A 144179-nucleotide genomic window follows, 5' to 3' on the forward strand; every position below is an offset into this window, starting at 1 on the left:
ATTTTTAGAATTATATTTGCACATCTACTTTTAGGATTGTGCTTAATTTTTTTAGTAAGTGTTATAATATCTCATTCTATTAACTTTTCTAATTGGACTATTTTCCTATTTTCCTAAATTTTCTTCTTATTTTTCTATACATTATTTTCATTTTTTATGGTTTCACTTTTATTATTATATTATTACTGGCAATTAGAGTTGAGTCAGCTTGGATAGTCAGTATAAGGTTTTATTTAGAATTTCCATTTTCACCTAAAATATGGCCAAATGACTTTTTTCATGATAAAAAAATAAGTATGGTAACTTATAGCTTTCAAAGACAGACTCAGAAATATTTATGCATAAAAGAAAATCACAGTAACAAAAGGGAATTATAACTTATGATAACCTATTATTTTATAATTGAACATGATGTTATAGGATATCTCATTAACATTGATTTTTAAGTTATCTTAAAGCTAACGTAATAACTGTAATTTTTCAAGAAAGTTTACTATATAAAAGCTTTCTTTTGCCCAATTAGGATAAAACAACTCATTTCGGATTCCATACCTAAAGAGAGCCTCTAGATTCCAAGTAACCATTTTCTTTCCTGGTTCTCTGTTGTAGTTATGAGACATTATGTGAAATAAAAAAAATAACTGGCCGGGCGCTGTGGCTCACGCCTGTAATCCTAGCTCTTGGGAGGCCAAGGCGGGCGGATTGCTCAAGGTCAGGAGTTCAAAACCAGCCTGAGCAAGAGCGAGACCCCGTCTCTACTATAAATAGAAAGAAATTAATTGGCCAACTGATATATATATAAAAAAAAATTAGCCGGGCATGGTGGCGCATGCCTGTAGTCCCAGCTACCTGGGAGGCTGAGGCAGAAGGATCACTCGACCCCAGGAGTTTGAGGTTGCTGTGAGCTAGGCTGACGCCACGGCACTCACTCTAGCCTGGGCAACAAAGTGAGACTCTGTCTCAAAAAAAAAAAAAAAATAACAAATGTATTCCTCTGAATATTTTAATTAAGAATGGAATTCCAGGAAAAAAGTATGCTGAAATAAATGACAAATTTTGTATCCAATCTTCAAAAATGTAACTTGAAGTAACAGTTTTTTCTAAAGAGAGAAGGCAAATGAACTTTTAGCAGATTGGCAGTTATTTCCAAAATCTGTTGCCACCTTTCCCCATAATCACCTAATTACAGGCTAAATGTTTTCTATCCTTCCTTAAAGTTGTGGCGATATGACTAACACCTTAACAATGGAGTATGAGTGAAAGTCACATCTACAACTCTGACGTTGTTTGCTGGAAAAGAAATGACTTTTCTTAAAGGTCCATTTTAGTGTCTCACTTCTGCCCAATAAGGTGTTGGTGGCCCACATATAGACAGAACCAACACAGTGGAGGAATCTGGAGCCCCTGAGTCACCTGTAGAGCGGAGTTGTCCAGAAACCTGAGATGTCAAATGGTTATATCAGAGAAAAGTAAACTTCCACTTTGTTAATCTGGTTATAGTTTGGAATCTTTACAGCAACTCAGACTCTACCCTAATGCCCCAGTAGGTCTTCCTGATTCTATTAGAGAATGCTATCTCCTTCATTTCTGCTCTTTTTCCCTAAATCAAAAATAGTAGCCTATAGTAATTCAAGATTACAGTTGGTGAGTCATAAACACTCAAAACATTATAGCTAAAATTATATATAAGCTAAATAATGCCATCAAGTCAAAACATTTCATTACAATTCAATATATATAATATATACCATATGTTTTATTCTATTGCATGAAATATATGTAGAAAAAACACAAAAACTTCAAATAGACTTCTCTCTGCAATCAATTTATCTGCTTCAAGTAGTGTTCCCTTCCCATTGCCCTGCTCCATCATATTGTTTATAGCCTGTTTGGAGTACTGAAAAACTAAAATGAAAAATCCTATATACTTTTATAGAATCTAAGTCAAAAAGCCTGGAGAATGATTTGCTCCCCAATGATTAACTCTTTTTCTCTCTACAATGATTTGCCTTGACTCTCAATGTACCTTTTTACCTTCTTCTCTGGATTAAAGACTCTCTGCTGGATAGACAGCATTTTCAGAAGTCTGAATACTAGCAAAGTATTATATACAAGACCATTTCATTGTCCTCAAAGACTAACAATACACATCTTAGCCCACAAGTCCTCCATAGCTCACTTGATCCTAAAGTTTATTCTTCAAGCTATTTTAATTAGACAGAGTTATTTTGACATTTTACTTCTCCATTCAGTATGTTTAAAAATAATTTCTAATAATTTGATAGTATACTACAACAAGCAAAGCACCACATAAATTAGAAAAGAAAAAGAAAGGGGAGATTAATGAAGTTGGATAGGGAATTCCTGGAAGAGGTGGAGTTTTAAATGATTTTAGCAAAACAAGGAGAAAAATAGGAAAGCAATTCCTTGTAGGAAAATTAGGATGGACTTTAAGAAAAATATTTCAACCTTAATGGAAAAATAGCATGAACTCAGATCATTTAAAACTGGAAAATACAAGGCAAATTTTAGCAAACACTTTAGAACAAGCACTACTTTTTACTGAATATTTAAAATATTTGTTCCAGTTCATGTAGGAATAAAAGGAATCTTTATGAATTTCTTTTTTAGGTTTAGATTACATAATCTCAATCAGTAACAAGAAATCACCGTTGATTAAAACTGACAGAAATAGAAGTCTGAATTGTATGTGTATGATATATGAACTGTAATCAAGTTTCACCAAGTGAATGCTAAATCACTCAGTATATTTCAAAGCATGTTTTTTTACATATGGTATATCATTTGCAATAAACTGGCTGATACACAAATTTTTCCAGATGGTATGTGTATGAAAATGATCTCAGTAATAGATTACTCCTGTAATTATCTTAAGAGTTTGAAAGGAAACTAAATACAAGAGATAGGCAAGTTAGCATAAGTCTACATGTTCAGACCAACAAGAAACTTGGTTTGGGGCAAGTAAGAATTTTAGTTAAAATTTCAGAATATAATTGTAATTATTGGTGCTCTATTTCCTCTAGCTACACTGATTCATTGCTATCATATGATTATTCTAGGATTTGTTGCTTATCCTATTACTTCACTTTCTCACTACTCTGGTCTTCCCCTGATAATTTGCTCATTTAAACAGATGCTGAGACTCCAGGATCTATTAATAAGTATGTGCTTATTGATTATTCGTATATTCACATTTCAAGGCGCTACTATAAATACTTCAAAGAATAAAGGTCTTAGATATAAAAAGACCTGAGTTTCAGTCATGGCTCCACCAGTTACCAGTTGGGGATACTTATACCACTTATGAGTAAACATAAAACTTTGAGACCTCAGTGGTAAAATGGAGATAAAATTACTCGTTGCAATTATTAAAAGAAAAATATTTGTAAAGCAAACATTACAACAGGATCATTGACATATTTAACACACAATAAATATTAGCTACCTTTCCCTTCTAGAGAGGAAGATTTATTTAAAATGTTTACTTGAAAAAGAAAAAAGCTACCGTGATATCCCATCATTTAAATTTCAGGTTAGAAATCAAAAGAATTCGTTTTTTTGAGCTTTTATTTATCTAAACACAAGATAAAACTCAACACATACACAGAGATACCTGTACAATCTATCTTTGTTTATCACTTCAGGACATTAGTCACAGATCCCAATGACATTCATATTTGCAAATAACTTTGAAAATTCTCACTTGGGATTTCCTTTACAGTATTTTCTTTTGAAATTCTTCAATAGTGTTAACTACTCATATTTTATGTGTGATATTTTTTTAAAAAACAAGAAATAGGAAGGAATTCAGAAAAAAAGAAAAAAATCAGTGAAAATATTAGTTATACTATGTTAAATGTCAAATATCTAATAAAGTTGAAATAGTATAGACTATATAAATCACCTAACTCACTATACTAATGTCTTTTTTTAACCATATGAAATCTTGTTATATGTAATTACTTTTACAAAAGGACAGATCTAATGATGTGAAATTTATTTCATAAATCATAGTTATTTTAGAAACATCTGAGAATATGTTACAAGTGTACTAACTAGAAGATATAAATAATCTATACTGAGTCTTACATTTGGGCTTTTACTGAACATGCCTTTGGCCTCTAAACATCCTCTAATTTTGAGTATATGCCTGTCTGATAACTATGGTTGTTGCCAAGGAAAGACAGATGATAGAAGAAGTAAAACACAGTTGTTGGGACCATATTGGGGAAAAAAATCCTCCTTATAAACTTAAGAGGGATTATTTTCAGTCAGCTTCAACAATTATTTATGGAGTATCTGCTCAGTGTTCAGAACTGTGCTACTTGGCACGATTTTTTTTTTCTAAACTTGGATATTCCAGTTAAAAATCCTTAACTGTCAAGGAGAAATATTTAGTCTTTCCTTGGAACTGTTGAAACATTGCTGAATTGCTTGAAGTGGTATTTGAACTTGAGAGTTTCATTTCTGGTAAATTTGAATAAACTTCTATTTTAAAAAGCAGTCAATTATCAATTTTTAAAATCTCTTTCACTCATTCTTGAAAATCATAAAACTATAGCAAATAAGTCATAAACATTGTTATAACTTGCATTGTAAGATGTTCAGTGGGATAATTTTCAAAACATTAAATTAAACGTTTTTTAGATAGTAAGGGCAGAGAGCCACATTTCTCTAATGCATACCCAACAGCTTGAAAATAATATCTGGTACGTAAATAAAGGCATTCAATAAATATTTCTTAAACTGACTTGAACTTACCAGCAGTTCAGAATAAGTTTGAAATAGATGGCAAATCTATAAAAATAGAATACTGTATTTTAGATCAATATTTTAAGTCTGGGCCAATGCGGTGCCTCACGCCTGTAGTCCTAGCACTCTGGTAGGCTGAGGTGGACGGATCATTTGAGCTCAGGAGTTTGAGACCAGCCTGAGCAAGAGGGAGACTCTGTCTGCACTAAAATGAAGGAAATTAGCTGGACAACTTAAAATATATAGAAAAAATTAGCGAGGCATGGTGACACATGCCTGTAGTCCCAGCTACTTGGGAGGGTGAGGCAGGAGGATCGCTTGAGCTCAGGAGTTTGAAGTTGCTGTGAGCTAGGCTGACACCATGGCACTCTACCCTGGGCAACAAAGTGAGACTCTGTCTCAAAAAAAAACAAAAAAAAAATTAAGTCTAGGAGATGGAGGAACTAATAAAAACACCAATTTTATCTAGAGTACTGTGAATAAGTTAGAAAGTATCATATATACATACAAAAAAGAAATACTTTTCCCATTTGCTAGGAATATTTCAAGATAAGTATTTCCTCTTTATCTGACTATGCCTTTACAATTTATATCACTAGCATTTGGGAAGTAATGAGTTTCTTGATGATAGTTTGGTTTACTTATTATACAACATTCCCCAAGTTATACTTTTAAGAGAAAAAAAAATCATATAGACCTTGTTTTGAGGTAATCTAGTGAAAATCTAGGCAGATCTATGTAACTTTATTTATTCAATAATTTCCAAGGAGAGAATATATTTCAAATTTTATATTGATATAATCTTGGATATAGAATAGGTTGCAGTACCCATGATGAGAAAAGGAGGTTGTCTCAGTGGCTAGCAAATTGTTAGACTTAGTAACAGTCACTAAAAGATGGCTGAATAATAAATGTAGTGGGAAAACCAAAACACAGTTGGCCTTTATTTGGGCTTTCTTATCAGAGAAGAAAGGATTACCTTATACAATGTGCCATAATCGATATACATAGAGATTAGGCTCTCATGAAATCAACTTTGCTTTGGGGGATTTAATGAGGAACATTCTTTCTCACTACCTAAAAATGAAGGGGATGCTTGTTATTTCTGTACCATATAATGGAAAATGAGACTAAAGTATAAAAGACCAACAAGTCAAATAATAGTTCTGCTTTTAAAAAGATAACACATTAAAAAGCACCAAGATGTTATTTCTCACCAGAATAATTTCCACATTTCAGTTAGAATTATAACTTAAAAATTTAAAATAGCTTGATCTGAAATTAGATGAGAGTGGCGAATACTGCGAAATTAACTCTTGTGCTCCACGTAGGGTACTGAATCCTGAAGGATTCAATGTTTTTGAAGTGCACTTATGAATGGTGAATCCCTATTTTTTCCTACTGCAATACATATAGTATTCACAAGGATCATAATGTTATACAATGAGTATGCCAAGATTTCAACAGAATATCCAAATTATTTCAGCCAGCACTGTAATAATAGTTATCACTATTGCAAAGCAACTGTTCATACACTTGATAAATTAACAGCTGTATTATAAATAGGACAACCTATGGATTATACTACATGTAATTTGTTTCTGTTGCTCACTCTCCATACTCAAGAAGAGACACAAAAATGAAAGAAAAATGACATTATTTTAGAGGAGAGGCTTAAGTTCTTGAAGAGTAGTACTTGGTAGATAAAATATGTAAGTATTTTAACTTCTGTTAATAATGTATTAATATTTCTTGTAACATACTTCACAGAAGATGCCAACATGCAAGAGTAATATGTCATGGTGGGAAAGTTGAAAGCCAATGCATTTCAGTCATAAATATTTTCCCTAGATAGAAGTTTTCATTATAAGAAATCACATACAACTGGGAGAAAAGTGTTATTGTGTGTGATAAAGTTATCTGGTCCATGCTGAAAGAAGTTTTGATCACTGCACTGTGGGACACTGGTCAAATTCTCATTTAGGAAGAAAGTTTTACATATTAGCCCATATTAGCGTACATTAGGCCAAAATTGCTTCTTTAATCATTTTAGACATAGAGAAGATGCTGATTTAATGCCTTTGGTTTTGTATCATCAAATATCATTTCTAATACTAAGATTTCCAATTACATTACCCAGGTTAATATAAGGGAGGACTATATTGATTATCTTTGGATGGTAGGATTATGTAAAACTTTTATTTTTATCCATCATGCTTTTCTGACTTTCCAAGTCTTCTATAAGGAATATAAATAATATATATCAAAATGCATTTATACATGCATATCTGCATATACCTACATAGGCACATATTAATTTACATGTATAAATTATAATCTGATAAAACAATAAGATTGTCTTTTGAAATACTGAAGATAATATATGTTAAATGCTGACGATTATTCTTAGCATATTTTCTTCCTGCTTGGAGATTGAGACTTATTAATATTAGAGAAACTATTGACTACAATGCATAAAGAAAGGCTAAAGTTCAGGAAAATCTTAACAGCAATTATTTCTCCCTTATCTAGCATGAATTAATACAATTCATTTGTAATTAGAGTTAGAGATAATTTATGAACCTTTAGATATAATAGGAATTTGGGAAATGTCAAATAAAATATTTTGGTTCTCATAAGACTGTTTAAATGCTAGGGAGGCAAGAGCTCTGAAAGCAAGAGAAATACATAAACTATCTTGACCAATTAACATATTTGTTATTCTAGTCTTGGAAATAATTCCTGTAGTGTAACTTGTTAAGAACTGTGCTCTTTTCCACTTGATAGGCGGCACATAGTAAAAACACACTTGCTTGAATAAATTTTTTATCTGAAGGCTTAAGCCATGATAATTAGGCTAAGGCACTCTACATTACCCACTATTGTACTTCATAGGTAATGTTGATTCCAGTTGGCATTCACTAAGCAGGCAGAAAATTGCAGCAATTATTGAAAATTATTGGGTTTTCAACACAGTGTACTCAACTCTCTCCTCCTACCCTCTGCAACCATGTGCAAATTCCTTTCATTAAGAAAATAATAAATTATGCTGCTTCAGCACCAAGAAAACTAGATTTGTGAAAATTATGTTTTATATATATTTTTATTGCTGTTTGTTTCCAAAAAAGATTAAATATTCACTTTTTCCCCCCAATTGGAATCATAGTTTTTACTTTTGGTCAATGCCTTATGTTTAACATATGCCATTATTTGCCTATCCTAAAAGTTCTAACTCAAATCTTACTTCCTTTAAGAAGTCTTTCCTAATTTACTTAGAAAAACTTTTTCTCCATCATACTTTCAAAATATTTTTGTAGCTCCATCAAGCACATAGTCTGCCTGTTAATACAGTTATGTATATATAAGTATCCCTACTATAGTTTGAAGATGTGGTGGAATAGAGGCATATTCATCTCTGTTCCTAACACCTACCTCACCTCAACAATCTATACATTATTGAAATTAATTGAAAAGATAAAAATATCTTAGGCTTAGTGACTCTTAAACAGGCTATCTCACGCTTAATGACTCTTAAAAATACCTTTTCCTTATTAATTCCACAAAATAATTTGCCTTTCTATTTATTTTGTTTTGAGTCAGATCAAGAATACCTGTTTAGATAACTATTACATTGAAGTAATGTTAAGACATCATGCAATTGTAAATGAACTACTTTATATTTACTAAAATAAATTATCCTTTGAAATGACTTGGCATGTACAATAACAATTCTAAGTAAATTTCTACCTACTGAGTTTGACTAATCATAATCACCTGCTATTTGAAATATGATACAACCTATTCATAACAATAAAATTATCTCAGGTAAAATTAGATTTAAAAAATTGTATGTAAATTAAAAATAATCTTGCACTGTGCCAGATTAAAACTGGTTTTTCACAAGCAAATGCCATGTTTATAATAAAAATTATTAATCCCAGAGAATATATCTTCCAATTTATATCACTGTCTGAGAAATTGGTAATTGTATATACCAGGTCATTGATAATTCAAAGATTTTCACTGCCAATATCAACCTTTTACTCTATACAGTAATTTGCTAAATGACATTTTTAGAGAATCTCATTACTGCTATTCTGAACTAGAAGGAAATCTATTTTCTCTAAATGAGCCTTTGAAATTCAGCAACATAAGCAGAAAACATTAAAAGACCTTATATGTGAAACACAGATTTGAACTTATGTCTAAAAAGGTTTCTTTCAAAATTACTCCCTATTCAGTACATCAAATATACATTAGCACTCCCGTGTTTCTTGCAGCACTATTCACACTAGCTAAGAAGTGAAATCAAACTAAGTGTCCAACAGCAGATGAATGGATAAAGAAATGTGGTACACAAACACAGTGGAATATTATTTAGCCATAAAATAAAATGAAAGCTATGGTTAGAACTGAATGCAAAATGGCTGGAACTGAATGACATGGTTGGAACTGAAGGACATTATGTTAAAATAAGCCAGGGACAGAAAGTTAAACACTGCATGTTCTCATCATATGTGGAAGCTGAAAAAAAGGTTGATCTCATAAAAGTAGAAAGTAAAAGAATAGATAATAAAGTCTGGGAAGTAGGGAGAAGGGGAGTGATAGAGATTTGTTAAAACATACAAAATTTCTAGATAGAATACCTAGATAGGAGGAATAAATTATAGTAGTCTAATATACTGTAGAAGGACTATAGTTAATAAATTATTACATAGTTTCAAGTAGCTAGGAGGAGGAGACTGAATGTTCCCAACACAAAGACATGACAAATGTATAAGATGATTGATATGCTAATTACCCTGATCTGATCACTATACATTACACATATTGCAACATCACTATGTACCCCATAAATATTAATAAGTACAACTGGCCGGGCGCTGTGGCTCACGCCTGTAATCCTAGCTCTTGGGAGGCCGAGGCGGGCGGATTGCTCAAGGTCAGGAGTTCAAAACCAGCCTGAGCAAGAGCGAGACCCCGTCTCTACTATAAATAGAAAGAAATTAATTGGCCAACTGATATATATAGAAAAAATTAGCCGGGCATGGTGGCGCATGCCTGTAGTCCCAGCTACCCGGGAGGCTGAGGCAGAAGGATCACTCGAGCCTAGGAGTTTGAGGTTGCTGTGAGCTAGGCTGACGCCACGGCACTCACTCTAGCCTGGGCAACAAAGCGAGACTCTGTCTCAAAAAAAAAAAAAAAAAAAAAAAATAAGTACAATTATGTGTCCATTTTTAAAACTTTAAAAACTTATAAAAAATTAAAATTTTAAAAAATTAAAAAAGAAAAAAAATCACTTATAGCTACATAATGACACATCACATTAGTAAGACAATTGCCAGTTTTGTCCTAAGTCTATATGAATTAAGAAATATTATAAAATAGGCTAAGCCTGTGTGACTTTAGTATTCTGAATATTCAAATTAGGTCTCTAGCATGTGGCAGGCCTTGTGCGCTTACTTGAATCACAAATAAGACTTGAATTTTGTTCTGGGAATATCACAATGTTAGCTAACAACATATTAATATGATGTTTCCTTACTAAAAGTATGTCTACTAAATTACTCAGTTTTACCCTGTATATTCTATAAATTACAGACTCTAAATCGTTATAATCCCACAAGTGTAGCTTCTCCAAGTAGTAACAATGAGCAAAAGTGAGCAAAAGAAAAGAGAAAGCAACTTATTTCCTGTTAGTTGCAATTACTATAAAAGGAATGATAGCAGTAGAGTTTAATCTACTTATTAAATATAAGTTAAAACCTGAATCTTTATAATAAAATATTTCAGGTAAAAATTATGGTTCATAACATATATCATACATAGTAATTTTTCCAGAAGATTCTATCTTCTGATTAGACTTAATACATTCTGAACTATATTGCTTTCACATGAAAAGAAACTGTCAGAATATGCTACTTGGCAAACATACATACTTCTAGCTCACTATAAAATATTACTAATGCTAATTACATTTAATATTATAAGGACTCATGGATCCTGAAATCAATTAATTTAATTTCCACCCAGTAAGTTATTCACCAGGTAATATGAATGTAGCTTAATGATTTTTGTTATGCCAAATTGAGTTATTTTTGTATCTGAGAAACACATTAAATTCTAAAGCCAAAATGAATATTTTGGGGGAAAGTCAGGATAGGACAAAAGTAGAGGGCATTGTCAGAGATTGCTAATTTAGTGCTTAGAGAAACATAAGCCTTGCTTTTATGTGCCCAACTAGACCACGGCAAGTTAAGGTTATATAGCATAAACCAATTTGCAATAGACTTCGGTGAAAAGGCAGAATGGATGTAAAATCTTAATTAAAAGAGAATTCTAAACAACTTGCTTTTGCCAATATTTTAAAAATCTGGAATAGGTATGTACATACAAGTACCACATCCACCTCCATAATTTATTTTAGCATAAGCTGAATGGAAGCCTTATATTATGAATAATTCCTAATTATATAGGATTTACTATATGATGGCTGATCTATATCACATGATTTTAAAATATACAGGCAGGCCACGTATGTATCATTCTTTGTGTATTCCTTTAGATTTAATAAGCCAATATGATGTTTCAGTATTGTTTCTTCTGAAAGAAAGTATTAATACCACATTTCAATGTGAGAGACAGAAGAGGGAAACAGTGTTGGTTACAGTGAGGTATTTGTGTTTTGACAACTGGGTATTTTTCTAATCCTGTACATAAAGTTAAAGACTTTTGCTAAGATTTTACCTAATTATTACCCAGTTTTACAAGGGAACAAGCAATATAGATATCAGTTAGGGCATCCTTCTTTAAGTCAGCAAGTTTGGGGAGAGAGAGACCACTAAATTTAAAAGACTTCAAATCAACTGTTGAGTTGGCGCACATTTCAGTTTGGCCACAATAACCAATTTGAGACTACTGGGTGTTGGTGTCAGACTGAATCTGTGAAAGATTTGGGATTTGATTTCAGAGTTTGGTTTGAGTTCTAAATTCCTGCGTTCTAAATGCCCACTCAGTCCACAGAGTATTGTATTTCATATTAATATTTTTATAGTTATGTCCAAATATGCATTTTATAGAGAAAAGATATGAGCAGTTCTTACCACGTAGGAAGCATAGATTTCTTTTAATTAAGCCTTAAGATATACTGAGTCAGGCCATCAACACAAGCTTTTCCATTTATGCATTGTGAAATTATGAAGAAGGAAAAAGAAATTTGTGCCAGTTTTGCTATGCACCTCAACCTGCAAAATTACAGCCACAGTGCCTAATAAGTATTTAGTTAAGATTGAAAAAATTTTATAGTGACAGGTGGAAAATGTGAACAGAAAACATGTTCTGATTGACGGCAATGTGTTGCATCCGATTAACTTAATTAAACTTCCTCATAGGCATGTACATATAGAAAACAAACAAACAAACAAAAAAAAAACAGTGTATGTGTAGGGTTTGGTTCTATCCTCAATTTCAAGCATCCATTGGGGTTTGGGGAACATTTCCCTTGTAAATAATAGGAGACTACTGGATATACAAATAATGTATTATTTGAATTGAGCTTTAAAAATAAATTATAACCATCTAAAAATTGATTTCACTCTAGTAGAGTTTTTTGTTTTCTTTGATGCCCGGTAATGAACTTGCAAGTACTCTGCATATGGATAATAGTAACAATCAATTTTGAGCATATTTCCCATAAGTCACAATTGAGGATGTTAAATCCTCTGGGGGGGGGGGGAGAAACGGTAATGTTAAAAATAAGTCAATAAGCTATTTAATATCTATTACCAGGACATAATATTTTTAATTTAGCATGTGGTTTAAGTAGTATGACTCATGTGATTTATTTTCAAAGTACAAGACTAGAGGTACTCACACTAATTCCTTCATTATTGAAAAATGTAATCCTCGTGATCTGGTCAAGACTCTTTTAGATATATAAGATAAATCATGCCACAGAAGGCCCTTCATTGTTAAAGGCACAGTAAAATATGCATCTCTATATTTAAGCATTGAAGCAGGAAAGGAAAAAACAACATCTTGCTGGCTAGGCTATCAAATGTTAAGGGTCAAGAAGAAAATATTCTAAAATGTCATTAATAAAGCAATGGTATCTGTAAAAACAAGATATCATTGCAGTTTGAAACCTCTGATACTTTAGAAGACTAAGATAAATTTTAGTTTCCAAATGTAACATGTAAGAAAATGAATTCCTTGTACAGAGGTTTTTATTTACATCTGGTTTAACATTTCTTTGCTAGACTGATTTGTAATACTATGGCAGTTAGCTATCTAATGGAGAATACTTTATTCTACACGTATAATAAAAACATTTTCTTATATATTTTATGCAGTGAATTGACCACTTTATTAATAGTCCTTTAATTTATAGTTCCAAGAAAAGTCATAGCTTGACTTAATACTTTCATGAAATCCTAATTACACTATTTAATATTTGTTATTATGCCATCATCATCATATCATTGAGATAGTATAACCATAATGAGTTTATTCAAAGTATTCTAAATACATCCTGATTAGATAGGCCATTACAATAAATTTTAGCAGTAATTCCAGGGACTGTCCAAGAGAAATGATTCAGGAGGTTTGTTTTGAGTAAAGGTCTTGATAAAAATGGAGATCTTCAGAGATGCAAATTACTCAGTAAAATAAAATGATATTTATTGTTCCATCTTGGTTACTTATTAGAAAAAGAGGAAAAAAGAAAGAAATCAGTACATCTTTACTGTTAGATCAGAATTTAAGGGTGAATATTTTATTATTTTCCCTGAAAACAGACTCAAAAGTTAGAAGTCCAAAGGGGACTTCCAGTTGCTATTCCAAAAAGGAGTCAGTAAATTCTCAATCATGGATCAAGACTGTATGAACTAAGTAAATGAGATTTTTGTAACTCAACTTTTGTTATTACCGATAATTGCCTTTCTAAAAGAAAAGATTATGGACACACCTATATGGGAGAAAGGGATATTATCCTGATGGCGATAATACCAAAGAATAGAATAGGTGCAAGAAGCTTTATAGGGGAAGACAGAAGGTAGCTGAGGCTGTAAGAACAGAGAGGAGAGAATAAGGAACCGGAGTTGCCTTGGGGTTGTGCATAATGTAAGTACCCCTGTGACTCTCCAGCAAGACAGTGTCCTGTGGTTCTAATTACTGGCACTGCAAGCGATATTTGTCAAATTTAGTCTCTATTTTACCATAAGTTATTCTTCAAATAATAGATAATTAATGAGCCCTAACTCTGGGTCAGACACTGAGGATATACTTATGAGCAAGACAAACATAATCTTTCCCATGATGGTTCATTGACTCTACTGAGAAGAACAGACAAACAAGCAATTATGATGAAATTTAAAAAGCATTATGACAGGAAAAAATAAGAGGTGCCTAACCCAACTGCCTGTGTCAGGGAAATCTTCCTATTATAGGAACAGTCAGATCTAACTAGAATTTAAATGAATCAGTAGGAGATTAGTTGAACAAAAGGAGAGAGGATACCAAGAGTAGCCAAGCAGCCAGGGTAGAGTATTTTAAATATGAATATATGTAATGATCTGGTGAAGAGAGGGAGAATGGCTCATTTGATAAGCTAAAACAAATTCAACATTCATAGAAATCTATGTAAAGGTCAAGGAGTAAAGGGTCTTGTTAGGAGTTTTGGCTTAATCCTGGAAGAAATGTTGTCATTATCTTAGACTGTTTTGTACTGCTATAACAGGATACTTGAGACTGGGTAATTTATTAAAATATATATATATATTCAGTTGATACTAACCTACACTAAGGGCACTTGGAAACAGTTTGTCAGATTCCAGAAATTTCTAGCATGTAAAATGGATAGAATGTAGTAACTGAATTTGAGGATTGCATAAAAAGGGTGAATATAAGATAATGCCCAAATTACAAATCCAGGCAACTAGATGAGTATTGATCACAGAGATATGAAACTCAAGAGGAGGAGGAAGTTTTGAAGGTCTTCGTGGCAAGTTCAGTTTAACATTTTGAATTTGAATTTTAAACATAGTAAGTTTGAAATAACTATACAGTACTCAAAAGGTAATTCTATAGGGAGTTGAGAATCTTGAAATAACAGATAAGGAAAAACAATTTATTATTTTAAAAAATTGTTACAGTTGCATATGCTTGCAGAGAGTGGCAATAATTTGTCTCCAACAGAGATGACTCCTTCAGCAGGCAAATGCCCTGGTACTTTCAACAAACCTACAATTTTCAATATCCATTTACTTTTTGTCTTTCCCTATCCTAGTTCATGTTCTGGAACATACACTTTCTTTTAGAACAAAACTACTCACTTTTTTCTTGAGAATCAAAAAATAATTCCTTCACTTTGGAAATGCTATGGTACTTCTCTTCACCATGGCTTACATTGTCGCTGCTCTTGCATAGTGGTGGCACACCCATATTCGCTATAACTTTAAGCTAGCTAACTTCTATTTCACAGAGAAAACTGGGAGACGAATAATTGATAATTGAGTTACTTATATATGTACAAGCAAAAATGAGCACACCCATTAATATGGTCCAAAGGTATGCCCCTCTGTAGCACAGTAAAATGAGAAACAAAAATGCATATGTATTTAAAAACTATGTTTAGTGATTGATGTTTTTGTATCCTATTATAGAAATTATCTATGTATGCAAACCTTGGTCTCAGTAATTAGCTGAGAAAGCCAACGACTATTATACATAGCCAAATACGCACTATTTAGATGAAAATGAAATTTTTTTAATTAAACGTTTGTGGATGAGAAATAACAAGAGCTTTGCAGTTGTCTGCTAGTACCTACGGAAGGGAGAAAAGTCCTGGAATAGATAAAAGGTCTAGAAATGGAAAACTCCCAGCAATATAACTGTGGGCTAAAGTCTACAGAAGGATGTGATGTATTAAAAATTCCTTAGGAAAATATTGGGGTATCTGTACTGTGTTACTTTTTATGTTAATTGTTTTAATTGATTTTTTACTGCAAAAACTTTACCAAAAGCCTGTTTTAAATATTATCCTTGTTTTTGCAGTGCTTTAAGAAACATTAGAAAGAACTCTATCTTTCACACATGGGAAGAAAAAAAATCTCCAAAGCCACAGCAACATTTGGACTAGAGAACTAGACAGAGAGGTTTTTTTTTTCTTTAAGCTGTTAAAGGAATGGATAACTCAGAAAAGTGGAGGTCAGAGAAAAAGCAAGCAGCAGACATTTGCACATGTGTAATCAATATCAACTGCCATACAACTGCCACCAGGCCAGTAGTATTTATAAAACACCACTGCCAGTAGTATTTATAAAACACCACTGATATAAGATCTTGATAAAGATATGAAAAAGTATGCTTTAAAATCAGTTAATTTGGTAAACAGTAATCTGATCTGCTTACCGCTGGAAAGGGTAAGAGCAGGAAGAGCTGCTTGGCACTTATTTGCCCAGCCCACTCTTTGGTATAATTCCCACGATTCTCATGTTCCTGCTGCTCCCTTGGGCAGAAGCAACAGAAGTAGCCATGCACCTCATATCCTGTTAAGACAAGCCAGAGGAGTGCTAGGAGTGTATTGCATACCTCCTCTGCAAAATGAATGGAGAAATTTGAAAAGCCAGGGATTTATAAAAATTCAGAGGCTTTCTAATTAAATGTACTTCTCATTCTCATTGCCATAATCAGAGGAAGTCTTGCATAAGTGATTTACTCTAATCATCCAGGAATAGCTGAAGGTAGAAAGGTAAGTTAGGAAACTTACATTTTAATTACTTTTGCAATTGTGTTTTCATTAAATAGAACGAGAAGCTCAAAGGTTTCCAAAAGGAGCAGCAAGCTAGAACAGGGAGTGGCTCTCAGTAGTCCCTTGGCTCCGTTCTGCTGTAGAGTAAATGAGGAGGGCAAACTGGAGTCAATGTGGCATTTCCTGTTCTTAGTCAAATCCCAATGATTACACAAACCATTAAAAAAAAAGCCACATGTCACAAGTTTGAGATTATTAAATCCTATACTGTGTATGATCTCAATTTTTGCCATTCTGAATCATCTATAATCCTTAATTACACAAGCTTGTATAATTTTTAAAAGTGAAGATATTAACTTACTAATCAGAAGTATAAACAGATGCATATTTTTTAAATATAGGAAAAAGGAAATAAAGGAGGAAGTCTCAAAAGAAATGGATTTCCAGTTCACTCAAAGGTATACACAGCTATACACTCAATAGCTGACGAAAATGGCCTCTATCCTCTTCTTCAAATATCTACCAATGGTAGATCAATCATTTTGAAAGAAAAACATTATGGACTGAATTATGTCCTCCAAAATTCATATGGTGAATATCCCAGTAGCTCAAAATGTGACTGAACTTGGAGACAGAGCCTTCAAAGAGGTAATTTAACACATTAACTGCCATGTGAGTTAACTGCCTGCCATGTGAGCCTAGGATCTCATGAAGCATACATAACTCAGGCATCTCTTCACCTTGGGAGCCTCAAGAACTATTTTCCAATTTGCATACAACTCATTCATATTTTAAAAAAACACAAATTTTTCATTAAATTAGAAAGGACCATTTTGTTTTTGAAGCTTTTACTCTATTTCTGTACTAAAACATGGTAGCCCCAAGGAACAATTTCTTTTTCTGGTGTGGCAGTCAATGTATTAAATGAAGTCATTAGGGTGGGCCCTAATCCAATATGACTTGTTAAGAAGAGGTTAGGACACAGGTGCAGATGGAAGTCCACGCACGCACGTGAAGACACAGAAGAGTTTTGTCTACAAACTAAAGAGAAAGGCCTCAGAAGAAACCAACCCTGCTGACACCTTAATCTTTGACTTCCAGCCTTCAGATTATGAGAAAATTAATTTCTATTGCTTAAGCCATGCAGTCCGTGGTACTTGTTATAGCAGCCCTAGCAAACTAATGCAAAGACTAAGTTAAAAATTATGGCCATGGGCCAGGTGTACTGGCCCACGCCTATAATCCTAGAACTCAAAGGCAGAGGTGGGAGAATCACTTAAGGTCAGGAGTTTGAGACCAGCATGAGCAAGAGTGAGATCCTGTCTCTACTAAAAATAGAAAAAATTAGGTGTGTGTGGTGGTACACACCTGTAGTCCCAGCTAGTTAGGAGGCTGAGGCAGGAGGATTGCTTGAGCCCTGGAGTTTGAGGCTGCAGTAAGTTATGATGATGCCACTGTACTCTACCCAGGGTAAAAGAGAGAGACTGTCTCAAAAAAAATAAAATAATATGACCATGATTCAAACAATATCTTTGTAGATCAGAAGGACAGAAATGTAAGTTAATAAACATAACTGGAGTCACATGCTAGCTGGGAGAAGCAGGCAGAAACACCAGGTATTTGACTGCCTAGGGGTAAAGTGGACTAAAGTTGCTAAACAGATGCAGGCACTAGTCTCTACTCACTGCTTAAAACTGGAGGCCAGGGTATAATTTCGTCTTTACAAAAAACAAACAAAATCCTAACACTAGCTATGGGCTATTTTTTGTTATTTCCATTGCTGTTTTTTAAGAAAAAGTGGTAAACCTAAGAAGATGGGAGATCACAAAGCCCTTCCATTAGAAAATGCGCCAAGCCACCTGTTGACTTGGTAAAAAACTTGTGATAGTTCCAAAAATCACCCAGGGCAGAAGCTGGCTAGAAAGAAAAATTTATGACTTTACCAGAGAATACATACAAATACCTCAAAAATAAAAACTTTTTACCATTCCCAAAGCTTTTTGGAGGGTATGACTCACAAGTTACTTGTCGATCCACTTGTTCTAAGAATATCTATTAAAGAAAATACTGGTCTCCCATTTTATTGCTTCAATTGCTCTTCTCTCATTAACATTGCTCATAAGTTATCTTGCAGACATGGGTATACAATTTAAAATGGTTGAGTGACTAGTTTCAGAATTACTCTAAAACACTATTATGTATAATTGACATAGGAGACCAAAAGCAAAATAAAGAAAAATAAATATAAATACAAGTTCTAATATACAACTGACAAATACAGAAGTCAAATTACACTATAAACTAATAAGCAGAAAAGTGTCAGTAATTCATTCTATTGATAATTGTACAAAATCTCTCCATTCAAAACATCTAGCACATCCTTCACATGGCAAAGTGATAGTTTCATATAAAAAACAGAAAAAAACTAAAATTAATGATGTACTATGTGTTTAAAGAGTTCTGTGAATAGAGCAATTATCAACAAAGCTGATGAGCATTGAAAAACAATAAAAACAAGAGACCTTTTGGTTTCTTAATGTACAATTGCCTTTTAGAGTACTGGAACTATCATAAAATAATTCACTTACCCCAAAGAGAGGGAGGTTCCAAAAGGACCTCAAGTGTAGAATATAAGAATATCAATAGTTTCTATTTCATGTATAATATACAATATTTAGACTTTAACGAAACTGGATTATAGTGGTCTTAAATAGACTATTTTAGTTAATAAAATTGTAATGCCATAGGCCTAGTCTTTGTGGATATTACACCCCGCCTCTCTACCTCCACAAAAGTAAAAATATACATTTAAAATAATCTTACTTTTAATAAATGTCTATAAGAGATTTAAGCTTTCTTGGCTCTCAGTACCATAGGTCTCATGACAAAATCAGGATTTTATGACTTAATTCCATATTCTGAGAAGTCTGACTCAATGCACATATAAGGAAAATGAAGTAGGCTTCATTGCTAAGCATTTTTATTTTCCAAAGACTGAGTGGTTTGTTGATGTGTTCCATTTTCTCCATTCGTTATGTGGTTTTAACAGTGTGGATGCATACACACCTGCATCCAATTTGAGCAACACAAACACATGGCTTAGCTGGCAGTAGTAGTAAGTGAAACTAGAATGCATAGAAGGGTTTTTCTCAGTGATGCCAGTTGCGTATTTTTACTGTCTCCTCCTTTTGGGGCTGAAGAATACTTAAGATTACAGAGCAAGGCAGACAAGTTGTGTTTTGTCTTTTGGGGCTTTTTTGTTGACAAGTCCAAATAACCTGAAAATGGCAATGACAATAATTTATTTTACCTAACTTCAACTTCCATCCATCCTCATCAATCTTTAAATGTTAAATTAAATGACTCAGATTTTAAAATAGACTTATATGGTAGGTATGTGCTAACTAGCTCCTATTTTACAATAGATGAACTAATGCAGAGTGGATTAATTGCTTTACCAGGGGATATATACCAATCCTGTGTTCAAATAAGACCTAGAATCCAGAACTTGTGAACTCTAAGTTCTCACAGGAGTTAAGAGTCACTTTTAATTCTTTCTTCCAGCACTTTTACTGGAAAATACTATAGCAATTACATGTAAAGCTCTCAAGCATATTGTCTTAGAGACAAGCTTGTTAGATATTTTCGGTAAAAATTCTTTCTGCTACCTTATTATGTTATCAAAACTTTATTCTTCAATATTTCATAAGTCAACTGGAATAGCTAAAAATTTAGGGCTATGAAGAAAAATGTTCAACGTGTCTTTTTCAAACAAAAGAAAAGCTTCAAGTTCATCTCTAGTAAGTATAAATTAATATTTGAAAAATGTGTGCCTTTAAGTTGGGAGATAACTACAGATTATAATTTTTTTGTGAAATAAGGCAATACCCTCTAACCATCCATTGCTGATAATAGTTCACATTTAATTCATTTTAATTCAATTCAACGTGTTTCTGGAGTGTCTAGCTCTGTCTGAATCCCATATGGGACATAGCAAATATCAGCCTCTTAAGCATTAAATAGTTTTACAATAAATTGCAGAATTTCAAGCAAATAAAAAAAATCATATGACTTCTACATGGTTTCATTTTATAGCATCTTTAACTTCTAGGACCTTAAGTCTTTCATGGTCTAGTTATGTAGTTGATATGTCTGTGATAGCATTTTTCTTTACGTAAACTATTAAATAAATAAAGTTGCCCATGATGTTTTTCACATCCTGCTAACTTTCTCATTATTCTAGTAAAAGGTAACCACAATTGTCATCTACTTAAATTTCAACATAAAAATTGTTTTATCTTTTGGAAAAATAGGCAATACGGTCTTTAGTCTAATGGCATAATAATATGGTAAAATCCATAGTTAGTCTCTCTGATGAGAACAGAATAGAGTCAGGCTGGCTTGGGTTCATTCTGGATTTCATCATAAATAACCCATAAGTCACATTTTCTAAGCCTATTTCCTCCACTACAAAAAAGAAAAGTATTTCACAGAATTATTGTGAAGACCAATTGAAAGAACAGATAAGAAGCATTTAGGACTCTTTCTGGTATACATTTTTATATATATGCTACATATAAAAATATATATATATATACCCCTTTCATCCTCAAATGCATTCTTCAAATTCCCCTAAAACACACTTTACACAGTAGGAACTTATGAAGTCCCAACTTCCATGACTCTAGAAATCATAAGGATGGAAAATAAGTATTATTTATGTCTTCTAATATTATTAAAGACATGTACATATAAAATATTAGAGAACACCAGATAACACCATTAAAATTTACCAGGTATGGTATGGAAATGTGACCATTCAGAAAAAACTGGAAGTTTGCTGGAAATTCTAAGAAAGAATTGGCTAGACACTTGAGAGACAGCTTTGTTCTTTTTTTTTTTTTTTTTTTTTTTTGAGACAGAGTCTCACTCTGTCGCCGGTGGCATCAGCCTAGTTTACAGCAACCTCAAACTCCTGGGCTCAAGCAATCCTAACTGCCTCAGCCTCCCGAGTAGCTGGGACTACAGGTATGTGCCACCATGCCCGACTAATTTTTTCAATATATTTTTAGTTGGCCAATTAATTTCTTTCTATTTATAGTAGAAACAGGGTCTCACTCTTGCTCAGGCTGGTTTCGAACTCCTGACCTTGAGCCATCCGTCCACCTCAGCCTCCCAGAGTGCTAGGATTACAGGCGTGAGCCACTGTGCCTGGCCAGCTTTGTTCTTCAATCTCATCTCACCCCAGGCCTGAATTCCTTCACTTCTAGATTAGTATTACCTTTGCCTTGCCCTCTAAAATCCTTTATGATCTCCAGAAACTTGAGTTTCCTTCTATCATTTCTCTGCTTAAGAGCCTACAAAGCGTGTTACCTAAGACCATCTAGTTAAACTTCTCTGCCTTCTCAAGTCTCTCCAAAATATCTTCTGTGTACCTCCACGTGAGTCACTGTATCCACACAGACCACTCTATTCCCATATCTCCCCTTCATTTTCTTTAGAGAAATGTTCTCCCATCAGTGTTGCTCCTTTTGATACCTCCTATATTTCAAGGGTCTAACTTCATTATCTTTCTTTCCTCAACTTGACTAAAACCAGAAACTATGGCACCCTTGCAGTGTCTGATGGTCCCAGGGGCGCCAACCAGCAGATTGCACAGGAACGATGCTCCACTGAGTGGGGCAATAGGGAGGGGCCCTCTATTCTCATCTACCTCTTACATTACCTGTCAGAGAAAGGGATGCTTATAAGCAACAGATATGCATTTAAAATATTTAATCAAATGTGAAGCAAATCAAAATGTAACTAAAATCAAACAGGAAAGAAACACATAGACTCTTAAGTAGAATATAAATGGCATGATAGTCTAGACTTACATGGTTGTTGAATGATGGGATATTTAAATGACTCTATACATTGCCTTAGATTTCCTTAACATTGGTAATATATTTACCTACCTATAATGAAATGTCATCTTTTTAGATAATTAACAATTTTCACATAAAAAATAGCTGCAATTTATGGTTATTATAATCTAGAGCCATTGAAACTTATTACAACCTTTAAACATTCTTAGTTCTGTAGAAATTGAATATGCTCCTTATTACATTAAAGAATGCATGTACATATTGAAGATCACAATCTATTACAGAGAAAATGAAGAAAATTTGAAATAAGTTAAGAAAATTTGAAATAAAATCATAAGATCTTTTAAGAAAACTAAACAGCATCAATTTATGTTTTTCTTCTTTGGGAAATAATTTGGCCAATTCTGCTAAGTGGCTAAAAATAGAATTATGGATTCTGTCATGAATAATAGAAGCCAAAGTTCATTCATTTTATTATTTATTCAATAAGAATTATGTATGATGTACTATATCATATTAATGTATTTAAAAAGAGGCAGGTAGTAATTTTATTGCATGAAAAGGTGACCCAGATATTAATTAGAACTAAACCAATTTAAATTAAATCAGCTGAAATTAGAACATGGTAAACCAAACTATGGGAAGAGATTCAAATAGTACAGGAATACTTCTCAAAACAAATTGCACACAGGGAAATGAGGACCATGTTTCAAATCATCTTATGTAGTATATGCTCTTGTGATTCACTGAATATTATAACTAATCTTCTAGCTGTGTGCATGTCTAACTTACTTGCTCATAAAAGCAAAAACGAACAACAAAAATACAACACACTTTGGAGATGGCCTAAACTTAAAATAACAGTTCCATTTCTAACAATAATGTGACAATTATATTCTTAGTTTCATCGGTGGTGGAGGGTGTCCAGTGTGCTTGAATAAAAGAGTGCATTAACAAGAAATGTGCCACCCCTGAACTGGTGGTGGAGAGATGGGATGACTGACTTAGCATCAGCCTATAGCCAGACACAGAACTAATGAAATTTGCTGAAGTGGCTCTCAGTCACAGCTCTATTGCCAGCCTCAGAGGCAATTCAGTAAAGGGTTTATCTTTAATGTACTTCTTTTTTTATGGTAAAGACTGTTTCAATTATGCAAAGAAAAATGTTTCTCATGATAAAAAAATAAATACAAATTGACCTAAATTTGGAGAGACGAAAAGTACTAAGAGCAGGTAAACTAAATTCATCATAATTTGTAAGATGCCAAGATAGACCCTAGAGAAAATATTAATACAAAGTTGAGTGACACTACATTGCAGTAAGGAGTCACATTTGGGAAACAGTAACTATAACTTAAACCACAATATGATAAATAGTACCAAGGAATACAGAGTGTTAAAGAAAAACAATAGAAAATATTTATTACTGCTTCAGGAAATGTGAGGGATCACCTTGTCTTCAATACATTGGAAAGTGAGGGAGTCCCACCCTAGGCTTATGGGGATGGCCAAACACATAATACATAACACTGGACAGATGAGATCAACACCTGTTTCATAGTCACATACGCTCACAGCCTAGGGGAGGGTGATGCTGCCTGCCATGAAGAGATACACAATAGTTGTACTGAGGGCTGTGGGAGGTAGACTTTGTAGTACCAAGAGGGTAAGATGACCCATGGTTCCTGTGGGAGGATGTGACTGGTTTGTTTTAATAATTTTACAAGCTGGCAGGCATCTGAAATCCAGGGATAAGGAGGAACTGCACCTGGTCCCTTTGATAAAGAGGGTTGTTTGGCTAAGGGATCATATTTGCAGGAACAGAGCAGAGAGGAGAGGAGAACTTACAGACTATGTGAGGCCCTCCTGGTTTTACCAGATGTCAAGACAGTATATAATATTTGAACTTACTTTTAGGCCTTCCCTCATTATCTAGGGGTAGACTCAGAGAAGCTTTATTCAGGGGGTTAGATTTGAATTCTTAAGTTGGATTTTGTTGAATGCAAGAAGACGATAAACTATCTTAATGAAATGCATGGAGAATGGGAAGAGTTGGCAATGTTCAAAACAGTTCATTTTAAATGAATGTACATTTTATCCTTTTGCAAGAGACATACACATTGTGTGTATTCTTCTAATTTTAGTAGATGTGTTGCTTATACAAAAGTCTTATTTCATGAAATATAGAGTGTAAGATAGGAGACAAAATCATATGTGACTTAATGCCAATATTTGAACTTCAGTGTAAGCATTCATGAAGACAAAATAATTCACTGGGAAGTATGAAATAAAAGCTGATGTCTGACTATAAAAAGCTGATAAAAATTCTTTTAGTCATGGCCATCTCTTTCAATTGAACACCAAATCTTTATAATTATGGAAACTTTGTGGATCAGACCTAAAAGCAGGAAATTTTAGAGCTGGAAACCATATTTATTCCAATCATTCTCTTACCAAAGGATTTTGACTTGTAGATCATTCCAGTAGCACAAACTGCACAGCTTTGTGAGGCAAATCTCTTTATCCTCAGATGCCACACTGTGTCCTGTATTGAACTGGAATGTTCCTTTTTTACAATTTCCATCTATTGATTCTGAGAGCAGCATTTGAACCAATGTGCAAAGTATAGTCTGTTCTATACATGTTTAAGAAAATGAAAAATGTCTCTGGCAGCCTCCAGCTGGGCCATGATGTTCCTAGCTCAACATAAACATGATCACAGGATATAAGCAATATAAACAATTATCAAACAAAGCACACATGACTGATGCAACAAGACAGAGACAATGCAACTCAGTGGCCATGTCTGAAGATAAACACTCCACAACCACAGGACTAAGTAAACATAGCCCTCTTCTTACTAACACAAGTAACTTCTGCTTCCTTACCAAAGACAATTCTAACCCTACTTCAGTACACCCCTCCTCCTAGATAAAAATTACCAAGATATCCAATTACCAGATTGTTCCCACTTCCGGACAGCACACAACCCAGAATGACCTCAATATCCTTTAACCTCTAGGATCACACAAAATAGTCCCAAATCTTGTAAGACTCTCCTTACTGCCTCTTATCATGACTGCCTCTTATCTCACAGTTCCAATGATGTACATTGTCTTTTGCTGTAGAAACTTCCTTAATTACAAATGTATTCTTGGTGGTCTTTGACTGATGGTTTGACATCACCATTATAGTACCTGCCTCTCTCTAGGACTCAGGAGACCTGGGTTCTAGTCCAAGTTCTTCCTCCAATTAAACACTCTACCTTGAGTAAATCACTAAACCTCTTTAAGCCTCAGTTTTTACAAATGAAAAAACAAGAAGATTAAATTGATGATTTCTGACCTTTGAGGTTTTGAATTACAGTGATCCTGAGTTATGACACAGGATCTTTGAGTCCATATGAAAATGTGGATTTCTTCAATAAATATGTATTATTAATAAAAAGACAACTTTTATTAGAGGACATTTAAAAGCTTTAGACTTTAAAAAAATCTTTATATTCGGACTTGAGAACCACTGGACTGCTTTTAAAAGTTGATGTAGTTAAAATCTTCAGAGTGAACACATCACCACGGATATAGCTGTCATAAATTCTCTTTTATCACCTTGAGAAGTAGAGAGAGGATAGGGAAGATTCTACAGCGTTTCCGTCAGTGGTGTGGAGGTTGAAGTGTCACTAGCAGTATGAGTGCCTATCACAAAACATAAATCAACGTGGGAATAAATTGTAATGATGTGATGCCCATAGAGTTTGAGACACTGGAAAAGTGAACACTATATAGAACTTATTTCTTGGTTATGCTGAGAACTACTGAGACTAATGGGTGAATGAGTTATGATGTTAAATGCAAAATTCTACCCTGAACTGCTAACAAAGAGAAGTGTCGTTCAGAAAAGTTAATGCAGAATACTGAATTGTAAGGTTTCCTGATTATAGACATTTTAAAAAAATCATTAAGATTTAGAATTCTAAAAATCCCAATTTTAGCCTTGAATTAACCTTCACACACAATGTATTATTTTTCTCCAGACTCTCAATCTTTCAGCCATCATTTTTTTGTACTATATTATGAACCTAAGATTTGTCTCCTGAATGCAGTTTTTGTGCTATATTTAGCAAAAGGGATGCTTCCTGTTCTTCCTCTATAGATATTCTTCAATGAATACAGTCTTTACTCATTGACACTATGAATATAGTCTTTCTTCAAACACAGCATTAGAAAAAGCCTCCTATTCTCTTAGGGGAAATGGAAATTTATTTGATTTATGTGAATATGTTAAAGTAAAAAGAACTTGAATACAAGCATCTGTCCTTTAGACCATTATGAATTTACCCTGATTATTGTCAACCATTTAAGTTTCTTTGCAAAGACATCTATCCTGGTCATAACCTTGATTTAAAACAAAATGTTTACTATTTTAACTGTTTCAGTGGGAATATCATGCTGAAATTTTAAATTTTAATATATATTCATAGTGATTTCATAAAAGTTCAAGTAAGCCTGAAGTTAAGCCTATTTCTATATTGAATTTAGAAGTCATTTTTTTCAAGAAATCATAGCAAGGTTTAATGATTTGATATATTCACAAAGTATTTTGAGGCTTCAGAAAAAATATTAAATATTTAATTGACTAGTTTAAAGACCAAATTAAATTAGTTTATTAGCTTGAATATCATATGTAGATACATATGTGTGTGTATTTGTGTTTGTATAACAATGAAACATATACATTGAATTGCAACCTGACAAGCCTACCAGAAACTTCAATTTAATCATATGTATATGTAAATTGATCTTATTCTTGACACTTATGCTCAGCACTGTTCTTAGAATTTACTAACAGAAAAAGTAGATGAATAAATGACCCCCCATTAACATCACCATCACTGTCTTTCCCTTCAACTTCACAGTTATAGAAAGTTTATGTTTTGTAAATGTTTTCTAAAGCTATGCACGTTTTACTTCTCTCATTGTTTTACTGAAATTGTTTGAATTTCACTATCAACATTCTAGTTACCGAATTCAAAGGTCTTTTATCATTACTTGTCATATTGTATCCACTGGAATAGCTGGAATAATTTACCACTACCTTCTTTAAAAGTCTCTTGTCCCTCGATATGATATCTTTTCTCAAGTTGTCTTAACAAATTTATAGCTTTCTCAACTTCTGCTCTTAGCTTACTGTCTTCTGAATGTAACATTTTACCACTATGTGTATTTATTTTCTCCACTTTTCTATCACCTTTCCCTTAGAAGGCGGCACCTGCCACAACCATATATCCTGATCACTCAAATCGACTTCTGCAACAACAATCTCCCTTTGGAATTTTTGTTCATTTCCCACTGCTAATCCATCCCTTCACTTAGATGGTTTCCCCGCATCTCAAATTTTATTTATCCAGACTAAATTCATCATTTTCACTGTCGAATTTGATGTTTTATGACTAAAACACTTTTGTTAATGGTACTACAATCACCAGAATTACACGCAGGCTTAAAAACTATCATCTGAGACTACAAAACCATATCCCATGATCTAAAATATTAGAATTCAAACTCTCTGACTTCAGCATCTGTTCACTACTCTTGCCTTTTACTTCTATTATAATATCTTCATAAAGGCCCACGGTGCATAATTTAACATGGTGTGTTCCAGCAGCCTCCTGGTCCACTCCCAATCTATGCCTCACGCTGACAGAGGGGCAATCTTCCTGCTGCATAATTATAATCAGCCTTTCCCACTCCTCAAAAGTGTTCAATGACTTACATTACTACCGAGTAACATATGAACTCCATTGACAGTCCTCCTTGACTTAATGTTAAACTATTTTTTTTTAGTTTCCAATATTGTTCACAGCTACTTTCTTTCAAATACCCCACTGAACAACTTAATGATACTACATGTTCTCTAAATAAGTCCCATGCTTTTCTAACTCTGCATTTCTTCCTATGGAATTAAAATACAATGAGTATTAATGAAGTCATATTTGGGAAGAAGTAAAGAAAAAGAAAAAGAAAAAACAAATAAAATGGGTAGGTCAGGCACGGTGGCTCACGCCTGTAATCCTAATACTCTGGGAGGCAAAGGCAGGCAGATTGCTCAAAGTCAGGAGTTCAAAACCAGCCTGAGCAAAAGTGAGGCCCTGTCTCTAGTATAAATAGAAAGAAATTAATTGGCCAACTAAAAATATATAGAAAAAATTAGCTGGGCATGGTGGCACATGCCTGTAGTCCCAGCTACTCGGGAGGCTGAGGCAGAAGGATTGCTTAAGCCCAGGAGTTTGAGGTTGCTATGAGGTAGGCTGATGCCACGGCACTCACTCTAGCCTGGGCAACAAAGCAAGACTCTGTCTCAAATAAATAAATAAATAAAAATAAAAATACAATGGGTAGAGCTAAATTTGGAAGAAATTATCTCTATATTTTATTTAGACAAAAATTCTAAAAAAAAAATCTACAACATCTGACTCCTATCTCTTCTCTTAATGGGTCTAATAACTTGATTCTGTTTTAATCAGATGCATACTATATCAGTTCCCATTAGAACATGTACCGTGTAACAAATTATCACAAATTTACCAACTTAAAACAGCACAAATCTATTACCTCATAGTTTCCGTAGGTAATAATCCAGGTATAGCACAGCCAGATTCTCTACTTAGGGTCTCACTATGGTGAAATCAAGATGTTGGTCAGGTCTGAAGTTCTCATGTGAGGCTTGGAGCCCTCTTCTACGCTTACTGTGTTTTGGCAGAATTCATTTCCTTTTGGTTGTAGGACTAAGGTCCCTATTTTTTTCCTTAGCTGCCAGGGACTACTCTCTTCTCCTAGATGTCTCCTGCAGTTCCTTGCCAGGTAGCCCCCATATGTCATTTAGAGCATGGATGCTGGCTTCCTTCCAGGCCAGCTAACGGTGTCTCTCTGACTTCTTCTGCAGTCAACTACAGTGAATCCCATTTTAAAAGACCTCGTGTGATTAGATCAGGCCCACATGGGTAATCACTCTATATTAAAGTCAGAGGATTTGGGGCATTAATTACATTGACACAAGTAATTCACAGCAGTTTCTAGTTAGTGTTTAATTGAAAAACAGGTAGATGCTGTGTACATACCAGAGGCTTGGAATCTTAGCCATTTAGAATTCTGTCTACCACACGTGCCTACTCTTTTTTTCAATACTGTTGACATATTTTGCTATTATAAGCCAATAGTTTCCTTCAGAAGCAGTCAAACTTGTTAACTAGATACTGGCAAAAGGGACAGCAAGAAAAATTGTGGACTTTGGCTCCATATTCTATAAATTTTAAGTAGCAATACCAGTAATACTACATCTAATAATTCAAGTCAGTGTAGAAGTATGTGCTCCTACTAACTTATTTTGGTAACATCATTACTCCATATTATTCAAAAGAAAATTTCCATGTGTAACGGAAATTGCTTTTGTATAGGCAACAGGTTTCTTAGGCCCAACTAAGATGACTGTCATAGAGTTGTTTCTGGCCCTGCCGCCCTCTCCCACCCCCTTAGCCAGCCTTCTGGGGAGGCATAAGGCAGCACACTCATGTAACCAAGGTGTTATCTCCTGTGTGAACCCATGTGATTGTGCTTTCCCATGGCACGTTGCCACTATCGGTCAGAGCCATATATAAGCACCCGCTATGTTCTCGGTCATGCTTTTTGCCACTGCTTTATCCCCCCCAACAATAAAGAGTATGTCTCACCTGCCTGCTGCCACTCGCATTTTCTTCCAATTCCTGAAACCTGCACTGGAGCACTCGCTAGCCACAGAGCATCCTCCTCACACTTGGCGTAGTCTGGCAGGATCTGAAGGGGTAAGTGTCTCCTCCACTCCAGCAGGGGAGGACATGTGGCCTCCTATGGGCTGGTGGCAGCCAGTGGCAGTGGTCCTCATGTTGTCGGCCCCTGCCACGGGGTGGGAGCAAGTGGAAGGTTCGCCTGCTGCCCTGGAAAAGGCCTTGGAGTCGCTGCAGTCTAAGGAGCGAGCAGCGGCTGGTCAGGTGGGCTGGCGCTTCCTCACAGCCCTCCCGGAGGGCTCTCCCCACATAAAGATGCCGTTTGGTCAGAAGCCCAGGTAAGGGAGTTACAAGAGACAGAGGAAGATTTGAAAGCCCGCCTGCAGCAGTTGGAGAAAGTTAATGAGCAGACTGATCTCTGACGCTGAGGAAACCCCTAACTATGCGGGAGACTGAGGGCAGGGCCCCTCTGCGGAGAGGGCCCCGTGGTAAAGCAGAGAATGGAGCATGCGCAACCCACGAGGCCCTGGGAGGTGCCGCAGGGCGCGCCTACAGTAATGGAGTTTATCTCTTACTCTGCTTACACCCCAAAGGGCTGCCGGAGCTGAGGGAAGAGTGCAGGCCCTGTCCTGGGGAGACTGCGCCTGCCTGGTTGTTGTGCTTATGGGATGAAGGGACGGACAGCGTCCTGTGCTCCCCAAGGGAGATGGAGCAATTGGCATCCATAACTACACATCCTTCCCTCAGGCAGAGGCTATAGACTAGTGGTCGCCGAGTGGGAGGGCCACCACTCCTTGCCTGAATGGCTTATGGCTGCCCCCACGCAGTATGGGAGGACACCTGAGAACTACCCGAAACTGTGAGTAAGTGGACTTCATACACGGACTTAATTCAGATTCTTAGAGGGTTGAGAATGCACCAAGCCACTTTTGCTGTAGATAACTGGCTGGCAGGGTGCATGAGGAGCACTTCACTACACTCCCCTGCGACCTAATCTTAGCCACACCTCCCCCCGGGTTTGTTCGGCTCACTGGAAGCTCTGCTCACTCCGTATGTGGGGAAGCAGATACGTGAGGTCACCACTGACATGGTGGCTCTGGGAGACGCTGAAGAGCTGAAAGGGGGAAAGGGACAAGTGCATATGCTATAAGGACCCAAGAAGGGCCCTCAAGCTCAGGGTCCCCTGCAGAAGAAGGCAGTACAAGGGGCCCAGAAGGTGTCTCAAACCCAGATGTGGCTCAACCTCCTACTAGCAGGAGTAGATAAAGCGATGATAAACAGCCTAATGAGGTATTGCTGGCTTTGTGGAATCAGCTGGCTCCCCACCAGCGATTCATGAACACACACATACACAAGAGGCAGGGAGCTGAGATGTCTGCCAAAGAGACCTGCAATGTGTAGCTACAAGATTTTATGGTTGAAACCTCTCTCTTTGATATAGACTACGAGTTAGGCCAAAGCATCCAGTTAGAGTGCATTGGCATTCCCTGAGCCAAATATGGAGCTAGGCGTTTCAACATATTTGAATAATTATAGCAATTAATGCTTAAGCAATCCCATAAAGTTAATTGACCCTATTTTATATATGGAAAACATGGAGCTCAGAGAAGTTAAGAAACTAAATAAAGGTTGCACAGATGAAAGTATGTGGCCAAGTATGGCAGGGGGAATGCTAAGAAGCTTCCCAGTAATCCACAAGCTTGAACCTGTGACTGCCTTTTCATCAAAAGAATGTGACAAACAGTATGGGACATCACTCCTGGATTATGTTATGTTATATGGGAAAAGGTAAAGAAATTGGGCAGATATAATTAAGATCTCTGTCAGTTGCCTTTAAGTTAATCACAAGGGAGACTACCTTGAATGGATATGACCTAATCATGCTAGAAGTAAGAGACAAGAAGCAGTAACTCTCCTGCTGTTCTGAGCAAAATGCCTCATGTAGAGAAGGCCATGTGACAAAGAACTTCATTCCTATGGCCATGCATGAGGAACAGAATTTTTCCAACAACCAGTAAGCTTGGAAAACGACCTGGAGCTGATGATGACGTTGTCATCCTGGTGCACACCTTGACATCAGCCTCCTGAATCCCTGATTAAGGGACTTGGCTAAGCCATACTCAGACGTCTGACACACAGAAGCTGTGAGATAATTAATGTTTTAAGCCCCTGAATTTGTGGCAATTTGTTATGCAGCGTTAGAAGTCTTATATACCAGATATGACTCAGAATCCTAAAATGTTTCCATTATATTGTTTCCATATTTCCTTATGACACATAGCCAGTGCTGTAGTTATATAACAACAGCTGTTCTCCCACCATTCTTTCTTGCTAGCATAACATTTTCCCAGTTTCCCTGGCAGGTGAGGCATGGAAAAGTGAATATACTCAAGTCAGTAAGACATAAAGAGAAGTAATTTGGGAGGCTTCAGGAAAAGATTTTTGTTCTTGAAAAAGAGGAGAACCATGTGTGGAGAAGCACCATTTGCTCCTTCCTACCTTTGATACGATCGTGTGAGGATCCAACTGTTTGAAAGTGCAAACCATATCATATCTATGAAGGGAACACCCAAAACTGGCAGAGATGCTAAACTGCAGCTCAGCCAGCACCAAGCTGCTTAAGTAACACATTATCGTGTGAGAAGACAAATCTCTATTGTTTTAACCTCTTGTAACAGTAGACATAGTAAAGACTAGATGGTAGGTCATACTTGCAGCTGAAAGTATCTTTAACAGAGTTCTACAGAGAAACAGAACCTATATATCTATATATATGTATGTAGAGAGAGGGAGAGTGTGTGTGTGTGTGTGTGTGTGTGTGTGTGTGTGTGTGTGTGTGTGTGTGATTTATTTTAAGGAATCAGCTCATGTGATTATAAAGGCTTGGCAAATTCCAGATCTGATGGTGGAAACTAGCAGACAGGAGACTCAGGGTAGAGTTGTCGTTTGAGTTAGAAGGCAGTATGCTGCAGAAACAGGAAGAACTGTTGTTGAACATGAAGTCCAGTGCTAGTCTGCTGAAGAATTCCCTCTTGGTCAGGGGAGGTCAGCCTTTTAGTTTCAGATCTTCAACTAATTGGATGAGGCTCACCCACATTAGGGAGGTCAACCTTCTTTGTTCAAAGTCCTATGATTGTAAATGTAAATCTCATCCAAAAACACAATCATAGAAACATTCAGAATAGTATTTGACCAAAATATCTGAGTACTGTGGCTCAGACAAGTTGACCAACACTGCATACCAACTGATACAGGGAAAAAAATATGTCATGTATGTTTTATCCTGATGATAATTCTACATACTGCATGGGGAAAGAAAATTTAGCTTCCATAATAAACACACTGTCATTCATTAGTGCCAATTTGTGCCAAGTGTTATCACAGACACTTTTCATAAATTATTTAATCCACATGTCAATTTTTTAAGAAATTAAAAACTTTTTATTTATTCAGCAATGATTTAGCACTTACAACATATGAGAAATGGTTTGGAGGCCATGTGTGTAATAGTAACTCAAAGTTCCAGCCCTATACTCTGGTGAGGGAGGTCAAACAATAAACCAATACACAAATAAATATGTGGCATAATGCTAGCTACTGATTAGTGCCATGAACAAATGTGAAACAAGTTATGGGATAAAGAGTGAAGGAAGAGGTGATATATTTAAAGCAAGTGACACTTTAAAAAACACAGAAATAATGTAAGGTTGTGAGCTGTGTGTATATCTGGGAAAAAATGGTATAGATAGAAGAGTAAGTACCCTGAAGTGAGAATGAGTATAGGACATGAAGGCGACTAGAGTCATTATTAGAATGGAGTGAGCCAAGGTTGAGTTAGGAGATGATGACAGCCATCCTGAAATTAAATGATACGGGAATCATCCATTGGAAACTTTTGAATAGGAAACCGGTATTATCTGATTAATGTTTTAGAAAGATCACTCTGTCCAGTGAGTGCAGCCAGACCGAAGGGGGCCAAGAGTGGGAGTAAAGATGCCATTTGGAGGGCAATGTTATAATACAGGAGAGACATGATGGCGGCAGAGGTTGGGTGACAGAGGTGGATCTGGAAGAATGATTGTTGTTGACCCCTTTCATGGATTATGAAACTGAGTTTGGGAAATGTTAAGAAAATTAAACAAGGTAAGGGGAAACTTGGCAAAACAAAAAGAGAAAAATGCATAAAAATAAAGAATCTTTCTTCAAGGCAAAATGGATTAGAAGGAGAATGACATTTTTAGATCTTCCTACAAATTCACGTGGTGGGAGAATAATGTATTTCCTTTTGGACAAATCATTGAAATGACTTCATTTGAGGAAGAATTTAAATCTAGGTGCAGAAGGGGTAATTGTTTCACATTTAACCTCTCATGATGTGTAAATAGAACATTGCTGATCATCCATTGTAAAACAAACACACTAAGCTTGATCATCACACCCTTACTGCTCCCTTTTATTGACAGATACTCCCCGAACTTTTCTGAATATCTTTTATAAAATATATTCAATGAGAATATTTTTCATAAAACAAAGACCCATTATACATGCACAACTGAAACAAGCATTTCAAGAAATAGTATTTATATCACTATTTATGATGAACTCTGGAATTTGTAAGTTCTACTTTTTTAATGCTAGTTGCAAATCACTAACTTGATTTCATAACCTACTAATAGGTCAATGACCAGAGTCTCAAACGCAGTAGGGTATAAAAATGGAGGAAAATTGTAAATATTTAGTTTTGGTGCCCATTCATGTGTTTCCCAATTTAGGTGCAGGATTATCACACAGTTGTTCTGAGGCCAATCTGTAGCCCATGAGCAACTGGGTCCAGGATTGTGACAACAGAAACTGTCCTGGAAGTTCTCGATCTTTTTAACCTCTTGTTACATTTGCCTTTGCCAACAGGCCCCATGTTGGGGCGTGGCAGAGTTAGGGTTCTCTGGCTGAAATCTAGATGGAAGTAGGGCAGCGATTCCTTATTTGTCTGCAGAAGGCTGTTGCCCTCCCTTCTAGCAAAGAGCCACCAACCAGTTAACTGTTAAGACAATGAGCCAGAAGGAGATGCCAGGCACCAGCCCTGCTCTAACACTAGTTGTGCAAGCTTTGGGAGATGTTTAACTTTGTGATTCATTTTACTTTGATTTGAAATAGCACCAGTAGGACCTCACTCAGTGGGCCACTGGCCTAGAACTATAAATGATGAAAGCAAAGCAAGTTCAGAGCTTGAACAAATTGAGCGCTCAGTTGGTAATTACTGTTATTATTACTAGTGGCAGAGCAAGGGCATGAGGTCAGAGGGAAATGAGGAGAACACACTGAACAAAATATATTTCCTTATTCTTTGTTCCAACTGTAGGCACATGCCAGAACCAAGTAAATATGAAGAAGAGAGAGTTGTAAAAGGCCCTGGAATGCATCAGTCTGACCCCTTTACATATAAGGAAAATGACCCAGAGAGGCTCAATGTCTTCTCAGTCTCATGCAGCTCATTTGTGGAAGAGTTGGGACTGCATTTCAGTTTTCATGAGTCTTAAGTCATTACTCTTTCCATTTCAAAGTACTGGCATTCCTGACAAAGATTCACAAGAATATTATCTCACAAAACTTTTAATTAAAAAAGAAGTACCAATTAAATTTTTATTGCCAAGAAGTAAATAGGAACTGCTAGTAAATATTTTAAAAAGTTAATAAACTCTGTTTTTTCAGGCATATGTATGGTTTAGTATACTTGTGAGAGTTTTATATATTCAATGACTTATAAATAATATTTATAAATACAAACTGTCTTATCCTCTTGATTCACATGTGATAGGACTTACTTTTATTTGTACTTGTTACTAAATTGCTTCTTTAAAGTTTGATATATTTTATGGGTAAATATTGAAGACGACTTTCTAATACTACTAAGATTATTCTACTAGTAATAATACCTAGAATGAACACACACACATGGTCATTTAATAACCTCTAAAATTAAATTATTTATTGTTTTTAACATAAGAAGAACTTGGATAACTGCTTCTATCTATTCTATTGCATAGTCGTGTAGGTGTATTGTACCAGTAGCTGATATCTGAGCTCTAACTGGTCCCTGACCATAAGGTACTGTGGTGGTGATGGTAATTTCTAGATGGATTACTAACATTAATACTCAAACAATAAGGTCAAATATTCCATAAGTCATTCGTGGAGCTCATATTTGTCTAAAGTGTGCATTTGTAGAATTTTGGAACATTTGTTTCCAATGTTTCACTATTTATGTTTTTTGAAAAAGCACTCCAAATCCTTTATAATTTGCCCTCTTACCAGTTAAGTTTGGCTATAAATGATCTAATTTCTTTTTTTGTTATTAATATTTCAGAATATTGTGGGGGTACAAATGTTTTGGTTACATGTATTGCTTTTGTATGGTTTCAGTTAATGTTATAAGTGTGCCCAACAGCCAGAGAGTATACATTGTACCCATTAAGTATGAATTATAAAGGATGTTGAAAAAGAAAAATTTAAATAAACTCATCTCTTACTATGACAAAACAAGATTTGAGAACAAATCTTCAGTGTTTCAAATGTTGTTGGCCCGGGCTGAAATAATTTTGTGAGAGCATTTTCCTTCTCTGTGTATAGTCTAAGTGCATATTTTGTGCTCTTAAGAATAACTTTCCAAAGCTGTGTGAAGAATGTAGCAATAAAATCTAATAAGAATTATAGGTCATGACTTGAAGAAAAAGAAAAAAGAAAAATTAAAAAATTAAAAAGCATTCCAGTGTGCACCCTTATAGCTAAATCTTAGTATAATTTCATGATGACTGGCTGAGAACAAATTCTTAGAGATTAAAGGATCAAGATAGATGTACCATTTTAAGATGTCTAATTTTTATTTACACATCCTCCAGAAAAGTTATACCAAGTTACAGTAGATCACCCACTGTGTTCATGCTGGAATGTGTCCTTTCCCCTCATTAACCCTTTGCACTTGCTTGCTTTTTTCTCTTGCTGCTACTGATGCTAACTGTGTTGAGTCACACTTGACATCCGAGTGCAAAGGGTTGATAGTGGGTATATTCTCAAAATATCTTTCTTTCTCTCTTTCTTTCTCTCTCGCCCTTTTTTTCTTCTTCTTTTGCCCCAAAATAGATTCCAATTACCTACAAAGGAGTTACAATTTAATGCAGAAGACAGTCTTAAATCAATGTGTCCAGGGTTCATTAAACTCAACTAAAATAAGAATCACTTAGGGGGCTTGTAAAAATCTACATTTATGGGCCCTTAAAAATATCTTCAAGGGAAGGCACTGAAAAATTTTATTTTTAGGAAGTGGTAAGTTATTCTTTTTACAAGGCTACAAAAGGAAAAAGCCAAAATTATCCATTAAAAAAAATCTGTTACAATGCCTAAAGAACAGCAATCCATGGATTATGTATTCCATTCTTAGAAAAAGGAACCAAGAATAATATTTATGTGCTATCTTAAGATCATCAGTGAAGAAAGTTTATTGTTCCATAGAAAATGTAATGTTTCCTTAGTCTAATATTGACTGCAAAACTATTGCTTCAAGCACCTCCTTTGTCAAAACTTTGAGAGTGGAATTTATTAGAAAGTTTAAGATAAAGCAGGTCAAACTGGTTTCAATATTTCCTTTATTTATTACTTTCACACATTAATGGAGGAGAGAACATCAAATTTAAATCAGTGAAGCAATTAATGAAGCTTTCACACTATATGAATATTTGAGTAGGAAATAGCTGTGCTCTGCAAGATAATCTGTGATCAACATTTATGAAGAATGTATTATATTCTACAATACCAGGTCCTAGAGTAAATTGAAAATTAAAAAAAAGTGAGTTTACAGAGTTTACAATTTCCTATAACAAAGAGCTAACCTATTTAATTTGGGAACAGATTTACTTTTAAAAAATTATAAAGTATAATATGCTGCAGTGAAAACATGTACAAAGTACTGTGGGATTACTGAACAAACCTACGTGAAAGATGATCAAATGATTGCATTTAGAAGATTGTTCAAGAAAAGTGAAGCAGCTGAGTTTTAGAAGTTCAGATGCACAGTTTTAAAAAATAGCTTGCAAATTCATTAAGTTTATCAGCAGCATGCTTGAATAGCATTTCTAAAGAAAATATATGATCATAAAGTCATGGTTATTATTTCTTTTATGTAGACAAATAGCTCTCCACTAAAGAGACAGTATCTCTTAGTTGTTCTTAACAAGCAGCAATCACTAAACTACTTGGTTAGCAAACCTTGTTGGCAACTAAAGAAAATAACACCAGAACGAACTAAAATGTGGACAATATGTAATTTAATGTTTGCACATATATGCTTGTATACTTACTGCTGTTTCAAAATGTGTGTGTAACTAAGTATCTACAATGTAGTTAGACATGATCATCTGTCCTCAGAGTAGACTTTTCCTTAGTCTGTAAATGTGTCATGCAACAATTCTACTTAAATAGGCTCAGTAACCTTAACAGACTCTTATAATTCATGTATGATACCTTTAGTTGGCACACAACATGGTTACAAATTGCATATCCTATTTACCCACAGTATTATATACTATGTTATATAAAACAAATCATGTTAATAATACTTTCTCCCATGTGATAACTCCCTCTCTATGGAATGCCTTTGAATATTAGTTTTGTGGTATCAATAAGATAATTGCACTAAAAGCAACAGGCCCTTAATTAAAGCATGATCTTCTACATTCATGCAAGTTTTTGATTATTTTAACATCTCTGTCATAAATTCCTAAACAGCTAATTTGTCTTTCTTTTAAAATGAACACAGTTCCAAGTAACCCTTATCAGCCACAACTTCAGGAAACCTTCACAATAACATTCCAAGAACTAATTCAAAAAAGCAGTGCATTTCAGTTTATTCCAAAGATAAATTTGTGAAGAAACAAGAACACTTTAGAGTGGGTAAGATTTCTTCTGTTTGTACAGTTTCCAATATGTTGGCTAATCTTGTTTTAACAGTGACCAATAGCAGTGCTTTCACTGCTTCCCCTTGGAAACCAGCATCCAAACTAGAATGTTTCATAAATAGATAGTGAGTTGGAAATAACATGAAGGATTCAAGACAGAGGATTTGGGGACTCCATGTAAACATTTCACTACAAGAATATTCCAAATGAAGCAAATGCTTGGGCAGTCCTCTGCTTTGCTGGGGCTAAATCTGGCAAAGGCTGCCTTTGTCCTGGCAAATGGAATAGAGTAAAGAGAGACTGCACTCCCTCAAATATTTGCACAGAAGCCATATCCCAGCGAGGACTATGTGACCAAATACAGATTTTTGAAAATGTTTACATCACTGTCACTACACAAAAGTTATTTTTACAAATATTTTCAATAGAAAACCACTGAAAACCCATGATAATTCCTGGCTGATAGGAAGGTTTAGAGGAGAAAGAGGTGGAGCAGGAAGAGGTGGTGGGAATTTGGGGACATGGGGAGATAACTAATAAACATTTTCCTTGACCTGTTGCCAAATAATTTGGGAATCACTATTGCACTCACAAAATCTTTTGGAAAATTTTGAGATGAAATTCATGTTTATTTCTGAATTCTGTGACTGAGCTGGCAGGGAAAGATTCAACTAAGAACTTGATCCACCATTTTATTTATAAAAGACTTCAGTAGTAATATGCTTTAAAGTTATGGATTTAGACATTTTCATTACATGTAACTAATCAATGAAGTTCAAATACATAATGAAAGCTTTCCTTTAATATTTTTATCTAATCACAAGTATTAACCTTTCATTTCAAATAACTAAACCATTTACTATACATCTGGAATGTGCATTCCATATTTTTGAAGACTATTGTCTATTCAATGCTAAATCCAGACATTTTTTGAAGTTGTAGTTGACAACTAACTCAGTAGTTGCTATTTTTTTAATGATCCAGATTATTAGAATTATTAAGATAAAATGAAAACTCAAGGGCTATGACTACAGTCACTACTCCTAAGATAACTCTCAAAAGACTGGGAGTTTCTCTCTAAAATCAGAAGTCACTTTCAAAAACAAAATTCTCCTACTGTTTTATCCTCTGTCCCTCTAACCCACACTGTAATTGCCTTTTTCTTTGATAATGTATCCCAAGAAAACCCTACCATGTTTTCCTACATTGTTTGTTGCCTAAATCTGCACCATCATACCTAAGTAGAATTTCCTCTCCCACCTTTAAATAATTTCTCATCTCATTCAACTCATTTTGTCCACACTAAACATTGGATGATTTGGCATTTTCTGTCACCTGCAAATGTATGGTCTATTTTACTAAGCATCAAAAGAAAGATAAGGAAAGGACACATAATTATAAGAATATGTAAGTGCTATTAATAAAAAGAGTACTAAATGCTGTAGAGATTCACAAGAAGAGATTATATCCAATTCATTTAGTAATTGAACTAAGGAAAGACTTTGTAGATGAAATGAGACTTGAATTGGGATTAAATATACCCATGCCCAAATTAGAGACAGAATGGCTTAAAAAATACAATGTCACTCTCTAGTTGAAAATCCTATTACCTTCAAAATGTAAAATCCTGCATCATCTAGCTCTTGTCTGCCTTTCTGTCCCTTTATCTTACCACAACCTCACTTTGAAGTATCTGCTCTTGTCACACAGAACAAGCATAAGTGTGGTTCCAAGCAGAAGGCACACGTTCTTGATTTTGAGTCATTGAATTTGCATCTCCTATTGCTCAGAATGTACTTGAGTATTTCTCTGTCTAGTTAGCTTTCCCTCTCCACCACCTGGCCTAGCTACCTCCTATTCAACTGCAGAAAACCCATTTCAAACCTCACTTTCTCTAGGTTGCCCCACATGCCCACTCCAAGTGCTTCTAGAGCATGTCTTGAAAATTCTCTTTGCCATAATGCTTTTTTTTTCCCTTGGTGCTTGGGAACAGAAAGTTGAATTATGTGATACTTCTCAGTTCATCTCACATTATCATCATTGATCCAAACAAAACTCTTCTCTTATTTTGGGTATTTTATCTTTTAGCCCCTCACCCACTCCCATCATAGGCAGCCATTCATTCTGTATAAAGAGTATCATTTTATTTGTATAGCTTTACAAAATGTACATACCTTGAATGCATGCATTTTCAAATTTATATGTGTTGCTTTTCATTTTTTATTATTTTTTACTTTCCCTAAATACTATGTATGTAACATGCATCCATGTTGCTGTGAAGCCATGTAATCTGCTATGTCTAGTTGTTATAGTCCAAAGTGTGCATCTACACTCTCAATGCTAGGGACCTGGGTTGCCTAGATGAACCTACATACACACAAAAATACACACATTCACACTCACACATACACACTTGCACACACATCTGTGCAAATACAGATACCTATACACACATAATTCTCCCACATTCACCTCACACATGTGCACATACACATGCACGAATGCTATGGTGACAATGCTCCTAAATGCCCCATTATGGACATGTAAGAACTTCCTTGGCATGTGGTCCCAGGATTGGAACTGTTGAGTCATAACTCGTTTATAATTAATTTTTCCAAATAGTGGCAGACCCTCAGAATGACTGAGAGTTCCTATATCCACACATCTCTGCCAGCACTTGATATTATTCAGCTTTCTAGTTTTTCCAGTTTATTAATGTGCAAAATGACCTTAGTGAAACAGAAACTACTCTGCAATCAACACTGAAACTGAATTGTGTCTCTATGTGTCCACATAGCCTTTCCTAGCCTGTAAGATGGTAGAGGCCATTAAAACTTAAAGGCACTCAAAAATATTTGGAGAATGCAGATTTTAAGAAAGCAAGGATGAGGTAAAAACAAGAGAGAATATTACCCAAATTAATTAAACAAAAAATCAGGGTGACCTAGATATGACCCAATTCTAATTCCCAATTCCATGTTCATTTTCACATATCAGAAGGCAATATGTTCATGCCTCAAGTGTTAAGAACTATTATAAAATTTTTACATACATCATTCTTTTGGCAGGAATAATAGTATCTCCAGGTGCCTTATGTTTATCACTAATTCCAAGGTACCCCTGTGACAGGAAATGTAGCGTTAGACTTCACACAGTATCATTAATGGGGAACAGAAGTCAGGTTAAATAGTTAGTAAACTGTTCTTTCCATCAGTCATGTGAGCTGCTCAGCACGAGGCTTCAGCCTTAGCAACCCCATCCACTCAGCAGGTTTTAAGTGCCTGTTCTAGTTCTCCAAGCTTCATGATACAGGGGTTAAAAATCATGACGCAGAGCTTGTCAGCATAGCCTGCTAATTCATGTACGTCAAGAATGTTCAGTGAATTGCCCAAGGAATTCTTTATTTGCTTTGTTCTGACCTTTTCAAAGTCTTCATTAATTTATACATTCAAAAAGTATTCTTTGAAGTATTTCCTAAGGAATAATTTAATCCATTTGTTATTGACTTATATCTTGCTCATTGCAAAAAGAATTTTGAAGCGGCAAATAGCTCATCACTTTTTATTTTAATGATAGATAGAATTTTATGTCTTTTTTTCTATGAGCTGAATGCCTTTTTTTCTAATGCTTTTTGTTCCTTTTCAGAGAAAAGGTCACATGCATTTCTGTGTAGCTCAGTGTGGTTCACAGTGAGGCCGCCCATCACATGCTAGAGGTACCCCTTATGTTACACACAAGGATTGACTTTTCCCAGAGATTTTTAATTTTTCCTTTATAGAGCTACATATAATTCTTCTTGCACTCCAGGCCTGTGTAGCTGAGAATTTCTAATCCTGTGTGGCTTAATTAGAAAGAAGCAGGCACACGTACAGCTGACAGGCTTGGAATCTGAAGCTTTGAATTTGAGCTATTCTCCCACTAACCCTCTCAATGATTTGAAGCATTTAATGAAATTCTTCAGTTCCCTTGTCTATAATTTATAGTAACACATCTGAATTTTAATATGACTATTCATTATTATTTATTGAATAAACACATTTTATAGCACTATGTGCAATGTACTGTTCTTAGTATTTTACATACATAAAAGTGCTTAGATTCTCAAAGCAACCAACCTTTTTTTTTTTTTTTTGAGACAAAGTCTTATTCTGTCACTTAGTCTAGAGTGCCCTGGCATCAGCCTAGCTCACAGCAACCTCAAACTCCTGGGCTCAAGCGATCCTCCTGCCTCAGCCTCCCAAGTAGCTGGGATTACAGGCACACACCACCATGCCTGACTGACTTTTTATATTTTTAATAGAGACAGGGTCTCACTCTTGCTCAGACTGATCTTGAACTCCTGACCTCAAGCAATCTTCCCGCCTAGGTCTCCAAGAGTGCTAGGATTACAGGTGTGGACCACTGCACCCAGCCTGGAACAACCAACCTTTTTAAGCAGGTGCTAATATAATTCCCACTTTACAAATAAAGAAATTAATGCCCAGAGAGGGCAACTAACTTGTCTAAGACCACACTGCTTGTCAATACTGAAGCCAGAATTCTGACTTTAACAATCTAGCTACGTGATCAATGGCTCAGATATGTTTCTATACAAAATACATATGATCTTAAAAGTTTCCAGTGAAATTACATAGGGCTATAATCATCATTTATGTAAAAGAAGAGTACTCTATGAAAAAGAAGAGAGATACTACTCCATGAAGCCCAGATTATATGTGGCACTCTTCACTTTCTTAATTAAGAAGTTCTATTCTGACAGTCTCTCGAATGTGTTCTATGGATTATTGTGCTGAAGGACCAGTTAGACAAACTCTTATGCCCTTCTCTTCCCTGCCTGTTTTTAATAATCATGGCACCAAGGCTTATCTGCCATTCAATTATTCAGCATAGAAACCTAAAAGTCACCTTTCTAGCATCACTATGTTTTATTTTACCTTCAAAAGACAATCATACACCACTTACATTTTTAAGTTTGCAATGACACATCAGTAAACATTCACGAAGCACTTATCTATCACATGTTGAGTATCATGCTGGGGGTAGGGAATGCTGAGATTAATGAGGCAATACATGCCCTTTTAAAATGCTTATACAGAAGATATAAAAATTAACATCTGGTGTAGATGCTATGAACAAGGAAAGCTAAGGTTTATGTTTTGCTATTAAGAGTATACCTTTATGAAAAGCAACAAATACAAAGATTAAGATACTGTTTAAATAAAACAATCATAATAATTTCCTTTACTTAAAGATGTATGCACATTTAGGTCTTGTGTGAATAAAAATAAAAGGAGTTATAAGATTTAGTGTGCTTTCTAGGGTCAAGTTAAAGACATTTTGAAAAACAACTTCCCCGAACTAGGTTAATATATTTGAACAATTAATTCAAATGAAAATTCCATGGGAAATCATCCAATTTTCCAACGTAGAAAATATGTTGGAAACAATGCATTTTTCAGATGTTTTTGATAGATTTATATTTTGATCTCATGCTTATTTAAACTCCCACATCATTCCTCAATGTAACAATATCTCTGAAACAGGAAAAACATAGTGATGTCATGGTAAGAACTAGAAAGGCTTTTGGAACAGAGATAACAAACATGTTATTCTATCTAACATACATTCACAGATACAGTCGACTCCAGTGAAGGAAAATCTTTATCATCCTTCTGACCCCAGTCTCAAGTGCTCACAGCTGGTTCTTACTCATTCTTCAGATCTGGCTTCCTAATTTTCTCTTTAGATAAGGCCTTCTGTGACCCTCCAGTCTAGAGCAGGGCCATTATAGTCTCTCAAATCTATAGCTTTCTTTTGTAGCATCTAACAATTTTTCATCACGTAGTAACTTGTTTATTCATTTGATGGCTTCCTCCCCAACTCTAGTATGGGCTCTAAGGATCAGGGACCTGTGTGTCTTGGTCACCACTAAATCTGCAGCATGTGGCACAGTGCCTGGTACACTACACTCCGGTTGACTCTTGAATAGACAAGTTAATGAGGTCATGGTCTGCACCCTCACTCAGAAATTTCTGAAATCCATCTGTGATGGAAAGGATTCTCTTCAGTAGCTTCAGGACTTTTACTCTACACACAGGATTTTCATTCCACACACATCTTTACATATATACTAATCTTCCTCATTTAAAGCTTTTAAAACAATATAGCACAAAAAAGTATTAAATCCCCAAAAGCACCTGTAGGGAATTATTATGATCCCATTCTTATTAATTTCCAACTTAAATTTTTTTATGAGGTAGATGTTTGATAATAAGAAGTACAGACAAGGAAACATTAGCTGACAAAATTCATCTTTGATGAATGGACAAAAATTCTTTTTTTGTTTTTTGTTTCCTTCTAAATCGTTTTTTTCTGTTTTATTATAATTTTTTAAATTTCAGAATATTACAGGGGTACAAATGTTTAGGTTACATATATTGGCTTTGCCCCACCTGAGTCATCTTAAAATAATTCTTATAAAGTAAGGAATGCAGAAAATTATACAGATTAAGTTAATATCGCAAGAAAAAATAAATGCTTTCATTTTCTCAGACTATTTAGCATCAGAACAGAGAGACAATCTAGGAAGCGTCTGAAGACAGAGATTTGTGGCTTTGGTTAGGTCCAGCACTGCCTTCACAAAACACTGTAGTGGCCACTTTCCCACTATTCCCACTGCTCTATTCTAAAATTTCTACTTATTATATTTTAAACTTCTATAATCAATTTCCATTCAGTTCTGCCAATAAAGTCAAGACTATTTTACTAATATTCATCACAAACTGTTGTACCTGTGCTGGCAGAAACATCTGTTTCAAAGAATCTGAGACATCCAGATATAATGGTAATAGTGTGCTCAGTTTAAATGACCTGAATTTTATTCTTTGTGTTATCGCTACTTTAAGTGATACTTAAATTACTTAATCTATTACTTAAGTTCACGGCCTCTTTATTACCATCCAAAAACTGGAGGTAATAATGCACTGTTAGAATTAAATAAGGGAATGAACATTAAAGAGACTTTAACTGCAAACAATTTTACAGTGATAGGTGTTTATTGTTATCATTCTCACCAAAACTCTATTGATTAAGGTACAAGCTTAAAGGATTTAAGGTCATAAATTTGTATGATGTGTTAGTGGTATAACTATTATGTCTCACTTTTAATGTTTTATTTGGTTATAATTCTCCTGGTCTCTTGCCCTTCTTACTCTCTCTGCTCCAGGGGAATTGAAACCAATACTCTGATGGTTGAGTTTGGAGGCAGAAACTTGAATCACATTAGTCCAGCGCTTTGTTCTTCTCTTTTCTGGTAGTGAACCTGCAGCAAGGCAGGCGTTTCCTTTACAATGTTTCTCTTCTGGCAGGGTCAGCTTCTGATGGAGGAGGCCAGCCCTAGTCTAATAATAACAGTGATGAGAGTCTTGGTAACCAGCATCCAACATGGCCACCCTTGAGTCATGTCTCTTGATATACTTTCTTTGTGTAGCCCCCAACACTGAATCTGGCTAACTTGTGAAACCAATCGAATAATATAGAAATGGTAATGTGTGACTTTCTGAGGCAAAGCCATAAAAGAAATTGTGACTTCTGTCTTGCTATTCTTTCTTGGTTTACTCCCTCTGAGAGATTCTAGCTGCCAGTGCTATGAAGGCACTCAAACAGTCCTATGGAAAGGAACTGCAGAGTACTGCCAACAGCCAGCACCAACTTGTCAGCAATGTGATTAAGCCATTTTGGAAGCAGATCTTCCAGCCCCAGACAAGCTCCACACTACAGCTCAGGCCAACATCTTGACAACAACCTCATTGGAGACCCTGAGCCAGAACTACCTGCTAAGTCACTTCTGAATTCCTCATCTGGAGAAACTGTGTGTTATAATAAGTGTTTATTGTTGTTTGAAGCAGCTAAATCTTGAGATAATTTATACATAGTGATAGATAATTAATTCAAGAGGATGAGTGCTATTAAATGTTATACCTGTTAGCAGACATAAATTACATTCTACAACACCAGCTTGAAATATCAAAGGTGAAATTTTACCTTCCAAATGTTGAATCTTTTGTGGTTCTTGTCATTACTTTAGAACTTGAGCAGGGAAGAGGGACTCCAGTTATTGGGCCCCCTAACACACCTGAATATTATGCTTTTCTTTTTACCATTGATTTGTCTATTCAACAAGCATTCTATGAACATCTGATAAATTCTAAGCACTGCACAAAAGTTTCAAATACCAAAAGAATAGGAAAAGCTTTTTCACTGACCTTGAAGTTCATATAGTAGTCTCTCTCTCTCACACACACACACATACACACAAAACCCCACAGCTATTAATAACTACTAAATTATATCATAGAGAGTCAAATTGCAAAAAACTAGTCAATAGACTGTGGGGGCAGAAAAAGAAAAGTTCAGCTACTATAAAATTGATTTGATATATTTAATTAAAATTACTTCCCATATGTGGATAGTGTATGTGAGTAGGCCCAGCCATGTGTGTCATCACATTTATGATAATTCTTCCTGAAGGAGAAAGCATAGTGTTGACAGCACAGACTCTGGAGACAAACTGCCTCAATTTCTCTCTTGGCTCTGCCTCTTGGGACCTGTGTGATCTTGGGAAACTACTTTAACTTTCTGTACCTCTTTCCACATCTGTCAAATGGGGTTATTTGAGGATTAAATGAATTAATATATGTGCAGTATTTAAAATAGTGCCTAGCCCTATTTATTGCTTGGTATTATTATTAGAATTTACAAAATCTTTTCATTAAGTTGACAATGGTTAGCCTCAACACCCTCAAACTCTGATTTATACACATACGAATCAAGTCATACATTAATGTTATTTTCATCCATTAATTTGCCAAAAGATATATCATATATATTATCAAATATTCCAAGAGCTTCAACAGAAAACTTTGCTCTTTCCAAAGCAGATGAACTCATGTACTAGAATCACTATTCCCATTTTTTGACACATTAACCAGAATTACCTTATTAACAGTCTCCTATGAGAAAGAATTCATGATTTTTTACTTCTTTAAACTCTTTGCATAACTGGACAACAATGCAGAAGATATAAATTGATTCTTCATCTTGTTCAAGCACATACCTTTTTCAAATAAAGTAATGCTTTACTCCATATTCTAATTCAAATTGTTCAATGTCTTCTCTTTCCATAATTGTTCTAAGTTATTACATTTTTTAACTGGATAAAAAGCACTAGATAAATAGCTATTGAATTAGACATTTTACTTACTAAGCTATATATGATGGGCAAAGGAGAGAGGCTTTCACACATTGTATTAACTACATTATGGCGTCTTTGGTCATTATTGATATAATAGAAGCTTTAAAATATCAAACAAGAAAGAACAGAGAAGGAGTCACAAAGTATGTCTTGTGCAAGAAGAAAAACAAGTTAATGAGCATGTCCATGTACAATAGACTTAATGTCTGTGTCTCCCTCAAAATTCATATGCTGAAATCCTAACTCACAATATGATGGTATTAGGAGGTGGGGCCTTAGTGAGGTAATTAGGTCATGACGGTGGAGCCTCAAGGAACTTCATCAGCTTCATTTTAAATACACCTGATATTTACACCTCTTTTGAATTCAAGTAAAGACTCCATAAATTATACTCAGTGAAATCTAATTCAACAGAATCCACTTAATTCAGGGTTTTATTTAAGATGTATTTATGGCTCCATTTATTGTACAATGAGAATGATTTCAGATAATGATTTTATTTAAGTTCAACTTTATTTGCAAATAAAAATGGAGTTAAAGGGAGAAAAAAACATTTTCTCAATCAAATTTGCAGTTTCATACCTCAGGAAGTAAAAGCAGAAATTAATGGAAACCAATTTGTGATTTTTTTTTCTTCTTCCAAACTTACTGCATCATTTGTTTAATCCCACTTACTAACTCTATTTAAATCTTTTTCTTGATGTGAGGCACCAAGGACTTTGGATTTCTTCTTTCCAATCTAAAAAAATGAAAGGTCTTTAACCAGTGACATAATTAAAATATTTTCAGTGCAATTCTAAAATAGGGTAAAATTAATGTAAGCACTATTTGACACAATAGGATTATCCCTATGTTAAGAAACTTCTCTGAAAATATGGAAATTATATGCAGTGAAGGAGGAACTAGAGAAAAAGTAAGAAAACACAAACCACAGCCTCTTTTACTTTTTTCTCCACTGTGCGTTTAAGTCAACTAAACACAAGATTAAAAAGAAGTTTCAGTGTCATATCTCTTCTAAGCAAGTAAAGTAAGATATTAAAAACCAGAAACTGAGCACTAAAAATAATTTTAAGATATGAATCACTGTCTTATAATAAGGCCTTAAAAATAAAATGCAAAACTATTATACATTGGGTAATCTGTAGACAACTTGCAACAAAGAAGAATGACTATACATCTGCATTTAAAGCAGTCGCTGCTAAACTTCCAAAAAAAGAGGGTAAATTAGTAGTTCTCTTAGCAAAATACTTGGAAATTCACATTGTGTGCTTTGATATTAAATATTAATAGTTCCCACCTACTTCAAAGTATTTTCCCCACTGTCTTTCCTAGTACTCTTTCACTCCCCACAACAACAAGATGGCTGCAAAGTCCTTATATTAGATTGCTAACATTGCTATATTTAGAGAACAGAGAATCTCCAAACTGATGGCACAGAAGCTCAAAATAAACATTTATTTCATTTCCCTCCTTATTTTCAAAAAGGTACCACAGCACTATTCAAATAGATGTATTTTACTGGGGATAGAGAGGTATAGTGTAGTAACCCTGGAGATGTTATATGGTGCTTGAGTCTTAGCACATCAGCAACAATATATTTAGCTATCTAAAGGCTATTATTATGCTGACATTCAGGCCTTAAAGAGATTAATTATAAATCAAATAGGTTAAAATACTCGCTGAAAAGTATGTCTGATCTAAAATAGGAAGATAAGAGTACAGACATCAGAGAGCCCTAGGAAGTCACTTGGGCCAAAAGGAAACACAGGAATGAAGACCAAATGGAACTATGCCATGTCTTTATCTCTGTGCAGCTTTGCTAGTGTTTATGGTTGACATCACTCTAATGTGTTTTTGAATTTCAGTTGTGTTTATAGTGCATGGACCTTATTTAACTTGTTTCTCTCTTTAGGAAGCAAGAGAATGCGTATTGACTTGCAGAAAAGAGAATTCAAATGCAAAAGGAATAAAAAATGCTGAATCTCTCCCCCACCCCCATTAAGGAAACCTTTCACAGTGGTCAAAGAGAAGAAAGGATAATGAGAATTTAGCCACAAAGTCTCTAAAATATGGTTGTAACTGAAAGCAGACTGGGCCTTGCATACTTTTTCTTATACAGGGCCTTTCCCCTGAAGACCTATTTTCATTGTTTTATTTTCTAATCCACTGATTTTAATTAAATACATCTGCCAAGCTAAAGGGACCTTTAAAATGATAAACACACAATACTGAAAACTCCAGGTTACTCACAGAGCATATTTAGCCATTTCTCCCACATAGTGGGTTTATGAAAAAGAAACTACATCTGAGTGCCTTATCTCCTTCTAAAGTCATATATCAAGAGATTAGCTTTTCTACTTTTTGCACCATACAAACACACATTTCTTAAGAAAACATGTAATAGCATATTCTTTTGGCACATACTGTGTGCAAAACTGTCACAATGAAGCTTAACGCCGTGATAAACAGGTCACTGGAACAGTTCTTACAAGCTGTGTGACCTGGCTCTCATCAGTCCATTAGAATTTACTAGATTTTAATTTTTTTCTGAGTCAACACAGTTCACTGACCCCGCCATTTTTATTAGTTAGACGGGAGTTTTTGTAAAGATTGATGGTCCTTCTTTAAAAAAATCTGTACTCAGAGCAATTACCATAGCGATGTGCCCAAGAGGTCTCTGCCCTGCAAAGGCCAGTGCTGTGCCCGTGCTGTGCCACTCTCTCCGGCACAGCCGAGCAGGATGGAAACCTGGAGGAGCGGAAACTAAAACCAGTAATCCAGAGATCCAATATTAAGCATTACCAAAAGAAGCAAAAAGCACTGGCTCATTGTTCATGCCCAAACTATTATTCCTTGAATAATACTAATTATGAAAAATGGAGAAACAAATTTCTATAAGCCATGTTTTTTTGTGTGAAATAAATGAAAGGATTTCTCTTTATACTATACAAGAACACAGATAGTTTCTTTAATAGGTGCTTTAACATGATTTTTTTTCAAAAACAGTTTATTTGAACATGTTTTTAAAAGCACATAAAGACCTTGTTAGTCAGACTCACCATATAAAGTCATAGCTGTAGATGCTTCCATTACTGGCATCTCTTCTCTCAGTGCAGATTTTTAAGGTACTTTTGATTATCATTAAGCTCTTCTTCCTGGCTCACATACAAGTAAAGTGAGAATTGACAGGCTTTTACGTACAAGTAGGAAAGGATTGTTGTGACAACTCTGCCTTGTAAGTTTAGAATCCTACACTGAAGTGTTTACCAGAAGGACTTGTCTGTCATATGTTTTCTAGGGCAGTGATACCGTATCTTAATTTGATTGATGTTTAGAATTAATCTCAAGTAGAATCCAAGAACAGTGCCAGGTGAAAAGACATGCTCAACATACACATGTTGCACATATAGGTAAAACACAGGTCTCCCCACCCTATGCCTTCCCAAGCCTAATACTACGAGAACTTCTAAGAGATCTTGCTGTATCTTAGCCACCTCCTGCTCTGATAGATTTGAATGTACTGAAGAGAGAGATGTTGAAGGTACAGGTACTTCTCCTCTTGAGCACCTTCCAATGTTGATCTAAACTAAAAGTACATGTAGACTAGTATAACCGAGCAATAAAGCACCCAGACTAGATTCAGATTGTTAGGTGATTCAAATCCACTATTGCCAAAGGTTAAGGGAAAGTTTCTCAACTTTCCATGCCTGTTTCCTCATTGGTAAAATAGTGATCATAGTACTTAGTTCAGAGAGTTGTTGTGAGGATTAACTAAAATAATGTACTTTTAGGATCTAGCAGAATTCTTAGCATTAAAAGTTTAAGAATTAGGTGTTTATGTTAATAAAGGATGAAATTTGATTTGTAAAGCTATAAAACAAAGATCTGAATCATTTAAGCATCGTATTATTTTATGATCATTTTAGGATAAAGTGAATATTTTACAGTATACTATATTGGAGCCTTTCTTTCAGACATTAAGACTCAAGGTACTTTCTTCCACTGAAACTCCTATTGTTCATTTTTTATTCTACTTTCCAGCGTCCTTCACATAAAATGTTGGTGTAGGAAATCTACTGGGATGCTGAAGAACAAGTCTTAACTCTGGATAATTAATATATTGATATATCCTTAGAAGTTAATTATATTAATTATATTTAAAACTCTGACTTACGTCTACAAAGAAGAATGTAAAATGAACATAAATTTTAGCTATAATGGAGAAATAAAGCTGATAACTTTAAACTAGTAAGATTTATGGAGCTTATTAATTCTCTAAAACTACTTGAGTGGTTCTCATCTATAAGGTAAGAGCCACAGATAGAATATTACCCAATTCAACTGTTGTGGCATAAGATATATTCACTTTTTATTGAAGCATAATATTTCTTACTACTGTGATATATTTTTTGCTAAGGACATAAAAATTTGTGGATCATCCCAGGGAGAGACATTCCTATATCTTTCTCTTCAACATATGTAGATTTTAAGGACATTTGAGATGACAAAAGTAGTGATAATCATTTCTGAAAAAACCAATTCAATTATCCTCATCATTGAAAAAGACCATAAACATGTTTTATGTTGTCACATTTCTAAAGTGTTTCTAAAGTACAGAATGTGTTCTTAAATTTTGCAAAGTAGTAAATTTATGCATAATCTAGTATTCCATGTATAGTGTTGGGTACTCATTTTACTTTTTAATACTAAAGGAAATAAAAGTCTTGCTGTATTATTGCTGATTTATTACATAATTTTAATTCATGACTATTCCTTTGCAGTGAACAATAATAATTCTCAATGCCACTTTTACTCTTTAAAAGATGATTTGATAATTACTAACAATGGAATATGGCATGACTTAAGGGCTCCCACTTATAGTGATCCCTTTCCTATAATTCATGTTTATTCATTTATTAATTATTTCACAACAATTTATCATATGCCTATTGAATGACTGTGTGAAATGCACTCCACTGGCTTGAAGGGTGCAAGTGTTTAAAAAAAATAACCTGTGTCCCTACATGGAATACTTCCAAAGGTATGGAAGTGTAAAGTGCACAAGTAATTTAATATGCACATAGTATATCAGGAAAAAAAATCAAGAGGTAATTTGGACTGCTGTACTTAGGTGCCACATCATGAAGGACTATACAAAGAATTTTAGCTCTTACATATATTAAAAGCAGTCAATAATTTCTACCAAAAGAGAATGATGATCAGACTTTTTTTGTACCCAACAGATCACTTTTGCAATATTATAGAACAGTGGTCTCCAACCTTTCTGGCAGCAGGGACCAGTTTCATGGAAGACAATTTTTACATGGATACAGGTTGGGGGGGAGGATAGTTTCGGGATGATTCAAGCACATTACATTTATTGTGCAGTCAAACCTCTTTGCTAATGATAATCTGTTTGTAGCTGCTCTGCAGTGCTAGCATCACCGCCTCGGCTCCACCTCAGAGCATCAGGCATTAGATTCTCATAAGGAGCACACAACCTAGATCCCTGCATGTGCAGGTTACAGTAGGTAACAGTTGGTGTTCCTATCAGAATCCAATGTGCCCACTGACCAGACAGGAGGTGGAGCTTATGCAGTGATGTGAGTGATGGGGAGTGGCTATAAACACAAAGGAAACTTCACTGGCTGGCCTGGCACTCACCTCCTGCTGTGTAGTGCAGTTCCTAACAGGCTAGTGACTGGTAGCAGTCCACAGCCTGGGATGGGACAGCAGGTACAGAAGATGGATTGCTCTACAATAGTGGAGAAGATGGCTGAAACTGGAAGTAGGAAAAACAGAACAGAGAGATGATGAAAATCTGAACTAAATAGTAATGAGGAGAAAGTGAAGTATGGAATGATGTAACTCTTTATTTAGGAGATAAATAGAGTTTAACACAAAGAGTAAAGAAAAAGATGTGTAGAGTGAATCCTAGGTTTTTGACTTGGGCAACCAAGTAGATAATGTAGCCAAGCAGTAGGAAAGAACCAGGAGGAGGAACAGATTTGTGTGGGATGGAAGGATATGTTCATTTTAATTCAAATGAACATACCATGTTGTGGCTATATTAAATAAGGTTGCTTTATTATCAAAGTAGCTTTGTGGTTCCCTGTATTAGTCATAGTACATATTTATTTACTCAGTAAGAGTTTCTGAGGAATAACAATGTCAAGGCAGGGTAATGGATAGGGGTGGAGGGTAAAATAATGAATATGCATGGTCCCTGTCCTTAAGAAGCGTATTGAGTATGACAGTGGCCATAAGTTACGCTTAATCAGCATGTGTCAGAAGAGATATCTAAACCAATCACTATGAAAATTCAGATTAGAAAGAATATATTTGGTGGCAAGTTTCAGGAAATATACTTTAAAAAAAAAGAAAGGATTTAAATATTATATCTGAAGGAAGGCATAGAATTCTTCTAGATAGACAATGTGGGAAGGACATCCTAATAGAGGGAAGATAATGAGCATAAGCAGGAAAGGTGAACTACATCGAAGCATCTACCCAGTTTGACCAGAGTGGAAATTATGTTTAGGATAATGATAAGCATTAATCTTGGAAACTAAATTTGATCTTGAAAGAAGCCTGGGAATCAGGACTTGATGTAGTAGCAGTGGGAATCTACTGAGAATTTCTGAGAAGGGGAATGAATGATCTATTAGAGCTGTTCTTGTTAAGGTTAATTTTGTAGGTGGTTTGGCAGAGGGACTATTTAAGGGGTCCCTCTGCCAAAAATATTAGCCAGTATAGGAAAAAGAAAACAAGGGAAACACCAATCCCTGGGTCTCATCTGATTGTTGAAATTGACAGAAATGAAATAAATGATAACCCAATATTACTGGATGTATCATAGTAACATTAACTAAAATTAGGAAAACAGAAAGATTTTTTTGGTGAAAATAATGAGATAAATGAGGAATTTGAATTCCACTGGAAATTCAAATGATATTGTCTGACAAATAAGAAACAAAGTAAAAAAAGGGTGTAGGCCTGGATTTATGTATTTACAGAGTTACGAGAATCAGTAAATTGTAATATCCATTACAAAAATAATGATTCAGTCTTCGTGATATATTCTGAATCACCTATTTGTAATGTTTTCCCTATTTCGGATGACTAAACTCTGTAGGTACAGAGCTATCGTTACATCTCAAACACCTGAAACATAATTATGTTTGGTCAGGCTCTTCTGGTTGCAAGGAACAAAGTCATTTAAACAAGCTCAAGTAGTAGAGGTTTGATATAAGGCTCGGTGAGAGATATGAGACCTACACAGAAATAGCTGCATAAGATCCAGAGTAGAATCAGGACATGTGGGGATTGGAACTAGATTCAAGGCCGCATTAGGGAGCTCAGAAGCAAGAATTTATGATTCTTCAATGAACATAATCCCACTGCTTTCTTTCCTGTCCCTCCCTTTCCCTTTTGTTTCTATTACAAACTGATTTTATAATTTTATCCTCTTTTAACTAACTTATAAATTGTGATTATTGATAATTTCTGCATTCCCATAACTTCTGCTTTAGCATGACCTATCATGATCCTTATTTGAATTCATAATATCTTTGCATCCTTTTACTTGTAGCTCCTGCTGTTACCTGCCTAATCTTCTCTGCGGACCTTATTATTTGCTCCAGAATGTAGGATATTGGTCCAATTCATCCCACTTTTTGCAGAACTTTTCAGGGCTTTTTGCCTTATAGGCTTCCTGGCCAATCTATAAATTGGAATGCAGATGGGTGGGAAAATAGACTCTGGATTGGCCACAAAAATCCTGAATTGACTGAGGAACCCAAAAGTTTTCCTAAGGTTATCCTAAATTGACTGAGATTTAAGTTTCTGTTACCCAGCAGAATAGGAGTCAAAATAGAATTAGTTTGAATAAAATCACATTTCATGCACATTGAGTTTGAAGACTAAATTTTTTTTTACATGTTGAACTTCAGTGTGGGTCTTATCATACTTTATTTCTTTTATTTTTTTTTTTTTTTTGCAGTTCTGTCTTCTTCACCTAGATTGGGTCAGCTGCTCACCTCTGGCCTAGTCAGCTAAAGCCATCTGGATGGCGGGGTCTCATGAGAGAAAATGTGGCCACTTGGTGCTACCTTTACATTATAAGCTATGGGTGCAGTTGAAGTGTCTAGTACAAATATGATTTTTCTCATTAGAGGTCAACTGTTAATAGCACATATAGTTAATTCCAAATGACTCAACATATATATTTTCCCTAAAGTAAATATGGAAACAGGACCACATTTCATGCTGTGGAAAATAAATGCTTATATTAAAATAAAAACAGTTCCTCATTGTGTACTTTTGAAATATTTTAAAAATTAATATTATTGTTGGTTTATTATTAGTAAACTATCAGTTATGGTAATATTAAATTTATAAAGTTAAATTGGATGCAGCAAGTGATAAGGTAGTTTGCTTGATATCAACTTGCAAATCAGAACAGGGCCTAAAATGTATAGATTAACTTTGTTTTATGATATATTCTATAGATATTCTTTAATTATTTTATCAATATGTTTTCTTTTTCCAGTTACAGGAAATATACTTCAAGTCAAGGAGTATGTTTTCAATTAATATTGTATTCTTCCACAAAGTTTAATAATACTGAGGTAGATAATGAAAGGGATATTATTGGATGTCTAGTTAATTTTAGGCTTTATAAATTCATATTTCTCAATTTAAAGTTTAAGAGATTTCATATTAGTGTATATACACATGGTAGCATACATACGCATGCATACACACATATTATTAAATGCCTATCCATTATAATATCTCTTGCCCACATAAATGATAAAATAATTGTTCTATAGCAATTTCATAATCAAGCACATGTACATAATTGCTCTTTCTGATCTCATACTGTATGGCATTTGAGTCACTTTTTATACTTCTTAAAAATGTTAAGCTAGCCGGGCGTGGTGGCTCACGCCTGTAATCCTAGCACTTTGGGAGGCTGAGGCGGGCGGATTGCTCAAGGTCAGGAGTTTGAAACCAGCCTGAGCGAGACCCCGTCTCTACCAAAAAATAGAAATAAATTAATTGACCAACTAAAAATATATATACAAAAAATTAGCCGGGCATGGTGGCGCATGCCTGTAGTCCCAGCTACTCGGGAGGCTGAGGCAGTAGGATCGCTGAGCCCCAGAGATTGAGGTTGCTGTGAGCCAGGCTGATGCCACGGCACTCACTCTAGCCTGGGCAACAAAGTGAGACTCTGTCTCAAAAAAAAAAAAAAAAAAAAATGTTAAGCTATACATAATGAAAGTTAGAGCAAGATCCTTTGTACCTTTCTGTTGATTCACTCATACAGCATGGAAAAAATCTCAATATATTTATTATTATCTTTTTTCTTTTTCATTTAGATAATGTTAACTTATGTCTCCATTAATTAATTCTCAAAGTCTAATAGTACACTCATAAAGAGAGAAGATTCACTGTTTACTTTCAATATGTATATATAGATACTAAAGATTAGAAGCCAATTTTTCAGTCATTAAAACTTATGATTACCTCTTCCTACTTATTATTTTACTTCCCTTTACTTCCCTTTGCTTCAAGTTAGCAGTATGGTCATGAAGAGAGAGATGAATGAATAAAGAAGACGAACATTTATGTTTTTAAACTATTACAATGACCACTCAGATATAACTCATTTTATTCAAGAAAAAAAATCAAAGGTATTGTATTAATTCTACATATATTTAAGAACCATTGGTGGATTCCTTTTTCAGCCTCACCTATCTGCACCCAGATGCTCAAAACAAAGAGCATTTCAATACAAAAACAAAAAACAAAAAATCAAAAAAACAAAAACAAAAACAAAAAACCATTGTGGGCAAGTAGCATGCAATTATTGTTAATACTAAGATGAGTAAGACCAAATTTCTGTCTTTCAAATGTTTACAATCTAGGTGAAGAACTGCAAAAGAAAAGTGTTATAAGATCTACATTAGAAGTTCAATATGTAAAAAATGTTAGTCTTCAAATTCAATGTGCATGAACTATGACTTTATTTTTTCTGTAACTCAAACTAATTCTATTAACGTTTTGACACCCATTCTGCTGGGTAACAGAAACTTAATCTCTGAATCTCAGTCAATTTAAGATAACCTCAGGAAAACTTTCAGGTTTCTTTAGTCAAATCAAGGTTTTCTTGGTTAATTTAGAGTCTATCTTCCCACCAAGCCATATTCCAAGGGATTTCTCAGTGCCCAAATACAGTGGAGGAAGAGGCAGTGGGGAATAGAAAGGGAGTAATCTAATAATAATTGTCATCATCTAGTCACACTGGTATCTGCTAAAAGAACGCCCCATATGCTCATCGGTTCTCTGGTTGTTGGTCCATCAGAGTTGATCCTTTTCCTTCTTTAATCCTAATCCAACCTTCATCCAGATGACCAGGTCTCTGGTGTGAACCCTTCTGAGGCATATAACAAATATTTGATTTTTATTAATATCACACTGGGTACAAGAAAACTCTGGATCCTGTCTCAGGTACCTCTGCTCAGCCACTTCATTTTTGGTCATTTGTTACATGGCCACAGAAAGCTGATACCATTGTAAACATTCTAGTCCAAAAATGAAGAAAATGGCAGCAGTTTAAATTCAGCTAGGAAACTCCATTAGGTTTCCAGGCCTGGAAATATCCTCTGTGGCTTTCATCTGTGTCCTCTGTAGCTGAGCTCTGAGCTGTCTTTTCTTTTTCATGAAAGGTGGCTCGTGTATATTGCTGAGTTAGTCTTATCAGCTTAGTCTTATCAGTCTTATCTCCTGGTGCTTCCCACCAGGAGAAAGTTTTAGGGTTCTGAGAGTCTCCTTCTACTTCATATTTTCTCTATTTCAGTCTCAGCTGTCAGATCTTCTGCTGATGAAGTATTCCCACGTACATTGTGGGGTTTTTTGGATTTCACAAGGGTTCACTCCATTAGACAAAAAGTTGTCCACAGATTTTTCTGAGATAATTCCTTCTCTATTTTTGGCTTCTGGTGAGATAGCTAAGGACAATGCCAATAAGCTTCCTATCCTAGATGCTCTCTGGTTTGATTAGGAAGATCTATAAGACATATTTGTAATCTCTTGTATTGAATATTGTGACTTTTTGAGTTTTCTGAGGTTGCAACAAAACTTGTTCGGTCACATCCTCAGTTTTTCTCTGTGCCACATCTTCAGAAGAAATCTCTTAATTTTTATATCTTTTGCCATCAACATAGCCCCCAAATTTCCCAAATCATCAAGTCCTTGTTCCTTTTAGGTGAACAATACTTTTCTCAATTTCTTTCTCTCTTCTCACATTTTACTATATGCAGAAAGAAACCATGCCTTATTTTCTACATTTTGCTTAGAAATATCCTCAATCCAATATGCAAGTTCATCATTTACAAGTTCTACTTTCCACATAACTACAGGAAACAATATTACTAAGTTTCTTCTGCTATATAACAAGGATCTGCCTTCCTCCAGTTTCCAAAACCATGCTCCTCACTTCCTTCTAAGCACTCACCAGCAGCATTTTCAGTGTTCATATTTCTGCTAATAGTCATTTCAAAGCAATCTAGACTTTTTCTATTACGCTTCTCAAGATTCTAACACTTCATTCACTGCCCAATTCCAAACACATCTTCACATTTTTGGGTATTTGTTTCACCATTAGCCCCCTTGGTATCAAAATCCATATTAGTTTTCTATCGCTACAAAAACGAATTATCACAAACTTAGAAGCTTAAAACAACATCCATTTATTACCTTATGTTATAGTTTCTGCATATCCGAAATCCAAGCAGGCTCAAGTATATTCCACATTCAAGGTATCACAAAGCTGAAATCAAGGAGTTGGTTGGCTGTGTTTTCTTCTGTTACTGGAGGTTCTCTTCCAGCATCATTCTTGTTATTGGCAGAAGTTAGTTCCTTGCAGTTGTAGGACTGAGGTGCCCGTTTCCTTGTTGGTAGTTGGCCAGGGGTTCCTCTCAGCAACTTGCAGCCACTCTCCAACCTTTGCACATGACCCTCTCCATCTTCAAAGCCAACAATCGTGCATCAAATCCTTTTGCTTTTAATTTCTTTGTATCTAAAACAAAACAGAACAAAAAAAGATTCTCCCTGAAAATCATCACTTGTGCTTGGGTTTAGTCCAATCATGCAACTTGAACCAGGAGTTTTCATTTTTATTTAATGTATAATTTGTGGACTTTGATTATGATATATAATATCCATAAAATGAAATTTAATCATTTCATACTTTAAGATAGTTTCCTCTGTATGGCCTCTAGCCTGTGTCAAATGCCAGCACCTTGTTCCTCTTGAAATGAAGGAACCCTGTGAGTGTTTCCTTTATGTAATGTGTACATATCTGAAAGCCTTGCTTTTATCTCACCAATCACAGATAATGGACTGCAATGCCAGGTACTTACTTACATGTGACATTTCTAAATTATTCTGGAAGCAAATAAGGATTATATATTAGGAGCAAAAGCAAGTTCTCCTTCAAATACTCTTCCCTTTACTACAGAGTTTTTTTGACAAAAGTCCTAAAAAGGAGAGATTCTTTATCAATATTTTAATGCTGTTTTTCTTCTATTCCATGAGTCAAAAGGAGGTAATATCATTTTTTTAAAAATGTATTATTTTACAATATTTGTGCAATTTAAAAATATTTTTGTAATTAATTTAACAATATATAGATTTTTTTAAGAAGAAGTCAAAATTTTCAGAATAACTTTATCAATACAAGAGCTTACAGGTTTGATTTCATCTTCAATTTCTTAGGGATAGGCAGCCACTTTTGCAGGTAATATTTGCTCTACCCTATTACCATCTGATTTCTCCTTTTTTTCAAGTTTTTCCTCCTTGGCTTGGAGAAGTAAAAAATCCTCTGGGGGTAAAACTGATCTATGCCAATACATAGGAAATTAAGTCTAAATCTGGGAATCTAGACTCTAGACTGAAAAGCAAAAGAGGCATCTGCCTTGGTGGATTGCAAAGCAAGATGCAGCTATGGCTATTGGTAATTGCTTTCTTTAGCTGCCTAGTAAGCTTAGCTTGCTATGTTTGTTCCTCTCAAATTCTTACAACATTGTCAATGGGATTTCTTGACTGTCTTTATGGAAATATATAGAATCTCCAATTTGGACTTTTAAAAGCTCTCATAAGGGAGGATTCTCCTCTGAGAAACTGATCACTTTATGTTCACCATGTTTTGTCTCAAAAATAATTATGTATCTAATCGTCTATTGTATATCTTATTTACCCTGTATCAGATGTTGAATATGATAAAGATGAAAAATGAATATTTAACTGTTAAAATTTAATCAAAATGGAAAATCACATTTATGTTGTTACCAAAAGGTTGCTTTATAATTTCATCATGACATATGAAAATTTCTAATATCAGCTAGTTCACAATCTTAGTCTATTAAGTTTATCATTTCATTCTAATTTGTTTGTTTTCTTTATGAAAGCAAAGGAATTTTTGAATAATTCAAGATCTGTTATATTTTCCTAGTTCTCTAAAGTATATTAATTTAAATATCACTAGATTGAATTAAATTATATTTTAACCCTCTCAACTGTAACTAGGGGAAATTGGAATATTCACAAATAAATATTATTTCTTTCATAGAGATTTTTACTGCACTGCTTATTTCCAGTCTGAATAAATGCATATAATATTTAAATGTGGTCTAATTTAAGTAGAAGGTGATGTTTCCAATTCAGTTGTCACTTATGATTTACAGATAATGGTTTTCCTTTTCAATCCATAATCTATTCAAGTTGTCATGAGACATTAAAATGCTTAGCTTAACTTTGCACATACATTTTCATTAAAATAAATTTTAAAAACCCTTCTGTGTTTAAATCACCAAATCTGTTTTTCTATTAGAGTTTCCTTATCCTTGTTAATTTCTTTGTTGATTTTTTTATCATTGTAATAGAAATATTATAATTTTAATATAAAATTTTAATAAAATTTCCTCTTTAAAATTTAGAATGCTAAAATGAACAAAACAGAATTGCTTGGTAAATATTAAGTTGAAGGCAAACAATCTGCTCCCAATGCAGTAAAAGAAATCATTGACTTTCTCATGTAGGTTTTTTCCCCCCAGGAATCTGATATTTTATTCTAAATTCTCACTCTTTCTATCATTTTCTCAATAGGTAATACCCTTCTTGGTTTTAGTGGACTTCATCCCCAATAAGCATTGTATAAGGAATCATTTTAATAATGATATGCATACCCCAAATTAATGTGTTTCCTTAGCCTTCTCATCTTTCTTTGACAATACGCAGCCCTGATTTGCCCTGAGTGTCTGCATCCTATTCCGGGGACCCTAAGAAATACTGGACAAAGCCACAAAATGATGCAGACACTTCTAATTGTTTTCCTAATAAAATTTCTCTACTCCTTACCAATAGAGCTCTTAGTTTTTCAGGGCATCATAATACAATCTATTTTTTCAGGGCATCATAATACAATCTATTTTCCCCGCCTATCTTGCATAGTTCTGAGAAATTAGACATAAGCAGAAATGTGTTGAGAACTACTGTAAAAGTTTTACTTTCCTGATACAAGTGCCACCTACTACTTATTCTCTTCTTCACTTGTCTTCCTGTTTGTAATGTATAAGGGAGGCTGGAGATATTAAGGGAATGCCATTTTGAGACCATGTCAGGTGACCAATCATCCTGGTTAATCAAGGGACTGAGGAGGTTCCCTACATGTGTGACTTTTCATTTTAAAATAGGGATAGCCTTAGGGAACTTGGAACAAAGTTGGCCATCCTACCAAAAGGTGATAAGGAAGATGAAAGTTACCCAGGATGGCAGAAGATAAAGATAGAAGGGTGGTTCCTGATGACACTGTAGAGCTACCCTATAAACTATGCCTTCCAGGCTTTTTATTACACAAGAGAAATGAACTCTTATGTATCAAATTTGGATTTGGGTTTTTTTGCACATATTCAAACATGATCTCTAACTGCATTCACAGCATAGATGTACTCTGGTCTGTGTGAAGCACATCATAGTCATTTGAATGGTGTCACTAGAAGTTTTGCAATGCACATCCTGTGCAGGTATAAGTGGTGGCCCTGACTGAGACTATACTATACTATATCTTAGATATAGTATAAGAGACTATACTATATCTTAAAACCATGAAACTCCTAAATCATCATTCAAATGATGATTCCACCTTATAGACTATGCTGTTTCTCAGATGCACTCCCTATCAAAAATATCTTCAAACCATATTTTCCTTTCTTTTTTTTAAAAAGAAAGGAAAATAGTAGTCTCTTAAAAAGAAAGGATTTCTTCTCTTTTTTAAGTGTACATTTCCAAGTGAGAAGTTGATGGCTTCCCTTCCCACTTTCTTGGGTTTCTTCATTCACCTGATTTGACTGAAAATAATTAATTTTATCTCCCTGAGATTGTAACAACAAATATGGTTGGACTCTCACATAAAATTGTGATCCTTGGGTTCTAGTAAACTAGTTTACCTCCATGTTTAAATATTCTGATATTAAGTATGTTCTGATATTAAGCATGAACTTCTGATTTTTAGTGAACTTGTTCACCTGAATCCTTTATATTTTAGATCTATCTTTTATTTGTATAACTTTCTTAATAATGTATTCATAGCAAATATAGAATCCTCCATAAAAAAAGAAAGAAATTAAAAGCTTTTCCTTAAAGTTAATGCTAAACAAAACAATGTGGTTCTTCTTGCCCTTTTAAAATTTTAAATCAGTTGCAACCTCAAGGCATTCAAAATTAAAATAAACATTATTGAGATAATGTGCTTCTGATTGAGATTACTTCACCCTGCCCCACCCCAACACACCATTCCAGTTATATATGAAACTCCACAGGTGAATTAAGAGGGGAGTTTGTGATTCTCATTTATTATGGAGCATTATGCTGGAACCATATATGTTTGGAAATATCATATTTCTATCTGATAGGCTATAGCCAAGACTTCATTGTTGACTAAAGGTTTCTAAGGTGATTAGGAATATGTAGTGGAGAGAAAAGACACTTGGGCACAAATACAAATTCTTTTTATTTATTTTTTAGAGACGAGGTCTCACTCTGTTGCCTAGGCTACAGTGGTATGGCACAATCATAGCTCACTATAGCCTCCAACTCTAGGAGATTTCTTATTAGTATCACATAGTGTTTTAGTTATTTATTACTGCATAACAAAACACCCCAACAACTTGGAGGGGCTCAAGTGATCCTCTTGCCTCAGCCTCCTGAGTAGCTGATACTATAGGCAAACACCATTGCTTGGCTATTTTTTCTTATTTTTTTAGAGATAGGGTGTTGCTATGTTGCCCAGGCTGGTCTTGAACTCCTGGCCTTAAGCAATCCTCCCACCTCAGCCTCCTGAGTTGCTTGGATTACAGGCATGAGGCACCTTGCCTAGCTTAAATTCTCTTTTAGTCTTGACAATCCTAAAAATTCATTTAACTTTTATCTTGTTTCCCTTATTGTTTCTCAAATGGATAGTGCATTTACCAAAGAAAACTAGGGTGTTATAAACAATGACATGTTGTTTTCTTTCTCTAGAGGTATATCAATTGCTCAAGAGACTGGATGGAGAGAGAGAAAGAGACACATTAGAAGTTATATTTAGTACTTGTGGAACACCAGGAGATTTCTTATTAGTATCACATAGTGTTTTAGTTATTTATTACTGCATAACAAACCACCCCCACAACTCGGAGGCCTAACATAGCAGTCATTTTGAAAGCTTTTATGGCTCTGAGGTTTGACTGGGCCCAGCTGGATAATTCTTTCATTGGTATCGCTTGGGTTTTTTCATGAAGTTAATGGTGGCTAGGGCTAGGGTCATCACAAGACCCCCGTGGCCACTGGGACGCTGTGCTGACTGGGCCTGTCCTCCTCTCCATATGTTCCCAGGGCCTCTCCCTGCGTCATCCTAGTGTGGTCCCTCTGCATGGCCTCTTCAGCAGGATAGCCAGACTTCTTTAATGGTGGCTCCTACAAGTGAGCATCCCAAAGCAGGGCACAGAAACTGCCAGTCCTTTTCAAATCTAGGCTTGGAGCTGGCACACTGTCACTTCTGCCACACTCTAATGGTTAGTGAAAGTCACAGGCGAGACCAGATAGGACGTGAAGTGATGGCTTAAGGCCATAAATTCCAGGAGGCATGGTCCACGAGGGGCATCTTTGAAGTCTAGCTACCCCACACAGGCAGCAAGTTGGAAAAAAGGCATTAAAACATTGCTTCCTTTTTTAAGAATGTGAAAAGCTATACACATGCAGCTTGAGAAAATAATTGTAGGGTGAGATTTTCAGTCTGTTTCTAGCTCAGCAATCATCTCTGACAGGGCACCGTGTTTCGCAGTTAAAACACTTGGCATATGGTGCTCCTCAACCAGTGCAGTCTAAACTTGGGATTTCAGTTACATTTTCCTGTCAGAACAATTTTCAAAAACAGAAGGGGTTTAATCAAAATTAAATGAAAATAAAAATCAATTTTAACACTCCAAAGGAATCATCATAAATTAGGCTGACTGAAGAATGCTAATAAAAAATATAAGCACCTAGATAAAATGGACTAGTAAGGAAATTATAAATTACCTCTTGGTGGCCATTTAACGTCCAGCCTAACTTGGGATAAAAACAAAACAAAACTTTCTGAGAAGTTAACCACCATGCCATAGGCCTCTTGGCCCTGCTATGTTTCATGGCTGTCCCTGCCTACACCAACAGCACAGTGCGGTATAAATGAGTTCCTTGGCAACGTGCGTGGGATGGGAAGCGTGGGATTCTCAGGAGCCTCTGTGACCTTAGGAAAATGTCTTAAAAGATGTGTTACTCCCACAGACTCTTTGCTTGGTTTATTTTTATGCTTTCTAGTACATAATATTAATTTTCAACATTAATACAATCTACCTTCTTGAGGTTACCAAATGTCAAGGCTTAGCAAGCAAGAGAGACTTGGAAAAAGAAAAAATAAGGCGCAAATCTAGAAGAACAGAGAGCCTGTGGACAATAAATAAAATAATATCTCCCATTTACTCAGGAACCTGTCAAGTTAATAAATTATGTGTAGCCAATCAAGTGATTAATTTATCTAATATTTCACTGAAATCTGGTCAAAGACTGCGTCATGGACATAATAAAATTATGAAAGTTCACCTTGACATATGACATTTAGTATTAGTTTCAAATTAACATAATTATGTGTAATTATTGCTATTATTACATGTGACATAGGACTCAGGAATGTAACTTATTACTAAGCCAGTTTCAGCTGTTCTGAGATATTTAAAAGGTGATTCAGAGAATGCTTCATGAGTGACATTTATCAGGATAAAGGATTTGACGAAAGGGTGACTTTGTGGGCGGCACTGGGAAGCCATTTAAACTACATATGAACTCACAGAAGAAAAGATAAGAAAAAGCAGTTATGAGAATCCAATAGAGCCACGCATATTAAAGGACCCTAATTTGCTTCTTTAAATTTCTTGCTGTATATGAGGGGTGGACAAGAATATAAATTTCAGATCCATGCTCTGATTTACACTGTGGGTATGATTTTAGGGTCAACTGAGAGTTTTTGCTCTATTTAGGAGCCTGAGGGATAAAGGTGAAGCATTGTAACTAGCTATTTAATAACCACAGCTAGTGAGGCTTCCTTCCCCTTGACTGAAAATTCTGCAAAATAAACCTTATTTGGGGATTTGTTTAATTCTTTGAAGGAAAAGCTTATATCTTATACATTTTATAAGCAAACGCTATTTTTAGGCTTGCTTTCAAGAACAGGAATGAATACAGATGGCAACAAGTACATTTAAAGTGTCAGGCTTAAATAAGCATTCTTTTAAAAGAGGGTAGCCACAGCTGGACGTTCCTAGCATTATGCTTAGCATGTCGAGCAAAGTCTTTCTGCAGTCTAGGTCTCCATCAAGTCCAATGAAGATAACTAACACAATGTGTTTTTGCATAAACACTGTAGTGTTATTAATAGTAGCATTAAAATGGTCTGGGGTGGTTTGGTAGAACTTCATTGTTTTATTTCCAGCATTTGCCATGGTCTTGTTTAATAATGTGTGAGATGAAATGAACAGACTTCTTTAAATTTGTGGGGAAATCTGAAAGGCTGCCAGCAACAATTCTTTCAGGAACCCTTTCCAGATTCAAAGTAACTAGCCCCTTCCTTTGAAGAATGGTGTACAGGGAGCTAGTTGAAAAAACAAAATACAGCACAATACAGCTTAAACATATACTCATAAACATCTATCTACTTAGCAGAAAACTTGGTTCCTTAAAGAAAAAAAAAAAAAAAAAAACATCTATCTACACACCGTATCCTTGGCTTGGTAGTAATCAGAGACTTTCAAAGCTGCCGGACTGGACACTTGCTATACTAATCCAGTATGTTGTGGCCTACTGCAGCTACCTTCCACATGCATGAATCCACCAGGCTGCCACTTCTGAGAATCATTGGTAAATGTAGAAAATCCAATGTAAGGTATATCTTCAAGTGTGTGAAATTGAAACTGAGTGACCCTGTAGCAGTGTATATAGCAAGTAAGCTGAATGCTTTTGTACAGTGAACACAGTGCTTTAAATTTGTGGCATAATCTGAAAGACTGCCAGCGAGAAAACATCACTTTGTAAATAAACCTGAGTGATCTGCACTAGTTATACTAGATGACTAAAATAAATCCTCTAAATTTTCATAGCATTTCGTTTAAAATTATTGGAACTCTAAACTCAAAGTATGCAACTTTTGCAGCTTTTAGGTACTGTAATTATTGAAAATAGAGCTTGCAAATAGAAATAAATTGAAATTTACCTCTACCAAATAAGAAACGAAGTGTACTCTATGACAAGAGCATAAACATTATAAAAGACTTAATTTTTGAAATTTGTAATTATGCTTTGGAATACCTCCATTTGTAAGGAGAATCTTTTGATGGAGCTGTTGCTTCTAATTGGATAAAACTATATTTTGTATCCAAATATATTAAAATTGAGAAGACGTATAATTTTGCAGTACATAAATTTGATTGAAACCATCAAAATAAACATAAAGAAAACTTATATGATGAGCTTGGTCTTATAAAAATATTTGTTGAAGGACATAACTCTGTGTGAGGTTTAAAAAAAGGCAACACCTAGGAAAAGATTTGGGTTGAAAAAATTTGGATGTATCAGTATGAAGAAATTAGAATTCAGAATATATTTTATTTAGCAGAGTCTTCTTTGAGCTTACAAGGTACCTTACCACTTATAGAGATCATTTTCAATTTAAAATATTACAGTCTGCAGAGAAGCAATAGTTAAAGGTGTCCATAATATCAAATTATGCAACTGTGAAGATTTCAGGAAATTTTATGAAAAAATTCAAAGAAAAAACATATTTAAAAAATGCATTCTTTGGAAAAATGCCAGCATCTGGTATTAGAGAAAATATGGCTAAGAAACTGATTAAAGTATGTGAATATGTACCAAGAGTAACTCCTCTGCTTATGCCATTTTTAGCATTTAGGTAATTGATAAAAAGACATTTTATAAAATTTGCTGTACAAATTTGTATACACAAATATACAAATATTTATATATACAAATATGCACGTATGCTATTGTTAAAGTTTTTCTATTAGGGAAACCAAAAAGCAATAAAATGGAATGTGAAATAAATTTTAAAGCAAAAAATATAAAATTCTAAATGGGTCTGAAGTGTAATCACTGCTTAGTTATAGCTGATGTTATTTAAAACAATATTCCATTATAGTGGTTAGTTATCATAAATGAGAACCACTAAACAAAAAGTTTCTGTAATTTCTTTATTGAGCAGACATTATTTTAATTATTGTATTAGCAAATGGTTTAATGGAAATGATAATGTTATGTACATAGTTCTCATTTACATTTTTCTCTAAACATGTAATTTAACAACTATGAAACTAAAGGAGTCAACTTATTCAATGATCATAAAGCTGCATGGCAAACAAGCTAAGTGGTAATTAAAACTGCCTAAGCAAAATAAATCAAAATTGTAACTTTTCAAAAATCAATTTTCATCTCTCTAATTCTGGAAAATTTACATTCTTCTGTCCTTTTTGCTCAGGTTTTGGGAAAGAAGCCCAAAAATTCGGGGTACGTGAATTAAAGTTAAATATTAAGATCAATAAGCCTCAATTGCCACGAATAAACAAAATGGAAGTGTAAGCACAAATACTGGCTATTTGTTTACCTTTTTTTCTAGGTGTCATAGCTATACTTCGAAATTCCTAAAACCAGATGGGAGACTGGCTTAATACTCTGGGAAATAAAAACATTCAAATTAATGGGGAATGGGAGATGGTGAACTCTTAGTTTTAGCATAAACAAACAAAAAAATGTTTAAAAATGCTGCATTTCCTACTCCATCAGTAGACAACACACTTATTTTCCCAGCAGAAAACTGGAATCTAAATAACCCAGGATCAGCGAATGCAAACAACTGACCCATCTAGTCCAAAATTAACTGCCCGGAGAGCAGGCCCTCTAGGGCGCTTCATCTCCCGCCACACTCTGACTTGGCCATGGACTTCTTCCCCCATAGTGGCCCCTGCGGTGACCAAGCGGGGTTGAAGGGCAGGGGCCTGAGACCTAATCACGCCGGCTGTCAACCTCCACTGGATGGAGGCCACGTCCCATTCATGAGGCGGGTAGGAACGTCGCCCTATACCCCTACTATTTCTATTTTCACAACATTCTTCCCAGTCCTTTCCTTCCTTCTCTTAATCCCAGGCTGAGAAAGTAAAAGCATCCCCGGAATTCTAAGGGACTGAAAGGAGACCCGGACGACTGAGGGGCAGGACGGGGCCTGGGGTGGCCTTTGGGGGAAAGGAGGCTCAGGGAGCGGCAAGAAGGTTGAGGGAGAGGCAAGGGGCAATCTCCCCCAGCCCAGCCGCCCCTCCTCGGAGCGGGGACGGCCCCAACAGCCAGCAAGTCTCTCCGGCCTGGAAGACAAAGGAAGGATCAAGGCCCAGTGGTGACGGGGTGGGTGGGGGCAGCGACTCGCGTGAGCTCGGGGACGTGAGAACGCAGCCCCCGCCCCGTTCTCCGCCTCCCCTGAGGAAGGCGGGGCCCCCACGCCGCCCCCAGAAAGGTCTCCCCGCGGTGCACGCTGCGGGTCCCCCGCGGCTGCACACGCCCAGGCACGGGCTGCGAAGGGCCGGCGCGGTGGGGGAGGGGCAGGGCGAGGGGGCGGGGTCGGCGAGCAAAGAAAGGCCCAGCGGCGGGCTGGGGGCGGGGCCTGGGCTCGGCGGGCGGGGCCGCGGAGCGGGGCGGGGCGGAGCCGGCCGGGTCCCGGGCTGCCTGAGACAGTCACTGCCCTGACGGCGGCGGCGGTTGGCCGGTGGGGGTTGGGAGGAGCACGGTCGAGGCTGCCGGGGAAGCTGGAACTGGCAGTCGCGGGGGCCAAGAGGAGGATCTGGAGCCGGGAGCGTGCTCCAGGCCCGGTGGAGGAGGCGGCTGCACTGGGAGTCCTGGGAGCGCTGCTGGCGGCGGCTTCTCAGCGAAGCAAGTGTCTGAGGCTGAGTCCCCAGCAGCAGTGGCGGCGGCCACGGCGGCCGCTGGGGCCCAGGTAACCGAGGGGCGGCGGCGGCGGCGGTCGAAGCGAGGCCCCTCCCTCAGGTTGGAAGCTCGGAGGCTGAGGCTGGGGCTTGGACCTCACCCACCCACCCACCCTCGCCAGCCTCGGGCCCCAGATCCGACCTCTCCCCTTGCTCCACCGAGGGCCGGGTAGGAGCGGGAGTAGGGCACGGGGTGGGGGCGCAGAACTGGACCCCGACTGGGAGGCGACCCCGTCTGGGATTGGCAAGGACCTCGGGCACCCCCCCCAAAAAAAGACACACCCGGGTCTCCGGGCGGGGCGGGGTGCCGAGGCACTCCCAGGCTCTGGAAGGGCAGACCTCAGTGTGGAGACTGCACCTTCGCTCGTGGCCTCTCCGAGGTGGCCCCCCTGTGGCTCCTTGGGGCGGCTCAAACCCAAGGTGGTTCCCGTCGCTGGGAATCCCGAAGTTCCTTTTGTCTATCAGCTGAAACTAGAGGCCGGAACTGTAGGCAAACACCCACCAGCACCGAAGCACTCCACTTCTTATCCCTTTCCTGCCTCGGAAGGAATTCTCCCCGGCCGCCTGTTCTCCGGTCTGAGTGGCAGATTCTGTTCCCGACCCCGATCCTAAACCTCCATCCCTGGCCCAAAGAAAGGAAGGATTCACGTTGTACTTGTGTTTGACTTATCATTCATATAGGAGCAGTTATCCCCCTTCCTTTTTTTAATCCATTCCCATCCAGCCGCAACCCTGGTAATCTTCCCCTATATTTTGCAAACTATCAACAAAGAAGTGAGGCTGGTGGAGTAGACAGAGTCCTTGACTGACTGGACTGTGTAAGTTAATAGAGCTTCCTTAGCTGGCGCTGTTCTACCAATCTAGTTGGGGAAGAGCGTTTTGGCTGGAGTTAAAGATGTTACTCTATGTGCATAAAGTATCTTTTTTCTCCCTTTTTACAGTCAAGTTATAAAAATCCTGGGTAACTTGATTAAAATGTGGCTGTTTGAAAAGCCTATGAATGAAGAAGAAAAATACGGAAAGGAAAATGTAATTATTTCAGGCATAATGTGTAGCTTTTTGAAAGTGCCAAAGATGAAGTATGTGGATTTTTGAGATTACTTTAACTGGTAAACTATGTCCTTTGATAAATAAGCTTTTAACATGTGATATTTTGCACTGAGGTATTTTTGTTTGTTTTATTTTAGCTACTTGTGGAGATTGTTGATTACCTGGACATCTTAAAACCAAGAAACCTGTGAATAAGTTTATTAAGAATCTTCTGTTTTGAAAAATGACTTTTATCAATGCTTTGAATTAAGAAGGTGTTAGCAGTGGTCTGTCCTTTCTGCCACATAAGAGACTATAATCTGAAACAGTGGCGTGGCAGTTGCCCAGATGCCTGAAACTGGCAAGAAGTAGTAGTTTGAGTGATCATCCTTCAACAAGAAATACAGAGCTACCTATGTATAATACCTCATACTGTATCATTGTAATCTTTTTGATGGCATTTAATAAAATGGACAGCTTTCCTGCATCTAATTGTCAGATACAGAATTAACACTTGGAATCTGAAGGAGAATTTTGTACAAATTGAAAGATTGGGCTTTCTCTTTAGTTTTCCAGATGTATTGTCTCATCTGTATACTTGAAACATCCACGATCACATAAACTCCAGATATAACCATGGAGTTATGTGACTCATCAAGATATAGGAAAAGTTGCTGAGTTTTGGAACCAGGCATTTTTCCATCAGTTCAACAATTAAACTAATTCTCTGCTAATCAAGAATAAGGAGCCAATTAAAGTCATGTACATTCTGTTGACACATGAGCTCTGTGGCTGTTGAATTCTTACTGTAACTGCTAACTCTGTCATTCAAAGTCAACTTAATATGCAAGCTATGTCATCATGGATGTAAAGACCTGTGTTGATGTATCCAGACTCTAGCAAATGTTGAAGATAAAAAACCTATTATGACTAATCCTTGGGAAGAGAAAGTCTGCAAAATGGCTCAAACTAGTTTACTGCAAGGGAAGCAGTTTTACTGTAGGGAGTGGGTTTTCCACAAGCTTCAGCATTGCCTCCAGGAGAAAACTAACTGCTGCAATAGTGCTGTCAACACACCATCCCTTTTAATGAATTCTGGGAATAATGCTAGTGCTGTCTCTGGAAAGGGAGCTGCCTGGGGTGTATTGTTGGTAGGAGGGCCTGGCAGTGGCAAGACAGCCCTATGTACTGAGCTCTTATGGCCAAGTTCACCTACCAGCTTGCAGAGAGGTTTACATCGCCAAGCTTTGGCCTTTCATTTCTGCAAGGCCCAGGACTCTGATACTTTGTGTGTTGGAGGGTTTATTAGAGGTCTAGTTGCCCAGATTTGCCGCAGTGGACTACTCCAAGGATATGAGGACAAACTAAGGGATCCAGCAGTCCAAAGCCTCTTGCAGCCCGGGGAATGTGAGAGGAACCCAGCTGAAGCATTTAAAAGGTAACAATAAGAATGTCATGATGTTCAGATTTCTATGCAAAAAATTAAAGTGATTTTTAGTTTTTGTTTTGTTTTTAAACTTCGTGGGATACATTTACTGTGCTTATTTGGGCTTCATCTGTGGTTGTGAATACACCTGTTTACTTTGAATATTGAAGGAAACAAAACTTAAGCTTTGTATTGCACAGTATATGGATTAAAAGTATGTCTTAATTTTACTTGTTAATAACAGAGTGGTACTTTTCTAATATTACCTATATATAAATGGTAAGGGAAATTTTTTCTTATGGTAGAGAAGAACATTTAGCCACCTGCCAAGTAGGTTAGATTTTCAGGAAGAGTAAACTCTATATTGGAGCTGAACTTAGAGGAACTCAGTATAGAATCTAGTATCTTTTTTATAGTATTTTTTTCTTTAAATAAGAAAGGTTCTCTTTAAAAGAGATCATTGCCCATTGAAATATGAAGAAAATTTGCCAATGTGTTTTAGGATTTATTCCTCTACTAAGAAAATTTATTCTGCCTAAGATAAGTTGAGTAATATTTTTGAAATATGTGACATTTATAAGATGGTGAAAATTGGGGTCATTTTGGTACTTTTAGTGACTGATACAGAGAAAATTTTTTTCCTAACTTCAATTACTCATTTTTCTATAATAAATGGAATGGTCCAAGAAGTGAGTAAGTTGCTTTTCAGAGTGGTTTCAGATTTAAAATGTGTTCAAGAAAATATAATTCCTTGAGAATAATTTTTTGCATATCATGCCTCTGTTCACTGTAAAAGTAGCAGACTAATTGTTATTTTGTGCTTACTACAGCCTGATTTTTCTGCTTGAATTACTCATTTTCCCATACACTTTTTTGTTTTTTCCTGCACAATAACTAATTCTTAACAAGCAAAAAATTTATTCTGCAAAGATTCTGATATACCATGCCCTGGAGGTTTGTTTGTATATTTTTGTCTCTTTTCTATTTGAGTATATCTCCAGGAGGGATTTGAATTGCTATGAAAAGAGTGATGTTTGCATATATGATGTCTTCTAATCTAAAGGAATGAAATCTATACATTTTAGAAGTAATATTGAAAATATTTAATAATTATCTTAAACAATATGTGTCAGTCACTGTTCTAAGTGCTCTGCAAATATTAAATCATTTAGTCTTCATAACAATCCTATGAGGTAGGTACTACTTTTCCCATTTTATAGATGAGGAAACTGAGGCACAGAGAGCCTAAGTAAATTGTCCAAGGTTATAGTTTAATAAGTGTTGGAGCTGAGATACGAAATACCTGTATATGTATATGTTTGTAATCATAGAAATTCCTTGGAGGACTTGATGGGAAGAGGATTGGTTTGTGTATGACTAAGTTGGTGAACAGAGGATGTTTGTCACAGTGTACTTTGAGTGTGGGTTTTCAGATAACCCATGTGAATAGAGAGAATGGTATTCTAGAATGAGAATTATAGATGATAATGTAGAATTCATTGGTGGGGTTTTATTAAAGTCAACCAAAGGGACATTTCTGTGAGATATGTGATATACTCATAGACTTTTTAATGTAAAATTCAGTCCAGTAAAACTCAGGGTAACTCTGTTATCTTTTGCTGTTAGCCATCGAAATCAGGGTTAAAACTGCTGTATCATTTGTAAATTAGTGAGGAAACCTGTTAGTTGAGGCCTGTAACAAATGTGATATACAAGGTTTGATGTAGAGTGTTAAATAGGGAATCACTGTGTATAGAATAATGTGGTCTTTATTATAAAACTTTCTCTTCTAAGAGACCTAAAGTCTCTGTACATAAACACTCTTTTCCTCTTACTGCTTTTTCTGAAGATACTATCACTAGTCGAAGAGCTGTATTTTCATTTCTTTGATATAAGTAAGCTGTTTGGATATAATAACACCTTAATCCCTTTCAAATTTAGTGTAAGGTGAACGTAATGTAACTGAATTATGCAATTTTATAATTTATCAGAATTCATATGTAAATTTGTAATACCTAAACATTTAAATATTTGAAATCAAGTTTGATAACTATGTTTTTTATGTATTCTGATCCTAAGCATATCTTTCTATCATAGATTTTCCTGAAAAATAATTGTTTTATTCAGTTATTCATCTTATTATTTTTTTCTAGTGCGATTTGTAGTTATTAACTAATTGAAGGGAAAGAGGAAGCAATTAGAGCTGTATGTAAAATCCACACCAGCACTGCTTTTCTAATTGACAGAAGGAGCCAATTACTTTGTATTCTCAGTTTGTACTTTGTTAGAGTGTGCCTAGTCTTTCTACTTGGACCATTTTGGTGCTCTTAACTTAATCTCCTACTGGATCTTCCATAAACCTGGGCCGCTTTCTTTCATCATCATTAAAGTAATTAATCATGAAATAAATTAGGTAACTTTGGTATTGGGATACTCTCACTCTTTTTGCTCATTCTTAGAGATACATTTCCTCTAAGATGATGAAGCTGTAATACGGCCACATTCAAAGAGCATTGTTCTATATAATGCTGACAAGAAAAATTAAGCATCTTCAGGGGTGCCACAAATTAAGTGTAAATGGAATAAAATTGTGATGAAGAATCAAAGATGAATAAGCTTTGAGAATTTAGCAGAAAATGTGTGTTTGCGGTAAAAGGTAGTATGGCTTGTTAGAAAAAGATAGTAAACTGGGAGACCAAACATTGATATTTGTTTTTTATGTCAGATAGGAATTCTTGAACATTTGACTATTCTTTCTAATCTTTCTCTCCTTTTCCAGGATCATTTATGGTTCTTAACTTACATCTCCTTAGGTTTTTATCTTGTGTTGTAATTATTTATGCATTTATCTTTTATCTCCCCTATTAGGCATATGCTTCTTCATGACATTATTTATGATTGATGAATTTTTTATATTTTCCATAGTACTTTGTATAATACTTTGCATATAATAAGTGTGAAATAACTGCCTTTTGAATGAGTGAATAATGCTACTTGTCTATCTAAAATATGTCTGAACCCAGTTGAAAGAAGGCTGAAGCTCTTGAACAAGAAAGAAAATTGAAATGCTGTAAGATTTAGGTCAGTTTTAAGTGCAGACCAGACATTTAGTGATTATTAATTTATTAACCTGCTGTCCACTTTTTGCATGTATGGATATGGCATTAGTCCAGATAGTTTTAAGTGGCCAGATATCTATCTCCTGTCTCAACTGGCTCCAAGTATTTTTGGCACACTGAACAAAGAAACTAAGAACAGAATGGAGCTGGAAAGTGTGCTTCCTTCTTACCCTCTCTTGTGTGCTTTCACAGCAAAGTATTCCAGTTCCATACTCTATCTTGTATAATGCTATTTAAGATAATTGTCATTACCCATTCTTAAATATTGACAAATTAAAAGATCCTTGTAAAAGTTCTTTTACTGTTCAAATTTTAAATAAAATAAAAGAATCAATACTTTGCATGTTTATCTTTTAGTCTAAGATCATCTTCTTTCGCTGAATGATCTCTTTCCACTTTACAACTGTATCCTTTTTACTATATTGCTCCTGTTTGCATACTTAAACAGTTTCAAGTCAGCCACATTCTTAGTTCTGTTCAGTGATCTTTTTATTTACTTTCTGATAACTCAGATTCTTTTTTAGACCAGAGAGAATAAAGTGGTACCCTACAAGTTAAGTACACCCAATCCATGAAATTTCACATACATATACAGATTTTTGGTTTTTCTTGGAAAAAAACTACCAAATTTTGACATAGTAATACTATGTTCTCATTCTTTAGAAACAGTAATCTTGTGGAGCTGAGCCTGCTGCTGTCTTTATATGGGGCCTTCATGCTCTAATTTGATTCAGTCTTACCAGGCTCCATTATTCTATACTAACACCACTTCATTTATTTATATATCCCAACCTGCCTCCTGTAAACATTTTCAAATACGACATGTTTCCTATTCCTCTGAAAAAAGAAAGACTATATGTTTATCTCCCCCTAAATTTGCTCTCATATCATCTTGTGTTTGTGTGTTTGAGTGGTGTTTTCTCTTCCCGGTCACCATATTTCTTCTTAACTTACTGAAATCTGACTTTTATCTTACATATTTACAGAAAGATGTTTGCATAGTTGCCTCTGAACTTATTGCTCAATCTGCCTTTAGCCTTAGATGATGTATTTTGGAACTTTTTTCATTATTTGTACTTTCTGCCTTTCAGAATCCCCTGCTGACTCCATTCTTTGGTGTCTCTTCCTCTAGGTTTTTGCTGGATGTTTTCTCCACATGCTTAATTACTTAGATCTCTCTTTATACATACTCCTTCAATTATTTTATTTACATGTTACTTGGCTACCAATGTGCATATCTAATATGACAGTGATCAAATCTGCATCAATAGCTTTTGTCTTTATTCTGATCAACGTGTATCTTTTCACTTGGGTGTCCCTCACTAACCTTCCTATGTTCAAACTAGCATTTCTATTCATTGCTTCATTCATTCATTCCTCAAACAAATATTCAGTACCAGCTATGTGTCAGGTATGTGCTAAGTATCAGAGCTAAAGTGGTAAGCCAGATAGGACACTGAGTTAAGTGGGGGGAAATACATTGAACAAATAACAAAAGTAAATGTAAAAAACAAACAGCTTTGATAAGTGCCAAGAAGGAAGGAATGGGTGATAAGAAAGCATATAAAATAAAGCTTGATGATTATCTGGAATTCTGAGAAAACTGACTCTTTATCTAAGTTGTTCCATAATTATTCTTATTTCCTAGGCCTTTTCTTCTCAAAAATGTGATCTAAACATCAGCAATATTAACATCACCTGGGAGATTATTAGAAATGCAGAATCTCAGGTCTACAGAATCAGAAACTGCCTTTTAATGAGATCTCTAAGTGAATCTTATACACATTGAAGTTTGAGAAGCACTTCCCTAGGCTGGATTCTAGAAATTTATTTGACTATTTTCTATTATATTACTCTATTCTAAGATATTTAATCTTTCTTCTTGGAATTTTTTAAATATTTTTTTACCCTAATCTAGAAATTTTATTCCCCTATTCCTAGTTGGTCTGCTTAATTCATTTTGCTCAGTTGCCCAATTAGCCATAGTAAAACAGTACTTTCTCTAGGACATTTCTCTGAGCCTGGTATAACCTACATAAAAAATTCAGGTTTCTCTGCTTAGCTTTAAAACCATTGATAATTTAGTTCTGCCCTATCTAAAGTATGTATCATATTTCTATAACCTCATCAGAGCACATTAAGCTCATTTATTCTTTCAAGAAATATTTCTAAGCATGTAAGTCATATTAAAGCTTGCAGGGGATGTGGACAAGTAAGGATATTCTTATTTTTCTTAGTGCTTAGTAAAAGCTTTATTTACACAATAAAAATATAAACTTTTTGTTTGTTATGTGTTGTAGATTTTTTTACAGTTTTTAGCAATTTTGCTGTTTTTTATTTTTAAATTTTGTGAGGTAAAATGGTTTCTGTGAAGTAAGGTGCCTTGATTTTATGAAGTAAAATAAATAGTTATTTTTCTCCTCTTAAAAATCTCTGAAGTATGTTCCAATTGGTTGTCTGTCTTTAGCCTCTAGTTGTGTCTGTAATGTCTTTGACCATATCATTTTAATTGTTTTAAATTTCAAATTGATTTTTCTTCATAATATGTTACCCTAATCTCAAAAATATTTACAATGCCATTTTTCCCCACTATACATTGTAGTCTTAGGTAATAAAATAGTTAAAATGTTTATGTAATTGCTTAATAAAAATAAGTACTAGTTAAGAAGATAAATTTTATCTTACTCATGGTTATTTTGAAGAACAATGTGGAACTTCCCAGAAACTGATAGCCTTTTACAATTATGTTTCATGATTTCAATACATAGATGTGATGGTAGATTGAATTATTTGCCTCTATTCTTTATACCTCCATGTGTTTGTGGTCTTTGTTATATGATATAGCAGGTCCTTCCACTAGAGGAGAAAATACACTTCTCTACCATTTTTTGATTTTGGCTCAGCCATGTGATTTGCTTTGGACAGTGTGATATTCATAATATGAATAACATGACCCAAACAGAGACTTAAAGTAGGGCTTATCTTGTGCTTCTGCTGTCACCATGAGAAGGACATGGTCTGGCTAGCCTTCTGGTCCAAGGAAGATGAGAGAGAGATGGTGCAGACCTAACCTGCGGCTTGACTCCAAGCCTAGGGTAGATTAACAAACATACAGAGACAAAAAGAAAGTATAAATGATTGTTACATTGAGCCATTGAATTTTGGAGTGTTCATGATATACCACTATTGTGACAATAGCTAACTATATAAAAATTAAGGAAATTATATTTTAAATAGAAATTCATTAATTTTTATCAGAAATCTAGGAGTCATCATTGATTCCTAAGTTTCATTCATCCACTCAATACACCAGCTACTTTTGTTCTATCTCCAAAATAAAACAAATAGCTCCACTTCTGTCTCTACTGCTGCTACCCCTATTTTCTGTTGCCTGCACTACTGTACTAGCCTCCTGACTGGCCTTCTTGTTGCTATTGTGTCCCTTTTATCTTCACAAAGCAGAGTATCAGTTCATGTTACTTCCCTGCTTAAAACCTACAGTTAGAATAAAACCTAAACTCTAATGATCTCTCCTTTGCCTAACCTTTGACCTCGTCTTATATATACTATTTTTACCCTTGCTTATTGCTATTTATCCACATTGCCCTTATTGTGTTCTGAAATAGGTCAAGTTCTGGCCAGCACATTTTTATATGGCTGCTTGCCCTATTATCACTTAGGTACCATCTTAAACATTACCTCCTCAGAGAGCTTTCCTTGACCACTGAGTCTTTAGAAGTCTCCCCACCCAGTCATTTTCTTAAATCCCATCATCCCACTTAGTTTTCTTTATTTTTAATTTTTAGTATCTATCATGATCTGGGATTATTTAGTGCATTTGTTTACTTGGACTTTCTGCCTACCTGTTGGAATGAGCAGAGTACTTGCCTATCTTGTCTTCTTTGTATTTCCAGGATTTATAATATGGTAGGAACTCCTAATTTTTACTTGAATAAATAAATATTTATATTTTGATTTAAAATATTATATTTTTGTTCAATTTGTATTGTTTCAACCATATTCAGTTTTTAAATATTGCATTTTTTGTGGAACAATTTATACATATGTATTATAGAGTCATAGATGAAAAGATCTGTTTTAAACCTGTATTTTTGGTTATTATATTTATACCTAACAGTTTACATTGAAATTAATTTTTATCAAATGGACAATCTTTTTAACAGTATTAGATTTCTGCAGTGAGTCATATGATGTCACCTTTTGCCTCTCTTCCATAAATCCAGTTTTATCTGTAGAATTTCTATCATTCTTTTTGAGATTATCATTTAAAATTCATATTCACTTGAAAAGGGGAAAAACTTTTGTAGCTTAGATCTCAGTTGATATGTTTGTTAAATCTCTGGTTAAAGAGGGAACCGGTTTGCAAACAATGAACTTCACAGGAATTGAAAGGGAAAAATTAATGTCAGCAAAGAAGAAATGCTTGTAGAAAAGCAATTTGTGGGGGAAAAGATAAGATAGATTATTCCCACTGTCGGGAAGCATATCCAGGAAAGTAAATAGGAAAGCAAACACACATGTATCTACCCATTTTTTGTCATATCTGCTTTAAATATGGGGTTTTGTTTTATTTTATAGAACAAATAATCCACACTTAAAGCCTCTGGGTGTCCTTTCCTAATTCTGATCTACTCACAACCATAGGCGACCCTTCCTGTGAATTTACTTTTTATGTGTATATAGTTTAACCACTATGGGAGATATGTAGGTTTACACACACACTTGTATATGTTCTGGTTCTGTACGTTTTTTATTCCAAAATGACAGTTTTCAAATTTTTTAAAATGCATTTATAAACAATATCTTTTGCAGTTGCACAAAACAAATGAAATACCTGGGGATAAATCTAATCAAAGATGTGTTAGACCTGTATTCTAGAAACTATAAAATACTGCTGAAAAAAACTGGAAAAAAAATTAAATAAATGGAGGGAGATGCTGTTTTCATGGATTAGAGGATTCAATATTGTAAACAGGCCAGTTCCCACAAATTAATCTACAGATTCATTGCAATCCTAATCAAAATCCCAATTGGAATGTTGTGTATTCAGTCTCTTACTATATTTCACATCATGTAGCCTCTGGAAGCTCTACCATGTTCAGAAGACAATGAGAATGAAAACAATTGTATTAGTGTTATTTTGAAAATAATTTTTTCTCACAGACCCTTTGAAAAGTTCTCAGGGTCCCCATACTGCACCATCCATTCCCTCACTTGTCTACATCTGCCATCCCCAACCCCTGGTTCATGGCCTATTAGGGACCCGGCCACAGAGCTCTGCCACTCCCTCAATCCCCCCACCCCCATCTGTGGAAAAATTGTCTTCCATGAAACTTAGGGAACCCCCCACACCCCTCTTGCACAGCACAGCAGGAGGTGAGTGGCAGGTGAGCAAGTAAAGCTTCATTTGTATTTACAGCCGCTCTCCATCGTGGCATCAGGGCCTGAGCTCTGCGCCTCACTCCACGGCCTTCTGTGGAAAAATTGTCTTCCATGAAACCAGCCCCTGGTGCCTAAAAGATTGGGGACCTCAGGTCTAGATGATGATTTCATACTCTTCTCAACATCTAATCTCCTTGCCTCTCCCCTCATTCCTAGCTATTGACTTTACTTCCTATATAATAAAACAGTATTCAGATAAATAACCTATACATTATATAAATATGTACACACACACATAAGCACATATAATTAGAAGAGAACTTCCACACGCTCACTGGAACATCTACTCTACTAAACCTCTTGCCTTTAGTACATACTCTGCTTTAATTTTGGATATAGAGTATGGATCCATACTCAAACTATGGTCAAACCATCTGTGCTCCTATCCCATCCACTTATTTACCAGATACCACCCCATCTCAGCTCCTCAGTGACATATTTCCAGGAATTTACCCTTTCTTTTATGAATTACCAATCTCCTCTTTTATCATTCCCATCATTATTCAATTATCCTGTAATATATATATATATATATATATATCCCTTTTTAACCCCCCCCAAACCTATATCCTTCTTGAAGGATACTCAACTTCACTGCTTCTCTTTATAGCAAATGCCTCAAAAAATTCTGCCTATATTTACTATTTACTTCTCATTCATTCATCATCCTAATAATCAAGCTTTATTTTCCACTCCACCAATATTCAAAGACCTCCATGTTGCTAAATCCAGTGCTAGTCTTCAACTCAACAGAAATACCTGACACAGCTTATCTCTTTATCCTTCTAGCAATACTTTCTTTACTTGGCTGTCTCCTATCATATCGGCTACTCTTTCTTCATACCTTACCAACTATATTTGGTGTTGCTAAAACAGAATACTTGAGGCTGGCTAATTTATAAAGAAAAGACGTTTAGCTCATGATTCTGGTGGCTGGAAAGCCCAAGAGTATGACATTGGCATTTCTTGGCCTCCAGTGAGGGCCTCATGCTGTGTGACAATATAGCAGAGAAGCAGAAGGGGAAGCAGGCACATGCCAAAAGACTTAATGGGAGAGGTAACCTTGCTTTATGACACCACACTCTCTTGGGAACTAATCCATTACTGTAAGAACTAATCCAGTCTCAAAAGAAAGGCATTAATCTACCTTAACAACCTATTCACCTCTTAAAGGGACCACTTTCTAACATTGCTGCACTGGGAATTAAGATTCCAACATGAGTTTTGGCAAGGACACTTGAACCATACCACTAACTTTTGAATTTTGAAATAAATCAAGGTTCAAATCTTGCATCTCCTATTCACATTCACTTCTTGCATAAAGCTCATTAATGGCCTTAATTATTATCTATCCCAGTGAACCCAGTATTATATATACAGCCGGCACCTCCTCTCTGAATTTAGACTTGTAAATCTAAGTGCTTACTCAGCTTCTGTTTAGATGTGTAATGTTGAGCATATTCAGAATTAAACTTCTGACCTCTAGCCTACATCTTGCTTCTCCCTTAGCCTTCTCCTTTTTACTAAACAGCAATTTCAGCCTTCCACGGAAATCAGTATGTCGTAGTGCAAGAATCTAAGTGAGAGACTAGTGCTTGGATTTGGGTGAAATGTCATAACTAGTGAAAAGTGTTGTATTCCAATTTATTTTTTAAGATTAATTTGATAGCATATTGGATATGGGGTGTGAAAAATTATTGAGGACCCCAAAGAACTTTTGTTTATGTGGGTTGTATCTGTTAATATTTGCTGTATTTAAAATTTAACCTGGCATTTGCTTCAGCAGCACATATACTAAAATTGGAATGATACAGAGATTAGCATGGCCCCTGTTTAAGGATGACATGCAAATTCGTGACATGTTCCATATTTTTAAGAGTTTAATTTTAAAAAAATAAATAAGTAAATAAAATTTAACCTGATAAATTTGTGAAATATATATTAATACATTTAATAATAATAAGTCCATTACATATTAGCATAAATAACATTTTGATAAAAGAATAACTATATTGTCCAAAACCAAAAGAAAAAACACATTTAAAAGAGTGATATTGTTTTTCATTTTTTGCAAATCTTTTTAATTTTTGTTTCTGTTGAATAGCTTTTTGAAGTCTTATTTTTGTTCCTTTGAAGATAATTCCTTTTTTATATGATTATTCTTAAGGTTTTCTGTCTTTGGTTTTTTGACAGTTTGACTGTGATGTGCCTAAGTGTGGTTTCTTGGTATTTTCTCTGTTTTAGATTTATTGAGTTTCTTAAATCTGTGGATTGATGCTTTTCATAAAGTATTAGAGAAGTCAATATATTATTTCTTCAAATGTTGGTTCTAGTCTATTCTTTTTCTTTGGGGACCACAATTATATGTATGTTGTACCTTTTAACTGGGTCCCATACATCTTTTTCACTCTTTTCTGTTTTCTCTGTTCTTTTCTCTGTGCTTCAGTTTGGGTATTTTCTATTGAACTATTGTTTTGAAATTCTGATCCTGTATTCTGTTATAGTTAGAACAGTGTTGAATATATCCAAGTTCCTAGTGTCCAGTATTATGATTTTTTTAGTTATATAATGGGATTTTAATTCTTTATTTTTATAGATTCTATTTTTATTAAAATTCTCTTTCTTTTTATCTGTTTTTCTTTACTTATTTTCTGTAACATTAATCATAGTTATTTTAGTCTATGCTAGCACAAATATCTGGATTATTTCTCTGCATTTATTGCCTCTTTTTCCTCTAGATTATCAATTTCATATTGGTGCCTTTTTTGTAGAGTTTCTGATGATGTCTTTTATCAGAGAGAGCTTTCTGACTTAAAAAAAAGCCTACAGATAGGGTGAGATGCTGATGTAATCATGGATCAAGTTGGGCTGGGGCTTCTTCACAGTTTTACCAAACCTCTGGTTTATTGCTGTTACTTTTATGTAGCTCTCTCAAGCCTTTGATTGGAGAGCCTGGAGGTGTTTCCTCAGCTCTGAAAGCTTCTTGGTAATTCAGTTCTTTCCCAAGAAATATTTATGTTTAGCTCTTTAGTTTCCTGCTCCATACCTTCAAATTCTTGCAAATCCTAAGAATTTTGTGTTTAAAGCAAGCACTCTCCCTTTAGCAGAATTTTGTTTCCAACTTACAAGCTAGGAGAGATTTCATGCTGGCTTTTAGATGCACTTGGCCTAGTTCCCCAGCTTTTTAAGCATGGCCCAGAATTGAGCAAACGTGCCTTAAGGAAAATCAGCCTTGTGTTCCAGACACTACTATTAGCACTTTGCTCTCTGAGAGGAACATGCCTTACCTCTTAACAGCCTTGCTGGTTTTGTTCTCCCTGTAGAGTCCCTCAGAGTGGGCCAAACCTGATTCTTAGTCTCCCAAATTAGCAGATGACCACTAAGAAGAAATCCGCAGTCATTTTTTTGCTCACTTTGGAAGAGCTCCTATCTTCTGGAGTTCTAATTCATCTTGTCTTCTTGCTTCAACAGCCCTCTCACATCTTTTATAAAATATAAATTTTAAATTTATACAGTTTTTTTCTAGTTTTTGCAGTGGAAGTTTTGGGCTACTGCCACCTACTACATTTTATCTGACAGTAGAAGTCCTTTATAAAGAAGATTTCTCTGGTTCTTACTCATTCTATTGAATATGTACCTATGTTTGTTAAATAATTTTTTAAAATAATTTTATCCCTTCTTTATTTCTCTGAACATTTCAAATACATCATCTTTCAATTCTGTGGCAGTTTTATAAATTGCTTTAATTTGGATATGAGTGCATATTTTCTGATCATTACGTTTGTTGCTCTCTTTCTGGGCATTTTGAAATCTATATTTTTTTTCACCCTCCGTTTTGGATTCCCTCTCTCTCACCACGTCTGCCTCTTTGGCCCTCCTGCTCTAATGGTTATTGATTGCCTCCACCATTGCCATGCCCAAGAGTGATCTAGCATGAGGGCTGAAAATTGAGATAGGAAGCTCCAACTCCAAGCGATACCAGTGATTTTGTAGATTCAGTCACTGACACATGACCATTTTAGGTTCAGTTCCCGTCTCCACTGAGGCTAGCTTTGTGTGCTCTCTGCTGCTTTTTAAAAACCATAACCCTCGGTGGTAGTCAACAGTGCTTTTAGTTCCATCTATTTTTCATTATTAGTAGAGTCAGCCCTAACTCCAGCTCCTAGTTCTAAACAGTGAGCCTGAGTCCCATTTCTAGAGGCAGAACTTGTGGTCCCGTTTACTTCCACAAGCAAATCTGCAGGCTGCCATTACATATGTTTTTGGTGAGCTTTAGGCTCATTCAGAGCATTATTTATGATTCTTTTCTGTTTCTCATACTTTGAAATGTTTACCTTGGTTTTGACTGGCTATGTTTTTCTTTCTTTTTTTATTCCATGTTTCCCTATTATGTTTTAGCAAAAGGGAGATAGATGGTTCATAAAAGTGTGAAATTATTATAAAACACTTTGGTCAAAAAATTCAGAAACAAATTTTACCCTACATTTTGGCTAAACTCCTGAACTGATTTTAGTTATCCATTTTATTTACTAGATTTTTTTTTCTGGTAAATGAACAGATCGTATTTGGTTCCTGATAGGCAGTATTGATTATACTGCCTTTCCCCCACCATTCTACATACTTTAATCTATTGCATGAGTAATTTTATTCCTAAGAAATAAAAATAGGACCTACATTTGTTTTCCTAAAGAAAGACATGACATATTGAGTAAGAATAGTTAGTGGTACTTTTTCTACTTTTCATCTTCTATAAAACCATATTTTTTTATAATAACTTGCTTTTTACAAGAATTCAATAATTTGGTTAATAAAATGATAGTCAGATGTTTTAGCATATGTTCCAGATTATTTCAGAAGATTTAGTTTTACTTTCTAGGTAAACTCTAAATATGTTTTGATACTAAATTTCTCCCAGATAGTAGTGAGATTTCAGGCTCCAGAATTCAAAATGGTTAATCTGGTAAAATTATTAATATGTATAATTTAATTTTTTAAATTCCTTAAATATCAAGGTAGTTGGTAATGAATATAGAAAAAATATGTAGGTAATTATAATTGAAAAGCATTAGATCTGGGTATTTTTTGTCAATAATCATAATTCTGCATCTAGCATGGTAACTGAATAAAATGAAACTTAGGAGCAGTCTTAATATATTGAAAGAGTAGTCTGACACATTGCAGAAAATCACATAATTAAACCCTTGATATTAACTATATAATAAGTTCAGCAAAATTATTATGAATACCTGCCATCTACTGATTTCCTGGAATTTCAGTATTGAGACATTAATTTTTAGTAAAGAATCTGTAGCAAACAAACATGAATGTTTAATACTCTGAGGAAAGTAAAATTTGAAAAGTAGCATATTCAGTCAGCAAGACCTTAAAAGTCATCATTTTGTTTCTTCCCTAAAAATGTTTTCAGCTGATTTAATTGCTGAAAAGTTAGTGTCACTTGTCTGGTTTAGTCATGTTGTTCTAACTACTTTCTTGTTTAAAATTGGACCTCAAGCTCTTATCTTATATTCTTTGATATTTTCAGAAGCAGTTCTACATAATAATCAAGAAGAGGAATTTTGAAATGATTACAATCGTATTCCTACTTCTGCCACTTAGTACTTGTGTCACTTTTCAAGGTACTTAGCCTCTAAAGCTTTGTTTCTTCTTCTGTGAAATAGCAATGATAATAGTATCTACTTTATAGGATTGTTGTGAGGGATAAACAGGTAAACCCATAGAGATTATTTAGCACAGTGCTTCATACATAGTAAGCACTCTGTAAATATTTGGTTGCATATTAGTCTGTTTGGGCTGCCATAATGAAATACAGTAGACTGGGAAGAAAGCTTATAAACAATAGAAATTTATTTCTCACAGTTCTGAAGGCTGGAAAGTCCAAGATCAAGATTCTGGCACATTTCAAATCTGGTCAGGGCCAATTTCCTGGTTCACAGATGGCCTTCATTGGTCCTTACATAGTAGAAAGGGATGAGTTAGCTCTCTGAGGTCTCTTTTATAAGAACACTAATCCCATTCATGAGGTCTCTGCTCTCATTATTTAATCACCTTCCAAAGGCCTCACCTCTTACTAGGGGTTAAGATTTTAACGTATGAATTTTGGGAGGGACTCACTTAGACCATGGCAGGATTTACTGTGGGTTTTTTTTTTTTTTTTCCATTTTTATATTTAATTTGATTTCCTGAAGAAGAAAATTAATACACATTTCACATGTATTTGATTTAAACGACAAATGTATTATATTCCCCTAACCATCTCCTCCCACCAGAAAGCCAAATTGCTGTAAAATACCTACCAGTTAAATCACTTCCCAGACATGTATTTCAGTGTCTATGTATGATTTTGTGTGTTTAGTACTTGACAACTTCAGTTCATTACCAACTTCTGAATGCAGAACAGCTTGAGTTAATGCAAGTTTTGAATATCCCTTATCTGAAATGTTTGGGATCAGAAGTGTTTCAGATTTTAACTATTTTTGGATTTTGGAATATTTACATATACATAATGAGATATCTTGGGGATGGGACCCAAGTCTAGACAGGATATTCATTTATATCTTATACCCTATACACATAGCCTAAAGGTAATTTTATTTTTCCCCTGGAAACACAAATGAACTATGTGTTATGAGCATTCATTTTCACTTAGGTCCATCACATGAGGTCAGGTATGGAATGGTCCTCTTGTGGTTTCATGTCAGTGCTCAAAAAGTATCAGATTTTAGAGGATTTTGGATTTTGGAGTTTTAGAATAGGAATGCTATTCTAAAATAGATGAGAATTAGTAATTTTGGACTGCTGTTGCATTAAAGCTGTGGTCACCAACCTTTTTGGCACCAGGGACCATTTTCATGGAAGACAATTTTTCCACTGTGGGGAGGGCAGGGGTAGTTTCAGGATAATTCAAGCTCATTACATTTATTGTACAGTCCAACCTCTCTGCTAATGATAATCTGTATTTTCAGCCACTCCCCACTGCCTCAGCTCCACCTCAGATCATCAGGCATTAGATCATGAGGAGCAGGCAACCTAGATTACTCCATGCTCAGTTTACAGTAGGGTTCCTGCTCCTGTGAGAATGTAATGTCGCTGCTGATCTGACAGGAGGCAGAGCTTATGCAGTGATGAGTGTGATGGGGAGCGGCTATACATGCAGATGAAGTTTCACTCTTCACTCGCTGGTCTGGTGCTCACCTCCTGCTCACCTCCTGCTGTGCGGCTCAGTTTCTAACAGGCCACTGACTGGTACCGGTCCATGACCCAGGAGTTGGAGGCTACAACATTAAAGGATTTCTCTGCTGCCCTCAGTTTAGGGTATGTAGCCAGAGACAAAGAGTTTTTCCTAGAGAAAAAGTATGCTTTTCATTCATATTGCACCCTTTCCTTTAAGAGACTCAAAAAGGAGGGGAAAGAATGGCAAGACGAATCAGAATCTTTAAGTGTACCACTAAGACCAGAAATGGGGAATCCCTCCTATCAATTTTGTTTCAGTAATAATTGTACTTATTATACCCCAGAGAAATAATTTCTTGAACTTTAGTATCTTTACAGAGTTAAAAATGTAAGTATTCTTCTCAATATTAAAGTCGACATACAACAAAATGAGTTCAGAATAACATGATAATAGTCTGAATCATAAGTGGAGGTGGGGCATTGCTATTCCATTTACAATTCAAACCAGTGGGCCTTTTTCTCCATTTCTTTCCATTCCATTTCTCCCTTTCTCTCTCTCTCTCTCTCTCTCTCTCTCTCTCTCTCTCTGAGTCCTATTAGATTGTTCCTCTTGATTTTCCTCTACCATTTACTTTAAGGCCATAACAAAGATGTGTTACATTTATGGAATAAATGCATGTTTATACTATTCAATAGAAAGTTTGAGTCAAATGATTTATTTTTGAAAAAATACTGATAAATTTACTTTGGGTACATGGCCCAAATTGATTTTGTCTTCTTTAGTTCTTTCTCCATATGTTCCTTCTCTCTTGGTCTTGCTCTTTTGCATACAGGTCAGTGGCCTTAAAGAAATACAATTGTCCACCCCAAATTTATAGTAGAGTGTTCTAGTCCCATTATTTGATCAAAAATAGCAGGAATTATTTAATCACATACCAGAAGTAGAAAGATGTTAAAACCTACAACAGTTAATTATAGTATAGCATGACCTTTTTTGTGTGTGTGAAGTATTTGTAAAGGTATTGCTATTTATTTTAAATAACTGACTTTTTAAATTGTAGTATATTTTTAAAATATTGTCATACTTTTGTTTACTAATATCTATTACTTTTATCTTCTTAGTTGGAAATGTATTTTTTTTAGGAAATACTCTTACTGACATGAAAATGGATCTGTTATCAATATTAAAAAACAGACTTTTCTCAGAAAATATGCCTCTCAAATGTTAGCTTCAACATTAGGGTAGGTCAAAGGCAATAATGTGAGGTAATTTGGTAACTCAGGTAATTTATATAGTGCAGCTTAATCTTAAGAGAAGACAAAATTAATATTCAGTTATTAGGAGTTTAGGAAATAAGGTAAATCATGTATTACCATTTTTTTTTAAACTGGGATTTCAGAGATGGCATATGGATATTTCTTTAGAATCTTTTAGAAGTCTAAGAAAGATGTTGAGCCCCTTCCATTACTCTTAAGTGACTGTAACAGCTTTTGCCATATTTTGGCATATTATAAATGTCCCTGAAATTGAGAGAGGTATATCTCTCTTAATGATGCATAGATATTTTGTTTATTTGTTTTTGTATAACACTAGCATGTCCTTGAGTAGCAGTTTAATTTCTTTCTTTCTAGGGCCCAAACCAAAAAAATCACACACATGTGCTTTTATGTACTTTCAAGCATAGTAAGAATGGAGTAATACTCCAAAGATGAATGGAAAGGCATAAATAAATGTTTTGTAGGTATAAGTATAAGATACAGGATGCACATTTAAAAAACCCAAATTTAAGAAAGTAACATGTATGAATGAAGGAAAAATTTTACAATAAGCCCTGTATTATGGTTCTCCAGAAAAACAGAACCCAAAAGATATATATGTATACATTTAGACATATACATATGTCCCTCCAAAAGATTTATTGTAAGGGATTGGCATACACAATTTCAGAGACAAAGAAATCCCAAAATCCACAGTTAGTAGCAAGCTGGAGATCCAAGAGATCCAGTGGTATCATCCCAGCCCGAGTTTGGAGGCCTGAATATCAGGAAAGCTAACAGTGTAAGTTCCAGTCTGAAAGCCAGCATTCTTGAGACTGCAGAAGAGAGGATTTTTCAAGTCCAAAGGCAGAAAAAGATTGCTATTCCACCTAATGCAGTCAGATGGGAGGGTGAGCCTTTTGTTACATTCAGAACTATCTTGTGTCTATATAAATATTTATCAATCATCCACTTTCTGCAAGGTCCGGGGCTAGCTGTTAGAATGCAGTGGTGAATTGTAGGTAGGTAGTTCCTTCTCTCCTAGAGTTTTTGAAGGGGGTGCTAAAGTACCAATTCCTTAGTTACTTGATTAGTAGTGTTATAGGCATATATACTTATACCTCATTTGGGTTGTCCATCTGGCGAAAAGTGTAGTCAGGGAAGACCTGAGTTAGTGATATTTGAGCTGATCTCTAAAGGATGAATAAAAACTCTGAGGTGAAGAGGGTTGAAAATTATAGCAGGAGAGGGAACATCATGCATCAAGGTTCTGAGGGTGAAAGGAGGGTCTGTTCAAAGAACCCAGAGCATAGTGGATGAGGTTAGAGAAATGGGTAAAGTGCCAGTTGTTGGTCAGGTCCTGGAAAACAGAAGCCTGTGGCTTTGACTCAGCATGCTACTAAGTCTAGATGGGCTTCAGTGACTTTAGTGATAATGATCTGATCTAAGAGCATTGGTCTGTCCACATGAACCTCAGAGTACCAACTGGAAAGAGAACAACCCGTTAACAAAGACTTTCTGTTTTTTTAATGACTTACTCAATGTTGCACATTAAGGACAGAGTTAGTCTCCTAAGTTCTGAATATTCTGACTCTGGTATATACCAAGCTATGTCTTTTGTTTTTCAGAGACATAGTAACAGTCATAATTTATTATTATTATTATTAGTTTACATAAAGTTCACTCTTTGTGGAGTACAATTTTATCATTTTGACAGATGTATGGAGTCATGTATCCACCACAGTCATGCTACTAAGAAAGCAGTTCCATCATCACAAAAATTCCCACTTGCTGTCCTTTTTAGTAACTCTTTCCCCCACTCCAACCTATGGCAACCACTGATCTAAACTCTGTCCCTGTAGTTTTGCTTTTTCCATGTGTCATATAAATTAAATTGTACATGCAGCCTTTTAGATCTCGATTCTTTCACTTAGAAAATGCATTTAAGATTCATCTATGTTGTTGTATGAATCAGTAGTTTGTTTTGTTGTTTTTTCTTTTATGACTGAGTAGTATTCAGTTGTATGGATGTGCCACAGTTGGTTTATCCATTCACCAGTTAAAGAGCTTCTGGATTGTTTCTACCTCTCGGGGATCATGAATAAAGTTACTGTAAACACTTATATACAGATTTTTGTGGGGACGTAAGTTTTCTGTTCACTTAGGTAAATACCTAGAAGTGGGATTGCTGGGTCATGCAGTAGTTATATGTTTAACTTTTTAAGAAACTACCAAATTTTTCCAACATGTCTGTACCATTTAGAGATGAATTGCTCTGTGCTAACACTTGGTATTGTCAGGGTTTTTGTTTATTTCAGCAACACTATGAGGTGTTTAGTGGTATTTCACTGTGGTTTAAATTTGAATTTCCCTAATGACTAATGATGTTGAGCATATTTTTATATGCTTATTTGATACCCCTGTATTTTCTAAAGTGAATATTCCACTCTTCTGCCCATAAAAATTTTTTCTTGTTGAGTTTTTAGTTCTTTATGTACTTTTTGATACAGTCATTAGTCAGAAATTCACTTGACATATTTTCTGCCAGTCTTCAGCTTGTCTTTTCATTCTCTTTATAATGACTAATTTTGATAAAGTCAATTTTCAATTTTTTTTCCTTTATAGATCCTGCTTTTGGTGTAGTGTCTAACAACTCTTTACCTAACTAAAGATCATGAAGAGTTTGTTTTACATTTGAGTCTATGATCTATTTTGAGTAAATTTTTGTTTAAAGAGGTGAGAAATACTTATTGAAGCTCATCTTTTTGCATGTAGACCTCCAATTGTCATCTTTTGAATCAGCATCATTTGTTGAAAAAAACTTTCCTTTCTCAATTGAAATATCTTTCCAACTATATGAAAAAATCATCTTCCTATATTTATTCTGGTTTGTTTCTAGAATTTCTATGTGTCTATCTTTAACAAATATGTACCTTACTGTCTTGATTAGAGGGGAGATGAATTAATTTAGTCAGTAGTCAAGAGATTTGATGTTTGTTGTTGCTGTAGTGGTTACCCTCATGAACCTCAGACTTCTAATCCTTTAACAATATGTTGTGTTTTGGATGGTGCTGATTTTCTAGGTGGATATTCTCAACATCTACTCTACTTTCAGCTCTCAAACTCTTCCCTTCTGCAACTCTCATATCCTTGAGGGTGGAGTATGGGAGTGCAGAACAAAGGGTGGGAACATTTTCTGTTTTTCTGATTAAGTCTACTTTGTGACCCTTGATCAGGGTGAGGTCTTAGTGATCCTGCCTGACCCCTTGTTGTAGGCTACAGTGGATTTCCACTAGTCCCTTCCCTCCCACCTCCCCTTATTAAGGCTTTTTCCTTAAGGGATATATGGTAGAATAATTTAGGTGGGAGGATTTCATTCTGTGCCCTCTCCAGCTAGGATTGTTACTATTTTTTTAAAGCCCTGTGGGATCAGTAGAAAAAAATCTACAAGGTATGAACTCTCTCATAATCGGTGGCCCCAGGGACTCTACACTCTTCTTTAACTCTTTTTTTTTTTGAGACAGAGTCTCACTCTGTTGCCCTGGTTAGAATGCCTTGGCATCAGCCTAGCTCACAGCAACCTCAAACTCCTGGGCTCAAGCAATCCTACTACCTCAGCCTCCCAAGTAGCTGGGACTACAGGCATGCGCCACCATGCCCGGCTAATTTTTTCTATATATTTTTAGTTGGCCAAGTAATTTCTTTCTATTTTTAGTAGAGGTGGGGTCTCGCTCTTGCTCAGGCTGGTCTCAAACTCCTGACCTTGAGCAGTCCTCCTGCCTCGGCCTAGCACCAGAGTGCTAGGATTACAGGCATGAGCCACAGCACCCTGTCTTCTTTAATTCTTTTACCTGACTTGAACTTGAACTTGTAGCTTGTCTGGCTTGTTTTGTTGAAAACCTCGGAGGGACATTCTTTCTAGTTCTCTGTATCTGAACAAATAAGGAAGAGAGTAAGCTGAAACCTCATGTCTGACAGTAACAATTTTAACTCTGAGGATACTGTTGTACATGGTCAATCTATTTATCAATCTATCTCATAGTATATTCCTTATAATTTATTTTATAGTCGCTTTAAAAAACTAATTAGCCACCTGAGAAAAAGGCAGTAAATAAATACATTGTGTCAAAGAAAAAGAATAATGGATGTCTTTTATCTTAGAATTTTAGTTGCCTTTCTGACAGGAAATCAAAAGTGTTCTCACCACAAATATGATAACTATGAATTAATACATATGTTAATTTGATAGATTTAGTAATTCCACAATGTATGTATACTTCAAAACATCATTTTATATGTGGTAAATGCATCTAATTTTATCTGTCAATTAAAAAAAATTTAAGTAAATAAATAAAAGGGTAGCTACAGAAGAATGATCTTGGCAGTACTCATACTCAAGACAGAATTGAAAATGAGGTAAAAACTGGCCAAGGATTTTAAATTGAATTAATAAAAACAGTAAGAATGTAGTAAATATTAGCAGAGTATTAAATTAAGCTAAGAAATATAAGACATGTAATCAGATATACATATAAAAGTAAAACCCTATAACATATGGATGCTTTTAAATATGGTAGTTATCTTTGTATGACTATGATAACCTAACACTATTACATTGTTTGCAATATTAATAATAAAATATGTATATATAAATCCGTAAATATCCACAAATGTGAAAATCTGTATGCATACTTTGGTGGGATTTTCATTTTACAAAATGGTAAAATGCAACCTGACAGAATGTGTAGGTGTAGGTGTCCCCACATAGGTGATTTTGAAATAATTGAAAGGTAACTGAAAATAGAAATTCTGAGTTTAGTAATTTTTTTATCTGTTGTTTTAAAGTAGCAGCTTTTCCATCAAGTACCTCATTTGTGAAGCAAATGTATCGTGTGTGATGTGCTTAGAATGGTTTTCAGCGCTGGCAATCTAATAGTGCACAAGATAAGCATAGTCCCTGCCCTCATGGAGCCTATGCTATGGGGAGAAAAGTGTGGAGGTGGGACACTTTACTCCCCGCCTTTTAACAGAAACAGTATACAAATGACACACTAAGTTAACTTGAGAATGTGATAAATGCTACAAGGAAAAGAAATGGGATGAAGTGTTAGGGTAATAGCAATATTGATGCTGAGGACTACTGTAGATGTGTTGGTCAGGGAAGGCCTCTTTCAGGAGTAATATTTGTGTTGAAACCTGAAGGATACGAAGTTCTGCCTGCAGGAACTTTCTATGCACAGAGAGCAGCAAGTGCATAGGCCCTCAGTGGAAAGAAACTCAGTGTTAGAAATAAGCCCTGAATGGAAAAAAAGCTTAGAGTTAGAGTAGAAAGGAGGACTGTGTGCTAGAATGAAAGGGAGGACTCAAGAATGAATCCTAGGATTTTATCTTAGGGAAACTAGGGGATAATGAGAAGCCAGCAAGTAACACGGGAAAGACAAGCTGGAGACTAGGGGAAGAAGGGGATGGGGAGGGGAGGGGAAACTAGTCCCTGAGACTCAGGGCTTAAACTGGAAAAGTTCTAAGCAATCCGGGATGAATGTTCATCCTTGTGTACCAGACCTTGGTGTTGAATCTTTTTTTTTTTTATCACTTCTAAGTAACTTTGGACAAATGACTGATCCTCCTGTGCCTTGATTATATGATCGGGAAACAAGTATTTTAACAGTGCTCATCTTACAGAGTTAATGTGAGAATCAGATGAGTTAATGAACATGTACTTACATGTACTAATTACAGCAGAGAGAGCACCAAATTAAAGTTAGCAGTGGTGGCATTTGGTGATAGTAGTCATCAGGACGGAGATTTGTTTGTTTGTTTGTTTTTCTTTTCTTTGCTAAGTTCTAAACAATGACCTCCTGTCTCATTCTTTTCTTATAAATTTACCCTGCTTCAGGTTTTCCCTCATGTGCCAATGCTATCTTTCTAAACAAAAATGTAAACATACCAATTTTCTGCTTAAAATATATCAGTGGCTCCTTAGTACCCTTAGGACAAAGCCCAAATTTCATAATAAACCTTACAAAGCCCAGTATCTACTCATTTTCATAATTATTTTCTTCCATATTTTCTTTATTCACTGGTCTTTCTCTTCTCCAAGCCTTTGCATGTGCTATTGTTTCAACTAGATTGTTTTTCTTGTGTGTCCTCCCCTACCCCTAGCTCTTTCTCCTAATCTTCTGGCTCATTCATTACGTTACCAACCTCAATTCCTAACTAACTTCCCTGACTTTTCTCCCCACATCTTCCCTATCAAAAGTAGGTTAGGTTGGCTTCCTATATACTCCACAAGCCTGTGTGCAACCTCTGAAATGGCGCTGATTATGCCATACGATAGTGTGACTGTATTACTGGTTTTCATCAACTATCATTGTTCTCATAGCAGACAATATATATCCATAAGTTACAATAGAGTAGATTTTCCCAAATTTGGCATATTGCATGTCCTTGCCAGGATTGCCCCATCTTTCCTTTCGTCTTCCTAGAGAGTTGTAATTGGTTTTTCAACACTTAGTTCATGTTGAGCACCCAATATTTGAATATTTCTCTACATTCTCTGCCTTGCCTACCTATTTGACTTGAGTTGTTAATTTCTTCTTTACCTTGTTAGAAATTTTACTGCATTTTATCATACCACTGAGCACACTGCATTGAAGTTATTTGTTTTCCATTCTAGATTGCAACAATGTCAAGTCTTTATTTAGGACCTACTATGGTCACTATGCTAGGTTCCAGGGGTACACTGATGAGCAAAACCAATTTAGTCTCTGTTCTTGATACTTACACCTAAAAAAATTAATAAAATTAATGACATTAAATAAGTAAATATAAAATTACAAAATTGGTAGGGCAGTGAAAAGGAACTACCATATTTGATAGTATAAAAGCATATAAATAGGGATTTGCCCTTGAGAAATTGACTCTCAAACTTAAAATGTAATATTAAGGATGAGACAACTACATGAAAAGAGAAGGGAAGTGCATACCAGGCAGAGAAAACTATAAATGAAAAGGCCCTTGTGTAACTGTGTCTCAGAAAAGTTACCGAAAGAAGGCTAGTGTGGCTGGAGTAGCACTTGAAACCGTGACTCTGGCTATGCAGAAACTCACTGAAGGGGAGTTGTTGCAGACATGTGGGTTGTTACAGCCCAGGTGAAAGAGATGAAGGTAGTTTGGGTGAGGATGACGATATTACAGACTAAGATGGATTTGAAAGATTTTAAGAAAGAAGTATTGATTGTTGCATGGTGATAAATTGGATGCTGGTGGCTATGGGATTGAAAGATGAAGAAGAGAGTTGTAGAAAATATTATTTGTTAGCTTCTGGTGTCCATAATTGTATGGATTATATCCTCTTCTCTGTCGTATCTGCTCACCACCTTACTGACCACATGGCACACACGTAAATATTTGTTGAAAATGAATGATCAGTGTTTTATTTATGAAAAAGTTATATTTAACTGCAAAATTACATGAGTAGGAAATAAATTAATCAATGGAATAAAACCTAATAACTTATTCTTTACTTTGGTATTTGAAAATCTATCAAATGGGATATATTCAGTCTTTTAAAATAAAATTTGTGGATGACAAGCTGGTATAAAGTGCAGTAATGTGAGAAAAAATAATGATAAAACACTTCTAAATTTTGTGGAACTCTTGATATTTTTCTTCTTATTAAGGTGATCCCCAAAGTTTGTTTTGTTTTCTCCTCTGCACCATGTTTTTACCTTGTCATAATTCAAGCTTTTTATCACTAATTCAAAAATCTGAAGGGTAATATTGAAATATAGTCTCCTTCAGTTCCTACAGCCTTTCCTAATTATGCTGAATCACTAGCACACACACATATATTATTGTGGAAAATACTGTTATCAGGACAGTTCTCAAGACTTTATCTAAAGTATGAAATTGACACATAACATTTTTCTTCTAATACCTTATTTTATTTTATTCTTAAAATGTTTACAATTATTGATCTAACATTTGAATACTAAATCTGAATATCATAGCCATTAACATTCAAAATGCTCATTTGGATGTTTTTCAGGTGTGTTCTGCTCCCTCTTTTGGGAATGAAGCCTCCCCAGCAAAGCTTATACCTGCTTGTTGATTCTGTTGATGAAGGGTGTAACATTGCTGAGGGTGAGCAAACGTCTACCAGCTTATCTGGGACTGTTGCAGAGCTTTTAGCCGGACACCATGAGTTCTTCCCACCTTGGCTGTTGCTTCTCTGCTCTGCCCGAAAACAGAGTAAAGCTGTTACTAAAATGTTTACTGGTAAGCATAATTACTTACTGTTGTCATCAAATATTTTTCATGATGAACTAAGTATATGTGTTTCTTTCTTAGAGGAAAGTATATAGTTGAAGATTTGGATATTTGTTGCTATATATCTATGGGGCTGCATTTATTATGCTGTTGTTTCATGATCAGTTTATATTTCTTCTAGCTAAACTGAGCATCTTAAGACTAGTGAATATTTTGTTTGTTTGTTTGAAGTCAGTGGCAGTTACTCTATGGCGTTTTTCTTGGTATAAGAGGACAGAGACTAGAGTTAACCACCCTTTAGGATACCTCTTGAAATATATGCTTTTGTAACCCGTTTCTGATGTGTGAGATTATAGTCTCTGTACTATATAAAAGTACATATCCATTTTTTTCTTTTCCTTGTTTCTTACCTTACTTTTTTACTTTTCTTTTTTTTACTACTATACTGGAATTGTGGTTAGTCCTATTAGATTATGTAAAAGCACTCTTCTTTGTCCCATGGCAATTAGAGGAGTATAAAACAAGGACCTATCTCAGTATTTATCATGTAATTGGAGACATATTAATTAATAGTTAATTAGCCATATCACTTTTAAGAAGTTCTATATATTTTACAGTATGGTGAAACTTTATTAATTTGTTGAAATGATTTTCTGTAACCAGCTTTATTCCCTCCATCAGTTTGTCTCTTAGACTCCTTTGCTATGAATGGCAGAACTTTTGGTTTCCATGTATAGTATTTTGTTTTTATTGGTAAAAATATAGTTGGTAAAAATTTGGGGGTTAAAATGACAATAGCTAACACTTGGGTAGCACTTAATGTGCCAGCCATAGGTAAAATCTATGCCTCTTTTGGCCTATGTCACCCATTCCTTTCTTTTCCTCATTAGAGAAAACCAGTATCATTAGCTTATTTTATATGCTATGAACTCATATTTATATACTATATATTTTTATAGTTTGCATGAAAGAAACACTGCATATATCATCTTAGCCTTTACCACTCACTAGCTGTTTGACCTTATGTAGCTTATATTCTCTCTGCTTCAGTTTCTTCATCTGTAAATATGGGGATTAAATGACAAGTTACATATGAAGCACTTGGGATAATACCTAATACAAAGAATGTGCTTTATAAATATATTGTTGCTATTATTATCATTTTATTCTCTTTCTTTAGCAAACATTATTTTTGAGCCCTATACTGTTACTGCTTATAAATCTAATTCATTGGTTTTAACTGCTAGAGAGTGTTCCTCCCCATGAATAAATTTCCTATTTTCCATTATCCTAGTGATGAGCATTTAGATCATTTTTAGTTTTCTGCTCTTTTGAAAAATGCTCCATGAATATGTTTGTCCATGTTTTCTTGTGCATATGTGCTAAAGTTAACCTTATAAACCTAGACTTGGAATTGCTGGGTTATAAAGTATGTACATTTTGAGCTTTAGTTAATTTTGCCAAATTACTAGCTAGTGTGCTTGAAATAATTTGTGCTCCTACCTACAACATAACAGATTTTCCTTTTCTCTCTACATTTTCATCAGTGAGTGTTTGGTATTTTCAGATTTTTTTTGCTTTAAGGTCTTGCACTTGATGTTCTTCTGACTGGAATGCTCTTTCCTTGAACTGCTTACCATCTTTCCATTTAGATCTCTGCTCAAATATCAATCAAATACAGGCTTCTGACTTTGGTTTTTGTTCTAGTTATAGTTTTCCCTCTCCACCTACTTAATCATACACATTCTCTCTTTATTTGCTTTTATTTTCTTTATATGTCTTACTAGTGTTTAAAATGTGTTTGTATTTTATTTGTTTACTCGCTAGTTTGTCTCTTCTGCTAGGATATAGCTAGCCTCCATGAGAATAGAAATTTTTCCCATCTCGTCCACTGCCCTTATCTCCCTAGAATCCAGAACATAGCTTAAAACAAAGCTATCATATGAACTTGTATTTTCTTTGAGCCATGTTTTAGTGGAAAAAGTAATAAACTAGTAATCAAGAGGAACCAGATTATAGTCAGATTCCCTTACCCTATTCTTTCCCTTGAGATATTATGAATTATTAAAAGTGCTGGGCAGTATATAAAAATTTGACTATATCTCTGTTGATGGTAGATTTGGAATTTAGGGGTAAAAATTTGAGGATGTTACTAAAGTTATTTATAATATATGACATATATGTTATTAGTATATTACATATATGGTGATGTTCCTTTTATCATACATTAAGTTTAGGTATGTGTGCATATATGTATGTCCATGTGTTATTGATCTGTTTCTAAATTATTCATCTGTTCTTCTAAACTATCTGTCCACATATTGGTTTAATTTTTGTAATTTTCTTATACAGTTACTTCCTAGCCCTCTTTGCCATCAACATTATTATTCTAAATTGTATATTTTTACCTTTATTCCTCTAAATTGACTTACATAGCATATTTTAAAATTATAACTATCAATGATAAAAACCAAAAATATTTAGATTTTTTAAAATTTTTCATTGAAGTTAGAAAAAATTAGACATTTAAAATATGCTTTCCTTCTACCCATGAACATGGGATATTTCTTCATTTATTCAAGTTTTTTTGGGGGATTTTTCAGTTTTCCTTCTATATGCCTGTATTAGTCATTTTGCGTTGCTGTAAAGGAAATACCCGAGGCTTATCTCAAGTTTCAATCATGAGATCTTAGTACTTATGTTTAAATTATAGGTGTTTATTCAGATTGGCTTATATGATCTTTCAAGTAAATCAGTCAGTACATCAGCATTACTGTGGCAACTTTAAAACACTGTGTAAGGTAAGATAGCACTAGTTTTAAATAACTTTTTTATTAGCAACATTCCAGGTGTTTACTTTTTCTGACTTAAATGCTTTAAGGAATTTATAAAGCCAAAAACAAATGGACACACAGAAAAAGGATGTGAGACAAGCCATCTTTTCCATCTCAGATCACTAGTAAATGTTGATTGCTGAAAATTATACCCTCCTTAGGTCAGGAGTGTCTGTTTTCATAATTGAAATTTATCTTTTGAAATTATTTCTGTTGAGGATTTAATAATTGTGCATGTATATATGAGTCCATTTTTATATAAATTTAGGGCTATGCAAATTTGTTATTTCTTTATGTTTCATTCTCAGTGGTTTCTTTTTTCCATAAATTTGTCCATTTCCTCTAAGTACTTCAAGCTTAGTATCCCAAAATTGAATTTGTCAGCTTTTCTACAACCCTTTTCAATCCTTTTGGCAAAGCTAGAGGTTAATGTCAGCTTTGACTCCTTCTTCTCTCATTTCTTCTCCACATTCATCTGACTCTGTATAATCTCACTCTTCTTAATAATTTCCAAATCCATCATTTATATTTATCTTTGCTGCTGCTGCTGCCATGGCTGTCCAGGCCTTTAGTGATTCTCAGCTAGAGTTTCTCATAGCCCTTTGAAAGGTTGTGCCTCTATTTTTGACTTGCTCCAGTTCTTCTTCTTTGGTAACGTCAGAATGGTCCTTCAAAATGCAAACCGGGTCCCCTTATTGCCTTGTTGAATTCATTCACTCAGCAGGTTTTTATTTTGTAAGATGAATACACAATTGTATAATAATTCGTGTTTATACATCATGATGTCATCTCCCTTCAGAGAATGAAATTAGGGTTCCTTTTAAAGAACTTAAAGTGAGTTTCAAATAGGTGTGACTAGTATATTTTTAGGTTGGTTTGAATTTTATTAAGTTGTTTTATTTTATAATGCTGAAGTTTTGTGACCATAATTTGAACAACTTGCATTTTAATTGGTTCAAGTTTTTTAGTGACAGTCTAAAATTTCATTATTTTAATTTGATAACATGTAAAAATAATGTACTTTAAAGGCAGTGACAAGGAGGGGATATTCTAATTGGATATAAATGTTCAATTCCATAATTAAGGCTAATACACATTTAATTGTATAGGGGGAAATATATCAATTATTCATATGAAAAAGATTATCTTGTAAAAACAGACCTTACTTGTTATGTGTCCTGTGATTTTTTTTTTCCTAATCATTTGGGAGTTCAGAAAATCTTAATAAGGTACTTTTATGGATATGTAAGATTACCTAATGCTTAATACTTCTTACAATGGAGTGGAGGAGAGGCACTGAGCCACTAAAAGAATAAGAAATAGTTCCATTTGTAGATAGGAAAATGAAGTCATTTTTCTGCCTTTAATGTGTTTTTACAGAAAGAAAAGAAAATGATTTACATATTAATAGGTATTCATTGATTTGTTTATTAGTATTTATTAATTTGTTTATTAGTTTCTTATATATTGAAGACATTCTCTTTGAAGATATGGCAACTTCTATAATCCTTTTCAACTGATGACATCTACTTTTTTGTATCTTCTCTAGGTTTTCGAAAAATAAGTTTAGATGACCTTCGGAAGGCGTATATTGTTAAAGATGTTCAACAGTACATTCTTCATCGTTTAGATCAAGAAGAAGCTTTGCGACAACACCTCACAAAAGAAACTGCAGAGATGTTAAATCAACTGCACATTAAAAGCAGTGGATGCTTTCTTTACCTAGAACGAGTTTTAGATGGAGTGGTAGAAAACTTTATCATGTTAAGAGAGATTCGTGACATCCCAGGAACTCTAAATGGTCTATATCTCTGGCTATGCCAAAGACTTTTTGTAAGAAAACAGTTTGCAAAGGTTCAGCCTATTTTGAATGTGATTCTTGCAGCCTGCCGACCTTTGACCGTAACAGAATTATATCATGCAGTATGGACCAAAAACATGTCATTAACCTTGGAAGACTTTCAACGGAAGTTAGATGTCCTCTCTAAACTTCTTGTTGATGGACTAGGAAATACTAAAATACTGTTTCACTATAGTTTTGCAGAGTGGCTTCTGGATGTGAAACACTGCACTCAGAAGTATTTATGTAATGCAGCAGAAGGACATAGAATGTTGGCCATGAGTTATACCTGTCAAGCCAAGAATTTAACACCATTGGAAGCACAAGAATTCGCATTGCACTTAATTAATTCAAACTTACAATTAGAGACAGCTGAGTTAGCTCTGTGGATGATATGGAATGGTACACCTGTCAGAGACTCGCTGTCTACTTTAATACCCAAGGAACAAGAAGTGCTACAGCTGTTGGTTAAAGCTGGTGCTCACGTCAACAGTGAAGATGATCGCACATCATGCATAGTACGACAAGCCTTAGAAAGAGAGGATTCCATTCGGACATTATTAGATAATGGAGCTTCAGTAAATCAATGTGATTCAAATGGGAGAACATTATTGGCTAATGCCGCATACAGTGGCAGCCTTGATGTAGTGAATTTACTTGTTTCTAGGGGAGCAGACTTAGAGATAGAAGATGCTCATGGGCATACACCACTCACCCTAGCTGCTAGACAGGGACATACCAAGGTGGTTAATTGTTTGATTGGGTGTGGAGCAAATATTAATCATACTGATCAAGATGGTTGGACAGCATTAAGATCTGCTGCCTGGGGTGGCCATACTGAGGTAGTTTCTGCACTACTTTATGCTGGCGTAAAAGTGGATTGTGCAGATGCTGATAGCCGAACAGCTTTAAGAGCAGCAGCATGGGGTGGACATGAGGATATTGTATTGAATTTGCTACAACATGGTGCTGAAGTGAACAAAGCTGATAATGAAGGTAGAACTGCTTTGATAGCAGCAGCATACATGGGGCACAGAGAGATTGTGGAACACCTACTGGACCATGGAGCAGAAGTAAATCATGAGGATGTCGATGGCCGGACTGCACTCTCTGTAGCTGCACTTTGTGTGCCTGCAAGCAAAGGGCATGCATCAGTCGTCAGCCTTTTAATTGATCGAGGTGCTGAAGTCGATCATTGTGATAAAGATGGCATGACTCCACTGCTGGTAGCTGCCTATGAAGGACATGTTGATGTGGTTGACTTGCTTCTAGAGGGGGGAGCAGATGTAGATCATACCGACAACAATGGCCGTACACCCCTCTTAGCAGCAGCTTCTATGGGCCATGCCTCAGTTGTAAATACACTTTTGTTTTGGGGTGCAGCTGTGGATAGTATTGATAGTGAAGGTAGGACAGTCCTCAGCATAGCTTCGGCACAAGGGAATGTTGAGGTGGTACGAACTCTGCTAGATAGAGGGTTAGATGAAAATCACAGAGATGATGCTGGATGGACACCTTTGCACATGGCAGCTTTTGAAGGTCACAGATTAATATGTGAAGCACTTATTGAACAAGGTGCTAGAACAAATGAGATTGACAATGATGGGCGAATCCCTTTCATATTAGCTTCCCAGGAGGGTCATTATGATTGTGTTCAAATATTATTGGAAAACAAATCCAACATTGATCAAAGAGGTTATGATGGAAGAAATGCACTACGGGTTGCTGCATTAGAAGGACACAGAGACATTGTTGAATTGCTTTTTAGCCATGGGTCTGATGTGAACTACAAAGATGCTGATGGTAGGCCCACACTTTATATCTTGGCCTTAGAAAACCAACTTACAATGGCAGAATATTTTTTAGAAAATGGTGCAAATGTAGAAGCAAGTGATGCTGAAGGAAGGACAGCACTTCATGTTTCCTGCTGGCAAGGCCACATGGAAATGGTGCAGGTTCTGATCGCCTACCATGCCGATGTCAATGCTGCAGACAATGAAAAACGCTCTGCTTTGCAGTCTGCGGCCTGGCAGGGCCATGTGAAAGTGGTTCAGCTTCTGATTGAGCATGGTGCCGTAGTTGACCATACATGTAACCAAGGTGCAACTGCACTCTGTATTGCTGCCCAGGAAGGGCACATTGATGTTGTGCAGGTTTTGTTAGAGCACAGTGCTGACCCAAACCATGCTGATCAATTTGGGCGCACTGCTATGCGTGTTGCAGCCAAAAATGGACATTCTCAGATAATTAAATTATTAGAAAAATATGGTGCATCTAGTTTGAATGGCTGTTCCCCATCTCCTGTTCACACAATGGAGCAAAAACCTCTACAGTCAGTGTCTTCAAAAGTGCACTCATTAACAATTAAATCAAATAGCTCTGGTAGTACTGGCGGAGGGGATGTGCAGCCTTCACTACGCGGTTTGCCTAACGGGCCAGCTCACGCATTTAGTTCTCCTTCAGAGTCTCCAGATTCTACAGTTGATCGGCAGAAGTCATCACTGTCAAATAATTCCCTGAAAAGCTCAAAAAATTCATCTTTGAGAACTACTTCATCTACAGCAACAGCCCAGACAGTGCCAATTGATAGCTTTCATAACTTGTCATTCACAGAACAAATTCAGCAGCATTCGTTGCCACGCAGTAGAAGTCGACAGTCAATTGTTTCCCCGTCTTCCACAACACAGTCCTTAGGACAGAGTCATAATTCACCAAGTAGTGAGTTTGAGTGGAGCCAAGTAAAGCCAAGTTTGAAGTCAGCTAAAGCAAATAAAGGGAGTAAATCAGAAAATTCTACCAAATCTGGATCAGCTGGGAAAAAAGCTAAACAAAGTAATTCCTCACAGCCAAAGGTTTTAGAGTATGAAATGACTCAGTTTGATAAAAGAGGACCTACAGCCAAATCTGGGACTAGTGCACAACCTAAACAAATGCCAGCAGAATCTCAGTGCAAAATTATGATACCTTCAACTCAGCAGGAAATTGGTCGATCTCAACAGCAGTTTCTTATTCATCAACAAAGTGGGGAACAGAAGAAGAGAAATGGAATAATGACAAATCCAAATTATCATCTGCAAAGCAACCAGGTTTTTCTTGGTAGGGTTTCAGTCCCGAGAACAATACAAGATAGAGGGCATCAGGAAGTATTGGAGGGGTATCCTTCCTCGGAGACAGAATTAAGCCTTAAACAAGCCCTGAAGCTTCAGATTGACGGCTCTGACCCTAGCTTCAACTATAAAAAGGAAACACCATTATAAAAGGTAATATTTCATCAAGATGAAGAATAAAAATGAAAAGTATAGTTCTCTCTGTTTGGAATGCTCTTTTTCCTAATATTCATGTGGCCAATTCCCTCACCTTCTAATCTCTACTCAAATGTCTTCTCAAGCCAGACCTTCTTTATCACCCTTTTACATCTGACTTTTCTCACCTCTGGCACTCCCTTTTCCCTTTCCTGCTTTATGTTATCCAAAGCACTTATTTAACATACTTTATATGTTTTATTTATTGTGTTTAATCTTTGTCACCCCCCAACAAAATATAAGTTTTGTGAGGGTAGGGACTTTTATCTATTTTATTCACTGTTGTATTTTATGTACTTGGAATCGTTCTTGGACCTATGGTAGTTTCTCAGTAAAAATTTGTTGAGTAAGTGAATGAATGAATAAATGAATAAATATACTATTTATGGATCCCAGATTAAGAATTCTTTCTATTCAGTCATTTTCCCCTGCTAAAAGATCTTTGATGGTGGCAGATGGAGGGACTATTTCTATAATACTCATCTCTTTGATCTGAATAAAATAGTATAATGTCACACTTAATAGTAAATGTTAATTTCATTCCTTTTTCACCCAGAACAAAGATAAGATTTAGTCAGTAGAAGGTAATTTTTATTATTACAGACCTCTTAATCTTCCAAGTGTTGTTTTCACACAACAGGTGTAGGTATGAAAGAGGGTAAGTGGATATATTAGCAACATGGGTATTTAAGGCCCATTTTATTTAAACAAAATAGTCATATTTTTAAAACAAAAACATTTTTTCTTCTCCCTACCACAAAGGATGTTTCACAATTATATTAAGGGAGTTAATGGGAAAAATAGATAGGTACATAGTTTTTATATTTTGCATACTTCTCTAGAAGCACATTTCCTATATTAATTTGGAAGATTTCATTAGGAATCTTGCTAGCTAGTACTACAACTATATTTATCCCACTTTGCTTAATCATTTTTTTTTCCTCTAACAAAACTGTACTCTTTTTTTTTGTTTGTTTTTAATTATTTTTTTTATTTTGGCATATTATGGGGGTACAGATTTTAAGGTTTCAATAAATGCCCATTTCCCCCCCTCCCCCCAAAAGTCTGAGTCTCCATCGTGACCATCCCCCAGATGGTGCACATCTCACTCACTATGTATGTATATACCCGCCCCCCTCCCCCCTCCCACCTGCCCAATACCCTATTACTGTAGCACCTATGTGTCCACTTAGGTGCTACTCAGTTAATACCAGTTTGCTGGAGAATATAACTGGTGCTTGTTTTTCCATTCTTGGGATACTTCACTTAGTAGTATGGGTTCCAGCTCTAACCAGGAAAATATAAGGTGTGCTATATCACCATTGTTTCTTAGAGCTGAATAGTACTCCATGGTATACATATACCACATTTTATTAATCCATTCTTTGATTGATGGGCACTTGGGCTGTTTCCACAGCCTTGCAATTATGAATTGTGCTGCTATAAACATTCGAGTGCAGGTGTCTTTTTTGTAGAGTGTCACTGGATCATTTGGGTAGATGCCCAGCAATGGGATTGCTGGATCAAATGGTAGATTCACTTGTATCGCTTTAAGGTATCTCCATATTGCTTTCCACAGAGGTTGAACTAGTTTGCAGTCCCAAACTGTACTCTTTTTTGAAGCAAACTTAAATCTTCCTCTTTTGCTTCTTTTGTCTTTGGGGATATATTTTAGGTATGATAAGTGAAACATTATAAATAAATTCCCCTTCTAATAATAAACACCCTTCCATGTGAATATATGGGCAAACAGTCAAATGTCATTAAAAAATAATTTGTATAAGTATTTATTTCCTTCTTTACTGTGGTTTATTTTAAAAATATTTAGTTCTGATGGTACAACCCTCCAACTCTATGGTTTCTTTTGTAAAGGCAAAATGCAAATGTATTTTAAGTAATAAAACACATGAATTAAGGTAAATATTCTGTGGACTTTTTAAAGTGGCTTATAAATTAAATAATGAATCTAATAGACAAGGCTACTTTGTGTTTTGCATGATAAATTCATATATATAAGGATATACAGAAATATATGTATTCTTTAAAGTCTTAAACTGTATGTAGTTATATGTTAGATAATAAGCTTAATGTAGGAATTAATTTTTTTTTTTAACTTTTGCATTAGTTTCCTATTCTGTGAAACAGAAGACATTGTGATTGGAGTGGTTGTTCTTCAGCTACTGGATGAAAACATAAAATGCCTGTTGATTTGCTGGAAAAAAAGAAGAATGTGATATCTACAGTACAGTTACCTTAATTACTGTAATGTGCCTAAATAGTAAGGCTGCCTTCTCAATGTAACCCTCTGTGCTTAAAAACTTTCATTTTGTGTGCTTTGTATTCACTACACAAGATAAGCACTTTTTTAAATGCAGTCCCTGATAAAAGCTAAAAAAATTTTTTTGATTAAAGTATTCTAAGTTAAGATTTGATAAATGTGCATGTGCCATGGTCAAATATATATGAAAAGGCAGTGTTTCTTGTATTTATTTTTTTCTTTTTGAGACAAAAGAAACTTAAGCATACTGTTTCAGTCACATTTGCATTGTAGTGTATGGCCTGTTTTTGTATTTTTAAAAATGTTGCTCAATAAAATAAATCTTGCAACACTTTTAAGTTCACTACACCTTCAGCATTGGATAAAAATGAGTTTCTATGTAAATGTCACATTAAGGTGAAAAGGTGGTTTCTTGACAAATTAAAACAAAATTTTCTAATAGTTTAGGGAGCTGCTCTAAGTAGTTCAAATCTGGATTTTCCCAGTAAAATCCTCCTCATCTCTGGCTAAAAGTATGGAAACAAACAATCAGACTGTAGGCAGAACAAAGTTCTGTTTCATCCACTGAGATGCAGTTTCACCTTCCACTCCTCGCTTGTCATTCCACCTCCAAGAAAACAGACTATCATTCCTGAGGCATGAAAATTCTCAGGGACAAAGCCATGCCTCAGTTGTATGTGTGTGCAGAGGGAAATGCACCTGTCTATCTGAGGGTAGATTTTTGATCCCTGTACAATTCATTGACTACCCTTCTCTTCCTTCTAGCCAAATGAAATATAATATCCCAGTGTAAATGTTAATGCTGGCTTCTCTCTCAGCTGTTTCTATTTTGTAAATCACTGCATGACCAATATAGCCCCACTCAAAATCAATTGGATTAATTTTAATGGTTTAGCTTGCTGAATATTCTTGATGAATGTAATATGTGTCCTTCCCAGATGACACCACAAACTCATCAATCATAGCACATGCATACTTTTTTATTGTAATTTGATAAATAATAGTGATGGATTTGCACTTTTCTATCCACATACTCTTTCCTGTTTTCTTCTTCGGACAATTACATGCAAGAGGGCTGGATGCCAGGGTTAAGGGAAAAGTCTGTGACCAAGGAAAGTAAAATAGGTTCAAGTAAGCATGCAACTCACAGCCTTGACCTCCTGGATAAACTAGTGGAGCTCTCTTAGGTGGGTCATGTGTATATTCTTAAAGGTTGGCATAACGGTTTAGAAGTCAAAGTTATGGATTTGATCCCTGTTTAATCTTACAGAACCGAGAAATTCCGTTCTTTTCATGTGCTGTTGATAAGGAGGAATAAGGAAAGAGAATTTGGAGATTCAGCACAAAACCATTGCTACTTCTAGAAAAAAACCTTTAGAAATATGTCCTAGTAACAAAAGGCAGTAATGTTATCTTCATAAAAAGGACACATGTGGTGCATTGTTCATGGAAATATAAATGTGTATTTGGTTATGATAAATGCTTCACTTGAATCTTATTGTAAGGTATTTCTTGCTTTTGTTTTTTAAAGTCAGCAAAACTCATTTTGTCTGTCTTCTATAAGTCATAATGAGGACTAGGAGATAAGTCGGTAAGTTCAAATCAATATTAAGATGACAAGGCAATATTAATAACTCGAATGTGAATGTTTCAAGTATTGAATTCTTGTCCCTATGGGACATTTATTAAATACACTTAATAGGACTCTTGCAAAGTAGCCTTAAAGTGTTAATGATTCTATTAATAAATATGAACACATACTATTAGAACCAACTTTACTCATGTCTCAAATATAGTACACATTTACATTACTGTAGAGGATGAAGCTCTAATTTCTTATTATGTGTATTTTTCTTTAGAAAAAGAACCTTGAAAGCTTCCAGTTTTTCTATTAACCTTGAATTATTGAAATTGTATTTATTTAATTTTATTGTTTTTACAAAAGTGCACCTTGTGGCCAAAGGGCAAAGATATGACTCATTTCATAAGGGATTTATGTTTTTCAAAGAGCTAAATGTTTTCATATTCATATTATATACACTTGAAACAGTTGGTAGGAAGAGAACTTATTGGAAAAAATATGATTTTCAAAAGTAAGTATTCCTCTGGATGTTTTTATATAAATTATGATTTGGAATAGAACATAGGTGACTTTCAGTTAGAATAAGGATGAAAAGGGTGCTGGAGATGCCCTGCTTTGCTTATTTGTTTCTGTGGGTAATTTAATACCATAACTGAAAATGAACTACCCCATTAAAAAATAACAATATTCCCCCAAATATAAAACTTAATAGCTATTTTTGAAATTAAAATGTTTAAATTTTGTAAATCAGCTGTTGCCAGTAAACAACTATGATGCCATGTGCTTATAACATTTTTATAACCTTCCATCTGTACCCACTCCCTAAAAGTCATGATTTGATGATGAGGAAAGTGATACAAATACAGTAATGAAAACTAAAAGCCTGAATATTTCTAGGAAAGGTTTTAGAAGGAAAATTGACCAGAAATAAGTGTGTGCTGCAAAGTACAGCCAGTATTTTTTTGTCCCTCATTCTCACCCCCACTGGAATCCTCACCAAAAATAGTTCACTACTTAAAAAACAAGAGTAAATACTTTTCTCAATATTGTTTTGGCTATGCAAATGTTTGTTTTGCTTAATGTCCTCCATTTACCTTTCTCAGTAAATGTAGTTGCAAAGGCTTTCTTTTTTATTTTTCCCTTGGTTTGGGGTGTGTAAATAGCCTAAAATGTACATTGAATTTCACATTGTAAAAGTTTTATTTTATTCCTTGTATTATATTACACAAAAATCCCTATGTATATGAAAGTGCATAATAAATATATTTGCTTTACAGAGGATATCTTGTTTTTAATTTTATCCTTGAACCAGTAGAACATGCATGATACATTTATAATAAAGACAACTGTTGTTTTCTTTTAAAATACTGAGCAAATGAATTTGGAAACATTTTACAAAGAAAAAAAGATATATAACACTGTCCAAAGGGAGGTAGGAAGACAAAAAGATTTAGCCTCTACGTCTTCCTTAACCTTCTATAAGGACTTAATGTTCTTTTTCCCCCCTGCCTCCAAGAGTTGCAGTAATCCAATAAATTGTGTACATGTGTGTTTGTTCCTTGATCAACAGAATATTATGGACATCTTATGTTGGATATTTTGGGGTTTTATTGCAAACATGGTCATTCATTTTCTAAATAAAATTTGTGTGTTCGCTCAGTAAACTTGAGTCACTTCTTCATGACCTTCTGTTTTCCCCACCTGAACACAGCACACATACCAGCGCGCACACACACACACACACACACACACACATATCCGCCCTCCATATCTGTGGGCTCAGCATCCCTGGATTTCAACCAATGAGGATTGAACAGGAAAAAAATTTCCACAAAGTTCCAAAAAGCAAAACCTGAATTTGCGACATGCCAAGTACTATGTTGAATCGACGTGAATGAAGTGATGGGAAGGCATGTGTTAGGTATTAATAAGTAACACCGAGAGGATTAAAGCATATGGGAAGATATGCATAGGTTATATACAATTACTATGCCATTTTACATAAGGGACTTGAGTGTTTGGGGAGTTTGGTATCTGAAGGGGGACCTGGAAACAATCCCTCCACAGATACTGAGGGACAACTATCCTATTACTCCAAAGAGAGGTTTCTAAAAAGGCCAGGGTATCTTCTCTGTAATGATGATTATAGTGTTCTGCAGTAATTCCTTTAGTTATATTCTTTATAAAATCTGTTGGATTAATAGAAATCGTACTCTAAAATTTTAATAACATGGCAAAAATGTTTAAACATGAATGCATACATAGAAGAATTTTAAAACAGACTGATTGGCTAAATAAACATGGAGTGTTCTAGCTGGTGGTCCAAGGAAACACACTGTGAGAACTTGGCAATGACTGATGTTTTCACTCCTCTGTCCTAGCAGTTGAAAGGATTCCAACTACAGTAATTCCTCTGTATCCTTGGAGGATTGATTCCAGGACCCCCATGGATACCAAAATCCGTGGATGCTCAAGTTCCCCAGTCAGCCCTCTCAGTATCTGTGAGTTCTATGTCCCTTGAATACTGTATCCTTGATCTGTGGTTGGTAGAATCTGCGGATGTGGAATCCACAGAGACAGAGGGCCGACTGTAATAGCAGTGAGATACTGAAGGATTATATTGCTGGATTTCTGGGAAATTTTTAGCAATTTGCTCAAGAACACAGTGGATGAGTCAAAAGGCTGGGACTGAACCCCAGCAGCCTAGCTCTAGGACCTATATCCCTCATCCCTGTGCTGTACTGTCTTGCTAGGAAAGAAAAGTAGCTTTATCCTTATGGATAAAGAAATTTCCAAATGCTAGATCAAAGGATTCTCTAGACCTATGATTCTGCCAACTACAAAAATGCTTTATGCTTGGTAAATATACCATTTTGGCAAATGGAATATTGTTTTATGGTTTCTCACTGTTAGGTTAAGATTTCTTAGTAATTCATTAATAACTTGTTTGTTGAAACTGATTTAAAATTTCCTAATGACTCTATTCAGTGATCTTATTATCTACTCAAAATTGTCATCCTAAGTGGAATTCTATAAAAATACCCATATTTAAGTCTACGCTTTAATAATGTACCATATTTAAAACTACAATATATTATTGTTTAGTTAAAAAAAAACTTTAAGGAGAATTTGTGAGCTTAAAATACTCACAGAAATGTGCAAATAGATAAAATACTCCAAGTCCCAAACTATTGAACTAGATAAGGTCACAAAGACTAGTCATGGTAAAAGGACTGAGAACAATAATGAATCCCATTAGCTTTCACTTGGGATTTGTTACCAAATTAAGCCATAACCTACACATGGATGTGAAGAGACATGGCTCCTCACCATCTCCTTCTTTTGTAGGAGGCACAACTGAGGTGGTCTGTGGATCCCACCAGGATCAGGGCATGTGCACTGTCAGAGAAACTCAGAGCCATACACTTGCCTGTCACTGTATTTAACTGGGGGAAAGGCCCATCTTCACTCATGGGTCTCCTCTCTTCTTAGCAATTTCTTGCTGTGCCACTTACTTCCATCTTGACCTTCTCATTATGTTTGTCTGTGGCCTACCTTAACATTTTTTAAAATAGTTCAAGGTGAGTGTGGTGATAATAATTAAAATTTTAGAATTCGTTAATATTAGGGACACATCTAACTCTCGATAATTATAGTTTTCAACAAGAAGTATGGGTTGTCACTAGTGTGGTATCTGTGCTTCTCTGTGATTCTTAGTGGAGACAAGAACTAATGCATCTATGCATTTTTATATCTAAATGTGAACCTTCTTATGTCTGAAAAGAGTAATGTTTATAGTGAAGGTAGAGGTTACATTAAATAAAGCATGTGATTTTATGAGATTTGATGGCAATTTAATATTAATAACTTTGTTAACATAATTCAATAGGGAGATAAAGAAACAACAAACACTCCCCCAACACACACAATTTTAAATTAAATATTATAATTATTATTAATTCTCATAGGTACATGCATTTCCAAATACCAGCTAAAAAGTTCTACATGCACATTCTAAAAACACTGTAAATTCAGCATATCCAAACTTAAATATTCTCCACCCAACCACCAGATGTTTTCTTGACTCCTCTGAGAATAAGCAGTTTTTCATTCTACTTTGAAGAAATTGAAATTGGATATGGTAGATCATGCTGTGTGTGTGAGGTTTATGCACGAAAAAGAACAGGAAACACCCATCAGGGAACCATTCCTTGCAGGAAATGCTTTGGTCCTTCCTCAGGAAATGAGTGAAGGGATACACATTTTTGTTTTGTGACTAAAATTTTTAATAATTAACCAAATATTTTCATTAGAAAACCAAATATCCATCCTAGTTGAATCAATGAAAAGGCTTCTGCTGTACAATTTACTCTCTCGGGCACTTAAAACTCCAAACTAACATTCACTGAACTTTGTTTCCAAATTGCCTTAATAGGGCTAAAATAAACTTTTATGTTATACTAGGCTTAGTAATTGCTGTATACTATTTGTCTTTCTTGGAGAATCACATTGTTATATTAAAATCTCTGAGAGGTCCTTTGGGAAAAATAAGTATTTAACTTTGTATTAACTAGTGTGTTTGGGGGGAAAAAAACAAAAACAAAAAACCTCCTGAAAATAGAGTGCCTTGCTCTGCATTCTTTTTAACATCTATCCTGTTAAAATCCAGGCAGGTAAGAAATAACATTCCAGAGTTACCTTACTTCTCTTCAACTCTCGCACCTATGTATAGTCATGCACCGCACGGTGACGTTTCAGTCAACAGTGGACTGTGTATATATATATATATATATGGCAGTGTTCCCATGAGAATATAATGGAGCTAAAACCGCTGTCCTCACCCCCAAGGGACCTGGCCACAGAGCTCTGCATCTCAGAGTGCATCCCCATCGTTAAGCGAGGCATGAGGTGTGACGGTAGTTACTACCTGTGGGCTCTAACTCTACCACATTTCTTATGTTCCTATTTTTTATTCCCTGACCATTTCCACCATCTTTGTTTAGGGCCACCCCTGGTCTCCTGGGACACCTTCTTAACCAGTACTCCTCTCTTCTGTGCTCTGGCTTCTCCAATTCTGCAAACTGATGGCAGATAAATTGTCTTAAGGATGAGCTCTGACCATGTTAAAGACTCTTCAGCAGTTCTCAGTCCATCTCCTCTGCAGTCTTTCCTTCATGCAGCCACCAGTCATCTTTTCAGGACATCACTCTATTATGGCATACTTCTACCTCCAAACCTTCAAGAACTCTCATTTCTAGCAGAATGCCACAGTCAATGCATGGCACACAGAGCTTGTTACAGACTATCTTTCACTCATCACCCTCATTGCTCCTTTCTCCATTTTCTCTACCACCCCCACCCCACTGAGCATGCACCAAGTCCTCCAGTCACTTCCACCATAGGAATATTCACTATTGTTAGAATACTCTATGCTCTTGAACAGCTATATTTCTCTGCCCATAGTGGCCTTCATTCCCATCTCCCAAGCAGAGATCATTTCTTTTTAATTACTGTTGTAATTTATTTTTGTCTCTCATGGTCCTTCTTTTTTTATATTAAACAGATTATCTCCTTTTCTCCCACTGTAATCTTCATTTAGATAGAAATGAGTTGTACTTATCTTGCTACCTTTTGTAAAGAATATGTGTTCAATTACTATTCTCTGAATCACACTTTCTTTTCATTCAGAAACAGCTGTGTGGTAGTGAGAAACATTTAAATCCTGCTATTTTAGGCCACTTGTTAAAACATACTCTTGGCTTAATCATTCTCAAACAGGGACCCAACTCTTAGTACAAAATAGTATATATTTTCTTATCACTGCTTTCCCATCTGTTCTACTCAGTCATTTCCATTGAATATAACAGGAAAACAGACCAATTATTCATCACTTATTCATTTGAACATTTGTGGTTGACTGCTTGATTGCTTTTTAGCTGATACTCTGCCCTGACCTCCTTGTATTAGAGACAGTTAAGTTGAATTCAGCTGGTTCTTCTAAGAAATTAGTAGCTGTCACTGAAGTGTAAAAAAAAAAAAAAAAACCACAAAAAAACTATCCATTTGTCCTTTAATTATCCAGCAAGCATGGAGAAAGAGCAGTTTTCAGGTATGCCAAAAGAGTAAATGTGGGCTGCTCTCAGCCCCTCTCCATATCACAACCCTGTCTCTGAGCATCCGCCACAGGATCTAATGGTACAACAATAATAACAGGCATTTGATTTGAGATTTGGTAATAATCCCTTTGGTACAAATTTTAATAGAAGCTGAAATAGAAATAGATCAGTCAGGAAAATAGCTCATTAAAAATAAAATAAAATTGGTAAAACAAAAGAAGAAAAGATGTGCCAGAATGGAAAATAAAGTACAGTCTGAAAACAAAGCTAGAGGCCTTAGAATGGAGCAAAAACCGATCAATGGAGACCATGACCTTGTGTTATTTTAAGGTTCAGGACTATATCTCATTTGATTTGTGGAAAAAAATATTCTTCATTAAACTATAAAACAAATTATATTTATACATTTTGTATTTGATTTTTATTTGTATTTCTCACTTTACTTTTATATTTCTCGATTACTTTTTATATTTAATTATAACCATATTCACTTTCTAGTTAAATTCTTAATTAACAGAGAATGGTTTTTAGGGTCCATTGGACATTGAGATATTACTTGTCAACTGAATACTATGAAAATTATTAGTTTGGCCTCACTTATACACAAGAAGAACCCTATTTAGTCTTTCATCTCTTTGGGTTCTAAGGCTTTTAATCTCTGTTTTGGACAATTCTGTTTGTAACAACAATATCTACTAGTTACTATGTTGAAAAGTGATAAACAAGAAAAGCACAATTCCTGTCGCAAAGGGATTTATATGCTAAGAGTCTTTTTTTTTTTTAAAGAGAGAGTTGAAATATGATATAGAATAGAATTAGAAAGTAAGTTTTATGAGAGCAAAGACATCTTCTCTTTTGTTCATTGCTATATTTCTAGCAGTTCTTGGCATAAAGAAGGTGTTCAGTAAGCATTAAATTAATGGATGAATGCTTTGAAATAGGTTTTTAACCAGAGAGGAGATCTGCAAAATCCAGAAATTTAGGGTGTTTTGATATTTTTATCTATATGTTAAGAAGTATCTTGTTTCATCTTACATTTTATCTATATGTTAAGAAGTATCTTGTTTCAAATCTTACAATTGTAGAGGTTGATAACATTGCTGTATGAAAAAGCAGGCCACCACACACAAAAAGACATTTATGACCTTGTGTGGTTAGCATCCCAGGATGCTAGCAATTATGATGGAATTCTTTGGCTTAAGAAAACAAAAACCAACCTAATCAAAAAGAAATGTATTTGGGGGATATTAGAAGTTTACACAATTCATGGGAAATGTGAGGAACCTGGGCTGTACACAGCCAAAGTTTAATCTATAGATTCTAGCAAAAGGATGTACGAAATAGCAGAAAATATTTATTTAGCTAGTCTCTACTGGGATGAATGAATGCCAATTGTTTCCATTGTGTTTGTTATTCTTTTAAAGTTCTAGTTATATTAGTCTGGGTCATGCCTTTATCCCTTAGCTAGGAAAGGACCGAACAACTAATTAAATCCCTTAAGATAATATCCAATGGGGAATACTTAATTCTCAAGAGAGCATCAGGGTGCTATTTGGAAAGGAAATAAATGCTAGGAAACCCCCAAATATTAATGGAAAATACCAGCTAGACCAGGCATCCTCAAACTACAGCCCGCGGGCCACATGTGGCCCACTAAGGACATTTATCTGGCCCACCAGGTGTTTTTGCCAAAGCTGCCTGTCCTGCTTAGCAGCCGACTCATCCTGGGCCCACAGTGTGCATGTGTGGAATGTGTGCTGCATTCTCCAATGACCCTCCAACGGTCTGAGGGAGAGTGAACTGGTCCCCTGTTTAAAAAGTTTGAGGACCCCTGAGCTAGACCATGAATATGAACTGAGGCTTGTCAAAAACTGTGAGAGGTCTAGGATTTTACCCCATTTGCAAGCCCACAAGTTAGCCTGCCATAATCTCACAGATGCCATCAGAAGACATAAGACTTCTGGATTTGAGACACGGGACTTTATTACTCACAGCATGCAAGCAGCATGAACTTCATGTTTGCATTAGTTTTCCTCATACCACAAGTTCCACTTGGATGATATAGAGGCAGGCACAGCATGCTGCTTGCACAGTAGTTGTGCATCACAGCTAAGGAACCAAGAGCCTAGGGAACCCTCCATCTTAAAATGGCACTGCTTGAAAATTTTGCTTGGATAGAGTCATTGTCTTTATTACCTTGGACAAGAAACAAATCATCCTCTGCACTGGAAATAGATACTATATCTCTAAGGCTATTTACTACATAAATATCTGTGAAAAAATAGTCAGGAATAAAAGGTGTCACAAGATGGGCAGAAACATGACAGACCCATGGAGAATTGTCTCCCAATAAAGTGAGAGGGCAAGTGAATATGGGTAAAGGGACACTGATTCAAATAAAAAATGGAACCAAAAGCCACTGTCCAAAACATTAGAACTAAAGTTCAAAGGGACTGGAGGATAAAGATGAAATTAGGGTCACATAACTAAGAGATTTTGGTTTTTTAGATTTTGAGAGAGCCAGGTGCGGGCACTGGTGCTTGCAATGGAATTATCCTCAAATTCTGATTGTCATTTGCTGCTGGTGTGGATCAGACTGGCTTATAGAATAGGGTGGACGTTTTGTGCCTCCATCTGTTTCATAGAACTTGACAAATTATGAATGTATGTGTGAAGATGAAGGTACATGAGCATATGGAGGTCAGTCAGAGCTCAGATTAAACCAAGAGTTGAGCTTTATTCCATTGCCTTAGTTATGAAGGACTTAACCTCTGACAATGCCTTAGCGAGAGAGCACTTATCTCTGATGCTGCAGCCAAGGAGCTGTCCTCTGCCATTAATTCCTAGCACAGCAGCAGGGCCTTTCATAGGATTTCAAGAGGGAATGAGACTGTGGCCATGATGCTTTGCAATATCTTCCCCATGGAGCCTTACTGTGTACAATACAGATATCTTCCCTGCTTACGCTCACAGGTACTTCTTGGAAGAACAGAAGCCAAGTTATGTCATCGTTGGTTACAGCCCTTCCCACAGGGCAATGATGAGAGTACAAATGTGGGACTGAGACCAAGAGTGACACCCTAGAATTTAATGGAAGAGGAGCAAGTGTGGGCAAGGTTCCTAGTTACCGTGCTTATATCCAGTTCTCTTGTAAGGTGCCTCTTAGGAAGATTTGAAGAAATAGTTCTTGGTTTCTGATTTAAAAATATATCAATTTGTTAAAGATAAACATTAGAATTAAAGATAAAAAGTCTGAAGGTAAACTCTTCTTTTTTTAACTTAAGGACAAGGTAATACAGGATGAAATGAGAGCAGGGATTTAAAGCAGGTATCCCCATGTAGGTGGATAATTCTAGCTAAACAAGTATAAAAAATAATTTTTAAGAGAAAGAAAACACTGCTAAGTTGTTTTTGAAATTTAAGCAGTGAAGAGCCAGCAGAAATATAAAATGAAACTTCTGTTAAGCAAGAAATGTATTATTACCTATAGTCATATACAACCTTTATTTGAAGTTTTTCTCCTTTTTATTAGTGACTCTCTTCAAATCTTGAATAACAAAGTAGTCACAAGACCTAATAATGTATGAAAGAAAAATTTGACTTTGCTGCACTTAAAGCTGTATTTAAGATATATTTAAGTCAGATACACTCTCAAGGGAGTACTTAAGAATGAAGACTTGAAGGTAATCCAGAATTCCAATGGGTAAAAAATAATTTTTAAACAAGAGTAGCTATTCCTCTAAGGTCTGAAAATGCATATATCGGTTGGTTTAAAAACCCTTTCTCTCTCTCGTTCTCACTTTTTTGACCCATTGGTTATTAAGTTAGGAATATCATTTATCTCTACCATGGATGTTGTTCTAATCCTGCTTAATAATTTAGATATAACATTTGTCTTGGATCAGTGGATTTCCAAACCCATTTGGCCATCTGAATCACTTTAACAGCTTCCCAATATTTTCTGAAAATCAGCTATGCTTGTCAAGTACTGCCTTGGGTCATCTAGTTCAACTTCCTCCTTTAACGAGAATGACTCACAAAATTTCATCTCAATCATATGACAGATCTTAATCCATGTTGAATGGTTTTCCATCTCCACCTCAATCCCTAAGATTTAATGTTTCTACTTTTCACATTGATTTCTCTGACATTCTTCCTTCCCCATAAGGGAATCTACAGTGAAGATTCATTGTTTCAAAGGAGAGTGGATCATATTTCCTTCTTCAACCTGTCACACAGGGAATGGAGTTGCTTCTGTTTTCCCATCAGAGATCAGCACTGGAAACAGCAGCATATATTGTAGTTGTGAGTCATTTTTATCCAGTTTTTCAAGTGGAGAAAGATAACTATGCTATATGAAATACAACCACGACACATATGGGACACATTATGAACCTTGAACATGCGTAGACTAAACAATATCTTTGAGTTTACTACTATCTATAAGCATATCAGAAGATCTAAGAGGCTTGAGAATTAAAGCAAGAATCTGCTAAAATGCAAGGAAACTTTTTATTTTACTTGCAAAAATGGCTCAGAGTTCTCATGTATTAATATATTCTTTACCTGGATTCTCCTAATGATAACATATTATATTACCATGGTTCATTTACGGTTCATTTACTAAAACCAAGAAATTGACATCAGAGCAATACTCCTACAAAATTTAAGATCTTATTTATATTTCACAAGTTTTTATATGTACTCTTTTTTATTTTTTATATTAATAGTTATATGAAATTTTATTATATATGTTCTGAAGTTAGTAGCCAATACAGTATGAAAAAGAAAAAATAAATAATGAAGTTTGTAAAGAAGGTAAAGTTATCACTATGCACGTTGCCATTGTATACCTGGGAAAAGCCCAAATGAATCAACTGAAAAACTACCATAAACAATTAGAGATTTCAATAAAGCAGTAAAGTACATATTATATGTTTTCAGTAGTTTTTATATATCTGTAAGCAATAACCAAGTACAACATGTTGTGAAATACACTAAAATAGCATTTTTTATCTATGACAAAAATCCCCAAATCTGATTTATTAAGAACCTCTTTTTTATGAAGTATTTGAGAAATAGACATGCTCACACATTGCAAGTGGGAATGAAAACTGCCACATTCCCTATAGAAACTAATTTACTTATGACATGAGAAAACTGTAAATTATATTGACTCTTTGATCCTACAATCCTGCTTTGGTAGTATACCTAAAGATATGCCCATACATGTTTGAAATGACCTAGATACAAGTTTATTCATTGAAGCATTGTTTGAATAATCAAAAGAGAGAACTGGTCAACAATGATGAAAGTATAACACAGAAATGAACATCAATAATGGCAAGAAATTTGAACATGTCCATTAGTAGAAGACTGATTAAATAAATTATTGCCTATCTATTTAATGGAACACTCTGCAATGGTAAAAAAAAAAAAAAAAGAATGAGGAAGCTCTGCATGTACTAATACTAAAAGATCTTTAAGATGTTTTGTCATGTGAGTAAAAAGCTTGGGGCAGAACAATGTGTATCTTATGCTGCTTTTTGCATTAAAAAGGTGACAAAAAATCTGCATACACAACCATGAAAGGGCACATAAGCTAACCATAGGGTTTACCTGTGCAAGGAGGAGAATGTGAACTAGCTCATAGGGCAAAAGAGAGGCAGACTTTTTCACTGAATAACTCTTATTTATTTACCAAGTGAATTTATTCCTCATTTAAAAGAATAGCCAATAAAGCTGATAAATTTGCTTTTGTGAACTTGTTTTCCAGCTCAATATTTTTAAATATTATTTATTCATTAGGGGCTTTTAAATCTTTTTTTGTGAATGTAAGTAGGCTCCATCTGCCAATTTGTACACTGGCTGGAGTCATGCCATGACACAGTATAGCGTCACCTTAGCATACCATGGTTGAAATCCCATGAATTATCTCAAATGCAAACCTGTTTTTTTTCTTTGCCTAAGCTTCAGGCCTTGGAGAAGGTGTGAACTTTTTTAATTAGACTTAATTTCAAATCCGGTATATGCCATTTCCTAGCACCATCACCTTAGGCAAATTACTTCACCTCACTCAACTTCAGTTTACTTTTTGCAAAATGAAGATAATACATTCATTAGTAGCTGGTGAAAATTAAAGCAGTTAAAATATATAAAATGCCTGTTAAGGCACTAAATAAATGTTAGTTGCCTTTTTTCTTCTTTGTTTTCCACATGATTTGCTAAATTTAACAAACAGTATTTTAAATTAACTGATCTGAATCAAGTGTCTGATTCATTCATTTATAACTTTTATAGTCATTGATGACTTCATTAGATTTGAATAATTCTGATTTAACTCTTTAGTCATATAAGTTCTTTTGTATTTTCTGATGTGACTAAGACTATAATAGACTGTATGTTCAAACTAGGTTTATAGTTTTAATGAATGGTGTATTCCTTTATAAAATGCTAATTGCTGGGTAATAGATTTTTTGGAAAAAGTTAATTCCATCAAAACACTGAGTCGATTTTTGTATGTGGGCAACATTTTTTTCCTGACTATTCAAGATTGACTGTAGTATATGCAACTACATGCTTTGATTTAGAGATAGAGGTAGAACAGAATTTTATACCTGAAGAATGGCATGGTATAGTAATGAAGGTAAAGTAGAGCTAAGAATGAGATGAAAGCAGATTAAAAGCCAAATTAGTAGTAGCAATTAGCTTTCTCCTCAAAGTTTAATAAATATTCTGAAATAGTCTCCTTAGGAAAATGAAGCTACAGCTTAGCTCCACCAGTGAGTACCTGTGATTTATTTGGAAATTCCCATCAATAGATTACTGAGACTTGTAGAAACTAGTGACGAACTGTCAAAGAAAAAAAATGTTCTGACACTTGTTAAGATGGTAAGGAAGAATTTATTTAGAACTATTGTGATAGATATCAAGGCTGTCATGATAAGTGTTAAGACTATCAAAAAAGAGGAGAGAAATCAGGCTCAATTCTGAATAGAACAAGAACAAGTGGCAGACTTATAACCAAGGAGCAGTTTGGAGGGTCAGGTTGGTAGATGAAACATTATGAAGAGGAGACATCAAGGGGAGGAGGAGGTCTTGCTAAAATGACCTGACAAGACTCTTGCTGAAGGGAGGCCAGGGTATCTGTTCTAAAGGGTGGGTGTGAGAAATCTGGTTAGATACTAAGAGTGCAAAGATATCAAAGTTGGGGGATTCTCGCTAAATAATGACTTAGCAGGATTCTTGCTACAATTGGACTCTGCAAGAATGGGAAGGGAAGCCCAGGGTTGAGGCCTAGTTGAGAAGAGGGCTCAGAGGAGCCTGACTAAAGTTTGGTCAAGGAGATAGTCTTTTTCAGAACCTTATAGCTGAATGTCAAGATTTAAAAATGAGACTACATATATGTACGAACTTCTTCAAAGCAATGGTATTTGGTCCTCCAAATAAATTTCTTAAGAAGTATCCTGAAACTCTATGTCATAAGCAAAATTGTTATTTTTGAGAATAATTTATAATGAAAATAACATTGCAAGATTTATAGTGGTGCTTGATTCATCACAGCATTACCGTATGAAAAAGAGCCAAAGGACAACAAAAATTGTGTTATGGAGCAAATGGACAAAGCTAGCTTTCTCTTCCTCATCATCTCTTGCCTTTATTGGGCAAAGGCACTTTCACCAACTTCTGAGAAGAAACGATGTTGACCAGTAGTATTACAAATGTCCCCTGTCATTGTCCCTAAAAAATTTTTTAAAAAATAGAATTCTTAGAAAAGGCAAAGGACCATGGATCTTATTTTCTATTTGTAGTAAAAACTTTTGTCTTGTCTTGTCCTGTCTTTTCTTTTCTTTCTTTTCTTTTCTATTCTATTCTTTTCTTTTCTTTTATGAGAAGAGCCTTCCCTTGATGTGTGTGCATATGCAGTTCCTATTATCCTTTTTAGGGGACATATGCCTGCACTGATGGTGAATTCTTTATATCAAATTATAGGCAGAAAGGTCATGAAAAAGAGAAACATTGGCATGAAGCTTCCCACAGAGCCCACTGTTGAAAACATAACCTGTATTTGTATTCTCTTTCAATCCACAGGCAAAAGCTTCCATCTACCTTCCCAAATTAGACTATCGACACTTTAGAATTAATGGGAAGAAAATTAAATGGTGTCTATTAGTTTTCTACAATAAGGAATTGAGAATTTTACTTTTCCTTGACCACCTTAACAAATTTTAATATTTCTCTTTAAAAAAGGAGACTCTTTTAAAACACAAAGTTAGTTAGGGTGGGCATTGGAGACATGATCAGCTAGAGTTGGCATCCTTGCTGGTCCCAGGCAATAGGGAAGTTAACCCTGTAATGGCTTCAGCGGATTGAGCCATCTGGTTTTACAGTTCATTACCCTTTCACTCTCAGGAGCAACACATCCTGTGAGGAGTTGCTCTTTGCTTGCTGAGCAGTTTAGAATAGAAACTAACAATGGGATTAAATTCATTCTGCTGCGCGGCAGGTTTCCATCCTCAGGGTGCCCTCAATTTGAAGAATAGTAACATCAGCTCAGGAGTTGGGGAAATGAGAACAGCAGGCAGAACACATGGGCATAAAGCAATCAGGGGATGTGTTTGCAAAGAAATAGCCTATTACGGATGAGAGGAATAGGCAAAGCCAGAAACAGATACAGCCCCTGTGAACACAGCCTCAGCCCATAGTCAAAGGATGGGTAGCACTTAGGAACTGCCCAGAGTACAGAGAAACACCTTTCCTTGGGAATCCATGAATTTTGGTAAAAGGCTAATTTAGTGATTTTGTTCTCTCTTTTTTTTTTTTCCTTAAAGGGAAATATCTTGTAAGTTACAGATCCTCCTATTTGCCCCTCACCTCCTCAGCCTAGGAGCTGCAGAGTGTACAATTTACCAAGAGTTTATGTTCCGGGCATTGCACTAAGTGCATTATATATAATTATTTTGCATTTAAAATTTACTAAATGTTATGAAATAAGATTTAGTACCTACATTTTATGAATTAAAGAAATAGTTGTAGAGAGGTTAAGTAACTCATTCATTGTCAACAAAGTATAAAAAACAGTGCTAAGATTCTGTATTTGTCATTATTGAACATTAAGTTGAAAGAAAAGCTGAAGAAACAAGTGGCAATTTAGAGTCTACGGACCAAAGTCAAGAAAATTAATATTGTAAAATGTGAGAAACAAAATACAAAGAGTGATTCCATATTACCTCTGAATTTATGAAATCAATGAGGAAAATGTTGAATAACTGTTCTGTACCTTACAAATAAAAAATTAAAAAAAACAATGGGCACACTTAAATTTTAAAAACAATGTTTAGTAATAGTGAATGAATTTGTATTAGGAAGAATTTAAGGGTGACAATTCTCAGAAAATTAAAAAAATAAAAATTTATATAATTTTGGTGAAAAAGACCTGCCTATAGGGAGGATGTGGAAGGGAATGATCTCTTACTAGTTATCTCTTAATTACTGTCTTTTCATTGTGAGATAGGAAAAATGTACTCAACCTGAAAATACACCAGTGGATGTCAAAGAAGGGCCAGAGGATCATGATCATAACCACATGAGTCTCTGCTTGTGCTCTGAGCTTTGTAGGCAGACAGCTTGAATAGTCAGGAACACCTCCAGGAGGATTCCCAGCAGTTTCAGAAAGTGAGAATCTGGAATGCGGTAAACATGGTTTTGAATGTGTGGGGAGTGGAAGAGTTGCCACGGGCATTTGGTTATCTTTGAATATAGAGAAAGGAATAAGATGAAAATCTGATAAGCTACTATATATAAACTGATTCTGGAGCAAGGCTTTGATACAAACTCAATATCCTTACCAAAACAAACCAAGCTGAACAACCAACCACAAAACCAATCCACAACTGAAAGTGTTTTTTTTCATTAAAACTACAACAATAAACTTGTTTGTACCTTTTCACAGCAGTCCATCAATTAGTAAGGATAAATAAGACATTGTTAGTTGTTTTGTAGTGAAACGTGAGGACTAATAGTGCTATGCTTTCTGTTAGTATTAAACACAAATTCCAGCCACTAAAGATTCAATTGCTAAACTGGAAAATCTCTTACACCTACATGCGTGGTTTATTCCTGGCAAAATTATCTTTAGCATAAATGCTAAATTATGCAATATACTTAAAAAAGCAAAACAAAGAAAAAGCTGATTTCATGGGTAGAAACTCATGGTAGGAACCATTCCCTTAGTAGTTAAATTTTAAAGAATTTTTTTTCTTTTTAAATAGCATGTGATGTATTAGAAAAAGAACTGAGTTAGCACTCAGGAGACTTAGAAAGTAATCTATATCTTGCTGTTTTTTGTTCCACATCCCTTCCTGAGCCACTGTGCTATCATCTGTAAAATAGAAATAATAATTCCTGTTTGACCAGCTGTTCATATGATTATATGGAAATAGTTTTCCAAGCATAAAATGAGAGATACTGTATCTAGATTTTAAATATTGGCTATTGTTAATACTAGAGATTCAATTTAAAATTATTTCTAAATGTTAATATAATAAAACTATTCAGAAGGCAAATATGAGTGGTCATAAATACCAGCATCTTCCCAAGAACCAGGTAACATGGAATCTCAAATATTTTCAAAGAAGAAAACAAGAAGCCTACAATGAAGGGGAAAAAAAACCAAAAAACAACCATATTTAAATATAAAAAGAGAACTTAATGACAGTATTTGATCATCTGTTTGTATTTTGTTCAGGTCAGCCTCCCTGTGACACTGAACTTTGGCAATAATGCTTTGTGTTTCCAGAGTCCTGTCTTCATTCAGTAACTGTCTTTCATTGACCTTTTGGAGGACACAACTGATCAACTGGATCCCCACTGTTTAACTGTCACTTCTATCTTTTTTCCAATTTAAGTTTTAGGTCATGCTTACCTTTCACACTACACAATGTGCCAACAAACATTTTCAAGACCCTAGTTTTAATAAGCCTGGAAAAGACTGATATTCCCTAAAGACTGAAGTCAAAATCGGAACAGCCAAGATCTTTAAACATACTTTTTCTAAAATGTGCATGAATCTCCTTTACTATAAAATAGTATGCTTTTTATTTTTTATTTATTTATTTATTTATTTTTTTGAGACAGAGTCTCGCTTGTTGCCCAGGCTAGAGTGAGTGCCGTGGCATCAGCCTAGCTCACAGCAACCTCAAACTCCTGGGCTCAAGCAATCCTGCTGCCTCAGCCTTCCGAGTAGCTGGGACTACAGGCATGCGCCACCATGCCTGGCTAATTTTATATATATATTAGTTGGCCAATTAATTTCTTTCTATTTATAGTAGAGACAGGGTCTCACTCTTGCTCAGGCTGGTTTCGAACTCCTGACCTCGAGCAATCCGCCCGCCTCAGCCTCCCAGAGTGCTAGGATTACAGGCGTGAGCCACCGCGCCCGGCTTATAGTATGCTTTTTATAAGCAACTGACACAAGTTTCAGGAACACATATTCCCTCCAAAGAAGATTTCAGTGACATTTCTCATTCATGAATAAAAAGGTAAGAGGAAAGTTGAATTTCTAGAACCACATAGTCTTGCATTTATGAATATTACAGGAGTACGAATGTTTTGGTTACATACATTGCTTTTGTACAGTTTGAGTCAAAGTTATAAATGTGCTCAGCCCCAGATAGTGCGCATTATCCCCGTTAGTTGTGAATTTACTCATCCTTTCCTCTGACCTCCCACCTGCTTGATTTCCAATGAGTGTTACTTCCTTCCATATGTGCACATAAGTGTTGATCGATTAGTTCCCATTTAATGGTGAGTACATGTGGTGCTTGTTGTTCCATTCTTACGATACTTCACTTAGAAGAATGGTAATCCCCCAAATAAGGTTTTTTTTTATATCCGTAACTTTCCCTTTAAAGTAAATATATTGCTGGGAACTCAGAGGGAAAAGTATATCAAAGGGAGAGACATGCATTTTGCCCAGGGCAATTTAATTGATCTAAACAAGGCAGGGCTCCAAGCAAATGTAACTTAGATCAGAGGATTGCAGCTGCTGGCAAATGAGTAGGTTTGGAAAATTCACACTTGAGGAGGCTGGCTATGGCTGCTCAAGAGGGGCCCTTGCATTTTGTCAGTGGTTATTGAGCAATCAAATCATTTAGAATTCTCATGGAGATTTGCCTGAAGCAGGCACTAACATACTGAGGTGTAAAGTAATGATTAGTTCATGACTAGAGGTGTTGCCCTGGGTTTTTTGTTTTTTCCACCTGTTTTTGGATTATCCTTGATGGGAGCAAAGAACACAAAGGATTTTTTGAACTTGTACAGAGCCGTATTCCTCATGGAATATCTGAACTCTCTCCTTATATCAGAATCTGGTCATGGACTAGGAAGTGAGGTTGGAGCTCTGTAGAATGAGCCCCTAAAAATACTTGGTTGCAGATTTATTATAAATTCCACATTCTAATTTACTTTTATATATGACATAGTTACAGAACTCTGCTATGCTTTGCTCTACCACTCACAGATATACATTCTTCATAAAATTAATAATGAAACCAAAATGGCTCTGGTGACCCAAACCTCCTGCGATCCTATAGTGCTGAAAGCAGCACATTAAGCCTACCTTCTTATCTTTGTCCTTAATGCACCAGACTGGTCTCAATATCAGTTCTTTTTGGTGGAGAGTCCAAATTCAGATTAACTCTGCAGGGTCTGCATGAGAGACAGGCCCATTCATACCTTGCTCTTTAGCTGAGGGGACAAGGGATGTACATAAATCTTTCATCAGAAAATATGAGTACACATAGGCATGAGACCTTCTAAACATGATGATAAAGGTCCAATTTATTTACAAATACCTCTAAAAGGAAAAGTTATTAAGTCTTGAAATAACTTTGAAAACCTGCTTCCTGAGAAACATTTCTGTAGGACAAAGTGATGTGTTTGCTTCAGGTGGTTTCAGTGAAGCCTCATCCAAAGATCATGTTAACCACCAAGGAGCAGCTAAAGCCTGGACAGCCAGATTTAGGATCTCATAAAAGGAGGGTTATTCAATGGCCATAGAAGATGAATGTATTAATTATGAGTCTTCTGGTTTGCAACTGATAAAAATGTATTCAAATTATTTCCAGCAGAGAGGGAACTTTACCAAATGGCTGAGATTGCCTTATCATGGGACCAAAGTTACCCCTTTTATTGACAGGGAACTGAATCCAGGAACTGACACCCTCCTGTCTCTCTTCTGTTCTCTCTAGATGTAAGGTTATTATTTTATTAAAGATAAACTTCTCTCACAGGTTGGGGTCTTCAAATCTCATAACATTGCCACTAGAGAGGAATTTCTCCCTCCTACCCTTCCCAGGGAAGAATTCAGATTTGGCCTATCCTGGATAAGTCACCTCTATCAAGGCAGGCAGGGTGCTATCATTGTCAGCCCCCATTAGAACATCAAGGTCAAAGGGAGAGAAAATAATAGCATCCTAAAGTAAAAAGGGTACAATTCCCAGAAAAAGAGATTCACTCTGTACAGCGAATAAAACTGGAGGGAGATAATGCACCTTAGAATGAGTAGAGAAATGATCAATTGTGCTCAAAAAGAGAATCTCTAGCAAGGGAGACTGAGGGCAGAGGAATACAGAGATGATCATGTGGGAGGAGGGCTGGGACTAGGTTTTCTGATAGATGGAGAAGGATCAGGAAGTATCCTGTTTAAGTAACTGTGACAAAAGCCTAGGAAATTACCCAGCTGATGAGAGATTACTCTTCAGAAACAGAGTTAAAGCCAGTGAGACATTCAGGCCTTGAAATGGAGGTCACTCATGACTTCCCTGAAACCCCTGCTGCTCTTCAAAGGACCACAGCCTCAGGGGTAGTGGGGCTCCCTGCCAAGCCCCAAAAGAACTGGAGACTCAAGTACCACTACTGACTGCCTTCTCATCTCTGTCACCAATCTTGTGCTGAAAATGCCAGAATTTTCTCATGTCCTTAAATCTAGGTCAGGCTTTCTTTTCAGCAAATTTAATTGAATGATCAATGTGTGATTCCTTTCATTTTCCTTTTTTAACCTGTTAGATCTTAAGCAAAAAGGCAAAGTAAAACAAAGTTTGCTGAAAACTATTTCTCAAATTCCTTCTATTCTGATAGGGAAACTTGTCAATCCTAATTTTTTTTAAAAAAAATTTCTTCTGTCTTCTGTTTAGAAAATTCAGTGAATATATAAGGCTGGTAAAAATATTATGTTTAGGGAAAGGGCTCTCCAAACATTATATAGGAATGGCCAAGATACATATGAAAAGATACTAAACATCACTAATCATTAGGGAAATGCAAATCAAAGTCACAAAAAGGTATCATTTCACACTCATTAGGATGGTTACTACAAACAAACAAACAAACACACCAGAAAATAACACATGTTGAAAGGATGTGGAGAAATTGGAACCCTGTGCATTGTTGGTGAGAATGTAAAATGGTGTAGCTGCTATGGAAAACAGTGTGGTAGTTTCTCATAAAATTAAAAATAGAATTATTGTATGACCCCAACAATTGCACTTCTAGGTATATATCCAGAAGAATTAAAAGCAGAATCTCGAAGAGGTATTTGCATACTCAAGTTCATGTCGGTACTATTCACAGTAGCTAAAAGTGGAAGCAAGCAAGTGTCCATTGAGGGATGAATGATAAACAAAATGTAGTGTATACATACACTAGAATATTATTCAACCTTAAAAAGAAAGAAAATTCTGTTACAACATGGATGAATCTTGAGGACATTATGCTCTGTGAAATAAGCCAGTCACCAAAAGCAAATACTTTATGATTCCATTTATATGAGGTACCTAGAGTAGTCAAATTAATAAAATCAGAAAGTAGAATGGTAGCTGCCAGGGGCTGGGAGGAGAAGGAAAGTTTTTGTTTAGTGGGTACAGAGTTTCAGTTGTGCAAGATGAAAAGCATTCTGGAGTTGGGCTGCATAGCAATGTGAATGTACTTAACATTACTGAACTGTACATTTAGAAATTGTTAAGATGGTAAGTTTTATGTTATGTGATTTTTAACCACTATAAAAATAATTTAAAAAAATTTTTCTAGGCACAGATTTGTAGTTTTTTATATTCCTTGGACTGTAAATATGATTAGAATTTGTTTAAAAATGTATAAAAATGTTTTAAATGGTTTAAAAATGTTAAAATGTTTTATTATTTATATAAGTAGAAATGTTTCTATTATGAGTTGATTTGACATAAACGGATTGTTTTTTATTTCTTGTAGTTCATACTTTTTATATTATAGGAGGTTTTCTTCTTAAAATTACACTTAGACCATTGCAGCTAACTTTATAATTACTGCATTGACTTTTCTAAAATTATAATATTTATAAACACTACTGATTTTGAAATTGAAGTTTTCTCTATGTAATCCAGCTTTTAAAAAATGAGGAATGTGCATTTTAAGTAAATCATAATTAATTATGTTTCCAGAAATATCAACTAAGTTGGGCTTTATAATTAGGGAGCTAATTATGTTGAAAATGAAATTTTACTATCCCCCAGGCTTGTTCAATTATTTATGTATTCTAATTTACACATGTAAGAGTTTATTTGCTGCTAGGCAACACCTGACAAATGTTTTGTACATGCAAGGACAATTAGATACCTATGAAGCCATGTAAAAAATGTTCTATGTGAGAAAAATGATTATGTTTTTGAAATTTTGAATATTTTCTTTGATGTTTATGTGTTTTAATTATAACTAGGAAATATAGCTCTTACTACAAGTCTAGACTTTCAAAGATACTGGACTTTGAAAAAGTGAGGTTATGGTTAAGGTTTTACATATAAATCTCTGTGCCAAGGCATGAGAGAGATCAACTAGGGAGGTGCAATTTTGTAGCTTGATAAGTAAAAACATCCCATTAGAATACTTAATATGATATAAAATCAGTATCTTAAGAGGTGATTAATTACTCATTCTTATAGAGGGGTGGAATTTAACATGGGATGTGATACCATCAAGTAGTTTTTTAGGAGCGACTTCATGTCTCTGATTTTTATTTTGTGACAACAGATCAGAGAAATTTAACTTTTTTGAATTTCATTTCCTTGATGCATTCAGTAGAGCTAACGCCTGCTTTTTATGCTTTTCTTAGGACACTAACGTGACACAACAACAAAACAAAACTCTTTTGAGTATCTCCTTAGAAGAACAGGAAGTTATTTCATTTTTTCTTTAGGAATCCATTTAGGATTCATTTTTAATTATTAATACAAAGGCAATGATCAACTGTACAGAAACAGCACTTTCAATGCAATTAAAGAAATTGTTTCTTTTATGGTATATTATAAAGAGCCAGGCTGTTAGAAAATTACAAACAAAAATAATTTTTTTCAACACAGTTGGTTAAACTAAACTTTTGGACATTTGTTTCTGAAATCAGAACTTCTCATATTTGTGTTTAAACATCTTTAATGAAAGTGGGCTTATACCAAATGTAGCAGTATTGAGAAACATAAATAAGAACACAAAATGTATATATATATGTATATTATATGTATATGCACACATATATATTCTAAAGAGATTAGAGATAAAATTAAAATCAGAGTTTTCTTCCTATTAAATATGGAATCACAGAATTAAATGATAATTAAATTTCTGTGATAAGTGTTTGATATATTGAAGCACTATTATAACTTCTGGTGCTCCAATGTCCCCTATTGTACTATATAGAATTATTAATTTCAAACAGCCTGATAATCTTGAATGTCATACTTTAGAAAACAAAAAATATTAGATCAATAAAATAATCTACATTTCTTAAATTCCTTTGGAATTACAATCAATTTGACCAAAAGATATAGATATTGAAAAATATATCATTATATTAGATTACAGATGTTAGATGAACCACTCATTGTTTAGACTTCTAATAAAACTGAAAACTCTTGTTTTCAATTTCATTGATTTATTTACATTCATTGGTATCGCTTCCACAATTCATGTTGAAACTTAATTGCCATTGTAGCAGTATTGAGAGGTAGGACCTTAAAGAGGCGATTAGGCCATAAGGGCTCTGCTTTCATGAATAGATTAATGCTGTTATTGTGAGAGTGGGCTAGTTATCTCGGGAGTGGGCTCCTGATAAAAGGATGAGTTCAGCCTGATCACACCTCTGTGTCTCCTGCTCTGGCCTCTACCTTCTGCTCTTTCATCATGGGATGACTCTCACCAGGGCCAGCATCATGTTCTTGGGCTTCCCAGCCTCCAGAACTGTGAGAAATAAATTTCTTTTCTTTATAAGTTACTCAGTCTGTGGTATTCTGTTATAGCAACAGAAAACAAACTCATTACCAAAGGGTCACAGGGTAATATAAAGTATAAGGTATAAGGTATAACACATTGTTTAAATTCAAAGTATGATACTCCACCACAACACTGAATTCTCCAAACCCTGGGAAAGGCAATTTTATCCTTTACTATAAAAAGTAGGTACAAAATTAGGTCAAGTCATAGGAAATTTATGATAGTTGACCAGCTTGACTAGAAAGGTGGAAGAAGATTTCAACATAGAAACATGGCCTCTAATGTACTTTTTCACAGGGCTTCAGAATTACATGTGACAGGTATAATGATGGAGGGGAATAACAAGGTTATAAAATTGGCACTAACTATAGCCATTCTCTATGCTTTTTAACCAGTATTTGAGAAGTGAGGTTCATGAATAAGTATTGATAACCAGCATGACCGATGACTGATTATTCTGTATACCAACCCCTGCTTGGGAGTTTTCTATATTTGGATGGAGGTAATAAGTAATCAATCTGAGTCAATAGGAAATGAGAAAAGAGATCTCATTCAGGCAGTTACCATTCTGTCTCATTGGCCTCAGCCATGGTGGGCTTATGACAGATACTTTATCACATATGTTAACTAAAAATTTAAACTATATTTTTACATCATTGTGTGATGAGTGATTTGTTTTACTTGCAGAGACAAAAAAACTATTCCTTAGCAAAGCAGATTTACACCAAAAAAATACACAGTGGGATCAAGTAAAGAGAAATTCAAGGCTATAACCATTGCTTGTTTAAATAAATAGAGATGTATCTCCATTTAGCAAAGAGAGGCAAAGAAAAAGAAAAAATTGGAAAAACTAAGTTGTACTTATGTAAAATAATACTAGGATTGGAATTCTTGTCCTTAAAGCTGAAATTACTTTATAGGGCACAAAGTGAAAGATGTAACTATTTATAAAAAAATGTGAGTTCATATTGTGTGTTATCAGATAAATTAGATGTTTAAGAAATGGATATATGATCTAACCTTTTATAGTAAAATTTTAAAAACATAGAAAAATAGCATGAAAAATGTCATACATTTTGCTAATTATGAGTTATAGATTGGGGGAAATATTTGCTTTATTTAATTATGAGAAAGAGGGAAAGTCAATACATTACTTGGAATAGCAAACCAAGGTGCTGCATAAAATGATTGTGTAACAGCAAACAAAATGCTGAAGAAATTGGAACTTACAATTAAAATAATGTTGGCAAAAGAAAACTGTCATTTTTTTCATGGATTGGTTATTTAACCACTGACCTTAATGTAATATGCGCCTTCAAAAGAAAGAAGTTTACTGAGTTTTTATGTGCCATTTCAAGAATTTTAGTTCCAGTATGGTCAATCCTGTTTAAATTTAATCCATGTGACTGGAACCCTGAATTAACTACTTTTTTTTCCTCAAAAAGCAGAAAATCTCTCCCAATGGTTATGCTCTAGGAACAGGCAGCAACCTACTTCCAAAGGGAGCTGCAGGCCTTCATTTTGCTGAATGAGACATCCAAATTTAGAGCAAGAATTTCTCAGAAAGATAGAGGAAAGATTGATCGTTCTCACAGAACTTCTGCTACTTTAAGTGGCTAAAATGACTGATTTGAAGGGATGCCCAATAATTGCCCGCACCCTCTCCCTCAAACATGTATTTCATTCCAGTCATGTTCCTGGGCTTTATCTTCTCTTAGTCTCATTCTATGAAGAGTATTTGAATTGAGTTCCCAGTGAAGACAAGAGAAAATCAAGGCCCAATATGTGAAGGTTCTGGAAAGTGAGGAATCTAGGACCACTCTGGAGATAGTCTCTTCAGGGAAGACAAAGAATGTGAATTTGCCAAGTGGTGTGCCATCAACAATCTTCAAAAGCTTCAAACAGAAGCTGTGTGGGCCGATGGTGCTAGAAACTGAAATGGGTATCTGGCAGCCCTTGGCAGACTGGGGCTGGAAAGAAGCACCTTTGTTTTAATCCTCTCTTCCTTCATACTTGCTGGGCAGAGTCAGATGATATCACTTTTTAAACTGATGTAAAACACCATTTTAATTTTTTTTCCAAGTCTGGGGCATTCTGATCCACATCTTTCTGATTTTTCTATATTTGGCTTCCTCTCTGTTTCTGGATTTGTTCTTTGATTTTTTGTTTTTTTGTCAGACTATCTGTGTAAGACTCTCATCTAATCATTCCACTATATTCTTGTTTAAGCATTATAATCTAAAGCATATTGTTTGTCTAAGCTGGATCATAGGAAATATATATATTAAAATATATATTTATCTGTTTTATTTTGAGGAAGCTGTGAGATTTGGCTTGGAGTAAAAAGATCAGGTTTGAATCTCACATCCTATACTTACCAACTGTATGAATATGGGGCACTTTCTTAACTTGTTTTAGACCCTGTTTTATCACTGGGAAAAGAAAGGTGGTAATATATAATATTCTTGACAGCCGTTGAAGTTAACCTAAGTGCCTATGAACTTAGAAATGCTCCTTAAGTTAATTTTTATTTTTTTTTATTTTAGGCAGTAAATTTAAAGACAATTTACATGCTTTACAATTTACATGCTACTTTATGTGATAAATAATCACATTGTGTGCAGGTAATGGATAGCCTCTGTAATCCATTAATAGAGATTGAGATGACATGACCAAGTAGAGAGAGAATCTCATCAGGAATTTTAGAGACAAGGCAAAAATTCTTCTTTTGCTGTCTATGTGAGGTGTATGATCTTGTTACTCTTATATAAAATATATCCAGTTTCCTGAGAATTAAGTAAAGTCATAGCCCTTATTTTTCCAATGTGAGACATTTCTTTATTTCTGATGAGCCACATCATCAAGACTTCCTTTCAAAGTCCACCTAACAATGGAGATAATTCTATATTGAGGGGAATGCAATCTTGGTTACAGAAAAGAACAGAAAAAATGGTGACAGTCCAGTGTATTTATTCATTCTATCTGAATAAAATTACTTAACCAAGTAAAATGGGTATGCCTGTGTGTGTGTGTGTGTGTGTGTGTGCATATTTTGAGATGAGAAAAGAAGTGATCAAAAAGAAAGCATAGGGTTGGTTACTCCATCTGAGATCTCTTTAGAGATCATGCCTGAGAAAACACAGAAATAAGAATAATTCAATGCAATGTATCTGAAATGGCAACATAACTTTACTCAGGGTGTTTGCAGCAGTGCATACTCTATGAATGGCCATGGCCTTGTAGAATCAGTGGGCAAACTCTTCTAGAGAAAATATATATTGAATGAACCTTGAATTTCAGGGGATGATATGAGTTGAAAGAGACAAACAAATAAAGCAAGCTTTCCAGACAGGAGTCTTAGAGAACAACTGAGTGTGTGGGGGATTTAAGCAGATTTGCTTGCAGGAAAAGAAAGGTGATGAAAGAAAGGGGCGGGTGGGGGCGGGGAGGGAGTGAAAAAGAGTAGGATGATGTGATTGGAGAGCTAGAGAAGATACTGTCAGTAGAGGAGAGGAGGGCCTCCTGAGGTTTGTTTTTCACACAGGAAGGGGCAATAAACATGCTTGTTTGTGAAGCTCCTGCTGAGTTCTTCCCAGAGAACATACCACTTGCTGAGTGACCCTACCCACTTTTTTGCAAATGCTAACAAATGCCAGGTTGTTCCACGTGTCAGACCACACAAGGTAGCATGAGTAGTAGCACTATTTCCTTTTTCAAAAGGCAGGAAGGAACAGAGATCCAGGAAGTCTTAAATCTCCAAATCTAATGGAGTACTGGAAATATATTTAAAGGAGAGTGTGCAACCTTATATTTTTAGTTATCTCTTACACATAGAGAATTTTTTTTCCTGGCAATTAAGTTTGCTATTAGTAAAAGATTTCTATAACTTACATGTCATGGAAGGATGTGGAATAATCCATATTAATACTTATGACAGTTTTCTTTCCCTCAGAGCATGTGCTTCACCCAGCATTTTTCTTCAGGCAAGGTGCTCCCTCTGGCAAATACTCTTTCCATAGCCAAAGCATGCTATATTTTCCAAGCTACCTGCCAAACCATTACCTTTTTGTTTTGCAGAGCTCATTTATTCCCTGGGCAATTTACCCTTTATTGTTCAGATTAGCTCCCTGCTTCTCTCTCTTTCCCCTCCCTCCTTGTGCCTCTCACTCCCTTCTTTGTTCCTTCCTTTCCAGCTTGAATCATTAAGTCTTGTATCTGTGCCCACTTTCCTGCTCCAGGTGTGGCTCTGGTGGAGAGACAGAGAAGGCTAACTCTTGATTGGTAACTTCATCCTTTTGGATGAAAACTTTTTTGGATATGGTCTTTGATCTGTATTTCCACTTTACCTGGCACCTTCCTGGTTCTGGACCAGTTCCACCCAAATCCTATGTCCTGAACTGGATTCTGAAATTCTAACTCCACATATTTGTAGGCCACCTATTTGTCTGGTTCCAGAATTGAACAAACACCATAAATGTTGTCCAAGCCATGCACAGCTCAGTGGGGCTATCACTTCCTGTTTTCTGGACACACTCCAAATATTGATGAATTCTAAATATTTGTTAATTTTGAGCAACTAGATTACACAATAGACTCATTAAATTGGTGAGTATGTAAACAACCAGATTTCTTTTACCAATGTGAGTCACCTAACCATTTATTGCACACAACTTTTAAAAAATAATAATTCATATAGAATTATTGAGCCAGGGATTATTAGAATATCTAATTGAAATTATGCAATGCCATCATCCCATTTTATTAGAATTTGAAACCTAAGCGACCTAAGATCACACTTTGTTATTGTTGGAGCCAAAGCTAAATCCAAGTTTTCTAACTCAGTACTCTTTATAGATTATGGAGCAAGCTTTGGAACTTGCTTCTGCCTTTCTTCTCAGTCTCTGCTTTCAGGGAGAGATACAACCTTCCATAAAAGCTCTCTGGACTAGTGGTTAAAACCACAGTCTCTGTAGTTAAATCAAACAGGTTTCTCCCCTTACCCTTGCCACTTACTGGTTGTATAATCTTGGGTAACCCATTTACCCCACCTCCATAGTTATTTTCTCAGTTCATACATCTGAACTATAAACATGAGAACAGAGGCAATGACTGTTCCTTTTCTGCTATGACCATCAATAGCACCCCAAAATAAACATGTTGTATGACTATTTAAAACCTCTGCATAAAAGGAAATGTTATTTCTCTAAGAACAAGGAAGAGGCATAGCAGGTTAAACTCCACAGGTGTACAAGTTTAGGAATAGCATATCAACTTGGCATTCTTGTATTATGCAAATATTTTATTATCTTAGGTGGCATTTAGAAAATACCACACTGCATTAAGTGTAGCTATTACATATCTGCTACCTTTTAGAGAATGGCCATAGTTCAAAAATAGAAGTTTGTGATTAAAAACAAAGGAAAATCATTAAAATTGAAATATAAAAATCTATGAATATTTGTTTTGAAAGGCCAGGATTTAAATTTATCCAAGAAACAGAGAAAATATAGACACTGATGAGGAGAAAAAGATAAAAAAAAAGCTACTTGAGGGACATATTACATTTCAAAAATAAAAATAAACTATTTATCATTGCAAATTGGTGACAGTATGAAAATAAGGAGCATCTTATCAAGGCTCCCAAGACCAGTACATTCTGGTACATCAGTAACAGCTGCAATACCCAAATAAATGAACAGATCAATATATAGCATGTCATATAATTATATGTGCTATAAAGGAAGGGAAAGAAAGGTGAGAGAAATGTGGTGTGTTGGGTAGGGGATTATATATTTTTTAAAAAAGGTAAGGAAAGACATCTCATGGAAGATATTTGAGTAGACAACTGAAAGAAGTAAGGGTTTGAGACCCACAAACAACTGGGAGAAGAGCAGGCAAGTGTGTGTGTGTGTGTGGGGGGGAAATGGAAAGGCCCTCAGGCAGGAGTATGCTCCATGTGTTTGACATAAAACCAGAAGTCTTTCTTGATTGTAGCTCAGAGAGTAAGACAAAAAATTAGAAGACAAAGTCAGAGAGGTAGTAGAGCAATGTGGTGGGGGTGGTGGCAGCCAATGACATAGGTCTCAGAGGGCTAGTTGGGGCCTTTGCCATTTACTCTTACTGAGATGGCTTGGACGTGGTTTTGCATCAAGAAAGGATATAATCTGATTTATATTTTGAAAGAATCACTTTCACTAGTGTGTTGAAAAATAGACTAAAGCTTTGAGATCAGTTAGAAGGCTTCTGCAATAATCCAGGGCAGAGATGATGGTGGCTATCAATAGAGACTTTGAGAAATGGCTGGATTCCGATGTATTTATTCTGGATGTGATGTAGAGGAATCGACCAATTTATAACAAGAGGAATTATTTCAGGGTTTGAAAGTTGATCATACAAATTGGATCATTCTTGTCATACCTAACTAAATCAGGCTCCAGGGGCCAAGGAGAAAAACTCCTTAGGGCACATAACATTGCTCCAAAAATATATTCTCTGCAAGTCTGGCTACTAAAACTGCCTGTTGTAACGTGAAAACAGTCTCGTCTAATAGCTACTGAAACAACTTGCTGCAACTCTAGGACTAGTTTTACCCACCACCTCACTCGCCAACCAGAGCTTGCCAGTTCCTCCAAAATTTTATGGGTGCTAATGAACCAGCTTACTTTGAAAGCAATACATAATATTTCTGCTTTTTATAAAATCGCCAAGCTTCTCTTTGTTCTTTGGATATAGTGAAGAACACCTTCTCCGTGAGTATGCCCTGGGTTGCAATTCTTGGTTCCCAGATAAAACATTTTAAATTTGGAGACTCGTTTCTATATTTTATTTGATGTCAAAAAAGAGAAGGAGTGTCTTTCCCAGGTGTTAGGTAGTTGTATCAACACTTCTATTAGAAAACTTTAAAAATTATATTTTTGCTGAATTTTAATTCCCTATTATGCAATTTGGTGGAATGTGTGATAAAGTGTAAGATCACTGGTTATTTAACAGACATATAACTAATCATAGCAGAGAATCAGCAGGACACGCTGGAAGCATGTGCCCGTCCCTTTACCCAGGCAAACTTTAATTACCGTTTTCATACTCTTTCCAACATTGGAGTCAAGTGTCAACAATGTTACTGAGATAAACTCAACATTGTGTCTGTCAGGAAAAAAATCATTTCCATTTCATCAACTGGACTTGCTTTAAAAGGGTTAAATGTCAAGTGATTAACATTCACTTCTGAATAACCATCAAAATGGAGGAGGGATAGTTTTCCATAGACATACAACAGATTTAGAATTAACAAACAAAAAGTAATACAGCAATATTGCTGGTTGTCACTAATATTTGTTCTCCCTTTCCATGGTTACAGAACACATGATTTTTAGCTGAGCACATGGTTGCCTGGAACAAAAAATACACTTCCACTCTCATCTATAGTTAAATATCAATATTTAATTTATTAAATTAATTTATTTATTATAAATAAATTTATTTATTTCTTAATTTATTAAAAATGGAAGGTAAGGAGAAGTTGTCTGCAACTAAAAGGAAGTGTCTTTAAATGAAAGAGGCATGATTTTGTCTCTTCTTTTTTCCTGTTGGCTAAAATGAGAAGGGATTGCTGGAGCTTGAGCAGCTATTTGGGACAAAAAAATGGAAGCTATGTGTTGACAATAGGAAGCAACAAGATGTAAAGTGCCTTAGATCCTAGTAATTGTGGGACACGACAGCTTACATTCAGAAATAAACATATATCTTATTTAAGCCACTGCTATTGTGAGCTTTCTTTTCTTTGGGGCTGAATCTTCAACTTTAACTTGATACAAGTAGAGATAAATGGTCCATTTTTTAACTTTTATTGATAAGAAATAAAATTTCCCAGGAATGAGTCCTAGGATTATCATTTTAAAATTTTAAGTTGAGTTTGATCTACTATGTGAAATATTACAATATTAAAATTATACTAGTGCTTTTTATAAAATAAACATTTAGCCTCAATGTGGATAAACTGTAGAGCCTTTAGTGTAAGTTAAAAAGAACCACAATATAAAATATTCTCATAAAACTGGATGCTGATTCATTTAGTCATGACCATAGAAAAATTCATAACTGGTCATGGTTGGTTGTTTTCAACATATCCTTCCCAGTGACTAAAGGATTTTGGATGCTACATTGTTCAATTCCAGTTTGGACATTATTATATTCTTACATGAACGTGTATTCACAATAAATATGTTTTCTTAGAACCATGACTAGCACACCAATAAAGACAATGATGTTTATTTTTCTTGTTTTTATTTCTTCTCACTTACTGTTTCAATTTTGTCTGAATTTTTTAATGCAAAGATTAAAAATTATTAAAAATTCTAGATTTATTTGAGCTCATTTATATATAAAATCCTTAAGATATAAAAATGTCAATTTAACAATATTTTAAGTTAAAATATTCTAATATTTGAAAAGAATTTATTTAAATGTTGGAGAAGATAAAGTAAAACAACTTTTGGTGGACTATTGTCCACAATGGACTATAGTCCATTGATGGACTATTTCTAAATAAATCTGGAAGGAACATTCAATATCCTCCTACCTATTTGAAAGTATACAAGATACTATTGTTAACTTTAATCATCCTACAGTGCTATAGAACACTAGAGCTTTTTCTCCAATCTAGAAAATGATAAATATTTGAGTTGATAGATTTGCTAATTTCCTTTATCTGATCACTATACATTATATGTATCACAATGCTGTTAAGTACTCCATAAACATGTGCAATTATTATGTGTCAATTAAAAAAGAAGAGTAAGGCTGGGCGCGGTGGCTCACGCCTGTAATCCTAGCACTTTGGGAGGCCGAGGTGGGCGGATCGCTCAAGGTCAGGAGTTCGAAACCAGCCTGAGCGAGACCCCGTCTCTACCAAAAATAGAAAGAAATTAATTGACCAACTAAAAATATATATACAAAAAATTAGCCGGGCATGGTGGCGTATGCCTGTAGTCCCAGCTACTCGGGAGGCTGAGGCAGGAGGATCACTGAGCCCAGGAGACTGAGGTTGCTGTGAGCCAGGCTGACGCCACGGCACTCCCTCTAGCCTGGGCAACAAAGCGAGACTCTGTCTCAAAAAAAAAAAAAAAAAAGAAGAGTAAAAAATAAGTAAGTAAATAAATAAATGTCTTTAAAAATCTAGGGGAAAAATCTGGAACAATTAATTATTGAATAATCTGTTCCTACAGTTTTCATCTGTATTTCATCTGTATTTACGCTTCCTATACTTGAGTAACCAATAAGTTTTGCATGATTATTCTTAGTAACTGTTTGAGGTTATTCCCACAATGCCATTTATAACACTATAATTAAAAATCTAGATGAAGAGAAAATCTTCACTATAAATATACTCATTTCTCCCTGTATGCCTCAGCTTGCAATTTTTCCATTAAATGATATAGAAGATTTGAGCTAGAGGGCATAAAAGCCACATTACTTTTAAATTACTGTAAGCATTCTAACTGGTAACTGTAATTACAAGGTAAATGCCAGGTAATAAAAATGTAAACATAGGACAATTTCTGCTTTTAAATTAGAATTTGAGTTATGCTATAATCTCTTTTGGATTGACTGCCTAAAACTCTATCAGCAAAGTATTCTGAGGAAAACATTACTATTCTGCTGGTGTGTGTCCCACAATTACACACTATTGGCTTAAACAAAGGGGCCAAACAAATTGCAGCATATCGTGCAATAATAAGAAATCAAAATAACTCTTTATGATTATAGCAGAGTTGTGAAGAATTTTGTGATGAGATTCACTGCGCTGAGTAGGAAATGCATTACATTTAAAGGATTTCATTTATATTATACCACAGCATTATATAAATTATTACAGTTAAATTTAAATTATTGAAGCATAAAGGTGAACAATAAATGTAGGCTGTGCTAACAAGGGAATGAGCTTCAAGAAAACTACTGAGAAAAATTAGAATGTAAAAGTTCTCTATGTGCTTATGTATATATACATCTGACTGTATGTATATGAAATAAACCTACTATAAATATATAAATTACTTACATTTTAAAATTAGTATTCAGCTGAAGAAGATAGATGAAAGTATTTTGAAAGGAGAACAGGAAAAAGAGGCTTTCTCTACAGGCCCATGAAATTTAAAGGGAAACTGGTAATAAACTGTTAAAACATATTACTCATAATCACTTGGAAA

General features: G+C 35.4%; 1 protein-coding gene and 1 pseudogene across 1 annotated transcript; both read left to right on the plus strand.

Moving 5' to 3' along the window:
* The first annotated feature begins 70710 nt into the window (after positions 1-70710).
* ANKRD50 (ankyrin repeat domain 50) lies at positions 70711-111836 on the plus strand. Its single transcript, XM_012784168.3, has 5 exons — positions 70711-70979; positions 72156-73435; positions 98504-98733; positions 103108-106658; positions 108826-111836. The coding sequence occupies exons 2-4, from the start codon at positions 72924-72926 to the stop codon at positions 106653-106655; spliced, it is 4290 nt and encodes a 1429-aa protein (XP_012639622.1). The 5' UTR covers positions 70711-70979; positions 72156-72923; the 3' UTR covers positions 106656-106658; positions 108826-111836.
* On the plus strand, positions 83780-83879 carry LOC142876761 (uncharacterized; annotated as a pseudogene).
* Positions 111837-144179: the final 32343 nt, after the last annotated feature.

This window comes from Microcebus murinus, chromosome 15, assembly GCF_040939455.1.
Source record: "Microcebus murinus isolate Inina chromosome 15, M.murinus_Inina_mat1.0, whole genome shotgun sequence".
Lineage (NCBI taxonomy): Eukaryota > Metazoa > Chordata > Mammalia > Primates > Cheirogaleidae > Microcebus > Microcebus murinus.

Excerpts from the sequence above, each read along its gene's own strand:
- ANKRD50 (XM_012784168.3), top strand. The coding sequence starts at position 72,924 with ATGACTAATCCTTGGGAAGAGAAAGTCTGCAAAATGGCTCAAACTAGT. Across the intron at positions 73,436-98,503 it reads CCAGCTGAAGCATTTAAAAG|GTGTGTTCTGCTCCCTCTTT; the intron begins GTAACAATAAGA and ends GATGTTTTTCAG. Across the intron at positions 98,734-103,107 it reads TGTTACTAAAATGTTTACTG|GTTTTCGAAAAATAAGTTTA; the intron begins GTAAGCATAATT and ends TATCTTCTCTAG.